Source organism: Psammomys obesus, unplaced genomic scaffold (genome assembly GCF_907164565.1).
Source record: "Psammomys obesus unplaced genomic scaffold, mPsaObe1.curated_primary_1811, whole genome shotgun sequence".
NCBI classification, from domain to species: Eukaryota; Metazoa; Chordata; class Mammalia; order Rodentia; family Muridae; genus Psammomys; species Psammomys obesus.
The window spans coordinates 17,224,838-17,349,524 of NW_026596034.1; the positions used below are offsets into that span (position 1 = coordinate 17,224,838).

Sequence of the window (124,687 nt, forward strand, 5' to 3'; positions counted from 1 at the left end):
TGTTGAGATGTGATGAGCTAGGGAACTAGGGGACTAGGGAAAGGGTATAGGAGAAAAGAGAAAGGGTAGGTGAGACTGGGAGGAGATGAGGGAGGGGGCTGCAGTGGGGATACAAAGCGAATAAATTGTAAAAAGTAAATAAATTTTAAAAATTAAATGAGCAAACGTATAACAGGACTTCTATTCATCTGACATTAATCATACAATCAATTGATACAACAAAAATGTGACTTTTAGTTCACTAATCTACAACATCCATATTTTTATGAAGAAACAGGACAACAATTTATTCTTTAATCATTATATATAAGCTATCTACATATATTATCACTTATTACTGAAGAGACTATTTAAAAATATTCAGTTGATAGAGAATTATAAGATTTAATTTTATTTTTCACAATTTAATTTTAATTCTATTATTGGCTTCCTGATAATAAAAATACTATCTCTTTTGTTGTAACAGATACTAGAGTAATTCAGCCTTCATTTATTGTTTCTGTTTGTTGATCATTTTTGTCTTTGTTCTCAGTAGAAATATTTAGAAAACAATGTGTGGAACTGAAGAAACAACAATTAAGAACACTTGCTGCTCTTCCAGGGCAATCAAGGGGACCATCCATTCATGATTTTACTTTTTCTTTGAGAGAAGTATCAATTTCTGCAAGTGTGTCTTCAGCTCCAGAGATTCTCTCTTCCATCTCTTGTATTCTGTTGGTGATGCTTACTTTTGTGGTTCCTGATCTTTTCTCCAAGTTCTCCAGCTCAAGAGTTTTCTCATTTTGTGTTTTCTTTATTGATTCTAATTCTGTTTTCATGCCTTGCACCATTTCTTTTATGTGTTTGAATTTGGATTCCTGTCTCTCTACGGTGGACTCTATTTCTTTGTTCATTTCCTTTTTGTATGCCACTAATTTTTTCTCTACTTGTGCCTCTATTTGTTTGGCTATGTTTGCCTGTGTTTCTTTAAGGGTTTTGTCCATTTCTTCTTTCTTTACCTCCAATTGACTGGCCAACTCTTTGAAAGATTTGTTCATTTCCTCCTTATGAGCCTCAAATAATTGAGCAAGCATGGCTTTAAGGTCATTTTCCTGTGCTTCTGATGAATTGGAGTATCCATCGATTTTGGGGTTTGCTGGTGAAGTCATGATGTCCTGATTTATGTTGGAGGTGTTCTTTCGCCTACCCCTGGCCATTGGCTTATCTGAGACCTTCCCTGTTTGTTTTTGGATTCTGCCGATCAGACTGGTACTGTCTCTCTCTCCAGTCTGGAGAATTCTTCAGGAAGTTGAGAGAGGTCCCGTGTCCTTAGCGTATGCTGAGGACTAGCTGTACCTGTGGGAGGAAAGTACGCAGGCGCAAACAGGCAAATGCAAGCGTGCGTGCGTGCGTGTGTATATGTGTGCGTGTGTGTGTGTAAGTGGGTGTGGGCGTGTGTCTCGAGGGACAGAGTGATGGCTAATGTTGAACCCTTGAGTGTGTGGGAGGGGCTCTGCAATGTATATGTCGCAGGCACTAGTGATGATCGCAGCGCAATTTCTGGCATTAACTGCCTTAACTCCTCAATTAGACCCATAGAGCAGGAACTTCAATGTTCCAAGTGCCCCTCTGTTTCCCAAAGTGGGTATATGGGTGGGAGGGGGCTCGATGCCTGGCTTCTGTTTTAGAAGAACCCAGGATCAGTGGAGCTGCAGATTCTCAAGGGTGCACTCACTTACAGGCAGGACACTTGGCAGAGATCGGCAACGCTCTCTGCTCTCTGGTTTGGCCCTGCTTCTTTGATGTGCTCCGCCAGTTCCGTGCTGTTGTCACTGCCAGGTTATGAGGTCTTGCTGCAGCTGGAGAATTCAGGGTGGTCACGTCAGTGGGAATCGGGGTAACCAGCCTTTCTGTTCTCTGGTTTGGCCCTGGTTAGTCTTAAACTGGAGGGCTGATGTGCCCCGCCAGCTCAGTGCTGCTCCGCCGCCAGGTTAGAAAGTCCCGCTGTAACTGGAGACTGGGTTGCTAGTCCAGATGCTTTCTGGGAAGTCCTGGGGTCTCTTCACTGTGCTCTCCAAGCTTCGGAGGCCCAGCGCCTGGTGTGTCTAGCTTGTATGGCGTTTCTGTCTGGTTTTGGTGAGTATATAGCGTATTCTCTGTCACTGTGGGATTGGGCGGGCCGTACCTTCAGTGATGGCGCTCCTGCGGAGCTAGTATGGCGTCTAGCAGACTCAGGCCCTGGGAGGATGGTGCAGCCGCTGTGCGTGAATCTGGGGCTCCGAGACACAGTACTGCTGGCCTTTGCCGATAAAGGGCTTGGGGCTCCGCCTCAGTGGCTGCAGGCCCCAGGCAGTTAGGTCTGCACTGAGAAAGGCGAGTCCACTGTGCCGAGGAGGAGGGAGGTCTGGGGGAGGGGAGTGCCGAGAGATCAAAGGATCGTTTCTCACCTTCCCCAAACAAGTCCCTGGGTGACCCGAGACCAAGGTTTTCACCTCCTGCGATGTTCCCTGTTGTTTAGAAAGTCTCTCCGTTGTTTCCCTGGCTTCAGAAGTTCTTCCACTCATCAACTCAGAACTTAATCTCTTCCACAGCTCAGAAACTGTGTGTGCTAGTCGCCATCTTGGCTCCGCCCCGGGACCATCCATTCATATACTGACTAAAGATAATAATAAAATCTTAAAAACAAATATTTGGTACCAAAATATCTGGGCACAGGGGTCTCTTCTGAGACTGATACTCTGACCAAGGACCGTTCATGAATATTACCCAGAACCCCTGCTCAGATGTAGCCCATGGCAGCTCAGTGTCCAAGTGAGTTCCCTTAATAATGGGAATAGGGAGTATTTATGATATGAACTCTGTCTGTGGCTGGCTCTTTGACCACCTCTCCTTGAGGGGGGAACAGCCTTGCCAGACCACAGAGGAGGACAATGCAGCCAGTCCTGATGAGACTTGATAGGCCATAGTCAGATGGAAGAGGAGGAGGATCTCCCCTTTCAGTGGATAGGAGAAGGGCTATGGGAGGAGAAGAGGGAGGGAGGATGGGATTGGGAGGGAATGAGAGACGGGCTACAGCTGGGATATAAAGCAAATAAACTTTAATTAGTATAAAAATTAAAAAAAATAAATGTTTGTTAATAATAAAATCTTAAAAAGAAAATTTAAAAATTGTGTGAAACTATATTCTATATTACTGTGCTTCTTTTCTTCTGTGATCTTGATTCTCAGTAGGTCTGTAATAAACTTTTAAAGCAATTTGTTAATTGCTTTATTTGGCTGCCTATTAATGTGATATCATGAATCTAGTATCTTTTTGAATGTCAAAATTTTAATTAGTTTATTTGGTGATAGAAAATGTCAAGTAATATAAATCCACTTTAAATATTACTGGTTACACAGGTTTATTTACAAGGTAGGTCGCATTTTATAGAGTACTCTCTATACTCGGCTCTGCCACCCTTATGATATTAATAGCAGTTATATTGCATCTATATTTCATAATCACCCAAAAATTGTTAATAAAAGTACATTAACTGCAAAAAATGTTGAGAATTCCTCAGCTCCAGAAAGAAAAGGGGAAAGCCAAAGACAGGAGGAAATTGTGGTAGTTCAAGCCAATACCTGCAAACAAATATTAAGCACAAATCAGCTATAACCAAACTGACCTATAAGTGCAAAAAACCATCATCTAAGTTCACGTTACCTGATACATCCTGCTTGGCTTAAAAAAGACTAAACTAAGATAAGAAGAAAACAAAGAAAGCAAGTCAGGAGACAAGGCATGAAAATGAGGTATTTTTGTGGAAGAGTGGGAGAAAGGATTGAGAGATTCAGAGTAGTCAAAGACAACACAAGAAGACCTACAGAGTAAACTAACCTGGGCCCATGAAGGCTCATAGAGACTGAACCACCCACCAAAAAGTTGGATGGGCTGGACCTAGACCCCCTCCAGATACGTAATAGACGTGCAGCTTGGTCACTATCTGGGTCCCCTAACAATGGTAGTAGGACCCGCCTCTGACTCTGTTAGCTGCCTTTGGATTCCTTTTCTTTAGCTGGGCTGCCTTGTCTGGTCTCAGTGGGAGGGGATGCGTTTAGTCTTGCTGTGACTTGAGGTGCCAGCATAGGTTGGTACTTCTTAGCCTACCTCCTTCTTGAAAACAAGTAGGTGGGAATGGAAGGAGAGAGGCACGAGGGCGGGACTGGGTGGGGAGGGTACTGGGCTGCAGAGTGATTAAATAAATAACAACAAACACGTTTAAAAACAAAACCGATGTTGGTTGGAATGATGACAATGGTGAGTAATATGTTAAAGATGTTAATAAAGTCAGGAAACTCGGTGCCAAATGTGTTTAGATATGAAAACTAGGAATCTAAGGGAAGTTTTAGGTGTAAAAGTGTAGAGAAAATGAACGATGAGTATCAGTAAGTTTGAAGATAAGCCAGTAGAGATTTTATAAATCTACTTGCAAAAATAGAAGAAAAACAGAAAATTAAATAATAATAAGGGAATATCCTGGAACGGTAGAAAATTTTCAAATGGTTTAACATAATCACAAATTTAAATATTCACATTCAATCTGTCAAAGTAACAAAACCCCCAAACAATTTCACAGTAAAATCTTGGAAAACAGCAGAAATCTACAAAGAGTTCCAAAGAGTAACAGAGATAAGAGCTCACCTTATCAGAAAATAGGTTATATGACAAGAACAAAATATTTAATGTCTTGAAAGAAATGCAACTTGTGAATAGATTTATAAATGTGCTTTTCATCAGCTCTGTGAGTACTGTTTCTTTAAATAAAAATATGTATAATTCCTATAATTGCCTTCATCTGTTGGTAGTCTTTCTTAGAAAAATTTTTGTGTAGTTCTACTTTTGAGCTCATCACCATCATTGTAAAGTATATGTCTCTAAGAAACCAAATGAGCTATAGATAATTTTTTATTGACTTATGTAACAGGGGCAGAGAATAATATGTGTTTACAGCATTGATTGAATGAATGATTGAATCATAATTACTATCATATCAGTGTTTTATTACTAGAATTACATTTTTATTCATGATACCAAGTTTTAATGATTAATATCTACATACATCAATTTGATCATGAATTAAAGTCGTAGGGAACTTTTCACTTAAGAAATAACAAATACAACATGGGAGATAAATCAGACTTGAATAAAGGAGCCAAATTGTCCTAAATTATCTAGTATACGATTACAGAGGGAAATTGTGAACCCAGATTTTACTTTCTGGCAACAGACTTGGGATAAATCAGATACTGTATTGATATAAGAAAGAATACTGGTGCCAAGAAAGAATACAAAAGCTGTGTGAGCTAGGAAAAGAAGCTGATAAATGGGACAGTGCTGTCCTGGGTAGAAATAATGGGTTGTGGAAATAAAAGAACAAACTAATTTAGAACTGCAGAAAAATGGCAGGAGTCTTGGCACATACCTGATTGGATTTGCTTTCACCCTTCCATTTTACAGTTCCTCACGCTGGGAAGTCAGGTGAGAAATTTGAGCAAGAATTTGGAACAGAAACCATGACTGATGCTTCCTGGTTTGCTTGGACCCATGCTCAGGTTACTTATAAAGGCCATGACACCTGGACAAAGGATTGTACCAGCCACAGTGGGCTGGATAGCCCACATAAATTAACAAACAAGACAATCCCCCAACAGATATGCCCACAGAGCATTTAACCTTATCAATTCAAGTGGAGCTCCTTTCTCAGGTGTTTCTAGGCTGTGTCAAGTTTACTATTAAATCTAAGGGGACACCTGTAACTCCAGCTCTTTGTAGCTGGAGGCAGGAAACAAACACATTTGTCTAATATCATGGTGAATACCTAGTAATGCACTGTCTCAAATAAAAAAGGAATAAAAGCATAAATGTTCCAAAATATAACATACCATTCTTTATTTTAAATATAAAACAACATAATAAGATCAACTACATTACTATGTCTACTCACCAGCAGTAAAATCACAATATTTTGCAACACGGCCATTATAAAACATTTCAGAATCCATTTGATAGTGCCCAAAGGACACAAAAAGCCTATCTGGCTGCCACACTTGAGTCAATCTCCAACTTACATGCACGTGTCTCTTATTGATATTTCACATGAAGAAATCATATAACCTTTCATTTCTAACTTATTTTACTTAGCATAGTGTTTCTAAGATGTGTCCAAGTAGTGATATGTATAAATATTTAATTTCTTTTATTACTAAATAAGACTATACAATTCTATTTGTACATGAAGATATGCTTTTCTATCCTCTATTTTGTTTATCCACTCTGTAATGTATACATTATATTATATTATATTGTATTGTATTGTATTATATTATATTATATTATATTATATTATATTATATTATATTATATTATATTATATTATATTATATTATATTATATTATATTATATTATATTATATTATATTATATTATATTTTTTATATTTTTATATTATATTATATTATATTATATTATATTATATTATATTATATTATATTATATTATATTATATTATATTATATTATAATGTATACATTATATCTCTTTTCTGACTGTTCTGTAGCATTTATTTCATGTTCCGAGTTATTAGTGTGTATTTCTTAGCACTGTGTTTCTTGAGTTTTATGAGTTTGTCAATTTGTGTTTTCAAGTTAATTTGTCTCTGAGATTTTTCAAATATCATTTGGAACCTGCTCTCTGACAAATTTTTAAATCATGTACATCTTGGTTAAATTCTGCATATTTTGAGTTACTGTTACTTATTCCTGGATCCGTTCTATTAGATCAGAAAAGACATTTTCATTATATGAGGCTTTAAATTCACCAATATTTGTTTAGTAAACTACAATGTGGATTTACTACAGACAATACTGCATACACTGCAACAAATTGCAGAGCTGGTTTCTGTCGACATTAAACCTGCTATATTTTACTTGTTTGACATAGTCTTTTGTATGCCTGTTTTGTCTGGATGATTTATCAAATTAATCATTCTGTTCTCTCTCTCTCTATATATATATATAATGCATTAAATGTACACATAATATATGTGTATGCTTAAATATATGTGCTTAAATGTAAACATATATATATATATATATATATATATATGATTGTCACCTTAAGGATGACTTGCATAGTGTATATATATATATATATATATATATATATATATATATATATATATATGTGTGTGTGTGTGTGTGTGTGTGTGTGTGTGTGTGTGTATTATATATATACTTAATATAGTTTTGTAATCTCAGCTACAATGGCTGAGACAAAAGAATTGCAGGTACAAAAATTACATGAGCCATATTATGTGGTCAAATCTATTCTTTGCAGCAAAGGATTTGTTTCAAAATATGTACAAAAATTCAGTAAAGAGTTCAAGGCATATAGCTCAATGTTAAAGTACTTGCCTAGCATGTTAGAAGCCCTGGGTTCAATCAGGATTGTGTGTGAGCCATCACTCAAAAAAATCTTAAAATTTTTACAAACATGTAAGTTACCAATTTTGTCACTCTAGAATTGTCAGAATAATATAGGAATTCAACTGTGTGTTTATTTTTGCTCATTTACTTTAAGGACAGTTACATTAATAACAGATAAGTTGTGGGAATTACAGAGGCTCATTTTTTTTCAGTTTTAAGGTTCGTTCCAAATAAGTCCTTAATGAGCACATTGAGTATGATATATGATTTTCATTTATGAGAAATACTTTTGTATTCCTAACTCTTAAAAGTACCAAGCATCCACATCATTCTTTTAAATGTTCATGATTCAAAATCTAAACAATTCATATTTGAGACCAGCTGAATTCTTTTAATTTTTAGGGGGTCGAGCAACGATCTATATAATTTTTTTTTGGTACAGATCTATGGCTTCTTCCATCTTTGTCTTTTTCTTTTTAGAATCACTTCTGAATTTCTAGCCTTTCTGCTGTTGTGAGAACTATGACTTGTCTCTCAATCTTGAGTTCCTAGCTGCTGTTTAGGTATCCAGTTCACGCCATCCTTTTGTCATCTTGTTTTAGTTATTCTCTGCTGACATCACTTGATAAATTTGCCTATTTTTAAAAAGCACATTCTAAAATAAACTTCTTAAAGCAATAAATTTTATATTTCTAAAAATATGACTATGCCATACAGGCTAATTTACAAATTATCCTGTGCCATCATGCCAACCTTAATACTCATGTAACAATATTGTCTTTACATTACCCATGAAAACTAAAGAGACTGAATGTCCAAACCCACATAAGTAGTAGGTAGCAAAGCTACGTCTTAGAACTAGGTCGACTTGATTTTAAAAAGTGGCTTTTGGTATTGTATTTTAATTTTTTTTCTACCAGTCTAATGTCTTACAGTAAAGTCTCTCCTCTCATTTCCTCCCTCAGTTATAACTACCTTCCTTCTTTCCAATTGAACCTCTCCATCTCATCGCTCCCAAATAAAATCTATTATATTTCCTCCTTCCAGGGAGATCCTTGTGTGTCCCCTCATCTCTTCCTCTTTGCCTAATCTCTCTGGGTCAATGGGTTGAAGTTTGGTTATCATTTATTTAACAGCTAATATCCACATATAAATAAATACATACTGTATTCACATTCCTGGTCTGGGTTACCTCACTCAGAATGATTTCTTTCTACTTCCTTCCTTTTGACTGCAAATTTCAGGATGCCATGTTTTTTTAAAGAGTTGAGTAATATTGCACTGTGAAAATGTGTTAGGATTTTGGTGAAGAGTAATTATGGGATCCCCTATTACACAGATGCCCACTATGTAATTTTGAACAAATGAATAAAAACTATATTTTGAATTTGAATTCTGAGTGGTTATTTATCAACTCTGTGAGAGAGAGCCGATTACTCATCAGACAAATGAGAGCTGGACAGTTCTTGCTGCAGTTCTGCTAACGGAGATCAGCAATATTTCCAGCCTATGACAAGGACTCAGCAATTATCAGGTTTTGCTCTTCAGCACTACCTTGATTTCCTCTTTTGCTATTGCACATCACACAACTTAACTGTGGTGCCAAGCTTTCAAGAATGAACTTAAAGCTACCAATAAATCTACTTTGGGCTAATTATTATCAAGGATAATATAGAAACATAGAAACAAGCACAACATTAAAAATAATATGCAAATAAAATAAATAAAGATGTACATAGGTCTCCTAGTCTATATGATATAAACTCTTGTCTGTATATTCTCACACACATAGTTGATAAGTATGTGGTATAAATATTGTTGAGTTTTTCTGTGGACACAATTACCAATTCATTGGCTCTATATCACTTGACTTTCTGATAAATAATAATGTATTCAATGGGATAAGTAATTTGCATTTTTAGCTTAAGCTTGTTGATAATTAAAATAAACATTTGCTATAGGCAAATTCATCATTCCATAAATTTTAAATATTGAACAAATGGAACTTGTTATATTCAATAAACAATCTGGACAAATGGAATTTGTAAAATACAATAAATACTTTCTACCAAGCATATATCACAAAGGATTATATATGCATCTACATTGCAGAATGTCAATTTTATTTTCATTTTCATTAAATGAGGATAACTATAAAATGTTTTATGTTGTAAATGTTTTAATGGCATGTTTTCCCCCCTTACCCAGAGACAGTCTCTGTAATCCCTCCCCTAATAAGCCTCCCACGTGGGACCTGTCATGGGGCTTGATTTATGAATCCATCACATAGCTCCACTGTATATAATTTTAATATAATTCTATTGCTCTTAATATTTGTGTCTAAATGTATTAATTCAAAATGTGAAGTGGAAATTTCTGGTTTCTTTGAAGACTAAATTTTGTCCTGTGATGTTTTGCTGTAAGCTGGGTATGTGATGTTTTTCCTAGATTGGTTTGTGAGAGGGCATGTGATGTTTTACTGTTGAGAGACAAAAGAATTAAAAATTGGGTTTTTGGGAGGGTATTGCTTTAAAGTTTAAAGCACAAGCCTAAACAAAGTCCAGCCAGGTGAAAATATGTCCAGCCACATGTGGGGAGAAACTAGCCTTACCACATTCTTTTCCTGCCCACTAGAGATACAGTTGCTAGGAAACTGGCCCAGATGGCCAAGCCAGAATTATTTGTGGTCTTGACGCCTAAAGTAAAACAATTATTTCAAAAGTCAATTTCCCTCACCCAGTTGTATAACGCCAAGGTTTGGAGCCTCCTGCTTGTGGATCTGAGCTTTAAAAACCTTGTTCCCCTAGACGGCAGGGCCACACTCCTCCTCTTCACCAGGGACATTGCTGGACCTGGACTTGAGCTTGTAATTAAAAGATCCTCTCATGGTCTTTGGTTGAGTATCCATCTCAGAAAAGACCCTGTGCCCAGAACCTCTGCTCGGTTGTGACCCGTGATAGCTCAGTAATCAATTGGTTTCCCATAGTAAGGGGAACAAGGACTATTTCTAACAGGAACTCAATGACTGGCTCTTTGACCACCCCAACTCCCAAGGGAGGAGCAGTACTGTTAGGCCACAGAGGACTTTGCAGCCAGTCCTGAAAATACCTGACCAAACGGAGTTATATGAAAGGGAAGGAGGTCCTCCCCTATCAGTGGACTTGGAAAGGGGCAGGGAGGAGATGAGGGAGGGAGGGAGGGTGGGATTGGGGAGGGAATGAGGGATACAGCTGGGATACAGAATTAACAAAATGTAAGTAATTAGAAAAATAAAATTAAAAAAATAAAATAAAATAAAAAGATCCTCATATGTTTTGCAATGGACTCGACTTCTGGTGGTCTTTTGGCGTCTCAAGATCTGTGTACAACACTGTAATCCCTCATGTGTGAGGGGCATGACATTGGCCAGCAGAGAACATCTATGGGTGGACTTTGAGGAGAGGACATATATAGACACCAAGGCAGAGTAAGACACTGCTTTTTGGATCAACATTGCTGACCTGATCTTCGTGGTTTAGCACTTGACTCAAGAAATGTTCCAGAGTGCTTCTTTGGGCAATCCAAGTTGGCCTTGCAGCTTTTGCTGACTTTGTATTGCTACTCCATGTTGGCCTTTGCACTGAACTGCTGGAATCCTGATGACTGAGTATGGTAATCTCCTAATGATCCACTGACCTTAATTAGCAGGAAGTAAATCTACAGAAGACATCTATAGCCGTTTTCCCTATTAATCTCTTACCTAAGTTTTTAGGGTGCAGGAGGGGGAAAGATTGTAAGGACGGTAAAGGTGCTTAAGAACCCTAAATAAAGTAGGTTTGGTGAAAAATTTAAGCCTACAATAAGGTAAACATCAGTAATTTGAAGCTGTATTCCTTTATTTTTATAATAAAATACAGTATTTTGAGAATTTCTAATAATTTGAATTTTGTGTAGATAAGTATATTATTAGCTAGGTATACAAAAAAGTGAAAAAAATGAGGTGTTAGTAGTTAAGCACTTCACAGCCAGCCCCAGAAATAAGGCGACAGCAAGACATGTCATTACCAGCTGCCAAGATTGGACACTGTCACCACAAGCCATGTGTGCCCTTTGGGCATGCACTAGGTCACTTTATTAAAGGACTCCCCCCTTCTCTGTCTCTTTACTCACCTTACCCAGAGACAGTCTCTGTAATCTCTCCCCTAACAAACCTCCCACGTGGGACCAGTCATGAGGTGTGACTTAGGAACCTATTACAGAGCTCCGCAGCAAAAACCTCAACATAAGGAATCCACCTAAATTCACAAAATTCGACACTTGACTTACAAACCACATCTGGGCCAGAAAACGGTATTTTAAAATGTACATAATTTGGTTTTATTTTAGGATGTGCAGAGGAAAAGAAAATTAAGTGAGGAAACATAAGTAATGTAAAAAAGCAATTCGGTTGGCAGATAAAGTTGTGGATGCTATCAACGATATAAAAGTGTTAATTAGTGTTATGCATGAGCTCACTGGCAAAGGAAAACTTATTACTCAGTTATGTATTTGTGGGTCAATTTACCTGGCTCTTTCCCTGACACTTCATTCTCAGACTCAAAATGAAGATGGAGCAGGCATTACGGATAAGTTTAAGGGTTTGTGTTTCAAGGACACAAGTCAAAATGCATGTGTGAATTTTTCATATTTTTTTCTTGAAATTCCATTGTCCTAAGAAGGTCAAACAAGCATATTGTTGTTATGAAGCAACAGTATTTCCTTAACTGAAATATTTGCTCCTGGAAGGGGGAAAAAAGTGTCCACCATGCGCTTCCCTCTGCAAGTAACCCCTTTCCCATTGGGGAGTTTGAGTGAGAATCTTCCCCGCAAAGACTCAGGTATTTAAACTCTTTGTTCCCTGTTGGTTGTTTAGGTTGGTAGTACAGCCTTCCTGAATGTAGTATGTAACTGGAAGTTGGCTTTGAGGGATCACAGCCTCACCTTACTCCCAGTTTGCTTTCTGAGTTTGACTCTCAGCTTCTTGTTTCTTCTGCAGTGCTTGCTGCTTGCTGTCTGGCCTCTCTGCCATGATGAACTTTTATGGCCCTGAAACCACAAGTCCAAATTGCTCTCGCCTCCTTAAGTTGCCTTCGCTTGTGGTGTTTTGAGTCAGCAACAGGAAAACCCATAAGTACCAAGTTCTGACAAGTGGAGCTTTGGCGGAAATCTTGCTTTCCTCCCTCATTCCTACTGACTAGACCCGCACATTGGACGGGCTCCCTCCTGGACCCTGGGTTAGGGACAAGCCACACTCAAATGCCTATTTTCACAGAGAGAGCTTTTGTTAACTGAGGAAGAAAAGTAAATGTGACCGATTTCTGACTCGGTCAGAAAACAACAGCAAATGACCTTGCATGAGCGATGTTTAAAAGGAAAAAAGGGGGAGGCCTATGTTAGAATGGCCTAATATGTTGTGGTATGTTTTGATTGGGCACGTTAATTAGGTGAAGCAACGGGGGCTTTTGATGGCTGGACTTCAATAATATTATTGGTGGTTCTTGTTAGTCAGCCTCAAGAAGAGGAAGTAGCCAAATAAGGGAATGAACTATGAGGGCTATCTTTAGGAATATAATATAATGGTGTTTAGCAAGGCAGAGGGAATGGGGGGGGAAAGGCAAGGTCTAGTAGATCCTTGTTTGTCATGTTTGGGCTGGCTAGAGTCCTTTCATCTACCCTATCAAAAATAAACAGGACGGGGATCAAAGATGGCAGCATAAATCAGGCAGGGTCTCTGAACAACAGTTCAGCAGTGAGAGCAGGGTGACTGGAAGGCTGTACTGTGGACCCCCAAACCTCAATATCTGTGTTTCTCAGGTAAGAGGAGAATCTATTATGCCCAGATAGTGAGACTTGCAAGAGACCACCAGGAGTAGTTTGTAAAACACATGAGGATCTTTTTATTACAAGCTAAAGCTTGGGCTCACACCCTCACCAACACAGTTGTTGAGAGTGGAGAGCATTGTGCTCAGGGCAGACAGGTGATTTAAAGGTCCTAGTCCCTCCCAGCTTGCCCAAAGCAGGGTAATTCCTGCCTGGCAAGCATCTATTGGTTGAAACACAAAAGGGGATGTTGCATTTTAAACTGATTTGCTGTGGGGAGGGCCCAAAACCATTAATTGTCTGGATTGCCTTGTTTGGCTGTCATAAGAGAGAGGGGAGATCTGGGCCTGTTTCCTAGCAAGTGCATCTCTAGTGGGTAAGAAAAGAATGTAGTAAGGCTGGTTCCTCCCAGCAGGTGGCTGGACATGTCTCCACCTCTTTGGCCTTTTTTCAGGCTTGTGCTTTAAACTTTAATCCAATATCCAAAAAACTAATTTTTAATTCTTCAGTCTCTCAGGTCTACAGGGATACTTGAAGGTCCATTGTCAGGCCACCAGCTAATACCAGGAAAAAATCTCGGCTCTCTCCTGGCACCTCCACAGCCCTAGGCTACCTGCCCAATCATGCCATCTGCTGATATCCCCCGGGGACCTGCTCTCTGGGCTCTGACCCTGCAGCCCTAGGCCACTTGACCAAGTTCACCATCTGTGGATATATTATGCCTGGGACCCCCAGCAGCAGCACACATTGGGAGAGGCTCCTTCCCTGAAGCCTTAGACCACCCACCCAAACCAATCAAGACCAACGGCTGTAATTTGCCTGGATCTGACCCCACAGCCCTAGGCCACATAATGGAACACACCATCAGTGGATACTTTCCTGGGACAGGCAGTGTGCACATGAGGATCCTTCCCTACAGCCTTAGGCCACCCACTGACCAAGCCTACTTTCTGTGGATATTTTTCTGGAACCAGAGCTGGGCAGCTTTGACCTTGGGCTCTCACTCTCACTGCCTGTGGAGTGAATATCTTCCTGTACTCTGAGTGGATTCCAAACCTGGGTGCCCACTCTCACAGTCCTTTGGACACCTTCTGGGTACTAGAGGCTCCTGTTTCCAAAACCTAGAGACCACACTCAACATCCTGTGGACACCTTCTTGGTCACAGCAGCTAGTGACACTCACTCTCACCACCCAGAGAAGGGGATACATTCTGGTACTGTGGGAAAGTAGCTGCTCCATTCTGCCTACTTACTTCCTGCTTGGTTCACCCATGTCAGAATCAGCCAGTACAGCACAGAAAGTGAACATGGCATAACTGAGCTAGGCTTGGGCCCAGGTTTCATTATCCATCATCCTGTGGGACACTGGAGCAGCTCTAGGCAAAGAGATCTATCTGCAAGTGCCCCAGCAGCCAGGCTTACATAGGCCAGAATCAGTGAGCCCAGCACAGACAGAGAACAGAGTGGAGCTGAGCTAAGCACCTGACCAAAGTTCCATTGTCTGACTCCCCAAGGAGGCCTGTGTGTTATTGGAGCAGCTATAGGATTTGAGATCTTTCTGCCTGTTCACCAGCAGCCTAGCTCACCTGGGTGAGTAAAGACTCAGCCAGCACAGCCAGTGAACCCAGCAGAGTTGAGCCAGGCTTGGGGACACCTTCTTAAGGAAGCCTGTGGGACACTGGAGCACCTCTAGACCCAAAGATCTTTCTGCTTGTGCCCCAGCGACCCGGGTCACAGAGCCAACAGAGATAGTTAATACAGGGGAGACTACTCAAGACTCCAGAGACAGGTGTTTCCAGTCTGCAATACAGGCTCCAAGAATAATCAGTCAAGGCTAAAGAAAACCAGATGGCCATAGACCAGCATAAGAACACAGGCAACAAAAACCAGGACATCATGGTTTCCCCAGAATTTCCAAAAAAGAACAGATATTCTATTGCAGATGAAACACAGGAAAATGATCTTAAATTTATAATTATATAGTTATTTGATGCACACAGAAAGGAAATGAACAAAAAAATAGAGGCCATCATAGACAGAAGTCCACATACAAACAGATGAAGGAAACGGTGCAAGATATGAAAACAGATTTGGAATCAATAAAGAAAACACAGAGAAAACCCTGGAGATGTAGAATTAGAGAAGAAATCAGGAACCACAAAGGTAAGCATTATCAACAGAATACAAGAGTTAGAAGAGAGAATCTTAGGCATTGAAGATACAATAGCAGAAATTGATACATCTCTCTTTTTTTAATTTTTTGTATTAACCACAGTGTATTCATTTTGTATCCTAGCTGTAGCCCCTCACTCCCAACCAAACTCACTCTTCCTCCCTCATCTACTCCCATGCCACACTCCAAGTCCACTGATAGGGAAGGTCCTACTCCCATTCCATCTGACCCTAGCCTATCAGGTCTCATCAGGACTGGCTGCATTGTCTTCCTCTGTGGACTGGTAAGGCTGCTCCCCTCTCAGGGGGAGGTGATCAAAGAGCCACCCACAGAGTTCATTTCAGAGACAATGCCTGTTCCCCTTATTAAGGTACCCACATTGACAATGAGTTGCCATGGGCTACATCTGTGCAGCGGTTCTAGGTTATCTCCATGCATGTTCCTCGGTTGGAGTGTCAGTCTCAGAAAAGACCCCTGGGCCCAGATTCTTTAGTTCTGTTGACCTCCTTGTGGAGCAACTGTCCTCTCCAGGTCTTTCTATCTCCCCCTTTCTTCATAAGATTCCCTGCACTCTGCCCAAAGTTTGGCTATGAATCTCAGCATCTGTTTTGATACCCTACTGGGTAGAGTCTTTCAGAGGCCCTCTGTGGTAAGCTTTTGTCCTGTTCCCTGTTTTCTCCCTCTTCCAATGTCCATCCTGTTTCCCTTTCTGAGTGAGGATTTTTAGTATGTTTATCCTATATTTTATGTCTAATATTCACTTATAAGTGAGTATATACCATGTGTGTCTTTAACAGAAAGACAGAAAGATACATGTCTTAAAGAAAAAATAAAATTGGAAAGATTACAAACAGAAAACATCCAAGAAATCAAGTACAACATGAAAAGACTAAACCTAAGAATAATAGGAATAGAAGAAAAAGAAGGTTCCAGGCTCCAAGGCCCAGAAAATATTTTCAAGAAAATCATAGAAGAAAATTGCCCCAACCTTAAGAAAATGATGCGCATAACCATACCGGAGGCCTACAGAACAACAAATAGACTAGACCAGGAAAGAAATTCCTCACATCACATCATTGTTGAAACATTAAATATACAGAACAAAGAAAAGATATTAAAAGGGATAGGGGGAAAAGATCAAGTAAAATATAAGCAAACCTATCAGAATCACACCAGAATTCTCAATAAAGATTATGAAAGCCAGAAGAGCCTGGACAGATATAATGCAGAAGCTTAGAGATAACAGATGCCAATGCAGACTACTATATCCAGCAAAATATTCAATCAACATGATGAAGAAAACAAAATATCCCATTACATAATTAAATTTAAACAATAAATATGCAGCAATTCAGCCCTGCACAAGACACTAGAAGGAAAACTTCAACCCAACAAGATCAACAATACCCCCCAAAAAAACACAGGATAAAGACATCATCACATCAAAAAGCAAAAAACAAAACAAAACAAACAAAAAAACAAAAACAACACACAAACACACAATCATCACCATTTCCACAATAAAAGGAACTAACAATAATGGGTCATTAATATCTATTAACATCAATGGTCTCAATTCTTTAATAAAAAGACACGGATTAACAGAATGGTTGAGGAAACACAATCCAACATTCTGCTGCATTCAAGAAATACAACTCTGCAACAAAGATAGACACTACCTAAGAGTGAAGGGCTGGGAAAAGTTTTTCCAAGCAAATGGACACAAGAAGCAAGCTGGAGTAGCCATCCTAATATCTAATAAAATAGACTTTCAACCAAAATTAATCAAAAGAGATGGAGAGGGACACTTCATTCTCATCAAAGGAAAAAAATCCAACAGGAGGACATCACAATCCTGAATAACTATGCACCAAACACAAGGACTCCTGCATTTGTCAAAGGAACAATATTAAAGTGGGATATAGTAAGAGCTGGAGGGGACAGGAACTCCACAAGCAGAGCAACAGAACAAGATAATTTGAACACAGGGAACTTCCCAGAGACTCATACTCCAACCAAGGACTATTCGTGGAGATAACCTAGAACTCTTGCACAGATGTAGCCCATGGCAGTTCAGTTTCCAAGTGGGTTACATAGTAATGGGAAGAGGGACTGCCTCTGACATAATCTGATTGGCCTGCTCTTTGATCACCTCCCCCTGAGGGGGGAGCAGCCTTACCAGGCCATGGTAGAGGACAATGCAGCCAATTTTGATGAGAACTGATAGACTAAGATCAGAAAGGAGAGGAGAACCTCCCCTATCAGTAGACTTGGGGAGTGGCATGCATGCAGAAAGGGGAGGGAGGGTGGGATCAGGAGGGGAAGAGGGAGGGGCTTATGGGGGGGATACAAAATGAATAAAGTGTAATTAATAAAAAATTAAAAAAATAAAAGATGATTAATATTTACTATTGTTATATCTTCTGGTAATTCTGCTGTTAGTCCTAAACAGCTGTATAACCAAATCACCACAGAGAGACTGGGTTTATTTAACCTAGAACACAACGCTGTGCAATAGTTACTCCATCCTAAACTACCAAGCCCTGATAGTTTCCTAACATGTAGATTTCCCATATTATACTTGTTTTTAGTGATATCTTAGGTCCAGTCCATCTCTCCATGTAATTTCAAGATCTGTCCTCCAGCTCTCTCTCCAAGGTCTTCTCTTGCACCTTCTCCTCCCACTCATTTCCTGTCCTCTGACTCCTCCCTGCTCAACATTGTGTCTAGTTGCTTTATTTTGTCCTGTTTACACAAGAATTGAGATAGAATGCTTAAAATGAGTATCACAATGCAATATCTGGATTGAAACCAGAGAGTGGGGGTGGGGGGAAAGAAATCAGCATTTGAATGAACAAGGGTAAGGTGTATACATTTCAAAAGAACATTATACCAACAAGAGCCAAACAAAGAATTCTCAAAAGAGGAATATTGACTGGCAGAGAAACACTTAAAGAAATGCTCAACATTCTTAATCATTTGGGAAATGCAAATCAAAATGACCCTGAGATTTCATCTCACACCCATCAGAATGGCTAAGATCAAAACTCAACAGATGATGCATGCTGGAGAAGATGTGGAGAAAGGAAAACCCTCCTCCATTGTTGGTGGGAATGTAAACTTGTACAACTACTTTGGAAAACAATCTGGTGCTTTCTCAGAAAATTAGGAATAATGCTACATCAAGATCCAGCTATATCTACTCCTAGTCATATACCCAAATGATGCCCCACCATTCGATAAGGAAACAGCTTTATTTGTAATAGCCAGAATCTGGAAACAACCTAGATGTCCCTCAATGGAGAAATGGATACAGAAAGTGTGGTACATTTACACAATTCAATACTACTCAACAATTAAAATCATGAAAATTATGAAATTTGCAAGGAATGGTGGGAACTAGAAAAGACCATCTTAATTAGGTAACCCAGAAGCAGAAAGACACATATAGTATATACTCATTTATAAGTGGATGTTAGACATATAATATAGGATAAACATACTAAAAGCTATCGCCAGAAAAACTTAAAAAACAGGAGGACCTTAATCCTCATTCAGAAGGGCAAACAGGATAGACATTGGGAGTAGGAGAAGACTAGGAACAGGACATGAGCCTTCCATAGAGGACCTCTGAAAGACTCTATCTATGAGGGTATTGAGGAAGATACTGAGACTCATAGCCAAACTTTGGGCAGGATGCCAGAATCCTTATGGAAGGAAGAGGAAGACAGAAAGACCTGGAGGGGTCAGGAACTCCACAAGGAGAAAAATAGAGCCAAAATACTTGGGACTGGAGGGGCCTGCAGGGACTGATACTCTAACCAAGGACCGTGCATGTAGAAGACCTAGATCCCCTGTTAAAAGGAAGCCTGTACTGGCTGAACAGTTCCTAAGTGGAAAACCCTAGTAAGGGGTACATGGTCTGTTTCTAACAAGAACTTAGTGGCTGGCTCTTTGTAGCCTTGCCAGGCCACAGATAGTGATGATGCAGCCAGCACTGATGAGACCAGATAAGTAGGGTCAGATGGAAGGGAAGGAGGTCCTCCCCTATCAGGGGACTAGGGAAAGGGCCTAAAGGGAGAAGAGGGAGAGTGGGTGGGAATGGGAGGAGACAAGGGAGGGTGCTGCAGCAGGGATACAAAATGAATAAATTGTAATAAATAAGTAAAAGAATAAACAGACTGTTTTCATATGCTCAGGAAAATCATACATGTTGTGGTATGAGTCCCTGGCATATATTTCTAATATGAGTTGGGAGGCTTGCAAAATTACATTTACTGTATATGATCAGAGATTCCAGTAGCACATTATTTTTTTAAAATGTAGCTTTCATTTCATTGTCAGTAAGGTCTAGATCTGAAGTATTTTTAATTAAAAATCTCAAATTAATTATCACCCTAAACAAGAATATCAGTGCACCTCATAAGCAAATATTTATTATTTATTATATTTCATTAATGTAATTACAATCCTTTAAGACAATTTTTATCCATCCTAAAGATGGACACACACAATTATTTTCCTGTTACAGATCATCACCAATTATTCAATTATTTTTAAATGATCCTACCAAAGAAATGAAATACCTCTCAAATACAGCTGGCCGTGCACCAAATAGCAGTTTTTGTGTGGGTTTTCCCATTTAATGTATGTAAAACAAGGCTTTCTTTTCGGTGCCACCTCCCAAAAAATGACATGGAGAATTATTATTATTATAATTATTTTACAAATGCTTAGTTCTTATAGCTAGTTCCCAACAAGCTCATAACTCATTTATTCAGTTTATACTCGTCTAAGTTCTGCCAAGTAGTTCTTATTACCTTTCTTTCAGTCCTGCTTTTCTTCTTGCTTCTTGTCCATGTAGTGACTTCCTTTCTCACTCCCCTAGGATTCCTCTCTATCCCAGAAATCCCACCTCTTTTCCTCTCAAAAGGTGAGAGAGGGAATGTTTACAAAAACGTGAGAAAGTAGATGCTTACCACTGTTAGGCCTGTAATCTGATTTCTGCAGTAACAGAAATCAGCATTTGAATATACAAGGATAATCTTTACACAGTGCACAGAGACATTATCCCAACAAATATATACTAAATATTTCAAAGGAAGATTACATTATTGTCTCTTGTGGTTGATACATTCAAATGCAGAGAAGATAAATGGTTTGCTCATTTCTATTCACATAGCAAATAGGAGAGAAAAGGTTGAGAAAATGTGATTATGTAATTCAAGTTGGAAAACCCAGTTCAAAGATATGGTAGTTGTGGTTCCAAATAGATTTTACCTTACTTTACATTTTTAAAAACTCAACAAATTCACAGACATTGGATGTAATTTTTACATAATCAAGTTTTTAAAAGTTTTAAGACTTCATACAATGATAGAGGAAACATTACTTCATAAAATGTAAAAATCTTTTGAAAATAATAAAAAAACTGATTCAGGGGTTATTATAAAGAAAAACATATAAAGTGATTTTAAAGTGATTTGTTTCTTTGCTTCTCTTTGTGTCATACGATCAAGATCATTCTTGTTTTTCCTTTCTTTGATTTTGTCACTCCTTGCTATATTGTTTAAAGATGAAAGGATATGAATGTCCCTTTGTTCATTTCTAGCTCTTGAATAGGAAGGCCTCCTACTTTTAACTTTTAATAATCTTTTGATACGTCAATTATTGGCATTGTAGCAATGTAAACATAACTTATACTCCAAAATATATAGAGTATGTGTTGTATATATGTGCATACATGCATTATATAATCATATCTATTTATATAAAATATCTACCAACTTTTAGGAAACATTTTAGCATCATATTGATAAATGTGTTACCATATAAAAAACTGTACAGTCAGTGTTTTGTAATTAATCCTCTTCTTGCTTAGGAATGACATACCTCTGTAAGTAATGATAATGGTAAGCTAATAGTAACAAGTTAACAATAAAATGCCACTAACTGTTAGCATAATACTAAGTATCATGTATATCTCATTTTATATGACCATAGTTTTTTAATGTGCCTTTTTCTTTTATAAGAAAACTATTTCTATAAATGCCATTTCTAAGGCTAAACTAGCATATATTTAACAAACACTGTAAATCTAAAATGGAGTTATGTCACGTAATATGGCTTAGCCCTATATTCTTTCTTATCTGATATTAGAAGGTATTTTCTTGGTGATTAATATTTTTCTTTATATTCTTTTACTTTTCATCTCACTAGAAATGTAACACTATACGATTATTTCCTGTCTTTTGTTTTTCAAATTTTAGAGCACCATATGACATATAATTGCTTAAAATTTTCTTACTTTTATAAATCCTGTGTATTAAAAGTCGTAAAAGGAGTGAGTTAAAGCACAACTCATGAAGAGATTATTATCATGGTGCACTGACGACCACAGTCATATAGCAAATCCTTACTGTGATTAACATTGCATCACATCCATAATGGCCATCATGGGAAAGTATTATTATTATTATCATCATTATTTTTTTGACTATGACCATTGCTCATATTAATTTTGACATCGTAATAATACTATATTAGAGGCCCAAAGGATAAAGAAAACTATTTTTTAAATCATTCTTGCTGTTGGAATTGAAAAGGCTAAAATGATCTGTGGCAGATTCTGCTGGCCGCCTCCTGCCTCCCCTAAAGAGGGAGTAGGGTGTTGGAGTCTACTGCAGAAGGCACCTGAAAGACTCTACCTAGCAGTGTATCAAAGCAGATACTAAGACTCATAACCAAACCTTCGGCAGAGTACAGGTAATCATATGAAAGAAGGAGAGTTAGTATGACATGGAAAGAATAGGAGCTTCACAAGGACCAAATATATCTGGGCACAGGGTCTTTTCTGAGACTGACACTCAACCAAGGACCATGTATGGATATAACCTAGAACCTCTGCTTGGATGAAGCCCGTGGTAGCTCAGTAACCAATTGGTTTCCCATAGTAAGGGGAACATGGACTATTTCTGACAGGAACTCAATGGCAGGCTTTTTGACCTCCTTACCCCCCAAGGGAGGATCAGTCCAGTTAGGCCACAGAGGAGGATTTTGCAGCCAGTCCTGAAGATACCTGATAAAACAGGGTCAGATGAAAGGGGAGGAGGTCCCCCCCAATCAGTGGACTTGGAAAGGGGCAGAGAAGAGATGAGGGAGGGAGGGTGGGTGGGATTGGGAGGGAATGAGGGAACAGGATACAGCTGGAATACAGAGTTAACAACATGTAACTAATAATAAAAAGAAAAAAAATAAAATAAATAAAAAAGAAAAGAAGAAAAGGCTAACATGAATTTCCTCAGCAACTGCTGCTAAAGCAGCTTTCAGATCTGCCCAAAGAAGCCAAGTGATTAGCAATGGCTCTCGCTCTCCAGCTTTTCTTGACTTGCATCTGTTTCTGCCTAGCATTTGTTTCCTCTTCTTTTTCAAGTACTGTGTTGATGTTACTGGCATGGATAAAAGAGAATCTCCACCAGTACAAGAACCTTTGTTAAGCCTTCTGATCTTTTATCTCCTCCTGGAGCATCCCATATTTGCATAACAGTTTGGGCTCTGTTGTGTCTATTGAATCTCTTACCTTCCCTAAAGCTCAGCATCCCTGTGCAGATTCCTGTGTGGCCACTCCTTTTAGGGGCAGCCCTTAGCCACCTCCTGTCTCTGTGACTTTTTCTGTGTTCATCTGCTCTGGAAGCCTGGCTTCACAAAGACTCACTTGGAGGTTAATTGTACTCTCAGACCCTCCAAGGAGGCTGTCACACCTTCATCTTTCTTCTCTTTCGATCTGTCTAGAAATACCCAAATTTGATTATGTTAGAATCTCTGTAACTGTGGTACTACATGGAGAGCTACAGAAACCTCTCATTATAATGGCTTTGACTTGAAAAAAAGAGACAACTTTAGGAACATGTGTGTAAAGACAAGAAGAAAAAAAAAGTGGAATGTTTTGTTTCTGTGTAATCCAGTTATAGGAGTTGATTCACATAATTCACTCAAGACCTCGAGCAGCTGGGAATTGTGCTATTAACCTGCAAATACATTTTTCAAACACTGATATGCTATTATATTTCTGTTTTCTAAGTGACCATTTGTTACTACTAGGCAGTTATAAAAAGAAAGCCAAAATACAGCCCCATTTCTAAACAAATGCTCTCAGGAGGACAAACAGAAGAGGAAATAGTCGTGAACTAATTATCATTGTACTCCTGGTATTACCCATTTCGCATCTGGAGCAATGCTATATGATCCCTTCATAACTCAAACTCTCAAGGCAACTTTGACATGGACGTTCTTAGAGTGACTGGCTGTGTCCATTTCTGTTCTAATTGTTCATTTTCTTTCCTCATCTTTTTCCACCTCTCAAACATTTGACAGATAATCAGTTTAAGCCAATGATTTCATTTTCTTCAATGGAAGTGTGTGTACTATGTGTGCATGTATGTGCGCATGTGCGTTTGTGTGTGTGTGTGTTCATGTGGTTTAATTCATGCACACATGTATGTGGAGGCCAGAGGTCAATCTTGGCTGTTGTACCTCATGTACCATCCACATTCTTGTGTGAGGCAGTGTCTGTCACTGTCCTGATGATCACCACTTAGCCTAATGTGCCTCCTCATCCAGCCTTAGCTCCCAGGCTTTCATTAGCTCACTAGTGCTGGCATTAAAACTGAGCCACCACCTCAGAATTATTTATTTTTTAGTGTATATCTGTGGGGTGTGTGTGTGTGTTTATGAGTTTGGGAACACATGTGAGTATATGGAGGCCCGAAGTTGATCTATGTATCTTTCTTGATGAATCCTGTGGCTCTCCCTCATTCCGGGGGTCGTTGGACACCAGTCCTCAGGAATAAGGGAGCAGAAACTACAAACCGGGGATTTGGATGGCCCACCAACTAGGACTGAATGACCCCGAGGAACCACTTCAGCTAGACAGTGCAACTATATTCGGAGTGAACAGAGGTTGCACAGTGGTGGGTTCCCAAGATAGGTATACATACTTGGTTGAAGCTAGAAGTTTCAGGGAAGCTTTATTTGCATTAGGCAGCACATCCCTATCCTATGAATGGGAACATAGTACCTAATTATCTTATAGGCACAGGGAAGGAAGTGCTAGCAGGGAACTGTGCCAAAGGTCAGATATGAGATAAGGTTAGAGGTGTGTTTGCCCAAAGATACTCTCCGAATGAGGTAAAGCAGAGAGAAAGGAGGCCCTGCCAGGGAGATAGAGTTTTCCATCCAGCTCTGAGCTCAGAAAGGCTCTCTGGAGCTGCAGGACCGCAACTTCAAACAGCAGAGTCCTCCAACAACTGTGTATTTCTAAAGAAATAGCTGGACTCAGAGCTCAGAATTTCAGATGTTCCAGGGATTCCTTGTCACCACTTCCCAAGTGCTCAAATTAAACGTGGGCAGCAGACATACCCAGCTATGACATCGGTGGTCTAAACCTCGATTATCATATTTCTGTGATATGTGCTTTATTTACAAGATATCTTGCTAACCCAACACCAGATCGTTTTTTTTTAATTTATGCAAATTACTCAGTAAGATATCACCCAACTCTCCTTATAATAATTTTTAAATTATTTGTGAAAATTCTGATATAAAGTAGAACTCTGAAGATTGAGGAGACTCACAAGTATTTCATCACAAGGAATTCATTATATGTTCATTCATACATTCATTAAGACATCTTGAATGTATATTATACATAATATAAAACTTTCATGGTAACTTAATAAAAGTAAATAAAATTCATCAAAGCCACCATACTACATTGTTCATGACTTCAGTTCCTTATATATTCATATAAAGCATGGAAATGACATACTAACATGTAAATATCTGTGACCCAGTTATAATCAATCATGGGTACACCTAAGCTAAAAGAATGAAATGAATATCAGGATAGCCATTTTATAGCCATTTGTTTTAGATACATAGCTTTATAGATATATTAGTAGGCAAATTTTTAATATGCAACTCAGAGACTTATTTATTAAATGGTATCTTTATAAACTGGTGTTCTTCTTACCTATAGAAATGAATTTTCAGTGTCTTTACCACATCATACAATTCTAGTATTAAGGGACACCTTTGATAAAAATTCTCTCTAATATCTGATCCTTTTCTCACACAGACATTTTAATATCTGATCAGACAGTCAAAATCCACTGACTAACAATTCAAAGTATTGTAGTTTGTGTCTGCTGACAAAACACCCCTTCCCCCACACTTTGTTGTTGTTTTCTTTTCTTTTGTCAATGTCAAAATGCCTATGTCAATATTTTTTCTTTTTCTTTTTTCTTTTTATTAATAACAGTTTATTCACTTTGAATCCCAGCTGTATTCCCCTCCCCAACTCCTTCCCAATCACACTCTCCCTCCATCTTCTTTTCCTATGCCCCTCCCCAGTCCAATGATAGGGTAGGTCCTCCTTCCCTTCCATCTGACCCTAGTCTAACAGGTCTCATCAGGACAGGCTTCTTTGTCTCCCTCTGTGGACTGGTATGGCTGCCCCCCTTCAGGTGGAGGTGATCAAAGACCCAGCCCATGAGTTCATGTCAGTGATGGTCCCTGTTCCTATTATTGGGGAACTCTCTTGGACACTGAGCTGCTATGGGCTACTCCTGTGCAGGAGTTCTAAGTTATCTTCCATGCATGGTCCTTGGTCGGAGTATCAGTCTCAGAAAATAACCTTGGGCCCAAATTTTTTGGTTCTGTTGGTCTCCTTGTGGAACTCCTGTTTCCTCCAGGTCTTTCTATCTCCCCCTTCTTTCATGAGATTCCTTGCACTCTGCCCAAAGTTTGGCTATGAATCTCAGCACATGTTTTGACACCCTTCTGGGTAGAGTCTTTCAGAGGCCCTCTGTGATAGGCTCCTGTCCTGTTCCCTGTTTTCTTCCTCTTCTATTGTCTATCTCATTTGCCTTTCTGAATAAAGATTGGGCTTCTTACCAGGGTCTTCCTTCTTGCTAAGCTTCCTTAGGTGTACAGGTTTTAGTATGCGTCAATCTTTAAACAGAATTGTTAACCTTTGAAGAACATATGGACAGTTCATATAACTTTGAGAGTCTGCTAGTCTAGGAGCTCACAGGTTTTCCTTCTACGCAACGTGACCTTTGAAAGAATGTCATACCAGTTTTAAAAAGAAAGAGTGTAAAAATTGGGTGTCAGGAGAGTTCATTTACCCACTGATCTGGGTCTTGCACACCTCAATGGAATAATGAAAACACCTCTTGTAATTTGCATTTTCATGTTTAGATTTTAGTAAGGTGACTGCAAAGCCATCAAACCAATAGTTGTTATCTTTTTAATGCAATCCTTTTCTTTGATTTCTGTTCTTTTTTCAACCCAGATGTAGAGCATCTTATTTCCCCTTTGGCACTTGTTTTTCTCATGTTCTTTCAGTCTCTAATTAGGCCATCTGTTTCAAAATTAGTCAGCGATTGGGAATGGATTTAGTTTGTTTGTATTTGCTTGTCTCTTTGTTTTATTTCTATCAATGACATTTTCAATATGGCTTTTACTTTAGCTAACCTGAGAACATTTATTTCTTTTCCAAATGAAGAGAACATACTTTAAAAATTATTCTTCTCTATTAAAAAAAAATCTACTGAAATCACAATTTTTCTATTTTTATTCCAATTTCTTTGAGAGAATATTATAAAATATCATGTGGGGGGGAGAGAATAAATGCAGGTAGAGGCCTCATATACAGCATCATGTGACTAAGCTGGAAATAAGCTTTTTGTGCCATTTAAAAGTAAGGTTTTCCTCCAGGAGACAAGGTCTATCTCTGGCTGCAAATTCATTTTCAGAATACTCCAGGACTTCAGGTTTTTTTTTTTAACAACAAGAGATTCTTGGAGAAAATTTAATGTCTTTGAGTTCAGTGTTTCAGTAGTTTTGGCAGTCATTACAAAAGCTTGTATTTTGTAGGATAATTCAGGTGCCTCCGTGGAAGTGTTCAATATTCTTGTGGCTTCTGTGCATCTTTGTCCTCCATGCTAAGCACCATCTATCAGATTCTTACCTACCATGTTTACTGTTGGTTTTCTGAATACTTAAGATATTAGATTTTAGTATTATAAATGACATCTATTCCAGAGGGTGGACATGAAGTTTTACTGCTGCCATATTCATGATAGCACACTGGAATTCAGCATCCTTACCAAAATATCCAAGAGTAATAAAATATGAAGAAATCCAAAAATAAAATAAAATAAAAAATAAGGTTTTTATTTCTTCTATTTAAATACTGTAGAGAAGATTATTTAAGAGTCCTTTTTTATATATAATTTTTATTTTTATATTAATTACAGGTTATTTACTTTGTATCCCAGCTGTATCCCTCTCCCTTATTCCCTCTCAATCCCCCCTTTCCCCTCCCTTATCTCTTCCCTGACTCTCTCTAAGTCCACTAATAGGGGAGGTCCTCCTCCCCTTCTATCTGACCCTAGCTTATCAGGTCTCACCAGGACTGGCTGCAATGTCCCCCTCTGTGACCTAGCAAGTCTGCTCCTCCCTTGGGGCAGGGGGAGGTCAAAGAGCCAGTACAGGAGTTCATGTCAGAGAGTCCTTATTCCATTTTCTAGAGAAATTCACTTGGATACTAAGCTGCCATGGCTACATAGAACATGGGTTCTAGGTTATATTCATGCATAGCCCTTGGTTGGAGAATCAGCCTCAGAAAAGACCTCTGTGCCCAGATATATTTGGAGCTTCTGTCCTCTCCAGATCTTAATAAGTCCCCTTTCTTTCATATGACTCCCTGTACTTTGCCCAAGATTTGGTTATGAGTCTTAGCATCTTCTCTGATACAATGCTAGGTAGAGTCTTTCAGAGGCCTTCTATAATAGGCTCCTGTCCTTTTTCTTGCTTTCTCCTACTTCCAGTGTCCATCCCATTTGTCTTTCTAAGTTAGGATTGATCATCTTATTCTAGAATCTCCTTCTTGTTTAGCTTCCTTAGGTATACAGATTTTAGTATGTTTATCCTATCTTATAGGCATACCCAAAATATGCTCAAGTACAAGACAAGGACATTTTTTTCAACCATGTTTGTAGCAGTTTTATTTGTAATACTCAGAACCTGGAAACAACCCAGATGTACCTCAATGGAGGAATGGATACAGAAAATCTGCTACATTTACACAATGGAATACTACTCAGAAATTAAAAACAAAGAAATCACGAAATTTGCAGGCAAATGGTGGGATCTAGAAAAGATCATCCTGAGGGAGGTATCCCAGAAGGAGAAAGACACACACGGTATATACTCACTTATAAGTGCATACTAGATCTATTTAAGAGCTCTTTAATGTGGCTATCTACTTAAACATAGCTAACATGTAATCAAAGGACAGGTGTTATGCTGGTGTCACAGAAATCTCCTGAACACTTAAGCCATTCCCACTATTGCATTTTCAACCACTCTGTAAAGAGAGATGATATGTATATTGGTTTTCTTTATGCTGTCATGGACACAATTCTATGGGATCAATATTTTCGTGACTTGCTTTCAAGAATTTTGGTTTACATTTTGAAAGCATATTTTTTCAAGGACAGAATGCAGTAAATGGATGTGTATTTCATAAATACCAACTTAAAATATCTCACACAACTTTCAGAATGAATACAAGTGAAAAACACTGATTATCAATGATAGGCTGTGTTCATTTTATTACTTAATTAAGAGTATCTTGAAGAATTATTGTGAAAGTGCCATTTGCACTGAATTTTTGAGCCATGTTTGAAAGTCAAGGTGATTTTCTGTTAAAAATGAATAAATAAACCTTCAATCCCTGTGTCTTTTTCTTGAAGCCCATAAATGTTCCAGCTTTGGCCCCTCGCTGTACCTGTTCATTGTAAAACTTGGACTGCCATTTGCTTTAAAACTTTGATGTGAATAAATGGATTGTCTTTGCTAATGGAAAGAATGTCACACACTGTCAGGTTTCAGTTCTTTGTGTATACAGAAGTTTATGACTCTGTCCTGGTTATATCTGAGCCACGTTGGTCAGTGGTTCTATCCCACCCTCACTACAGCATGTTCCATAGTTACAGACAGGTCAGTTTGTAAAACACATGTAGGTGCTCTCTGTTTTTCAAACGCCATTGCTTAGCTACCTTAATTAATTTGCTGAGACGTTTTCATAAGTGGTTCAAAATGTGAACATCTTAGTCATACATGAAGGCAAGGAAGATTTCAAAGAAAACACATATACTCCTACTTTTAGTAGTTAAGATTCTTTCTTCATTTTAAAGTAATCTCTATCTTTATGTCCAGATGGAATGGCTTCTCTTGTTTCCCCGTGTTTTGAACTCTATCATGTTTGCTATTGTTGTTTTTAATAAAAGCATCAAATGGCTTTTATGCCGGCTTTATGCAGAGTTTCTCCTGCAGTTCATCAGACTGGTTTAACAATAATGAGTTTCACTGAAATTAAAGGAAAAGGTGATGGGCATACAACTTAAAATGTCTGTAGATGTTAAATAATGGTACATGAGCCAGTGATACCATCTGCCACTTGTATCTTAAAATGCTACCATTAAATAACATATTAAGGAAGGAAGAGCAGAATCTAAGAAAGTGGATACTTCATGGTGTGGTTTAGGAAAGAAAATTGTGTATTTCATTATTGATTTAAATGGTGTCTAAATGTGTTCACACCTGACACCCTTTGCTGTTATTCTGAATTAGCCAACTTTGTTCCTATGTGCTTTGGTTAAACCAGGATGCCGTCTAAGGTCTCTTTGTCCTGGAGTTTTGGATACATATCCATCATTCAGCACTCAAGTACTCACTGAACAGGAATCACAGGATGCTGCAAAAGCTCTACAGTGGCTGAAAGAAAAGGAAAATGGAAGCCGTTTAATGACCCCATGCAATTTCTACTGCCAGACTGTGAAGTTTCCTGTATACTCTCACTGCTCTTCAACAGGTTTAAGGACAACATGTCTTCTGTTGACAAAAGCATTAAATAGCTCCACTGTGAGCCAGAAAGTGCCTCATCTCTTCCCTACTCACACTTTCTCATCAGTCACTCTTTCCAGAGGTTACACTAACCAGTGTCCACAAAAGACTCGAGCCTTGTTAAGCATCTACAGAACTGGCACATCCATAGCATACATACTGAGAGGTCATATGTGTTCATCTTGTTTTTGAAACTGGTATAATTATTTAATCATTTCTCCGTTTTTGAAGGGATAATGACGTTATTCCTTTTTCCCAAACTTGGTAACTGAACATCAAAGGGGGAAATACCTCACAGATACCATCCTTAAATGCCCACTACTTACTTAAGTTGTGTGCTCTGTCACAAGCATGGCTTCAGATTAAAGATGTGACAGCAGTTTTGTAATCCTGGCAGTGGGAATGCAGTACAAGGAGGATTAGGAATCCAAGGAAAACTTGACTTCTAGTCAGTTCAGCATTGTTGGCCTAGGTACCTTAGAGAGACCCTCTCTTAAATTACCTCTTCTTTGCCTCTGTAAAGAAGACAGGTGTTTAAAAGAAACTAGAATTTCTACCCCTTTAGCAATTTCTGATTCTGGTGAATATAGTTTATATATATTTATGATTACTCCAGAAAGCTCTGGATTTGCATTTATACATCAGGACATATTAATTTTACTATATATACGTATTAGTTCTATTACTGAGTACTATTTCTACCATAGATTACCATACTTCCTGGCCATAAAATTTGCAAATATCATAGTTAATAGTTATAGATTTTATGCATATAACAAAATTTCAAACTGTATGACTCTTTTATTTTTTAATTATATTTTATTAATTATAGTTTATTCACTTTGTATACCAGCTGAAGCTCCCTCCCTCATCCCTTCCCAATCCCATGTTAACCAATTCATCTCCTCCCATGCTCCTTCCCAAGTCCACTGATTGAGGAGGTCCTTCTCCCCTTCCCTCTGACCCTAGCCTACTCTATCTCATCAGGACTAGCTGCATTGTCCTCCTCTGTGGCCTGTTAAGGCTGCTCCATGCATGGAGATAACCAAGAATCCCTGTACAGATGTAGCTCATGGCATCTCAGTGTCCAAGTGGGTCCTCTAGTAATGGGAACAGGGACTGTCTCTGACATGAACACTGTGCCTGTATGACTCTTTTAATTTTAATTTTCACAAAAGCAAGTACCAATGAATATGTCAACTACAATTAAAAAATATTATTACCCATTCCAATAGTAGATAAACTAGAACAGGACTTGGAGAAGTTAAATGGTTGTTTGTTTGTGTTGTTGTTGTTTAAATTTCTATTGCTAATCTTTTAAAATATGAGTAATCGCTACCTATTTTTATGCCCTAATTTATCATTAAAGTTGAAAACTTAATTTAAATAATCTCTACTAATATTTATGTTTAATATTTAAGAAACTAACTTTAATGCAGGTAGATACATAGAGCATGGAAATCTTTTAAAAAGATGAAAATAAAAACCTTGCAATAAAAAGTTAATGTTCCAAAATTTTATCATTCAAAGTATATTATGCCTATTATATTCATCTCAAATTTATCCTGAGACTTATTTGATCATTAAGATTATGAAATAAAACTGCCTGTGATACAAATAAACATTTCATCATATCTAAAAATACCAGTTTAGATGCTATAAGAAGAATAATTAATGTTGGGGCTTCCCTTTCCTATCCCACAAATGATACACTAAATTTCTTTTCCAATGTTCTTCAGTACCTAGGGGATGCAAAGCACTTTCAATAGTAATCTGATCCTCATATTAGTTTTGTGTTACAGGCAATGAGAGGATTAGCATTCCCATTTTGCAGATGTGGAAAATAACACTCATATGAGCTAGGGGATTTATCAAAGTATAGAGACACATTCAGTTTATTATAAATGAGTGGTAGTATAAACCACTCATACGTTTAACTACTGATTCTGCCAGTTTGAATTCTGCCAGATGTTGATAGGGCAGTGTTTAGCTTTGTCTACCTGTGAGTTATAGTTTAATGTGTGCTGCCATTTAGGAAGGCATGAATAGAACTCAGCAGTGCAGCACACAGGAAAAGGGAAAGTGGTGAGGATTGTGCATGTCCATGAGAAGGATTTAATTTTATATAAGTACAAGAAAAACTCTTAAAGGAAATCATCATTATGCAAAATTTCCAAGTAGCCAATCAAATCAGTTGAAAAGTCAATGACCTTCAAACTCAAATATTCAGAATTTTTAAATTTAATAGACCTGGGTTTAGTCCTTTAGAGATTAATGGCAGGGACTACATTTCTATTGGGAAGAAAGGAAGAGACAATCAGGTTCCAAGCCAAGTAGATATGGGCTCAGGTACAGAAACATTGTTAAATGCATGATATTCATATGGAGTTGAATAGTTATTTGCATTTGGCAAGTAACTAAACATACCATATGTATGCTTATATGTTAAGCTCTGTGGCTACTGGCAGAAAAAGTTCTAATATCATACAACATTTGATATAATATACTTTGTGTATACTTTCCATGTCAGAGATTCATCAATAGCAGTAACATTTTTTTTTATTATGTGAAAGTAAAACTTCTTAAATATTTTGAAATAAAAAAAAAATCAAAGGGTTGACAGTTTAAAGATTCAAAGTCTAGAATATTAATGACCAGAGCAAGACTCAGTAGGACTTTTCAAGGTGCTGCCCCTGAGGGGAATTTGACAGTGACACAAGAACAAAACTCTACTGTGATAATTTTCACTTGTTTTTCTCAAGTGAACATAGAGCATGTTAGTCCAGTCTGCAGAGTCCAGTACATCGGTACAGTCACAGGTGTAGATGGACTCTGTCCCTGATGGCATAGACAGGAATAAGAGCTGATGGTCCGGGTTAGGTCATCCCCACATCCTGGCCACTAGTGAAAAAGCATGCAGGAATCTGGATTCAGCTCTAGCTCTTGGCAATACATAGCAGTCATTTTAAAAATTAATTAATTTTTTTTATTCACTTTACATCTCCATCATAACTCCCTCTCTGCTCTCCTCCAGCCCCACCCTCCTTCTCTCTTCCCCGTTCCCAATTCCCTATTGCTCAGAAAAGGGGAGCTCACCTATAACAACCCCCCCCCCCGCAGCACATCAGTTAGCATCAGGATGGTGCACATCCTCTTCCCCTGTGGCGTGGCAAGGCAGTCCTGCCAGGGAACAGTGATCAAGAAGCAGGCAACAGATTCCATGTCAGAGAAAGGCCCCTGCTCCCCTTATTACGGGACCGGCATAAAGCCTGAGCTGCCCCTCTGCTACATCTCTGTGTGGGGCCTAGGTCCAGTCCATGTAGGGTCCATGGTTGATCTGTCAGTCTCTGCAAGCCCCTCTGAGTTCTGGTTAGTTGTCTCTGTTGGTCTTCTTGTGGAGCTCCTGTCACCTTCAGGTCCTTCTATCCTTACCCTGACTCTTTCACAGACTCCCTAAGCATCACACAACCTTTGGCTGTGAATCTCAGTGTCTATTTTGATCCGCTGCTGGGTGGAGCCTCTCAGATGACAGCTATGTTAGGATTCTGTCTGCAAGCATAGTACTGTTAATAGCATCAGGGGTAGCAGTCATTCTTTCTTTTAATTTTAATTAATTACAGATTATTCACTTTGTATCTCCCTGTAGCTCCCTCCCTCTACCCCTCCCAATATCATCCTTCCTCTCCCTTATCTACCTCTATCTCTCCCTCAGTCCACTAATAGAGGAGGTCCTCCTCTTCCTTCTGATACTAGTCTATCAGGTCTCATCAGGAGTGGCTGCATTGTCTCCATCTGTGTCCTGGTAAGGATGCTCCCCTCTCAGGGAGAGGTGATCAACAAGCAGGCCAATCAGTTCATATCAGAGGCAGTCCCTCTTCCCATTACTATGGAACCCACTTGGACACTAAACTGCCATGGTCTACATCTGTGCAGGGGTTCTAGGTTATCTCCATGAAAGGTCCTTGGATGGAGTATCAGTCTCAGAAAACACTTTGTGCCCAGATTTTATTTTATTTTATTTTATTTTATTTTATTTTTGTTCTGTAGCTCTCCTTGTGGAGTTCCTGTTCTCTCCAGGTCTTAGTATTTTCCACTTCTTTCATAAGATTCCCTGAACTCTGCCCAACGTTTGGCTATAAGTCTCAGCATCTGTCTCGACACCCTGCAGGGTAGAGCCTTTCAGAGGTCCTCTGTGGTAGGCTCCTGTCCTCTTCTGATGTCCATCCTTTTTGCCTTTCTGAATGGCGATTGTGCATCTTAGCCAGAGTCATCCTTCTTGATTAGTTTCTTTAGGTGTATAGATTTTAGCATGTTTAAGCTATATTATATGTCTAATATCCATTTATGAGGGAGTATAAACCCTGTGTGTCTTTCTGCTTCTGGGATACCTCACTCACCATTTGCCTGCAAATTTCATGATTTCCTTGTTTTTAATTGCTGAGGAGTATTCCATTGTGTAAATGTAGCACAGTTTCTGTACCCATTCCTTGAGGGACATCTGAGTTGTTTCCAGGTTCTGGCTATTACGAATAAAACTTCTACAAACATGGTTGAAGAAATGTACTTGTTGTGCACTTGAGCATATTTTGGATATATGCCTAGGAGTGGTATAGCTGGATCTTCAGGTAGCACTATTCTTACTGAATTTCAGGCAAGGCTTTGGAAAATAGTAAACAAATACTTTTTGTTTGTTCAGTTTCTAACAGACAAACATTTTTTACTATATAGGTCACACTGCCCTTGAATTTATGTTATGTTAGTATCCACAGTGTTGGATTATAAGCTATACAACCATTTTGAAATAAAGTTCTTAACTATGCGTTATGCTTTCTTTGGGTACAGGGACATAGATATTCCATTAGAGAAAAGAAACAACTGCCCCCTAATCCTCAAAGGTTATCTCCACGACTCAGGTGGACAGTAGGTTATGTAATAAATTGTGCAGTTGTGATATTTTGTCTTCCATTAGAATACCAGACATTGAACCTATGACAGAGATCAGATTGGTAAGCACCTCCTTGACTCTTACCCACACTTAATATGCAAATGCATGGTGAAGATTACTAAAATGTTTCTTGCAGCTCTCAGTATGACTGAAATTATGTAGGAACAAATTAATATGTATAGTGTGATAAACCCGAGAGAAGTAATTCCTTTAAATAGTGAAGTAAAAGAATTCCTTTGGTTATCCATAAACTTCTCAATTGAGTAGGCAAAGGAAGAAGTTAAAGCCAAGCTATTTAGCCCTTTTAATATAACATTCATTAATACTTTAAGTTCCCATGATAGATTTCTTTGTGAGAATTTTTCATTATGTTTTCTTCATAGCTATTCTTCATTCAGTTTTCAATCTGTGTGATGATAATACGTGCAACTAAGGTAATTTGAATTAAATTTTCAAGCAGAATCTTTTTGAATAAGTGTTTGTGAATTGCTATCAGCCAATTTTATTATGATCAAGATATTTTCTCTCCACTCTATTTTTTATCCACTAATTTAGTGAATTTATCAAAAAGAAGCAATCAAATTTGTCTAGCATAACATGTTCCTTATAAATTTATGATGGACTCAGAAAATTCAATCTGTTATATTTATTTACATAGTGAAAAGCAGAAGCACAAGCATATTCTGTTTTTTTCACCTCTCTCTCTCTTTAAGAGATAGTTTTTCTATTTGAAAGAGGAATAGATAGCTGCATTTTTTATTTTTAATAGGTAGAGTCAATTACACATAGGGCAAATGTTTTTTAAATTCTTCTTTTAGTAACTGAAATTATTTTTGAAGAATAATAACATTAAATTTATTTATAAGGGTAAGCCTATAAAATAAAAATATAATTTCTCTATTTTCAGCCTATGAGACCACTATTTATATAAGAAGGCAAATTGATGTTATACCCTTACATTGTAAAAAATGTGACTATGGATGCATTGTCTTCCTCTTTGGCCTGGTAAGACTGCTCCTCCACAGGGGTTGGTGATCAAAGAACCTGCCAATGGGTTCATGTCAGAGGCAGTCCCTATTCCCATTACTAGGGAACCCACTTGGAGACTGAGTTGCCATGGGCTACATCTGTGCAGAGGTTCTTGGTTTTCTCAATGCATGGTCCTTGGTTGGAGTATCAGTCTCAGAAAAGACTCCACAGAGGAAGACAATGCAGCCAGTCCTGATGAGATCTAAAAGCTAGGGTCGGAGGGGAAGGGAGGAGGACCTCCTCAATCAGTGAACATGGGGAGGGGCATGGGAGAAGATAAGGAAGGGAAGGTGGGACTGGGAAAGGCTGAGGGAGGAGGCTATAGGTGAGATACAAAGTTAATAAACTGTAATCAATAAAAATAAATTAATTAAAAATTAATTCATATGAAACTACTGAATAAAAATGTGAATATGGAACCAAAATCATTTTATGAACAGATAAAAGTTATATTATTCTTCAATTTTAGAAAAAGTCTAATTCTATAAAGAAAACTACAAGAAAACTACTGTTGGAGTTCATGGCACTTTTATTAATTATTAATAGTTTTTTTCTATTGGAAAATCAACTTATATGTCCTTTATTTGGTTCACACGTAGCCACATATTTCAACTCACATCTTCATGCCTCCATTAAAAATATAATTCTCAGCATTTACAGAGAATCTGAGGAATCCTGATTCAATGCATGGTATCACGAAAACTATTTCACAATGTTTCCAGTGTCTTTCCACAAATTATTCTAAATGTGATTTGCATGGAGATTTAGATGTGCTCTTTTCCTCTGAAGTTGCAAAAAAAAAGTAGCTGAGTTATCATCTGAGGGTCTCAGTGCTGGGAGATGCATCCCCATAGGTAAAACCTGGCTCACTCAGAGCATAGCAGATGCATCAAGCAAATATAGCATCATGGAACACCGACTTTGTAATTCTCATAGGCATAGTCAGTAACTCCATATTTTAAATATGGGGGTTTAGTTCTAGTCTTGAGTATTTGAGGGTAGAGATTAATTCTGACTTTACCAAAGTGCTCAAATGCTAAAAGCAGTGAAATGGTACTCAATTCCTTCAGTTGGAAATAATAATTATTCTGAAATAGGACAAAATCATAATATCATTCAAAGTATGCAACTTGAAAAAATAAAACATTGCATATTATATTTCATGTGGTTATATTACCATGGAAATTGTTAAGAGTTTATGTTCATAGGAGTAAAGGATTTAGTTCTAGTAATTAATTGTTGTAGTTTGTAGTTTATAAAGGAATATCACCTACAAGTAAAAAATTATGAGAAAGAAGAATAACATAGATGACAAATGTTACATGCATATTTCACATATATTCATTTTAAAAGATATACACAAAATCAATAAGTAGAACAAAATCAGAATCTATAAACAGAAAAGAACAAAATATTTATTATTTTATTATAATTATATTATAATAAATATTATTAACATTTATTATTTTATTTTATTAATAATATTATTGATGCAAAAAATTAATTTAAGATATAAGCAAATTAAAATATTCCATGTTTTCATTTTAGTGAATATATTGGAAAGCTCAGTTCTGTTGAGACGTTACCTTTAACTAAATTGACATATATATTTAACGAAATAGCCAATAGAATGCAAGAATGCTCTTTGTAGACATTTACAAAATGATTCTAAAATTTATTTGACACAAGTGAAATCCTGAAATAAAAGTAGTTACTAACTTTTGGTCTTCCTTCATATTACATCTCACATTGCAGAGAATAAAAGCAATATATGTTCAATATAGTATGTTTCTGAAACTCAATTTTTCCTAGGCTTGTGACAGCAGCACATCAATAGTTTCCAAGAAAAAAAAAAAGAGAGAGGAACAAAAAAGCAAAATGTTGATGTGCCTTTAAGCCAATCATGAATATGTGAATATTTAAATGTATTGAATTTATTTTAAGATATGTTTTGGTAAGCTATTGTAAGTATAGTAAATGCATTTTAAACTTGTGAAACTGAGTGTTTTTAAAACATGAAGTTTGATACAGTTGATGATAGCTGTACATAGTAAAACACAAATGAATAAAATGATATGCACACACTGTACCCCTGCAATACAGAAGTATGCAATCATTAAACTGAGTGGTATTGGTGAGAGACACACCAATTTACAGAACAGAGTAGGAAGCCTATAAATAGACCCACCTTATTTAGTCAACTGAGTTTTTAAAAGAGACACATATAATTTTACAACTAAACATCTTTCAACAAATGTTTGATGCTTGTATCTGAAAAAAAAAAAAAAAAAAAAAGAGAAAAAGTATAATCTGGATGTGAGCCCCAAGCCCCATTACCCCACATCTCAAGAAGGCCTGTGTGACCTGTGCCTGATCAGACTTCAGTTAGGAATCTCTCTGCCTTCTCTCTATCTGCATGGCCCACATAGCGAACCCAGCAGAATTGAGCTGGGTATGGAATACAAGGCCTGTTGTCCCCCATTACGAAGAGGCCTGTGTGGCACTAGAGCAGCATTCAGCTTGAAGATGCCACCCACATGAGACACAGAGCTAACACCAGAGTCAACCAGGTGGCTAGAGGCCAGCATAAGAACAAAGCAACAGAACTCATATGACACCACCAGAAAGCAGGGGTCCTACCACAACAAGTCCTGGAGATACTATCATACCCAAAGCAAAGGAAAATAAACAAATCTGAGATTATGAAAACAGTAGAGGCCTTAAAGGAAGAAAATAAAGTTCTCAAAGAAAAACAGGAACATACAGTCAAAGAGGTAAAAGAATTGAATAATTCCTTTAAGGAAATACAAGAAAATGCAATCAAATAGGAGAAGGAAATGAATAAAACTGTTCAAAAAATGGAACTAGTAATAATAAAGAAAATACATTCTGAGGCAATGCTGGAGATGGAAATCCTAGGGAAGAGAAAAGGCAAACCTGTCAGAATTCCATCTGACTTCTCATCAGAAACTCTAAAAGCCAGAACGGCCTGAACAAATATCTAACAGACACTAGGAGACTGCATATATCAGCAGAGACTACCATACCTAGCGAAATCTTTTAATCATCAGAGAGGAAGAAAATAGATATTGCACAACAAAAACAAAGTTAAATAGTACCTATCAACAATCCCAGCCTTACAGAAGATACTAGAAGGAAAACTCCAACTACACCCAGGAAAACGCAGGAAATAACCCACCTCAGCCAAACCAAAAGAGGGGAAGGAAACACACACATACCCTACCACCACCAACAGCAAAATAACAGAAAGTAATTACCACTGGTCATTAATATCTCTCAATATCAATGGCCTAACCCCCCTCCCAAAAAAAAGCACAGAATAACAAAAGTGATGTGTATACATTAAGCAGGACCCATCATTCTGCTGCATTAAAGAAGAACACTTCAGCCATAAAGATAAACGTTACTTGATAGGAAAGGGCTGGAAAAAATGTTTTCCAAGTAAATAGACACAAGAAGCAAGCTGGAGTAGCCATTCTATTACCTAGTAAAATAGACTTTCAACCAAAATTAATTAAAAGAAATAATTAAAATCATTTTATACTGATCAAAGGAAAAAAAAACATCAAGATGACATCTCAATTCTGAACATCTGTGCCCCAAATTCAAGGGCACCCACATTGGTAAAAGAAACATTATGAAAGCATAAATCACAAATCAAACCCCATATATTAATAGTGGGAGGCTTCAACACTCCATTTCCTCCAACGGACAGGTCATTGAGACAGAAACTAAATGGGGAAATAAAGACACTAACAAACGTCATGAATCAAATGGACCTAACAGATGTCTACACAAAGACAAAACAATATACCTTCTTCTCAGGAAAACTTCTCCCAAATTGATCATACACCCTGTCACAAACCAAGCCTCAATATATACTAGAAGATTTAAATAATCTCTTGTATCTTATCAGAACACCATGTATTAAAGCTTGAACTCAACAAAAACAGAAAAAATAGAAAGCCTAAAACCACATGGAAACTGAATAACTCCCTACTCAATGACTAATGAGTCAGGGATGAAATAGTGGAAAAAATAAAGACTTTCTAATATTCAATGAAAATGAAGAAACAACATACTTAAAATTATAGGACACCATAAAAGCAGTGCTAAGAGGAAAGTTCATAGCACTGAGTGCCTTCAGAAAGAAATTGCAGAGATCCCATAATAGTAACTTAGTAGCACACCTGAAAGCTCTAGAACAGAAGAAAGCACAGAGGAGTTGATGACAGGAAATAATCAAACTCACAACTGAAATCAATAAGTTGGAAATAAGGAGAATACAAAGAATTTATGATACCAAGATCAAGTTCTTTGAGAAAGTCAACAAGAAAAACCCTTAGCCAAAGTGACTAAAAATGGAGGGAAGGAGAGTATCCAAATTAACAAAATTAGAAATAAAAAGGGAGATCTAACAACAGACAATGAGGAAATCCTGAAAGTCATTAGATCTTGCTTCAAAAGCCTGTATTCTGTAAAAAGAAAGAGAATTTCAGACCAATTTCACTATCAAACATTGATGCAAAATTACTCAATAAAATACTCAAAAATAAAATACTCAATAAATATTCAATAAAATACAAACCAAATCCAAGAACACAACAATTACATCATCCACCATGATCAAGTAAATTTCATACCAGGGATGCAGGGATGGTTCAACATACAAACATCCATCAATGTTACCCATTATACAAACACACTCAAAGAAAAAAACTCACATGCTCATCTCATTAGATGCAAAAAAATCCTTTGAAAAAATCCAACACCACCTTATGATGAATGTCTTCGAGAGATCAGGGATACAAGGCACACATCTAAACATGACAGAAGTTATATACAACAAACCAACATCAAATTAAATGTTGAGAAACTCAAACAATTCCACTAAAATCAGAAACAAAACAAGACAGCCTACTTTCTCCATACCTCTTCAGTATAGTATATGAAGTTCTAGCTAGAGCAGCAAGACAAATAAAAGATATCAAAGGGATACAAATATGAAAGGAAGAAGTCAAAATATTGCTATTGACAGATGATATGATAGTATACATACGTGACAGAAAAATTCCAAAAGAGAACTCCTACAGCTAATAAACACTTTCACCTAAGCGGCTAGAACAACATTAATTAAAAGAAAAATCAGTAGCCCTCTTGTATGCAAATGACAAATTGGCTGAGAATGAAATTAGGGAATCTCCACCCTTCACAACAGACTTAAATGACATACAGTATCTTGGTATAAATATAATCAAGCAAGTAAAAGAACGGTACAACATGAACTTTCAGTCTCGAAAAAAAAATTAAAGATTTCAGAAGATAGGAAGATGTCTCATGCTCAAGGATAGGTAGGATTACTATAGTAAAGATGGCCATCTTACCAAGAGCAATCTAGCGATTCAATGCAATTCCCATCAAAATACCAACAGTTCTTCACAGACCCTGAAAGAACAATTCTCAACTTCATATGAAAAAAAAAAACCAAACAGTTAAAACAATAAAAAAAAAAACCTTCTAAAGACATCTCCATCCCTGACTTCACACTATATTTTAAAGAAATAGTAATAAAAGCTATATGCTAAACCTACATACCTATGGTCACTTGAATTTTGACAAAGGGTCCAAAACCAAACAATAGAAAAAAGATAACATCTTCAACAAATGGTGCTGATTTAACTAGATGCCTACATGTAGAAAAATATAAATAGATTCATATTTATCACCCTGCACAAAACACAAATCTAAGTGTATCAAAGACCTCAATATAGCACCAGAAACAGTAAATCTATTAGAAGAGAAAGCAGGGAAGAGGCTTTAACTCATTGGTCTAGGAGACAACTTCCTGAACAGGACACCAACAGCTCTGGCTCTAAGATCAACAATTAATAAATGGGACTGCATGGTACTTGTTTGGAGTAACAAGGACCATGCTTGGAGATAACCTAGAACCCCTGCACAGATGTAGCCCATGGCAGCTCAGTCTCCAAGTGGGTACCCTAGTAATTGGGAAAAGGGACTGTCTCCTACATGAACTCAGTGGCTGGCTCTTTGATCACCTCCCCCTGAGAGGGAGCGTAGCCTTACCAGGCCATAGAGGAAGACTATGAATAAAAAATTAAGTAATTTAAAAATTGGGGCAAAGAACTAAACAGAATTCTTCTCCATAGAAGAATCTGGAATGGCCGAGAAACATTTAAACGAATGTTCATCTTCTTTAGGCATCAGGGAAATGCAAATCAAACGACTCAGATTCCATCTCACAGCAGTCAGAATGGTTAAGATTAAAATCTCTAGTGACAGCACATGGTGGCAAGGGTGTGTAGAAAGGAGAACATGGCTCCATTGCTGGTGGGAGTGCAAAGTTTTACAACCACTTTGGAAATCAATCTGGTGCTTGTTCAGAAAAACTGAAATAGCTTTCCAGCTATACCACTCCTGGGTATATACATAAAATACACTACACCATACAACAAGGACACCTGCTCAAATATGTTCATAGCAACTTTATTCGTAATAGCCAGAATCTAGAAACAGCCTAAATAAACCTCAAATGAAGAATGGATAAAGAAACTGTGGCACATTTACACAGTGAAATATTAATCAGGTATTAATAACAAAGAAATTATTAAATTTACAGACAAATGGATGGAAAAATAAAAGATAATCCTGTGTGAAGTAATCCAGACCCAGGAAGACACCTGAGGTATATCAGTTGGATTTTCGCCAACTAGTCCTGGATAAACATACTATAAGGAGGGCTTAAGGGAGGATGCAAAAATATCACTAGGAAGGGGAAATAGAATAGACAGAGATAGTGGTTGAAGTGATGGTAGAGATCAGATCTCGGGAGAGCTAGAATGAGAGGACAGAAAGCCTGTAGAAAAAAAGAGAAACTGAGGGTGGGGATATCTCTGGGACAAGTTGAAGACCTAAGTAGGACAGGCTCCTGGGAAGACATTATTGGGGACTCACACAAAAACTACTGTTAGCAGAGGCCATAGAGATGGAAGAGGACACCCTCTAACTAGACAAGTCTCCTAGTAGAGGAGGAGAACACTAACCAGCCACAAAAACTTTGACCTAAATTTTACACTGCCTACAAGATGTGCAGGGATAAAGATAGAACAGAGCTTGAGGCAATGTCCAAAAAATGCCTGACCCAACCAAATACACACCCTACTGGAGAATGCCAACCTCTGACACTATGAATGATACTTGGCTAAGCCTGCAGACAAGAGCCTGACAGAACTTTCCTCTGAGAGGCTCTACCAAGAAACCACTCAAAACAGACATTGAGACTCAACCACTCAAAACATTGGCATAGCAAATCTTGTGGAAAAGTTGGAGGAAAGAGGAAAAGACCTGGAGGTAACAGGAGCGCCACAGGAAGACCAATAGAGTCAACTAACCAAGAACCACAGTGTCTTGGTGAGCCTGAAGCATCAACCAAGGGCCATGTATGGATTGGGCCAAACCACCCTAGAAAATGTAGACGATGGGCAGCTTAGGCTTCCTGTGTGTTCTCAAGTAAGGAAGTGAGGACTGCAGCTAACATGGACTTTCCTGACCTCTTTTTGATCACTTCTCCCTGGTGGGACTGGCTTGCCATGCCACAGGGGGAGAGGTCATGCTCAGTCTTGATGCGACTTGACTAGCTGGGATTGATGGGAAAAGGGGCTCCCCTTTTATGAGTAATAGGATAAAGGGAAGGAGGGTTGGGGAAGGCAGGGGGTGGTGAGACTGGGAAGAAAGGTGGAATAGGGCTACAACCAAGATGTAAAGTGAATTAAAATATATATTTTTTAATCAGGAAAAGCAGTGTTAGAGAGATTATGGGATGATAGTATTTCATCAATGACAGTATAAACAGCAATGCTAAATGCTAAGCTCAAGATGAAACAGACTGAAGTTAATGTCAATAATACAAGTGATACTGGTAACCACCTAAAAAGAAAATTTCAATGGCAATGTGAACAAAGAATCTTAGGTTGAAAAAAAAAAAACAAAAACAAAAACAAATGAAAACGTATATGCCCCATAAGATATAGATCTTGTACTTGAAGTACTAAATACGGAATGTGATGTTGAATAAAACATTGCAAAACATGAAACTTCTGTACTACCTAGGGAAGGATAATTTTCTCTTTTTGAGTCTACTAACAAATTCCTTCTACCACCACATAATGCAAAAATCCACAAAAGAAAAAGATATGTTGTTCTATATTAAACTTAAAAACATACACTTTTTAAAAAATTCTTTATTAATTAACTTTATTCACTTTGTATCCCCCCTGTGGTTCCCTCCATCCTCTCATCCCAATCCCTCCCTTCCTCCACCCTCTGCATGCATGCCCCTCCCCAAGTCCACTGATAGGGGAGGACTTCTTTTCCTTCCTTCTGATCCTAGTCAGCCACTCCTGAAAAACATACACTTTTTAAAAATGTTGGGAGAAAGAAAAGATAAGCCTCAGAGAAGAGAAAATACGTGAAAGCACTTTTGAGGTGAAACTTATCTAAAAGACCAAAATAAATCTTAGCACTCAATAACAACAACAACCAAAAAAAAAAAAAATCAGTTTTAAAATGAACACATATCTGAAAAAGTACTACACTTAAAAAACAATCTATCAATAGTGAATAAATTATGAAAAATATTTTGTATTATTTGTCATTACAAAGCATGCAAACTAACAACACAAAAAACCATTTCATATTAGAACGACTGAGCCCATCTCATACATATTGACAATACCAGTTTCTAAGCATGTCAAAACACACATTGAAGTGAGAAATGCAATATTAAAAAGTTATCTTGGAGTCTCTCAGATATTCTTCTCAAAGCCAAACACAGTCTAGCCATCTGATATACAAGTGTCCTTCCTAAAAATTAAATGTAATCCTGAGCTGAAAATGTATGCAACAAAAAATATTTAGAGCTCTTTTATTAATTACTCTAAACTGAAAATAAACAGATCACCTTTAATAGAAGAGCATATTTGAACAAAACAAAGCAAGCCAAACTGTGATATCCATAAAGAATTCTACACTCCATGAAAAGAACGAGTTCTCATGTCATGCAGAGGAGAGCGACAGGTTTATATTCTCAGAAGAGTTTAAAATGTGTTATTTCAATTTCCTTGAATTTATGAAATGGTAGAAGTATATAAATAGTAAATAATGGTCATACGAGTTTAGTTTGTTGGAAATAAGTCTTGAATATATTTTAGGTGGGAGATGTAATCTGATGATTGGATGTAACAGTGTCAACTGTCTCAAAAGTTAGACATTTATAGCAGAAAGTTTAAATTTTGCTGCATGGAATTTTAAAGATGTTTGTTTATTTGTTGAAGAAATTTCAGAGCAGTAAGCAAATTATGACAAATGTGTAAAGGCATATGATTAGCCAACAGATGATGATGTTAAGTAATTTTGTAAGAATGGAGGGTAACACAACCCCAGAGTAAAAGCAAGTGTATGCTAATGTTGCCGATGAAGTTAATTTCTCTTTGTTACAACGGCTAAAATTCTGAAATCATTTTATATGCATCCTAGACTTTACCAATTTGAAAACATGGCTTTGGGTGGTGGTGAAAGAATAAAGTCTTACAAATAAAAACAGTAATGTGTTTCAGAGGATGAAAATGATAACAAATGAAAGCTGAAGTTACCAATATGGAAACTCAGTCAAATAAAGATACAGATGAATGCATATACTTATCCACGCATCCACACCTATGCAAATATATGTACATATACTACCTATTATATATATGTGTCTATATCATGCATGTCACTCACAATATGCATGTTACTCATAGATTATTGTGCCTTTTATTTCCTTCCTCATGTAAGGAGGTTCTTGTCATCTTACTGGAAAAATCCTCACATATTATACACCTAATGATTTTGACTGAATTCTCTAAGATAAATTATCACCATTCGTTTAGACACAAAAATAAGTCTAGAATTAGTGGGCCCTAATGTCAGAAGCTTTTGGAAAACAAATGAAACAAAGACGCTGAATCAGAAAACATTCGTGAGTGCTTTGGACATCTTTCCATTGATATATTTGTTAAAATTAACTAAAAACAGGAAAGGATTAAGTTGGCTAACTATTGGAGCTTTCCCATCTTGCTTCAGGACGTGTGTGCATGGGTATAGCTCCCTTCCTGGTACTTAGATAGAAAGAATGGGAGAGATTGGCTTTCCACAATTCATAGCCATGCTGCCTTTTACTGATCCCATGTTCTTTCACTAAGCATGTCTTTGAAATCCTTATGTCCTAATGATAGATAACACTCTGACTTATGGACTAAGCCTTTACTAAATATGCAGTTGGTAGATAGTCCAGATCTAGATTAACAATGTTAAATGTTTCATTTTAATGAAAAAGTTCCTAATGATGAAAGATTAAATATTTTTAAACAAAATTAAAATATCAACTGAATCTCTGTAGGTCTATGTTAATATAAATATTGTAATGTAAATGAAAACCCAAAGGAGATGGAGGAAAAACATGGAAAGGAGAATATTGTAATTATATTATAATCTCAAACTTTATTTTTATTATTTATTTATTTACTTATTTATTTATTTATTTATTTATTTATTTATTTATTTTAGTTAAAAAAAAAAAAAGACAGTTCTCCCTGATTTCAAAAGAGATGTGTACTGTGGCTTTAGCATCAAAAATGGTCCTCACCGTATGTTTTAGGATAGAGCCCCATATTTAGCTATTGAGAAGTGTGTGCTCTTAGGAAGTTAACTCTTTTATTTTTAATTTTAATTTTTATTTTTATTTATTGATTTTACATTCCGGTTGCATCCCCTTCCCTTTCTTCTCCAGGTCCTACTCTTTGTTTCCTCTATTTTCCTCCCCTATTCCTCAGAGAAGGGAAGTTCCTCCCACCCACCCACCTCAGCAAACCAAGTCATAGTAAGGACTGAGTGCATCCTCTTCCTCTGTGGCCTGGCAAGGCAGCCCTACCAAGAAAAAGTGACAGAAAAACAGGCAACAGAGTCCATATCAGAGCCAGCTTCTAATCCCCTTATTAGGGAACCCACATGAGGACCAACTTGCCCATTGGCTACATCTGTGTAGGGGACCTAGGTCCGGTCCATGCATAGTCCTTGGTTGGTGCTTCAGTCTCCACAGGCTAGCCCGGGCCTTGGTTAGTTAGTTGCCTCTGTTTGTCTTATTGTGGAGTTCCTTTCCCCTCTGGATCCTTCTATCCCACCCTCTCTCTCCTTCCACAAGACTTCCTGCACCCCACCCAAACAGATCTCTACATCTGTTTCCAACAGGTGCTGGGTGACAGCTAGGCTTGGCTCAGATGTGTGGGAACAGCAGGTTGTGACTTCTTTTTATTATTATTATTATTAATTACACTTCATTCATTTTGTATCCCCAATAAGCCTCTCCCTCCTCCCCTCCCAACCCCACCCTACTTCCCCTTTCTTCATGCATGCTCCTCCCCACATCCACTAATAGGGGAGGTCCTCCTCTCCTTCCTTCTGATCTTAGTCTATCAGATCACATCAGGAATGGCTGGATTGTCTTCTTCTGTGGCCTGGTAAGGCGGGGAGGTGATCAAAGAGCAAGCCAATCAGTTTATGTCAGAGGCAGTCCCTCTTCCCATTACTATTGAACCCACTTGGACACTAAACTGCCATGGGCTACATCTGTGCAGGGTTTCTAGGTTATCTCCATGGATAGTCCTTGTTTGGAGTATGAGTCTCTAGGAAGTACCCTATGTTCAAAATTTCTTGTTCTGTTGCTCTCCTTGTGGAGTTCCTGTCCTCTCCAGCTCTTACTATTTCCCACTTCTTACATAAAATTCCATTCACTCTGCCTGCCAGTTGGCCATCAGGCTCAGCATCTGTTTTGATAGTCTGCAGGGCAGAGGCTTTCAGATGCCCTCTGTGGCGGGTTCCTAGGTTTTTTCCTGTTTTCTTCTTCTGGCTTTCAGAAGCCCTCTGTAGCAGGTTCCTAGGTTGTTTCCTGTTTTCTTCTTCTTCTGATGTCCATCCTCTTTGCCTTTCAGGATGGGGATTGAGCATTTTAGTTAGGGTCCTCTCTTTTGCTTAGTTTGTTTAGATGTACCGATTTTAGTGGGTTTATCCTATGTTGTATGTTTATATGAGTGAGTATATACCATGCGTGTCTTTTTGCTTCTGGGACAACTCACTCAGGATGATCCTTTCCAGGTCCCACCATTTACCTGCAAATTTCATGATTTCCTTATTTTTCATTGCTGAGTAATACACCATTGTATAGATGTACCACAGTTTCTGCATCCATTCTTCAGTTGAGGGGCATCTGGGTTGTTTCCAGCTTCTGGCTATTACAAATAACGCAGCTACAAACATGGTTGAGCAAATGTTCTTTTTGTGTACTTGAGCTTCTTTTGTATATATGTCTAGGAGTGATATGGCTGGATCTTGAGGAAGCGCTATTCCTAGTTGTCTGAGAAAGCGCCAGATTGATTTCCAGAGTGGTTGTACAAGTTTACATTCCCACCAGCAGTGGAGGAGGGTTCCACTTTCTCCACAACCTCTCCAGCATGTGTTGTCACTTGAGTTTTTGATCCTGGCCATTCTGATGGGTGTAAGGTGAAATCTCACACACTTATGGACACCTGATTTTTGACAAAGGTGCCAAAACCATACAATGGAAAAAAGATAGCATCTTCAACAAATGGTGCTGGTCTAACTGAATGTCCACATGCAGAAAAATGAAAATAGATTCATACTTATCACCCTGCACAAAACTGAAGTCCAAGTGGATCAAAGACCTCAACATAAAACCAGACACATTAAATCGGCTAGAAAAAAAAGTGGGGAATACCCTAGAACTCATTGGTACAGGAGAGAACTTCCTGAACAGAACACCAACAGCACAGGCTCTGAGAGCAACAATCAATAAATGGGACCTCCTGAAACTGAAAAGCTTCTGTAAAGCAAAGGATACTGTCAACAAAACAAAGCGACTGCCTACAGATTGGGAAAGAATCTTCACCAACCCTTTATCTGACAGAGAACTCATATCCAGTATATATATAAAGAACTAAAGAAGCTGAAAAGCAGCAAACCAAGTAATCCACTTAAAAATGGGGAACAAAGCTAAACAGAGAATTCTCTGTAGAGGAATATCTAATGGCATAGAAGCATTTAAAGAAATGTTCAACCTCATTAGCCATCAGGTTGTGACTTCTTACCAGAGCCATTTGCATATGTTCGGGATGTGCCTTTGAACTGCATTACGTAAGTTTATTTAGTTCTCTGGCTGAAGACAAGCACTCACTCTCATACCTGTTATTACATACAATCATCCTTGGCTTTTGCTAGAATGGAGACAGTGCTTCAGCCCTGCCTTTGAACCTGCATAAACATGCGCTCAAGTTACCCATTTGTGAGCTGCTTCTTTCACATGCTTCATTAGAATGTGAAGCTAATATTGTCTGTTTGGTATTAAACATGGAGATCATGGTTCTTTGCTGTTTTCTGTAGGATCATTTTAAATATACAAACACAAGCAAATGAGAAAAGCTCAATTCCTTTGACAAGTATTAATTTTCTACTACTCTAATTTTAAGCAAGCTTGTAGGCCATGCTTTTACAAATGTTTGACTTTTGTTAAATGTGGCAATTCTAGAATTGTATTAAAGTCTCATCTGACCTGCAGAAGAGTCTGTGTGAACACCATGACTGAAGACTAGGTACTGAAAACAGTTTGCTAGCTCTGTCATGTGTAGTAACAGTGACTTTCTAGTATTACTATAAATACTGTACTCTATTTATTAATAATATAACATATTAATAAATATTAATATAACACTAATATTATAGCTTATTTTTATCATATAAATTTGTACTATATTATATTAATTATACAATCATATTAATTAATATTTTAATAATATATTATTAATTAATATAATATTAAATATATTATACACCAATATAATATTTACTATAGTATACTAATATAAATGCAAAATATAAGTAGGAATATATAAGTAACAAAATATATAAATAGGAAAGGTATAGTTATTGATATTTATTAATAAAGTGTAATAAATAAGTATATTTATTTCTAGCATAGTCTGCATGGTGGGACTTTTCTGTGATTCTTGTATATTCTCAGGACAATTGACAGAACATTAAATTTTATAAATATAGTTTATTTACAGTTGAACTACTTGCACCAAATTTTTAAAACTTTCTCAAGGAAAAGCATTGCACAGCCTATTAATATTGCTGTGTATTCAGTTTCTTATACTTTCTACATTTGTACATTTGTACAACAGCATGCTAAGGTTAAAAAAGTAATCACATCCATTGAGTCAACACAAATAATTTAAATTCAAAAATTTCATTTTTTGTAGGTAACTTTACAGTAAAAAGTTTCTTTCGATGATGTATGTCCTATGTTACAGAAAAGGAAGTCAGCAGGACTCATATTGGCTCACTGAGATGGAACCAACAATTAGCCATGATCTAACCAACACCCTCTGCATATATGTTACAGTTGCGTAGCTCAGTGTTTTTGCAGGTCTCCTAACAGAGGGAGCAAGGGCTGTTCCTGACATTTTTGCCTGTGTTTGGGAACCTTGTTGTCCTACTGGATTGTCTTGTCCAGCTTTATTCTGTGGGGAACTGCCTAATCTTATGGAAACTTAATATACTATGTTTTGTTGATATCCAAGGGAGGCCTGCCCTTTTCTGAAGTTAAATGGAGGAGGAGTGAATGGGGAAGGAGGAGGTGGGAGAGTGGGAGGAGAAGAGGGAGGGGAAACCATGGTAAGAATGAAATATATGAAAGAATATGTTAATAAAATGTAAAAGCTGAAAAAGAAAATCAAACACAAATGAAGAAGACAATGTAGTCAGTCCTGATGAGATCTGATAGGCTAGGGTCAGATGGAAGGGGAGGACACCCTCCCCTATCAGTGGACTGGGGGAGGGTGGGATTTGGAGGGCATGAGGGAGGGGCTACGGCTGGGCACAAAGTGAATAAATTACAATGAATAAATTAATTAATTAATTAATATTTTTAAAAATCTCTGAGCTGTAGATCCAGTGAATAATGTGGAATGGGTATTGGACACTAAAAGAGGTAAATAATTTTATTGAATTTCCTTTGGTTGTATTTCTGATTAAAATAGTTGCATTTCCTTTTCAGTTTTCTCAGAGTGATCATTTTGTTCCTCATAGAACTCAAGTCTATTTTGCTTAATAACTTGATTTAAACCACAAAAGTTTTCAAGGAATATTTTTCCAAAAGAACTAATTGTAACCTCTAAAGAAATAAGTAGAAAGAGTCACGGCGTTGAAAGATGTATCTGACTCCTATTTGTCTGCAGGATTATCCAGAAAAGGGTCAATTATATAAAGTTAAAATTTTGTGTGATTTTTTTATATCTAACCATCTGAAATTCATTTTTTTAATTATGCGATTACTAGTTTCCTCGTTTGCATAGTTTATTATGACAAGAGCTACAGACTGAGAAGTTTTTAGTGAGTTTGGAATGGCTGTTCTGGTCTAACAAAATAAATACCATGAAATTGTGCTTCTCATAAAACTTGATCCAAGTATTGTCATGGTGTGATGTTTCACTGTGTTTATACATCATTAACTGACCTAATCTAGCCTCACTTCTCCTAGTCTCTGTCTCGTCTTTAAAACTTGTAACAATCATTGTTCTATATTCCTGTATAATTTTATTTTTAACTTCCACATAGAAGAGAGATTCATGGATTATTTTTTTAGGTATAGTACTTATTTTACTTAAAATCCTCACGTAGCATCCATTTCATTATAAATAAGATAATTTTACTTTTTCATTTTATTTATTTATTTATCTATCTATCTATCTATCTATCTATCTATCTATCTATCTATTTATTTATTTATTTATTTGTAGTTGAATTGCACTCTCCCGTATGTAGCTGTACATCTCGTCAAACCCTACACTTTCAGTACCGGGAACAATGCTATAGAAAGCAAGGCTGTGCAGCTATCTCTTTCCTAAACTGATTTGTTTCTGCTGGAAATAAGGCTGGATCGGATCATGCATAAGGTTAATCTTTAGGGCTTTTGTTTGTTTGTCTGCTAGTTTTTTGTTTGTTTGAGGAGCCTCCATTTTTTCACTCATTACAGTGTTAACCAAGTCACAACCACTGAGTGCTTTTGAACATTTTATTTGGACATCCTTCTATACAAAGCAGGCTTAGGGAAGTCTCTCTCTCTCTCTCTCTCTGTGTGTGTGTGTGTGTGTGTGTGTGTGTGTGCTTGTACATGTGTATGCATTTGTGCAGGTGTGTATAATTGTACCTATGAATTTGTTTGTGTGCACACCTCGGTGAGTTCCTCTGTTCATATCTGAAACTCAGAGGACAGCTTCTTAGAGTCAGTTATCTCCTTCCACCTTGTTGAGCCATGGTCTGCTTCTCTTGTTTCCTCCATGCTGTGTACTGCAAGTAAGCAGGACTCAAGATTCCAGAAGATTCTCCTGTTTCTGCCTTGCAGCTCACTCTTGGACTGTTCAGATTATAAATGTACATCCCTACATCTGTCTTTTTCCTGGGGTTCAATAGATCAACATGAGGATTCCAGGCTCACACAGAAAGCACATTTACCTGAGGAACCTTCTTACCTGCCTCATTGTTCCTTTTGTTATTCTTTTTGTCCTATTCTTCTAATCTGTTTTTCCCTCTTCCCTTTTTTTTTCTATAATGGATTTTTTTTATTAATTACCTTGTTAGGTCTTCTACTTCTGCGACAAGTACTGTTGATACTGCTGTGATTTTAATTTGGCTTATTAGAGTAAGCTGTAGCCCCTGCTGTTATAATTTGATACCATAGAACATTAATTTTATGCCCTATTTGTAATAATGTTTTTTATTATTTTCATTTTACGTATGTGAGTATTTTATTGCATGTGTATATGTGTATCTTCAATGTGGCAGATGACCACAGGGGCCAAAACTGGTATCTAATCCCCTGAAACAGGCATTAAAGATGGTTATGAGTGGCTATGTGGGTCCTGGTTCCGCTGCAAGTTAAGAAAGTTCTTTTAGCCGCTGAGCCATCTCTCCAAACACCAGATTTGTAATCATTTCTAAACTTATAGTTTCAGAGACTCTTGGGCATGAAGCTCATGGAGCACTGAGGTGGATATCTTAGGGTAAGATATTTATTAGAAGTGTTATTAATCTCATGGGCTGACAGATAGAAAGACAAGAGCATGGTGAGGACTCTGGATGTCAGACTACAGACTCAGGCAGATACCATAGGGCAGAAGCTTCTGAAGAGAATCTCACATAGCCAAGATGAGATTAATTCCAGTAGGCATGAGGTTATGGCTAGTTTTTGTAAGATAGGAAAAACTAGGATAGTTTGAGTAGCATGGTCTAGATTCTATCTAGATGAAGGATAAGAAATTCATAAGTGTTACAATAATCTTCTGGACCGAAAAGCTGCCAGTGTCAAGATGAGATGTGATGCACGACATCATTTTTAAATATGTCTACCATGGTCTCATCACCTTTACACAGATGGATGATTTTCTAAGAATTCCTTCTATGCATCACACATACCTCATTCCACATTGTCCTCTGGTCTCTAATGACTTTAGACCAAATGAGAAGCAGGTCTAATGCTATTAGAAACACATGATTTTCTTGTAACAGCCTTTGATTGATTTAGACAAATCATATTCTTCTTTGTTAAACAAATTAAATTAACTTATTCTTTGAAGAAAATCCAACTGTAATTGAAATGCTTTTGGTCATGTCCCATGACTTTTGTGAGTGTAGTGGCATCATCCTGATTGCATTACTTACTTGGATTATTATGTTACACCAATGATTCAAATCCTGTTATTTTATGTTAGCTTGATTATTAAAATCTGATGGATGTCATGTAACACAATAATGTATTTTTTGCACATAAGCAGAAAGAAATGACGTAAGAAATGATGAAGCATTTATAATAGATGTTTTCAACATCACAATTGTTTTATTCTCAAAGGTAACCCAAGCTACTTATAAACACAATGTAAAATGTCATGTCCTCTGTGGAATTACAGGAATCAGAGTAGCACAGATAGCTGGAACATTGTGGAAAATAAACCCAGACAGTAGCATTTATTTTAAAATAAGCTTTTTTTACTTTCCAGAAAATGATTTCATATACATGTGCAAACACACACACACACACACACACACACACACACACACACACACCACACAAACACACACTCCTTCACATACAAAGCTAGGTTTTTGTTTGCTTTTCATTTTTGTCAAAAACTGTCCTCTGTGGTATTATAAATCATTAGGCATTTTTTTTATAAATACCATAGGGGCCATTATCTTCCTCAATTTAAATGCTAACCATTTTTTATACTACCTAAATTATATATTTTAAAAAAAATGAAAAAGAGAAAGAGGAGGGAATACGGAGTGTTTCCAAAGACAGACTTATTCACAGATACCTTTGGGATATTTTGTGTGACCACACTCTTGTGCCTACTTTTTTAAAACCTCAGTTAATGCAAACTTAAAGAAAGAAATTACTTGAATGTATTTGGGATATATGCCTAGGAGTGGTATATCTGGATCTTGAGGTGTAGTTATTCCTAGTTTTCTAAGAAAGTGCAGATTGATTTCTAAAGTGGTTGTACAAGTTTACATTCCCACCAGCAATGGAAGATGATTCCCCTTTCTCCACATTCTCTCCAACATGTGTTGTCACTTGAGTTTTGGATCTTAGCTATTCTGATGGGTATGAGGTGAAATCTCAGGGTCGGTTTGATTTGCATTTCCCTGATGACTATGAATGTTGAGCAGTTCTCTAAGTGTTTCTTTGCCACTTGATATTTCTCTATTGAGAAATTTTTGTTTATCTTTGTACCCCATTTTTTTGGCAGAGTACAGGGAATATTACAGAAGAAGGGGAAGATAGAAAGACCTGGAGAGGAACAGGAGCTCCACACGGAGAGCAACAGAACCAAAAAATCTGGGTCCAGCGGTCTTTGCTGAGACAGATACTCCAACCAAGAACCATGCGTTGAGACAACCTAGAACTCCTGCTCAGTTGTAGCTCAGTTTCCATGTGGGCTCCCTGTAAGGGGATCAGGGGCTGTCTCTGATATGAACTCAGTGACTAGCTCTTTGATCATCTCCCCCTGGTGGGGTGGGCAGGCTTACCAGGCCACCAAGAAAAACAATGTAGCCAGTCCTGATGAAAACTGATAGGCTAGGGTCATATAGAGAGGCAGGAGGACCTCCACTATCAGCTGACTAGGGGAGGGGCATGGGAGGAGAAGAGAGAATGAGAGTAGGACTGGGAAGAAATGAGGGAGTACACAAAGAGAACAAATTGTAATAAACAAACAAATAAATAAATAAATAGACGAGTAAATAAATAAATAAATAAGGTTACCTACCTAAAAAAAAAAAAAAAGAAATTATACATATTATAAAACAGATGTGAAAAAGAATTTTAACTTCTTCCATGTTGTTCTGTTGTTCCCGGTGTGTCTTCTTGTCACAGATAGAAGAAAAAGTTCAGACATCTAAAACTGCAGCCTACTTTTCTTTTTATGGTAAGTTAGTTGTTTTTAAATTCTCATATTATTTAGTTTTCATAGTCAATGAATAGTGTATCCCATCTTTTATGTAACTGGCACGTGTATGATTTCCTGTTATCTGGTTATAAGGCAGAATTATCATTCTTCCTTTTACAACGTCTTGCTTGAGATTTGGGTTATGTTGCTGCAGTGGCCTAGGGATATTCTTTCATACTTTGAAGAATTTCCCTTCTTGCACCACAAGATGATTCAGGCTCAAGCTGTCTGCATTTCACATTCTTGTACTTTGTCAGCTGTGCAGTTAGTGTTGAGACTATTGTTCTTTTATTGGAAGATGATCTTAAAGCAATGTGTGCTGTTGCTGCCGGAATGTCACTGCTTCTGGGTTCCCAATAAAACAGAGTTAGGCAAGCTTACATGCATAATTCCTAAATCTATGTACACACATCTCAACACTATTTTTTTTATGTAGAGCTCAAAAGTTTAATTTCATGTATCTGGCTCAAATTCAGAACCACCTGTTACAGTCTTATTAATTTCTTCCCTGTAATGACTGACTCTGACAAGAAGAAATAGAACTCAATGGTGTTATTGAATTCCTTTTTATAGGATAAATATAAAATTTGGTCAGAATTGCTAAACTATATCCCCATCATATATAAAGTTAAAGTGTATTGGAGATGTATGTGTTGATTTTTGTTCTTAAGTGTGTGTAGTTTAACAAAACTTTATTCTCTAATGTTATTTACACTGTCTTATCTGCCATTAGGCCATCAAATGAAGCTTTTGATTTTACATTTAGATGTCTTTAAGATGATCTACTTTACACACTTAGTTTCTCTCAAAATTTTAGTTTTCTTTCCTGTACTATTGTTTCCTTTTTTTTCCTGGGATTTATTCTGTGAGTGACAGCCATACGTTTTGTACATAGACCCATTTTTTAATCTGTAATGTGGACATTTACTCTTCTTTTATAGTATATATACGACCTTCTGACTTTTTCATATTTTTTCATAGTGTATTTTCTAGGATTTCCTACTTAGGCATTGCTTTCTTACCTAAATTAGAACAGAGGTGTACTATCCATAATCATTGCATATTGTGCTGCTTGCAAAAAGTCCTGATCACTATTTCCTATTACTTACAATGCAACCAGTTTTTTTTAATTTTATTTTTTTCTTATCAGTTACATTTTATTAACTCTGAATCTCAGCCGTGTCCCGATCCCTCATTCCCGCCTAGTCCCTCCCTCCCTCTCTCATCTCCACCGTGCCCCTTTCCAAGTCCACTGATAGGGGGGACCTCCTCCCCATTCATCTGATTCTGTTTTATCAGGTATCTTCAGGACTGGCTGCAAAGCTCTCCTCTGTGGCCTAACAGGACTGCTCCTCCCTTGGGGGGTGGGGAGGCCAAATAGCCAGTCATTGAGTTCCTGTTAGAAATAGTCCTTGTTCCCCTCACTATGGGAAACCAATTGGTTACTGAGCTACCACAGGCTACACCTGAGCAGAGGTTCTAGGTTATATCCATACATGGTCCTTGGTTAAATGTCAGTCTCAGAAAAGACCCTGTGCCCAGATATATTTGGTCCTTGTGGAGCTCCTATCCTTTCCTCATCAGACTAACTTCCCTTCTTTCTTATGATTCCCTGTATTCTGCCAAAGGTTTGGTCATGAGTCTTTGCTTTGAAAACACTGCTAGTTAGAGTCTTTCAAATGCACTCAGTAGACTCCTGTCATATGTTCAATGCACATCCCATCTGTCTTTCTAAACGAGGATTGATCATCCTACCCCATGTGCTCTCTCTTGATTATCATTTTTAGGTGTACAGATTTCATTATGTTTATCACATCTTATAGGTCTATATAAGTGAGTATATACCGTGTTTGTCTTTCTCCTTCTGGGATATTTCACTCAGGATGATCTTTTCTAGATCCCACCATTTGCCTGAAAATTTCATGATTTCCTCCTTTTTGATTGCTGAGTAGTATTCCATTGTGTAAGAATACCAAAATTTCTGTACCCATTTCTCCATTGATGGACATCTGGGTTGTTTCCAGGTTCTTGCTATTACAAATAAAGCTGCTATAAACATGGTTGAGCAAGTATCCCTTTTGTGTACTTGAGCAAACTTTGGGTATATACCTAGCAGTGGTATAGCTGGGTCTTGAGGAAGCACTATTCCTAATTGTCTTAGAAAGCGCCAGATAGATTTCCAGAGTGGTTGTACCAGTTTACATTCCCACCAGCAGTGGAGGAGGGTTCCCCTTTCTCCAAAACCTCTCCAGCATGTATTGTATCTTGAGTTTTTGATCTTAGCCATTCTGATGGGTGTAAGGTAAAATCTTAGGGTCGTTTTGATTTGCATTTCCCTGTTGGCTAATGATGTTGAGCATTTCTTTGTTTCTCTGCCATTCGATATTTCCCTATTGAGAATTCATTGTTTAGCTCTGTATTCCATTTTTTTAATTGGATTACTTGAATTTTTGCTGTTTAACTTCTTTAGTTCTTTATATATACTGGATATTAGTCCTCTGTCAGATATAGCATTGTTGAAGATCCTTTCCCAATCTGTAGGCTGTCCTTTTGTTCTGATGATAGTGTCCTTTACTTTACAGAAACTTTTCAGTTTCATGAGGTCCCATTTATTGATTGTTGTTCTTAGAGCCTGTGCTGTTTGTGTTCTGTTCAGGAAGTTGTCTCCTGTGCCAATGAGTTCAAGGATCTTCTTCACTTTTTCTTCTAAGTGGTTTAGTGTGTCTGGTTTTCTGTTGAGGTCTTTGATCCACTTGAACTTTAGTTTTGTGCAAGGTGATACGTATGGATCTATTTGCATTTTTCTGCCTCTAGACATCCAGTTAGACCAACACCATTTGTTGAAGATGCTGTCTTTTTTCCATTGAATTTTGGCATCTTTGTCAAAAATCAGGTCTCTGTAAGTGTGTGGATTTATGTTAGGGTCTTCTATCCAATTCCATTGATCCACCAGTCTGTTTCTATGCCAGTACCATGCAGTTTTTACTATTGTTGCTCTATAGTAGAGCTTGAGATCAGGGATAGAAATACCTCCTGCAGATCTTTTACTGTAGAGAATTGTTTTAGCAATTCTAGGTTTCTTGTTGTTCCATCTGAAGTTGAGAATTTTTCTTTTAAGGTCTGTAAAGAATTGTGTTGGTAATTTGATGGGAATTGCATTGAATCTGTAGATTGCTTTTTGGTAAGATGGCCATTTTCACTATATTAATCCTGCCAAGATCTCCCAAGATCCTGAAGATCTTTCCATCCTCTGATATCTTCTTCTAATTCTTTCTTTAGAGACTGTAAATTTGATGCACAAATTGTGGTATATCTACACAATGGAATGTTACTCAGCAATAAAAAAAAAACAAGGAAATCATGAAATTTGCAGGTAAAAGGTGGAATCTGGAAAAGATCATCCTGAGTGAGTTATCCCAGAGGCTGAAAGATGCACACGGTATATACACACTCATATAGACATATAATATAGGATAAACATACTAAAATCTGTACACCTAAAGAAACTAATCAAGAGGGAGGACTCTTACTAAAATGCTCAATTTCTATCCAGAAAGGCAAAGAGGATGGACATCAGAAGAAGGAGAAAAGAGGGAACAAGTCTGGAGCCTGACACAAAGTGCCTCTGAAAGGCTCTGCCCTGCAGACTATAAATGCAGATGCTGAGAATTATGGGAAACCTTTGGGCAGAGTGCAGGGAATCTTAGGAAAGAAGTGGGAAACAGTAAGATCTGGAGAGGACAGGAAATCCACAAGGAGAGCAACAGAACCAAAAAATCTGAGCACAGGGGTCTTTCCTGAGACTGATACTCCAACCAAGGACCATGCATGGAGATAACCTAAGACCCCTGCACAGATGTAGCCCATGGAAGTTCAGTGTCCAAGTGGGTTCCATTGTAATAGGAACAGGGACTGTCTCTGACATGAACTGATTGACTTCCCCCTGAGGGGGAAGCAGCATTGCCAGGCCACAGAAGTAGACAATGCAGCCACTCCTGATGAGACCTAATTGATTAGGATCAGAAGGAAGGAAAAGAAGACCTCCCTTATCAGTGGACTTGGGGAGGGGCATGCGTGCAGAGGGTGGAGGAAGGGATTGGGACAGGAGGAGGGAGGGAACCACAGGAGGGGATAAAAAGTGAATAAAGTGTAATTAATAAAAAATTAAAAAATAAAAAAAAAAGAAATATCAGGGATGTAAGACACAAATCTAAGCACAATGAAGGGAGTATACAGCAAGCCAATAGCCACCATCAAGTTGAACGGAGTGAAACTTAAAGCAATCCCACTGAAATCAGAGCTGAGGAAAGGCTGCCCACTCTCTTCATATCTCTGCAATACAATGCTTGAAGTCCTTAGATAAAGCAATAAGACAACTCAAGCAGATCAAGGAAATACAAATTGGAAGGGAAGAAGTCAAAGAATCACTATTGGAGGATGGTATGTTAGTATATATAAGTGACCCCAAAAATTCTACAAGGGAACTCCTACAGTTGATAAACACCTTCAGCAAAATGGCTGAATACAAAATTAACTCAAAAATATCAGTTGTCCTCATGTATAAAAGTGATAAAATTGTCTGAGAAAGAAATTAGGGAAACAACTTCCACTGTATCCAGGAATAATATAAAGCAGCTTAATCTAATTCTAACCAAGCAAGTGAATGACCTGTATGCCAAGAACTTCATGTCTCTAAAGAAAGAAATTGGAGATAATATCAGAAGATGGAAAGATCTCCCATGCTCATGGGTTGATAGGATTGATATAGTAAAAATGGCCATTTTACCAAGAGCAATCTACAGATTCAATGCAGTTCCATCAAAATAACAACATAATTCTTTACAGATCTTGAAAGAACAGTTTTCAACTTCATGTGGAAAAATTAAAAATCCAGAATATCTAAAACAAACCTGTATAATAAAAGAACTCCTGGAGAGATCTCCATCCCTGATTCCAAGCTGCACTACAGAGTAATAGTAATAAAAACTGCATGGTACTGGCATAGTAAAAGAATGGTTGATCACTGGAATAGAATAGAAGATCCAGAAATAAACCAAGAGGCCTTCTGGGACCAAGGACTATCAGACAGGGGCCTAGCATAACTCTCACCAGAGAGACTTCTCCCAGTAACTAATGGAAATGGATACAGAAACCCACAGCCAAATATTTCTGGATCTTGAGGAATCCTGTGAAAAGGGGGAGAAAAAAAATTGAAGGAACCAAAGTGGTCAAAGACACTACAAGAAAACTTACAGAATCAACTAATTGGGCCCACAGGAACTCATAGAGATTGAACAGCTAATCAACCAAAGATCATGCATGGGATGGACCTAGACCTCTGTGCATTTGTAACAGTTTTGCGACTGGGTCTTTAAGTGAGACTTCTAAAGCTGGAGCAGGAGCTGTCTGTGACTACACTGCCTGCCTTTGGATCATTTCCTCTAAATTGCTGCCTCAATAGGAGATATGCCTAGTTGAACTGCAACCTGATATGCTGGTTGATATCCAAGGGAGGCCTCACCTTTTTTTTTTTTTTAAATAATTTTTATTTTTTTAATATTAATCGCAGGCTATTTACTTTGTATCCCAGCCATAGTCCCCTCTCTCATTCCTTTCTAATCCCACCCTTCCTCCCTCATCCCCTCCCTGTCCCTTTCCAAATCTACTGCTAGGGAAGGTCCTCCTCCCCTTCCATCTGACCCTAGACTATCAGGTATCTTCAGTACTGGCTGCAGTGTCCTCCTCTGTGGCCTATCAAGGCTGCTCCTCCCTCCGGGGGTGGGGATGGGCAAAGTGCTAGCCATTTAGTTCATGTCAGAAATAGTCTCTGTTCGCCTTACTAGGGAAGACACACTTGGATACTGAGCTACCATGGGCTTCATCCGAGCAGGGTTCTCGGTTATATCCATATATGGTCCTTGGTTGGAGAAACAGTCTCATAGAGGACTCCCGTGCCCTGATATATTATTGGCTTGTGGAGTTTCTGTCCTCTCCCGGTCATATTAACTCCCCCTTTTATCATATGATTCCCTGGACTCTACTAAAGGTTTGGTTATGAGTCTCAGCATCTGCTTTGATACGCTGCTAGGTAGAGTCTTTCAGGGCCTAACCTTTTCTAAAGAGAAGGGAAGGAATGGTGGATGGGGAAAAAGGGCAGGAGAGGAAGGAGGAGAAGTTACAATTAGGGTGTAGTGCAAATAAATAATTAATAATAAAAAATCACTAACTCGTAGATATTTGATTTTTGCTATGAAATAAGCCCAATTTCTTCCTTAATTGGAAGTAAAAGTGAAGATTCTCATAAATATGACAGAGAAAAATATTTTTGACTGATCACTAACAAGCATAAGCTCCAAATTTCATCTCCACAATATACTCTATGCAATACAAACAGGAAACCATTGCTCTACTTAATTACAAGTATCAATAAAAAGACTTTCATCCTTTCTATATAAGTGCAAGTTTTTTCATACCTGTCTCAATCTCAGTTCAGGGCAGTTTGAAATTGCAAGCATAAGTAGAAAGCACACAGCATCACCATTGTTTTAGAGAGATCATCTTAATCACAATCATAAAAGCATTGAAAAATATTCTAGGTAACCAGACATTTATGCTTGAAATTCTTAGAGTCCTCCCACCTGTTTGGCTCTACTTTTAGCAACACATAATAAATGTTATGTGACTTTCCGAAGGACCATCTTCTATGTCAGAATTCGGTGGCAAACATTTTTTGGTTTTGTTTATTTTTTTTATTACAATTTATTCACTTTGTATCACAGCTGATACCCTCTCTTTCTTCCTTCCCATTTCTACCTTCCCTCCTTCTTTTCCTCCCATGCCCCTCCCCCAATCCTCTGATAGAATGGAGGGGGTCCTCCTCCCCTTCCATCTGACTCTAATCTATCAGGTCTCTTCAGGATTGTATGCATTGTCTTCCTAGGTGGCCTAGTAAGGCTGCTCTCCCCAGCTCAGGGGGAGGTGATCAAAGAGCCAGCCACAGAGTTCATGTCAGAGACAGACCATGTTCCCTACTAGGGTGCCCACTTGGAAACTGAAGAGCAATGGCTACATTTGTACAGGTATTCTAGGTTATCCTCATGCATGGTCCTTGGTTGAAGTATCAGTCTCAAAAAGATCTCTGGGTCCAGATTGTTGGTTCTGTTGCTCTCCTTTTCAAGCTCCTGCCCTCTCCAGGTCTTTCTATCTCCTCCTTCTTATGTCAGATTCCCTGCATTCTGCCTAGAGTCTGGCTATGAGTCTTAGCATCTGCTTTAATACCCTGCTGGGTACAGTCTTTCAGAGGCCCTCTGTTGTAGGCTCCTGTTCTGTTCCCTGTTTTCTCCCTCCTCTGATGTCTTCCCTGTTTGCCTTTCAGAATGAGGATTGAGTAACTTACCCAGGGTCCTCCTTCTTGCCTAGCTTCTTTAGGTGTACAGATTTAAGTATCTTTATCCTATATGATATGTCTAATATCCACTTCTAAGTGAGAGCTCCAGTGGAGCAATCTGTTAGTGCACAGTACTTATATGTCAGTGGTGGCATACTTTAAACAATCAAAAGATGCGTCAACTAATGGTGACTGCACTTGATGGGCTTGTTTTTTTCAAAGTCCATGGCTCATGGCTTCATTAAACAATTTCTAATGTGTTTTAATGAATGTTTGGTCCACTGAGAATATATTCTTTATGGTGTTTAAAATTGTTTAATTAGTCAACTATCTAATTATCTTTTTAATTAAATTGATGAGCTATAATCAATAAAATTACTTAACAATTTAACTCCAGCATTATGAACTTAATACACATGAAAAGCTGCCTGAAAGATAGTCAGAAACCATGCTTGTGAGAGAGAAATTATCATTAGGCATATTTATTAATTGAAGTTATTCAAATGTATCACAATATCAAAAGAAATCTGCAAGTAAAATCCAAAGGTTAATTGTACTCTTTCTTGGTTTCTTGAACTGTTTTCTCTGTAAATGTGCTCTATAATCCTCATTCTGCATTCTTATTTTCATAGAAATTAACATCTGTCTTTCTTTAATTAGGATACTCTATTTTTCACACTAGTAGTTTCTAATAATTTTTCCCCGGTACTCTATGTTGATTACATTTTTTAGTCTCACAAAATTAGACTTTTCAAAACTTTAATATTCTTATAGTGTTATGTACTTGGAAATATTTCTTTTGGTATGAATTTGAGAACCTTGGGAGGTGGTCAATTGGTGTGGGGTGAAGGAAAGCACATATTAAGAAACAACATTGGAAATGCATTTTTCCATGGAATGTTGGCATAAAATGAAAAGGAAAATGGAAAAGGCATCGCTTTGAATCCTCATAAAATGTCGGGAGCCGTGACTCCAGTGGTCTGCTTTGATATTTAAATCTCAGCAGAGAGATGGCTTTTGGGAGGCCTTTACTAATGGCAGCGAACTTGCAAGTCCATCTCTTTTTGTTTGTGACAGCAGGTGGGATAGCTTGTGTGGATCACACCTCTTCCTCAGACTCCTCATGGAAATTAACCATTGTTCTGAGATATTTCTACTCTGGCTTAGAAACTCTACAATAAAAAGACAGGCCGACAGTTACTGCAGAAGAAGGCCGACTCTTGTGTAAACAGGAGTCAAATAAGAAACTAGATACAATGTTGTGCTATGGGAGGAGCCAGAGGACAGGAAAGAGGGGAGGAGCTAGAGAACAGGAAGGGGCGAGAACGAGGAGGAGCTCCAGGAGAAAGCACGAGGAGAAAGTACAAGGAGAGCAGAGCTGGAGGAAAGAGCTTAGAGGACGTGGAGCATGAACCAGACCCAAGATTTCACAAAAAGCAAGTATAATGTGGGAAATCTAAATGTTAGGAAACAGAGTTGGAGGCAGAGACTTGAGACTTGCTGCTGGCACTACTTGCTGCAGCTGCCTGCCTTTTGCCATGGCTGTGGAGTCTGGACCTTTAAAAAGTTTCCTGTGTGCTGTGTGTTTATTTAAATAATATTAATCCTCACTCCCGACTCAAGAACCGGTGGACTCTGCCTCGCTGGCTCCGGCAATAAAAAAGTTGACAACCTTTGGGATAAAACAGTGTTTTTAGCATGTTAGGAACAGTTAAACATAGATATATTTATGAATATTCAATAAAATTGATTATGGTCTGTTTAAGAAATAAAATACTGGGGAGACCGATCAGTTACGAGCACTTAAGTTCCTGCCAAGGAGCTAGGTTCAATCCCCAGTGCTGTCATAGTTCACAATCTTAAGTAACTCTGAGTTTGTGGGATCCAACACCATTTTCTAATCTCTGAAGACACCATGCATGTAGGGATTGCACAGAAACACAGGCAAAAAATCCATATAGATTTTTTTTTTAAAGTAAGAAAAAAATGTTTCCATGCGTTCACTGAGAATGAACTGGAGCCAGAGAGCATGCATGGGACTGATTAGGCCCTCTGCGTATAGCATATGCAACACTTGTGCACCTTGGTTGTCCTGGCGCTAGCTCTTTTGCCTGCCTTTGGGACCCTTTCCCCTAGCCTCAATAAGAGAAGATGTGTCTAGTTTGTTTGTTTTTCCCTGAGAACCAGGCCAAAGGGGAAGAGGACATGATAAGTCCTGATGTAACTTAGTGAGCTGGGGTGGATTGGTGGGAGAGCTCCCCTTTTCTGATGTGATTAGTCTAACTAAAACTTGATATGCCAAGGCTGTTTAATGTCCATGCTCCCCTCTTTACTGAAGAGAAAAAAAGGAGGAGTTGATAGCGTAAAAATGTGGGTGGAGGGGGGAGAGGAGAGAGGGAAAACTTATTTAAATGCAAAGTAAATGAATTAATTATTTTTTATTTTTATTTTTTTATATTAATTATAGTTTGTTTACCTTGTATCCCAGCTGTAGTCTCCTCTTTCATTCCCTCCAATCCCACCCTCCCTCCCTCATCTCCCTACCCCTCTCTAAGTCTACTGATAGGAAAGGTCCTCTTCCCCTTCCATCTGACCCTAGCTTATTAGGTTTCAACAGGACTGGCTGCTATGTCCTCTGTGGCCTAGCAAGGCTGCTCCTCCCTGGGGGAGGGGGAAGTCAAAGAGCCAACCACTGAGTTCATTTTAGAGACAGTCCCTGTTCCCCTTACTAAGGAATCCACTTGGATTCTGAGCTGCCATGGGCTACGTCTGGGTTATATCCAAACATGGTCCTTGAAGATAAAAAAAAACATAAAATGCCTTTCTGTAAAACACAGGTTAATATTAATACTGTTTAATTTAACTGTTCAAGATTTTGAAATTTTCCTTATTAGTATGTGGACAGAAGCTTTATCAATGCCACTATCAAAACTTGCAAACAGATGTTCAACTCTCATAATAAAAAGTCACAGTTTGCTAGAATATAGTATGCTTCCATTCAAGCCTATAGTGACCTGTGTAAAGACAAATTAATTGATACGGCAACTCTCCACAGTCATTCAAAATCACTACACAGCAATGATGAATCCAGAATATATGCTTTATTTATCCCCAGTACATCTGAATAATACAATTCATATTGGTACCTGGCTCCAAATAATGACTGAGAATAAAAATCTTGTGCAATTTTTTACTTAAAATATAATCAGGCTTAATTTTTATATTTACCTTGGCTACATCAATCTCTTTCTTATTAAATTCAAATGAACCTCATCGTATTCTGGGGAATAATCATATATCTTATCATTCAGGAACTTAGCAGAAGTCCCCATGAAAATGGCAGTCATCCTCACAGGAACGCCATTTTCCACCTTGTTAATTCAGCATTCCCCTCTTTGTAGCTTTCTCTCCTGTAATTATCTGTACAACAGCAAGCAAGAGTAGCTGTTGCAGAGATTGTAAAACAGACAACATATTAAAAAAATAAAAAAGCTCACTGCAGTGTAAATATTTAACTTGAAAAGAGAAACAGAGAGGAGGCAGAGACATGGAATGATAGGCTGTATGCACTTATACTAACAAATCTCATCACTCATGCCATTCTTAATCTTTACACACACACACACACACACACACACACACGCACACACACACCTCATCTATCTTCTCTCTATGTGTTACCCTCTTCAAACTACAGTAAGAAGTTTGACTCTTGTGAACATACAGTAGTTCACCAGACCTCCCTTACAGGCGATAAGAGGAGGTCCGTGCCCAAGTGTTTCATTTCATGCCTGTCAAGCCCTGGGAATATTTGACTCTGGGTGCTTTGCTTTTTTCTCATCTAGGTAATGGTATTGTGAACAAATTGTACTTCGTAGACAATTTTGGCAGTTTTGGCAATTCGAGATTTTAATAAGTATAAGGCTCTTCAAACCATTCATTTATTATTATCTCCTGGATTTTATTTTTGTTTGTTTGTTTTCTTTTTGACTCTCTGGAGTTTTACTTATTGGTCCTTTGGTCCTAGAAGAAGGCGTTGGTCCTCTTGGTGGTTAAGCACGGCTTGTGCTAACGGCACAACACGGGGTGTGGTAATAGAAACTTGATCTTCTGGAGTCCTGGAACTGCTTGACAGCCAGTGGGCGGCAGTGTCCGGGTGCAGTCTCTTCCATCTTAATGATCTGGAAGGAGAGGGCGCGGGCACGGTGCCAGGCACCCAAGGCACGAAAGCACTGGGTAACCGCTCCAGAAGTTGTCAGGCCCTGCTACTCTCGTACTCCTTGTGCGCGCCCCTGCGGGAGTCGAAGCGTAGCCAGAAGCCAAACTTCTTCTCTCGCAGTGGTGACTTCTCCAATACCTGCCGCAGTACATTTTTCTCCCCGACGACGTTTTCATCTTTACCTGCGACACGATGTACCAGAAGCAGGACTTGGCCACCACATGGTTGGGTGCAAAGATGCGCATTTGGTGGAGGGGGGGGGGTGTATGGCTCCTTGGGGTGGGCAAGCAGTGCTCCACCACCTTGTATTCCCGAAGGGTGCCGACGCCTCCATGGCGGTCCGTCCTTCCCCGCCACCACTCACAAAACGCTATTATTTCCTGTTTGTGGAACTCACAAAAATATCTGACATACTCATTATTATTTTTTTTTCATGCCTTTTCTTTAAAGTCACCCCTTTGTTCTTTGACTTTTCTTTTCCAACTCCCAGTTACTACCTGATCAGAGAAAATGAGGGCAACTGATTCTGTGATCCACATATCTTGCCTTGTGTTCAAAGGCTGCCTCTCTGAATAAATGTTGTCTAATAAGTACTGAAAGAGAATAGAAAGGAGAAGCTGATTCACACGCTCAGTCTGTTTTCACAGCTTTTCATACTCAATGAAGTGTGCTCTAGAGATGAGATCCTCACTTTTGAAACTGTCAACGTGTACTTCTTGGGCAACTCAGAGCTTGAACATTTGCTTAGAATGTACAAGGCCCTTGGTTTAATCCTCAATGCAATCAATAAAAGAAAACTATCATCTAACATTTACAACTCATCAGTGTGATAGAACTTCCTGAGAGAAATGCCCTTGCATCTGTTCTATTTCTTCATGTAGGTCTACCCAAAGGTAGGCAGGAGCTAAGGTGGTTTCTATAATGCTTCTATGAAACACTGGACCCTATATGAAGCTCTGCCTCTTTAGTTCTAGCAACTGTATTCATGCTAAATTGATCCGAAGGAGCAAGGTGACTTGGCTATTACAGCTCAATTTTCATCTCTTGGTCCAGAGCCCATTAAACTTGTATCCATTAAACTTGTATGAATGTGATCCTATTCTATGATATTTATGGAAGAACAATGAGCATGTTTGCTCTTTTGAAACTTGGTTATGTGATGTCTTGTGTGAGATATAGCTGCCTGTTGTATCAAACCAACCACCTAATCATCTCTGTAAGTTCTTACATTCATCCCTATTTTCCTACCATCCCTTTCCAGTGCAAACACTAAGAACTTTAAGTACTATAAGTGTTTCAGAAACATTTAGGAATTTCAATGTAAATAGAGGTAACAGTAAGGATACATAAGATTTTATGATGGGGCTGGAGAGATGGCTCAGAGGTTCAGAGCATTGCTTGCCTTTCCAGAGGTCCTGAGTTCAATTCCCAGCAACCGTATGGTGGCTCATTGTATACATGATAAAACAAATAAATCTTAAAAGAAAAAGAAAACTGCAATTAATTAAAAAAAGAGAGATTTTATGATGAAGGCACATTTAATAGGCATTGTATTATTTTATTAATAGAATAAATTTTACCTTGAAAGAATGAGATGTCACTATTCAATATTGCTCAGCAAATTAAAAACTCTTAGTTATTTAAAACCTGTCTGCATTATGATGGAGAAATACTACTATATGTATTTGTCTTCCTCTAAATGTAGTGGACGGGTTTATATATACACATGTGTATACTATTACATGAAATGCAAGGTTCCTAATAATAGTAATAGCACCAAAATATAAAACACAAGAGCTGAAGCCAACTATTTTTTCTGGTTTACTGCACTGAGGCACCTTCATAAACAGTATCTGTTTATGAATTATATGGAAGCTTAAAAGGCCTTATGTATGCATTATGAAGAAGCTCATGATGAAGAAAAGGCTATGGAAAAACAAGAACAACAACAAATACAGACATGAAGCCTGCAAGTTTCCAAATAAAAGGTATGAATCAGCACATCTAAGACATTTACTAAAACCCTAGAGACAGAAATATTACAATAGAGTATACCAGGATACTTCCTCAATTTCTCCATCACATGAACAAAGTAAAGTTGTCTTTACAAAGGCTTCCAGGTAAAAGCAGAAGATGCATTTCCAGTAACTCAGCACTTTAATCTACAAATGATAGAAAGAAAAACAGCATAGGACTATAGTAAGAAATAAACAGAAAATGAGAAATGCCAACAACCATTCATGGTAAAAGAAAATCTACAGAAAACTAAGAGACAATGCAGAATTTCTTCAACCTCATAAAAGACATTTACAAAAATAGATGTGGTTGACCACATGTGACATCAGAGTAAATGGGAAAAAATGAATTTATTTCTTGAATTGGGCACAAGATAACTTTTCTGAGAGGCTTCATCCAGCAGCTGATGGAAGCAGATGCAGAGCCCCACAGGCAAACACTAGACAGAGCTTGGGGAATCATGGAAATGTTGGGGGAATGATTGAGGGAACTGGAGGAGTCAAGCATTCCACAAGAAGACCTACAGAATCAACAAACATGGTCCCCCTGGGTGCTCGAAGAGAATGAACCATCAACCAAAGAACATGGCCAGAGGCCCCCTGCACATATGCAGCAGGTGTGCAGCTTCGCCTTCATGTGGGTCCCAGGCAATTGCAGAGGGGCAGTCTCTGATTCTGACGATGCCTGCCTCTGGATCCTGTTCCCCTAACTGAGCCTCCTTGCCTGTCCTCGATGGGAAAGGATGTGTCTAGTTCGGCAGTGACTTAATGTGCCAGGGAGGGTTGGTACCCATGAAAACCTATCCATTCTCTGAGGAGAAGGAGAGGGGAGAAGGTGGGGGAGAGACGGCTGTGTGAGCAGGGTACTGGGAGGAGAGGAGGGGCAACTGTTTTCCATAAGTAAGATGAATAAAGAAATAAATAAATGAAGAAAAAAATAAACCAAGATAAAATAACAGTGCTTGGGGAGGAAGAAGAAGAGAGGATGGGACTGAGGGGAGATGAGGAAGGGGGCTTCAATTGGGATATATAATAAATAAATTGTGAAGAAAAAAATAAAATAAAAAAACATAAAAAAAGAATGAACAGGCAGATGTAGGGGTAAATGTGATGGATGGCTAAAGTAATTTGTATATGTTTAAAGGAAACAGCTGTTAGCAAATGGGATTAAGTGCTCTAAGAAGGCAAACGAGAAAAAAAAACATAATTCTTTGTGAAGAGACTGGGGAGTCAACATGAAAGAGTCAGAATGAGCAGTGAAAATAACAGCCTGCTGCTACGTGTAATAAGAGAAGAATGGTCGTCCTGATGACAAGACCGAAAGAGCAATGCCTTGAGACATTAAATGGCATGTCAAGATCGGACTGAGATAAAGAGTGAGATTTGCCTGGGCCAGAGGGGCAGAGATAGCAGTAGGAGAAAATGTATTTAAAGAGATCTGAGGCAAGCCAGCATTGCAGTGCCTGGATGTGTTAACATGTTTCATGTGGGTCTTTTGTGATCCACAGCTGGAGGTGCGGAGTGAATCCTGTACCTTAGTGACATACTGTTCCACTTACAGAATAAGCTTACAGAATAAACTGCCGTCATACAACACTTTGAAATGTGAGACTCCTTGCCACCATCAGTTACTGACCATACAGTTATGGAAATGTGCCATAGAGACAACCTTTAAAACCTTTGTTCAGTATTACCACAATTTAATAGTTTTAGGAGGAAACTATGTGACTTCCAAGAGCTTATATATTATCTAGAATATTAGTATATTTTGTTGTTAAAGCTCATTTTGGCTTTTTAATGTGGTAGGTATCTGATATTAATAAACAGTAAATATATGTTAATGCATAATGAATATTATAATGTATTCAATATTACATTAACTGAAGCTATCACACACTGTCCTAATCTGATCAGTTTATTTTTCTACTTTTAATTTGTAAAGTGAAATCATTGAGGACTAAATAAACTACAGAGCCTTTATCGTATTGTGCAATTTGAGATCATTTAAAATATAATTCGATTATTCACTTGTACATTTATGTGGATTTGCCGAAACTGAATCTGGAGATTGAACTACGTGGTTGAAATGTCATGAATAGCAATTACCTGGGAAACAATATATGTTGATTGCTCATGAACTGACTTTAAGCTGAAAAGTTTTAAAAAATAGCAAATGTGAATTAAAATGTTTTAAAATAAAAATTATCCAGAATGAGTATTTAATATGCTATGTGCTGAGTCGTACATAAAACAGGCATATGATGATTATAAAATTACAGACAAGGTACCTTTAAGTTCTTACTAAAACTTTAGTACATAAATATATCTAAATATTCTTAATTCATGCAGAAAAAAGTAACAATGGAAACTCATAGAACCTGAAGTCTAAGGGACTGTGATCCACTCTGTATAATTTTTATGGGTTTTCTATTACGGAAGCCCTCGATCTTAACTACCACATTATATAGACACTGATATAGCCCAGCTTAAATTTAATCTAATCTAGGTTACCTTGTTGTTATGGTAGAAAAATAGTCAAAGAAATAAGGGTTGGAAGAAATAAATATTTGCTCACTGATTTCCTTGATTTATTTTTATAAAGTAAATATTTCATTACTTAGATCATAGTGAAGAAGCAGGGAATTCTTCCTCTCTGCTTGGATATTCTGGTGTGATCAATCTTCATAAAACTCTGATCTGATAGACTAAGATCAGAAGGAAGGAGAGGAGGACCTCCCCTATCAGTGGACTTGGGGAGAGGCATGCATGCAGAAAGGGGAGGAAGGGTATGATCCGGAGGGGAGGAGGGTGGGGTTTATGGGGGGATACAAAATGAATAAAGTGTAATTAATAATAATAATAAAAAAATCTCTGAGTTTCCACATTTCAGATTTTCTTTAGTTTCTATAAATGCAATAAATGAATTCACATGTTCTGCTGGTGTTTGTTGCCGAAAGTACATAGATGATATTATCAATGTAATTACACACGTGTATATTAAAAACTTATAAACTTACTTGAGTTCTACTTACAATTACCACTCAATAGTCATACCTAGCCTTTTGAATTTGATGATGAATTCGTCATCAGAGATTCTTCTAGATTCAGTGGCACTTTTTCAATATGGATGGGATGAGAGAGGGGGCTACAGCTGGGATACAAAGTAAATAGACTGTAATTAATAAAAAAATAAATTAAAAAATAAAAAAACAATTTCAAACAATGGTAAATGGATACACATAACACTTAGATCTTAAAATACTCCCCTATCCAATACGACACAATATTCCTTCTTATGAAATTGATAACTTTAGACGGATAAGATATTCTAAAATATAGTGTCATAAAACATATTGCATGAATCAATATAATTCCCAATTGATTAATCAAATGTCAATGGTAGAAAGTGACTTGCATGTTTTCTTTATTTTGACATAGAAAGTGTGATTTCATCAGAGGTTCAATCAAAGCTCTTGGTTTTCTTCACACTTACTTTTCCATATGTGAAGAGTGGTTACACAGCTTCCCCAGAGTCCTTTCTATGTGACTGGCAAAAGAAAGAGGCAATTCATTATTATATCACATCAGCGACAATCCTGAGCCTTTACAGAACAATCAGTGTTGTTCTGTAAACACTCCCATCCTGGACTGAGTTTTCAGGGATGTATGAATGGTAAGGGACAGGAAAATTAATGAGATGAAGGCGGAAAGTGAAAGTACTATATGAAATAAAATAAAATTTGTAAGATAGAAAAAGTACTTAGTTTTTGTTGCTTCTGCTGCTCTTATTCGTATTTTAACTCTTAAAATTACATTTATATATATACCATTAAAGTCTTTGAGGCAAGAATCCTGCCAAACTCAGAAAACACTTAGTCTAAAAATCTGGGGCCACTTGAGGGCACTGTGGCATTGCATTTGGTCCAGTGACCTATTGAGACTCAACTAGGGGAGAAAAATGTAGTTTTTCAAACTCTAGGGTGAGCACACACAGGTACTCTGGGGTAATGTCTGGACATGTGGATGGGCATAACTGTGTGGACATATAAATCAGTTAGTGCCCCACCGAGGCAGCTCCCAGCCCAGAGATTGCTTTCCATATCCAGCCTTCATGACATGCTTCAGAGATTTTCTTTACTAGTTGCTCAGGCTGAACTATGATATGATTTTCCAATTGCTGCGATAATGGATCATTTTTGGCATTTCCCACTCATTAGAATTCGCACCAGCCTGATGGATTAATTTAGGGGCATTTTCTGTCCTTGGCATAATCACTGGGAAGGGAAGGTGAATAGCTGCTGCCCTGGGTAAATGACAGCACAGGGTCCTTCCAGGGTTTAAATCTGAACAAGGAGAAAATGTGTGGGTTGGGTGGTGCAGGCATGCGAGAGTGTATTCAGAAGGCTTAGCTGAGCAAAGGTGAAAGGCTCAGGGCTGGCTCGGACCGCCGTCCTCTCCCAGTCCATGCTGGGATGCAGTGCTAATATTGGAAAACGTTTAAACGCATGCTAATAGAGCTGGCACTCTCAGACAGCAACTTTTCCTTTTTATTAAAAACCAAGTGACCGCAATAAAAATCGTGGAGCCTTTCAGTTTTTATTTGTATCTTTTATGTTTGATTTTTAAAACCAAAGAAATATCAAAGACTGAATTCCCATCTCGTCTCTGCAATAGTGTGCATCCCCGTTATTTGTCTGATAAATATGTACTGAGCAACTACCCTGTATTCAGCACATTGATATGAGTGGAGAGTACAGAGTACTCTAAGACCTTTTGTCTTATGATAGAAACTTTTTTGATAATACAAAGAATTTTTATTTAAACAAATGGGACAATTGAACAATATGAATCAGCTTCCTGTGATTGCATGTTCTTTATTCCCTAAATTTATTTAAAAGCTGCACTGTTATGATTCACCATTTTGCATGTGAGTAAAGGAAGCTTGGGATTCTAAGAGCATCTTCTATCCTCATCCATTTGATTAATTAAAATTACCGGTAACCTTGGAATTGTCCCTGTGTCTCAAATGATATAGTGAATATATTCTCATTTTTTACATGTATTTATTCAAAAAAAATCAGAAATAATTTTATTACCCAAGAAAAGGAAATAACAGAAAAGGTCTAACAAAGATAAAAATTAAAAGAATATAAAAAAGGTTTTAGCACTAATAAATGGCAGAAAGCACTTAGCGTACAGATTTCATAAATGAGGAATCATGAGTCTTTGTTGGTTCAATAACACGACTGCCTATCACAAAACATGAGGGAGAAAACAAATAATCATTTAGAAGACAGTCTCAGAATGTTACTAATTAGTTCTAAGAAAGAAAAGACAAAGGGAGAAGATGGATACATAGACTTATACTCACACCTTTGCAAAGGGTGTTTTATGCTTCAAATAGGAAGATTTTGTAAACTAAGAGACTGGCTAAGAAGTGGTATTTTTAAAAGGCACTTGGAAGGGAAGCTTAGCTAAAATTATCCAATCTTTTACAAATAAACCACATCAATGGGAAGATTTAAAAAGAAAACTTATGTACACACACACACACACACACACACACACAGAGACACATCCGTGCGTGCGCACACATACACACACACACAGCAGGTAGCAAGCACTATGTTGGTTAGAAAACCAAATAGGGGATACACAACTATTTAATGATATAGTGAAAATATTTTTTTTAATCAAATAATGATTCAACTTATTTTCCCTTAAAGTGACATCCAGCTGCCTGGATTTTCCTACACAGAAAGAATAAGCCTCCAGGGAAAAAAAAAGTTATTGCATGGCATTGACACGCCTTTAGATATACTGACCAAGGCAAAGGAAACCAGTCTGGGATGTCATAAATTAAGCTATTCAGGATAGCATGTCAGTGACATCCAAACATGAGATTCTCTCCACAATGTACAGATTAAGATATTGTGTGCTTATTATTATAAGCCTAGATTTGTATAGCACAAACTTTATGCATGTACCGCTTTGATTGGAATGTAGATTCAAACATTTAATGACCTCCCCTGGGTCGGGGGAAACAGCCTTACCAGGCCACAGAGGAAGACAGTGTAGGCACTCCTGGTGAAGCCTGAAGGAAGGGGAGGAAGACCTCCACTATCAGTGGACTGGGGAAAGCACAGTGGAGAAGGGGAAAGTGGGGTGGGATTGGGAGGAGAGGAGAGATGGAGCTACAGGTGAGATACAAAGTGAATAAAATGTAATTAATAAAAATAAATATAAACATTTAATGCTTTGAGAAACATATAAAGGACAAAAAAAGCACTTACTAAAAAATTAAGCAGTGTTGGCAAAATAATGCCTGTTAAAAACTAACATAGGAGTGAATTCTTTTAAATTATTTGAAATTATTCAAATTCGGAAATCATTTTTACCAAAGGATACTATTAACTCCAGGGAGATAGCTCAGTGGACAAAGTTCTTGCTCTGGAAGGATGTGAAATGGACTTTGAGTCCTAGTACTAAATTCTCTAACTCACCAGTTATAGGAAAACTGATGTTTGCCTTTGTGAATGTGGTAACCTCAATATGACCCCCACTGTTAAGGGGACCCTTGTCAGGAGTGGAGGCTGCACCTTGGCTTTGCAGTCTTTTGAAGGTCTTAGGTCTTCACCTTCAGTAGGAAGACCCCTGAGATGGCTGAAGACATTCATCCCACCTGAACTCTGAATCCTGGGACATCATCCCATGCTTTCTTCAAGGACTGAAAAGTGAGGCTCTAGATTCGCTCAGGCTCTAAGTGCTGTCTTTCTGGGTATCTTCATAGGCATTGCTCTCATTAAGAGCCTCAAGTACTGTCCAGTTGAAGAATTACAAACCAAATTTCAGCATGTGGCCCAGCTAATCCTAAGTGAGCACAAGGTCACTGAAGAGATAGGTTATATTTCCCAGAGTTAAGAAAAATGTTTCTAACCCAGAACAAGGAGATTAGAAAATGTTATTTGTTTGATATAAATTTAGGCGAACTCTGAAGCTTCATTTTGGGAAGACTTTGCAGCCAGTCCTGAAGATACCTGATAAAACAGGGTCAGATGAAAGGGGAGGAGGTCCTCCCCAATCAGTGGACTTGGAAAGGGGCAGGGAGGAGATGAGGGAGGGAGTGTGGGATTGGGAGGGAATGAGGGAGTGGGATACAGCTGGGAGACAGAGTTAACAAAATGTAACTAATAATAAAAATAAACCTAATTTTAGTAAAGAATTATACTCCATCAGATTTTCATGGGTTCCCAACCTTTGATATCTGCTCAAATAACCTGTGGTGAAATTTCCTACTCCATACATTTGATGCCTGTGCAATCTCTACTTGCAGCAGGAAATTTTGTTGGGCTGGTCCAAGCAGAAATATTCCATGTCTTTCTTAGTAATATTGCATATTTAAAATTTATTTATTTATTCATTTACTTTACATCTTGATAGCAGTTTTTCCTTTCTCTTCTCCTCCCAGTCCTTCCCCACTGTCTGTCACCATTCACCCCTACTCCCTTTATCTTGAAAAAGAGGGAGTCATCTGCTTTTTTGAGATAGAGGAGGTGAGAGAGTGGAAGAAGTTGGGACTGGGAGGTAAGGAGGGTTGGGGCTACAACTGGGATGTAAAGTGAATAAAAATTAAAAATAAATATGTCATCGGCATAAATGATGTCATTTTCACTATTCCAAATTCTAACTACCTGTTAACTATGATATATTCCACTGGAACTGTCAATCTCTGGAATTATGAGCAGGATGTCCATGAGGACCAGATGATATAGTAGGTTCATATATGTTACCTCCTTTAAAGATTCTTTATAAAAATAAAGATTATTTTGCTTGTTGTAATTGAAATTATTCATAATTATAGCATACATACCAATTTAGTTTCTGCCTGTGTTGAGCTTACACTTAAAATAAATTAAAATATTCTAATAGCTTTGTGGTTAATGTATTGATACAACTTATGCTTCACACTGGTAATATTGCTTTTCAAAATAGCGGAATTGTTTCACAGATGTGGGATATGTATTGGCATATTGTTTTGTACCCAGCGCCAATACTAGGTGATACTTTGAAGGTACCACCTGCTTAGGTACAATGCAATGTATATTTTTAAGTTTTGTTTTTGTTACAACTATAGCTACTTATCTGTCTGTGGTATTTCTTTCCATGGCATAAATTATATTCATAAATACTTAGAAATGTATAAAAATCAAACCAAGATAAATAACTGCATGAAGGAAACTGTGCTTAGAACTAACAAGCACAGTTATACTCTGTAATAATGAGTATAACACGTCTGTTCCAGATCTATTCCTTGAAGACTAGGGTTATAAAAAGTGGCTTCTTCAGCAATAGGGTCTTATGTTAAAGTTCTTGGAAGCAACCAAGGGCAATAGTCTGTACTATTTGATGAGTCTCTTAAAGGACATTGCAGGCAGTATGATTTGTCCACACATTTCTCATATGATTGAGCAATGGAAGACATAATCTTTATCCACTAAAACTTATTGATATTAACTTTAAACACACCCAGTATGAATCAAGTTCAAATATAAGAGTTCTAATTTACATAGCTTAATATATTACTCATCAAAATCTATTATGCTCATGACAATCAAATCATGAGCTTTTATGGTAGTGAGTCTTGCATTGAGATGAGTTATAATCTGTGTTCTCATTCTTTAATCAGCATAATTTGGACATGTTTGTTTGTGAAAGAAATATAACTTGATCAAAGTTGTTTTTAGATGTGTGGTGAAATATAGATGGGTATAACAATCTTTTAAGACAGAAACAGATTAATGTTAAGGCTACAGAGTGGGCTCATGGTGCGTCTGGGCAATAGAAAAGGACATTGCCTCAAAAAATATAAAAAAAGGGAGCTATGATAGAGCAATAAAACAACTGAGATAGTAGAGATGCAAATTGGAAAGGGATAAATCAGAATATCTTTATTTGTTGACGATGTAATAATATATATATATATATATATATATATATATATATATATATATATATATATATATATATATATATATGTGACCCAAACAATTTCACTAGGAGGCTCCTATAACTGATAAATACATTCAGCAAAGAACCTACAAAATTAGGGGTAAAAAATCATTAGCCATTCGGTATACAAATGATAAATAGTCTGAGAAAAAAATCAGGGAAATAACACCTTTCTCAATAGCCTAAAATGATATAAAATACCTTGGGATAGCTATAAACAAGCCAGTGAAAAAACTTTATGGTAAAGACTTTATGAAATTGAAGAAAGAAATTGAAGTAGATATCACAAGATGGAAAGATCTTCCGTGTTTATAAATTGGTAGATTGACATAGTAAAACTGACCATCCTACCAAAAACAGTCTACAGATTCAATGCAGTCTCCATCAAAATTTCAATTCAATCCCTCAAAGATCTTGAAAGACAAAATTTCAGCTTCATTTTGAAACACAGGAAACCAGGACTAAGGACTGCTAAAGTAATCCTCAACAGTAAAAGAGCTGCCTGAGTTGTCATTATTCCAGATTTCAAGTTGTAGAACAAAGCTATTGTAAAACAAACAGCAGTTGTTGACATAAGGACAGCCACATTGATAAATGGAATCAAATTGAAGATTCAGACATAAACCCACACATCAATGAACACCTGATTTTTTAAAAAGATGCCATAATACACACTGGAAACATGGTACGTCTTCAACAAATGATGCTGCTAAAGCTAGATGACAATCCGTAGAATCATCCAAATGGATCCATACTATCACCCTGACCAAAACTCAACTCTAAATGGATCAAAGCCATTAACGCAAAGGCAGATACACTGATGCAGACAGAAGAGAACATGCGAAGTAACCTTGATGTCACTGGACCAGGAAAAGACAATCTGAACAAAACACCATTAGCATGGGCACTAAGACCAACATTTACTAAATGGCACTTCTTGGAACTGAGCAGCTTCTGCATGTCAAACGGCACGGTCATTCAGGAAAAGTGGCAACATACAGGTTTGGAAAAGATTTTCACCAACTACCCATTTGATAAAAAGCTTTATGCAAAGTATATAAAAACTCAATAAACCATATATCAAAAAACAATTTAAAAATGGGGTACAGATAGAAACAGAAAACATAGAGAAAATTAAAGTGGCTGAGAAAGAAACAAAGAAATGTTAGCATTCTAAATCATCAGGGAGATTCAAATCAACGCTCTTTTGAGACTGCATCTTACACACATCCAAATGGGTAGGATCAGCAAAACAAGTGACAGCTCATGATGGTGAGGATGTGGACCAAGAGGAACACTGTTCTGTTGCTGGTGGAACAGAAAATTTGTGCAATCACTATGAAATCAGCGTTGTGGCTCCTCAGGAAGATGGAAATAAACTATCACGAGATTGGGCATATACCTATAGGACAAGGCTTTGTTTTACCACAAAGACACTTGCTCAGTCGTGTTCATTATTGATAGCCCTATTCATAACAACTAGAAATTAAAAACAATATAGATGCCAATCAACAACAGATTAAATACATAACATCTGGTAAATTTATGGAGCATTACTTGGTCATTAAAAAAGTGACATCATAGCAGGGAGGTGGTGGTGCACACCTGTAATCCCAGCACTCAGGGAGCAGAGGCAGGCAGATCTTTGATTTCAAGGCCAGCCTGGTCTACAGAGTGAGTTCATGGACAGCCAAGGCTCTAAAAATACACAACAACAAAAACCAAACAAAACCAGTGAACCAACCTAAGAAACAAACAGAAAAACCTTGTTCTGCTGTTATTACTGAGAATGCGGGCTCGGACCCCAGAGTAAGGCATCAATCCATCATGGCCAACACTTCCATAGCAGTGAACCTTAGTTCAAACGTTCTCTTTCTAAGGCAATACCCCAGATATTCCATATTAGTGATGGAGAGCTAACTTATAGTGTTCTCAACTTGGCAAGACACTTTTCTACCTATCTGCTAAATCTTTGAGAACATGCTGACTACATGACACTGAAGATTTTCTTCATACTTAATGGAGATAAGCTGTCTTACACTAGCTCCGCTGCAGTTCTTTAGGAAGGTCATGTGTGATGCCATGCCTGAAACTAAAACACTAACCAAACACAGAAACAAATATCTGGGTATTTGCATCTTACTCTTCGGATGGAGTTTCATCAGTTAATACTGCAAAGAAAGGGAGATTTACCTCGTTAATTCAGAGGGAACTTAATCTTCACATCAGCAAACACACACTCTGATCTGATTCCATAAAAGCATTGCTCCATTAACAGCTGTTGCTCATGAAGTGCTCTTGTAACTCATGGGATTGCAGTCACACCAGATAAGTATGTTGTCCAAAGTCCTGTCATTGTTAAATCAAACATCAGAAATAAATGTGGACTAATGAATTTTTAACTGGGAACACAAAACATGTCTCTGTATTGCTGTATGAGCAAGCTTATGCTCATATTGAATGGGAAATTTCCCACCAGTACTATCAAAAGTTCATGTGCAATCACTGCAGTCCTCATTTGATTCCCAATCTGACAGTTTCTCTCAAGATTATATGTGAAAAAAATTGCATCTGAAATGTCTTTAATGTGCTACTCAGAAAATATTGCAGAAGGCAGATTTTTTTTTTGAAAATTGTTTCCTAACTCAGTTGAAGATTTAGTACATGAAGAGCTGGTGATGACTGCAAATGATGGTAAAGTCTGGCATGAGAAATCTGTTTTGGAGCTCAGACCTGTCTAACTACTAATTATATGACAAGTGTTATGTATACACACGCTGTATCTCTTTACGCAAACACGCACACATGCATGTACATTTATCTATGCATATATATAACACAAGTATTGATCCTTTAAAATACACTTTCAAGTATTAGCTTACTTTGGGCATTCCTATTCTTTGATAATTATTACTGTGTCATAAGCCTTCCATAATTTGCATTGGTTGATTTTTAAATGCATGATCTTTTACAAGTTAAATAAATATATAATTTTGAGATCAGAAATCAATTATTTTTTTCCTAGATGTGGCTTCTCTGTGTAGCCTTGGCTGTACTGGACTCACTCTGTAGACCGGGCTAGGCTGGAACTAACAGATCCTCTTGCCTCTACCTCCTTTGCTGGGATTACAGGTATGCACCATGAGGCTTCAAAACAAATACTTGAAAACAATGGTAGGGATCTTCAAAGTATATTATCTTCATGATGAACTTATTTTAAGCCTTCATCATTATCTTACAAATGCATTTATTAAAAAGTTTCTTTCATGGGAAGTTCTACCATTGTCATGGTAGAAAGATGGAAAAAACATTACTACAATGATTATCTGAACTGTGAAGCATTTTATCCTTGCCTTCTTCATTTTTATAATAACTCTCCATTTAGTGAACCTATTACTAAAATCCAATTAGATGCTGAAATAATGGAATATACAGACATTTGTTCATATATATTATAATGTATATTGAGGGTTTTCATATTTATGAGTTCATAAATGGATGGCTATGAGCCTCAATAAAAATCTTCCAACCAAAGTATTCTTCTAATCAACTATTAAGTTTAGCGAACTTCTTATGGAATAGATTAAAGCAAAATGAATCAATACAGAAATAATCTGTACAAAAGAAACTAAATATGAACTTTACATCATTGTGGATACAGAAAAGAACACTGATAAAAAGAACAAGACCTGACGCTTCAAGTTTCTGGGATCCTGTAGTCACTGCTCTATGCTTATAGTTCGTATTGATGCTTAATTAATTAATTTGATATACTATATGCATCTAATCAGTGAAATTTACTTTATTGTTTCAAAGTTTGATTAACTTTAGTCAGTCAAACATAAAAATTCCTGTTCATAGCCAGGAAATATTTCTAAATGCTAAATTATTAAATTCCAAATTGTAAAGTGCTATACTCCAGAGAAGTCTGTTCATATGATAAAGGATGTTATGTTTGCTTTGAAAGGTGTAGTTTCAAAATGTACTTGGAATACACAATGCTGAGTAGAGCTCGACCAAGCCTAGCATCTAGAACACTTAGGCAGGAGAACTCCTAGCTTGAATGCAGCCTGTGTTCTACAGGAAGATTTTATTTAAAATGGAATTATGCTTTAGATAAAGAATGAGCCAAAGTATTCAAAGTATGAGAATAGAAGCACTAGAAAATGAAAGAGTTTAGCTTGGGTTTCCTTTATTAATCATTATCATGTCCACGATTCTTAACACAGTTGCCCAACCTTATAAGACATCTGAATTCACCTAAAGTCTGTAAACACCCTCTACTGTATAACCTGAAAAAGGAAGCACAAAGTATGACTGCAAAGGTTAAAATTCATTCAATTCCTCCTTATATGAAAACCTGGTAAGGGTAGTTTTCCAAAAGAAGACAATAATATCAAGCAATTCTTCTCTTTTATTTATTTTTAAAGCTTACATTTACCTGATACTTTATTTGATTAAAATGTTTTTGTGAAATTTCTTCACACAGCTCTAGAACACATAAAACAGGCTCCCCTGTTTCTTTATATAGATAGTTCTGAAATTTGAAATTCAACAACTCTTTCTCATCCTTCAGCTTAAAGTAGTCTTCCTGTTTTCTTCTACTTCCTGTTCTTGTTCTTCTTCTTCGTTTTTTTTTTTTTTTTTTTTTTTTGAGACATGGTTTCTCTGTGTAGCATTGGCCCTCCTAGAACTCACAGCAATCTGTCTCTGCCTCCTTGAGTGCTAGAATTATAGGGGCATAATACTGTGCCCGCCTACTGTACACATTCTTACTGAAAATTCCAGCTTTCAATGTATTCCTTTTAGGAAGGAGTTCATTTCCTAACAAAACTTACCAGTGTGATAGCATTCATCAGTAATGAATAAGTGGATACTGCCCTATGTGTCCATCAGTGTCATAAACTTAAGAAAAACTGCCACGGACCTTTCTTATTAATAGCTGCATCTCAGGTAATTTTAGTGAAGAAAAGTATTCTGTCAAATTTTATTGATAAATACATGAGTTCATGAATCAAGTAATTGGAGCAGTTAAACTTGTGACTAAGGCATCTTTTAGGATTTGCATCATAAATACAGAGGAAAGACAACTGGGTTTCCCTTCCATATTGTGTTATAAAACCACTGCTTTAGCCAAATTTTAACCCAGGGATCCATCCCTGGGTGAGGGAAGGTCTTGAAGAAGGGTGGATGCAAGAAGAACAAGGGAAGAATCAGATACAGGACAACATTCAGTTGTGTTTTCATGAGAGACCAACAGAGAGGAAACACATCTTGGTATGGATTGAACTGCTCAGCATGACCTGCTATGACAACTTGTGTCTCTTGCAAGTTTTAAGATTGCTAAATGTGGGGTGAACAGGGGTGGGAAGTGAGAGGGCTGGGGCCAAGAAGGTGACCTCTCTTTGTCAAGCTGGAAGCCTGCCACAGTGTAGGCTCCTGGTAGGAGGTTGGTGTGACTCTGGGATTCCTAAAATGGGGACATGAAGACTGAAGTGACCCCCTTCTAGCCAGGCAGGGGATAAAAAGCTTTGATTCAAAATCTACCCTGCTTACAAGAAGTGTAGGGATCAAGAAAGAACAAAGATCGTAGGAAAGTCTAACAAATAATTGGACCAAACTGAGCCTCACCCCACAGTAGAGAGTCAGGCTCTGATACTAATAATGATGCTGTGCTATGCTTGTAGACAGGAGTCTAACTTGACTGTCCTTTGGGAAGCTCCAGCCAGTGGGATAAAAACACCTGCTGGGTCTTGCAGCCAAGCATGGGGCAGAGCTTGGTGGTTCATGTGGAAATGTTGGGGGAAAGATGGAAGGATCTGGAGGGGACTGGAACTTCACAAAAAGACCAACAGAGACAACCAACCCAGTCCCATGGGGACTTACAGAGACAGAGACATCAACTAAGGAACATGCATGGTCTGGACCTAGGGCCTTACACATATGTGTCAACCTTCATATGGCCTTCCTATGGTGCACCTGACAAGTGGAGAGGGCAGGTGCTATTTCTAACATGGACTTTATTGTTTGCTTTTGGATCACTTACCCCCCCCCCCCGACATGGCTGCCTTGCCTGGCCTCAGGGCATGAAGGTATTCTCAGTTCTGATGTGACTTGATGTGCTGGGGAAATTTGATATGGTGGGAGGGGAGCTTCCCTTTTCTGCAGAGAAAGGGAGCAGAGAAAGGGGAAGGAGGAGAAGATGAGGACTGGGAGGAGAGGAGGGAGGGGACACCCTTGGGATGTTAAAAAAAAAAACAACCAAAAAAAATGATTGGTGTCATAAAGCCTTGCGGTTACAAAAATGTTAGACAGACTGATTCTATTTAAGTTTGGTCTTGTTCAGTTTGGCATAGAATTAATAGATGAGGAGTTATTTCCTTCCTCTGTTACATCAAACTTTTCTTTCTTGTTGACCCTAGTTTCTTTGTTTTCTTTCTCTGTTTTTCTTTTAACATCAGCCCACCATCCTTTCTTTTGATTCTGTTGTTTTTTCATTTAGTGCAATTTTAAATTTTATTTATTTTTATTAATACAGTTTGTTCACTTTATATTCCAGCTGTAGACCACTCCTTTGTCCTCTCCCAATCCCTCCATTCCTCCCCCTTTTCCTCCCATGCCCCTCCCCCCAGTCCACTGATAGGGGAGATCCTCCTCCCCTTCCATCTGACCCTAGTTTATTAGGTCTCATGAGGACTGGCTGCATTGTCCTCCTCTGTGGCTCTTTGATCACCTCATGGAGAGGTGATCAAAGAGTCAGCCAATGAGCTGATGTCAGAGACGGCCCCTAGGGACCACACTTGTGCAGTTGTTTTGCTTAAGGAAAGGCTGACTGTCCTTTTGTCTTTCTGTGTAATATCAAAAAAGTCCTGGCCAGACACAAGTCTGTTCATTCAGGATGGCTAGAGGTTCACTGAGCTGAAATGTTTGTCTCTGGGACTTTGACATGAACCCTTGTTTCAATACAATCACTATCTGTTTTTTTTTTTTTTTTTTTTTTTTTTTTTTTTTTTTTTTTTTTTTTTTGGAAACAAAATTTTATTAGCAGAATTTTTATTAAAATAGGATACATGGTAGTTTTAAGAGTGAAATTGTACTCTTGAATGGAAATGGATGTCACAAAAAGCAAAGGTGCCTATCACCCACCAGCTACTTTTTCAGGCCTTAATGCTTGGTTTTCCTTGGCAGAATAACACAATGGGATAATGGGATGTGACATAAAAATCAAGGTGTGGAAACATATGCTGAATTTTTCCATATCCATGTTCTCTGCCATGATGTCTAGGAAAATGCAGACACAGTTCAGTGTTGTTTGACAACTCCATCTTGGATAGCTCAGTTTCCAAAACGGACTCATTTTTAAAATTATTATTTATTACAGTTTATTCACTTTGTATCCTGGCTGCAACCCCTCCCTCGTCTCCTCTCAATCCTACTCTCCCTCCCTCTAGTCCTCCTATACCCTTCCCCTATTGTTCACCCCTAGAGACCCTGCAGAGACTGATACCCCAACCAAGGACAATGCATGAAGAGGACCTAAACCCCTGCTCAGATGTAGCCCATAGACTCATTACCAAGTAGGTTCCCTAGTAAGGAGAACAGGGACTGCCTTTGGCATGAACTCAGTGGCTGGCTTTCTGATCACCACCTCCTGCAGAGTGTAGGCTTGCCAGGCCACAGAGGAAGACAATGTAGACAGTCCTGATGAAGTTTGATAGGTTAGGGTCAAATAGAAAAGGAGGAGGTCCTCTCTTACAATTCCTATCTTTATTACAATCCTGTAGTGATGGCACATCAAGATTTCTAAACTTACTTACTTTGCTTTCAGGAAGGTACCAAGTTCTATTAATAATAGCATCATCAAAATCTCTTCCTGTCCATACTAGTTCCTTGTTTCTGAAGGTGAATATGAAAACATATTATCAGTTTCTAAAATTTGCCTAAACTTTTCTTCTTAGACCATATAGAAAGATGATGCAGCCAGGACTGATGAGACTTGATAAGTTAAGGTCAGATAGAAGGGGAGGGGGTTCTCCCTTATCAGGGAACTAGGGAAAGGGTATGGGGGGAAAGAAGGAAGGTGGGTGGGACTGGGAGGAGATGAGGGAGAGGTTTGCAGAGAGGATACAAAGTGAATAAATTGTAAAAAAATAAATATATAAATAAAATTAAATTTAAAAATATTTATTCAAATCCTCTATTTCATATTTTCCAATATCATTCATTAGCAATCAAAATGTATATTTAAATAATAGATTCTATGGAAGATTCAATTTTCGGCATAGTTGTTTTTCCCAGGGAATTTCCATTAGCTTCATTTTTATTAACACCAGCTTCAGTTACATTATCCCAGCTCTAGCTTTTGGAGAGAGGCCTCTAACAGCAAGAAGTATCACTCCAAGATGTCCAGGCACTGCCTCCAGGACACTTGGCCTATTGACCAAGTGCAGTGAAAGGTCAGTCCAGGGCATCTGGACACTGGATCTTTGTCAAGCAGCACCTCCAGAATGCTCACCACTTCTAAAAATTATAAATTCAACTATCAAAGCAGTTTTAATAAGCAGTCATATTCAGGGTTTATTATAATTTTCAAATGACCAGGGTATTATTACAATCCAATAAAAACAAGATATTGCAATATCCTCATGCAAAAATATTAAAAGATATCCATACACTCAAAAAAGTAAACAAGGGTATATTGGGTATTAGAAATTGCATGCAAAAAGCTACACTAAATCTATAAATTTATATTCTCTCTCAACTCTTTTGAAGTATCATAAATATTATTCTACTTTAATAAAAGCTTTACTATTTTATCAATATACTATGATAGTAGGTATATATTAAATATTTTCCACAATCATTTGCCACTCTTCAGTCACATTTTCATAGTCAGTGTGACTCTATTTGTTTTGATTCTATCTGTTATGAGAATTCTGCCGCACACCGTGGATGCATATGAGTGTTTGGAATGCCACACAACTGAATCCAATGAAGCAGTAGTCAGGAGTCATATAGGGGTTTTGTGACTCCTTCTGTGTTCTCTAATTTTTGTTCATGAATGAGAGATATGAAACCAGTGTCACTACAACTTACTTTATATAGAAAATTGAAATCCTCATGAAATCTTTCATGAAAGTTTTGCTTCTTCATTTTCATATATATTGTTCCTTTCTAGATTGGATTCACCACCTAATCAAAAAAATAAAAAAAAGAAAAGATCAGTTCATATATTTCTTTTCTTGATTTTCAGAGTCTTTGTGGCATGAATAGTACTACAAGTTGGTAAGTACTCTTAGTTTTATTACTAGTTCTATAACTACCAGCAATGCAGTACTGCAGATGTTCTTAATAGTCACTGAAATAACTTCTACCAGGAATATTAACACAGCAACTGCTCCCGCTAGTTACAGTTGGTGCCAGCAATGGGCAACGGGACCTAAATAGATCCTGTGTGTGAAGTTCTGAGCTCAAACAGTATGACATTGTGTGTAAGCCTATTGATCAGAAAGGTTGTATCTGTTAACCTTCCTTGCTACTGTAAGAAAGTAGTTAAAGATATTAATAATCCTTCTTCGTCTCTGATAGTATTCTGTAAATTTTGTTTTAGTAATCTTAAAGTGAAAATCAGAATAACCTTAAAGTTTAGGCCCATTTAATGGAATTTAGTAGATGTCTGGGGGTTTATTTTTATTAACTGGTTAATTTTTCACACAGCAGATTTTGATCATTTACTTTCCCCTTTCCTGAGTATTTCCAGATCCTTCCCACTTCTCTACCCACCAAACTTCATTTCCTCTATCTTTCTACCCCTGTCTCTCTTTCTGTGAAAAAAAAAATTCTAACAACAAACAAACCTCAAGAACCAACCCCAAAACTCCTAACATGCATGCATATGCACACAGATGAGCACACACAAGTGTGCATGAGTGTGCGCACACATACACACACACACACACACACACACACACACACACACACGTAGGGTCTGTTCTGTGTTTGTTATTTGATTCTGAGCATGAAACCTGTCTTGACGTGTGGTTGATATACCCAGTGACACCCAATTGGAAAAAAAAAAAAAAAAAACAAAACGCTGGATTTTCATCTCCAAGCAAGTGTAAATTGAAAATAGCTTTCGGATTAGGGGTGGCGCTTAGTAATTCCCCTACTCTGCACAGGGATGTTGTCTGGCTTGAATTTGTGCAGGTTTTAGGCATGCTGCCACAATCTATGTAAGCTCATATGTAGCTCAGCCCTTTTTAGTCTGCAAGATGCTGTTATCATTGAATTGTCTACCAGATCTGGCTCTTAAAATCTGTCTGTTTGCTCTTCCACATAGATGCAGGAATTTTGAGGAGAGAGGTTTGATAAAGATATTATGTTTAGGGCTGATCTATACAATGTCTCTAATTCTCTGCATACAATCTAATTGTGTGCTGACTTACACATGTTAGATGACATGAGAAAGTGGTGTTTAGCATAAGGCCTTGACCTGACCTGGGGTCTGAGTAAAGTTATTATTCATAACCATGTTGATACAGAAGTTATTTTGTGATTTTACTGTAGCATTACCATTGAATATAAAACATATTAAATTTTTAAACATATGTTTTCTTTATTTATATATGATGTTTACTTACAGATGTAGAAGATGCCAAATGTAGGACTGTGCATACTTTACGACAACCTGTGATTCCCATTGTCATATTTAAAAAAATATTTTAATGTGACTTCATATGCCATAATTCTTTAACCATAATTTAAAACTGTGGAAATATTCCCATGACATTACGTAAAACAGCATTGTGTTCAATGTGCTCAATAAAACACAAATGTCAGATGCTAAGAAAGAATACAACAGTATCTTAAGGCAGATTGCAGGATTTTTTGTTTACTGTTAGACACAGAGACCTCAAAGAGCACAATTTGTATTGTTACCAACAATAACTACACATTTTTGTTGCTTGATAATTCTTCTTATAGTGTTATTTTTATTGTAAATATACTTTATCCCAGTGGTTAAGAGCAGTTATTTTCATATAGGACCAGAGTTTGATCACCAGTCCTCAGATGGCAGCGCACAACTGTATGCAACTAAGTTCCAGGGGACCTGACACCCTCTTCTGACCCCCTCTTGGTCATGTGATAGAAAAGTGCATGGACACTTTTTATGCAAGCAAAATACATACAAATAAAAATTAATAAATCTCTTTAAAGCACAAACTTAGCATTCCTTAAGTAGAGAAAGGTTAAATGAAGTAGTCTGTGATTAAGGAACTGCCATGTGGCTGTGGCAAGCTAGGTACCATTTTCCTGTATAAGTTATTATAATCTTTATAATAATTAATTACAGTATTCTGTCTCCAACACCAAAAGTTTGCCCAGAATGCTTGTGCATCCTTGTGGTATTTACAGCATAGTTCCGTTGTAACGCCCAGTACAAGCAAACATGGATCACGTTTTTACAGCAATACAACATTCTTGGTACACTCAAATGCACTTTATGTTTAAAATTGACTTTATAATGATGTCACGAGTTCTATCATATGGAGAAAGAAAAATGAGGTCTTTAAGATCTGAAGATTTCAGGTGTTCATGAAAGTACATTTTTTTTTGCATTTTCATTATTACAATTAAGCAGTTTTTAGGAAGCGATTTGATCCTCAGAAAATGAGATAAAATGGGGAATATTACTTACAATGTGTTGACAGCTCTAAAATTTGTGTGTCTTCAGACAAAAAAATGAAGTATTAAGAAGCTAACTTCCATCTTTAAAAGAAAAATATTAAGCGATTATACTGGAAGGTTTCAACTGAAAATAATACTTGGTCTGGGATAAAGCTTACTTGGAGAATGTTTATCTCGAATGCAAAAGTGAGGATTTAAGCTCAAATACTGAAGAAAAAAGCAGGTGTTGTCATTTAAACCTTTAATATTATTCCTCAGGAAGGTGAGGTAGAAGAAGTAGACATTCAAAGTCATACTCTGCTATGAAGGAACTTCCAGAGCAGTATACTCAACATGAGACTCTAAGGAACTAAGAAAATAAAAATAAGTAATAAGAGACACCAACATAACAATAATGAAATTAAATAAAATGTTAAAACCCTCTTTTTATTCTTAAATTTCTCTCTTCCAACGTGGAAGAGTGGAGCATGCTGAAGCTCAGTGATTAGGGGGATTTTTTTTTTAAGAGGAAAGTGAATTCCTTGTGATTTTGTATATATATATATATATACAAATATATAATATTTGTATATTGTATATATATACTTGTATATATTTGTATATTGTATATATATTGTATATATATATACAAATATAATATATATATATATATATTATCAGTTTCTTGATCATGATACTTTAACAATTTTTAAAAACAAAGTATTTGAGAAATGCACTAATTGTGGATATAAAGATAAGAACTCAAGGGTCAGCTAAATTAAGTCATTTTAGCAGTTAATGGTACTGGATTCTCCCCTAAAGCATATGACCTGTCTAGCCATAGGTTGCTGGACCTGCTAACCAGGGTTCACAAGTATAAACTCCATCTTCTGGAGTGAGCCTTATATCTAATCAGAAAGAAGTTAATTACCTAAATGACAGTTGTACACTATTGCATTAGTGGTCACATCTAACCTGGTTGTCATTGTAGTTCATGGGGTTCCAGACTAGATAAGAATGATGACTTGGGGGGGGGGCAAGGAGAGGGGGGATCTAAGATGGTGGTGACCAGCACGCACCATATTCAGAGGAATAAAACTATTCAAAGAATCAATGAAATCAAGAGCTGGTTCTTTGAGAAAATCAACAAGATAGACAAACCTTTAACCAAACTAACTAAAAGGCGAGACAAACTACCCAAATCAGCAAATTCAGAAATAAAAAGTGGGACATAAGTACAGAGACTGAGGAAATACAAACAATCATTTGGTCTTACTACAAAAGCCTATATGCCACAAAATTCGAAAATCTAAAAAAGAGGAGGTGGAGCCAAGATGTCGACTAGCACACACAGTTTCTGAGCTGTGGAAGTGCTTACCATCTGAGTTGGTGAGTGGAAGGATCTCTAACCCAGGAAAAAAATGGTGAGGCTTCCTAAACAACAGGTTTAGGAAGTCTACACATCACAGGAGGCATGTGTAGACTTTGGTCTACGGTCACCCGGAGACTTGTTTGGGGAAGGTGAGAAACGATCCTTTGATCTCGTGGCACTCCCCTTCCCCAGACTTCCTTCCTCCTCCAAACAGCAGAATCATCTTTCTCTGCGCAGACATAACTGCCTGGGGTCTGCAGCGGCTGAGGCAGAGCTCCAAGCCCTTTAGCGGCAAGTGCCAGCAGTACCCCTCTTGGAGTCCCAGATCCGCGCGGTGGCTGCAACATTCTCCCAGGGCCCGAGTCTGCTAGCTCCACCGGATCTCGATCACTCACAGTACGGCCCGCCCAATCCCACAGTGACAGAAAATACGCTATATACTCACCAAAACCAGACAGAAACGCCACACTAGCTAGGCACACCAGGCGCTGGGAGAGAACAGTGAAGAGACCCCAGGACTTCCCAGAAAACATCTGGACCAGCAACCCAGTCTCCAGTTACAACGGGACTTTCTAAACTGGCTGCGGAGCAGCACTGAGCTGGCAGGGCACATCAGCCCTCCAGTTTAAGACTAACCAGGGCCAAACCAGAAAACAGAAAGCCTGTTTACCCCGATTCCTACTGACGTGACCACTTTGAAATCTCCAGCTGCAGCAAGACCTCATAACCTGGCAGTGACAGCAGCACAGAGCTGGCGAAGCACATCAAAGAAGCAGGGCCAAACCAGAGAGCAGAGAGCCCAGATACCCTGATCTCTGCCAAGTGACCTGCCTGTAAGTGAGTGCACCCTTGAGAATCTGCAAATCACCAGATCCTGGGTCCTTCTAAAACAGAAGCCAGGCATCGAAGCCCCTCCCACCCATATACCCACTTTGGGAAACAGAGGGGCACTTGGGACATTGAAGGTCCTGCTCTGTGGGTCTAATTGAGGAGTTAAGGCAGTTAATGCCAGAAATCGCACTGCGATCATCACTAGTGCTTGCGACATATACAGTGCAGAGCCTCTCCCACACACTCAAGGGTTCAACATTAGCCATCACTGTCCCTTGAGATACATGTCCACGCACACCTACACACACACACACACACACACACACACACACACACACACACACTTGCATTTGCCCGGTCTGCACCTGTGTACTTTTCTCCCACAGGTACAGCTAGTCCTCAGCACATGCTTAGGACACGGGACCTCTCTCAGCTTGCTGAAGAACTCTCCAGACGTCAGAGAGAGACAGTACCAGTCTGATCTGCAGAATCCAAAAACAAACAGGGAAGGTTTCAGATAAGCCAATGGCCAGGGGTAGGCGAAAGAACACTTCCAACATAAATCAGGACATCATGACTTCACCAGGAAACCCCAAAATAGATGGCTACTCCAATTCATCAGGAAAATGACCTTAAAGCCATGCTTACCCAATTATTTGAGGCTCATAAGGAGGAAATGAACAAATCTTTCAAAGAGTTGGCCAGTCAATTAGAGGTAAAGAAAGAAGAAATAGACAAAAGCCTTAAAGAAACACAGGCAAACATAGCCAAACAAGTAAAGGCACAAGTAGAGATAAAATTAGTGCCATATAAAAAGGAAATAAACAAGGAAATAGAGACCATCATAGAGAGACAGGAATCCAAATTCAAATACATGAAAGAAATGGTGCAAGGCATGAAAACAGAATTAGAATCAATAAAGAAAACACAAAATGAGAAAAGCCTTGAGCTGGAGAACTTGGAGAAAAGAGCAGGAACCACAAAAGTAAGCATCAGCAAAAGAATACAAGAGATGGAAGAGAGAATCTCTGGAGCTGAAGACACACTTGCAGAAATTGATACTTCTCTCAAAGAAAAAGTAAAATCAGAAAAGTTCCAATCAGAAAATATTCAAGAAATCAAGGATGCTATGAAAAGACAAAATCTAAGAATAATAGGAATTGATGAAAAAGAAGACTCCAGGCTCCAAGGTCCAGAAAATATTTTCAAGAAAATCATAGAAGAAAATTTTCCCAACTTAAAGAAAGAGATGTTTATAAATATACAAGAAGCCTACAGAACTCCAAATATACTAGACCAGAAAAGAAACACATCACGTCACATCATAGTCAAAACACTAATTCTACAGAACAAAGAAAAGATATTAAAAGCAGACAGGGAAAAAGGCCAAGTAACATATGAAGGTAGACATATCAAAATCACACCGGACTTCTCATCAGAAACTATGAAAGCCAGAAGGGCCTGGGCAAGTATCATGGAGACTCTAAGAGTTCACAAATGTCAACCCAGACTACTATATCCTGCAAAGCTTACAATCAACATAGATGGAGAAAACAAAATATTCCATGATAAAACTAAATTTATGCAATATCTACACAGCAAACCAACCCTACAGAAGATACTAGAAGGAAAACTCCAATCCAACGAAAACAACTTCACCCAAGAAAACAGGGCATACAGATAATATCCCAACAAAAACGAAAGGAAAACAAGCAATGAAACAGGGTAAGATCACCGACTCCATTACAAAAGGAACTAACATGCATTGGTCACTACTATCTATCAATATCAATGGACTCAACTCCCCAATAAAAAGACACAGGCTAACAAATGGTTGCGGAAACAGCATCCATCATTCTGTTTCATCCAAGAAACACACCTATGCAACAAAGATAAACACCACCTCAGAGTAAAGGGCTGGAAAAATGTTTTTCAAGCAAATGGTTCCAGAAAACAAGCTGGAGTAGCCATCCTAATATCTAATAAAATAGACTTCCATCCAAAGTTAATCAAAAAAGATAAGGAGGGCCACTATATTCTCATCAAAGGAAAAATCCACCAAGAGGACATCACAATCTTGAATATCTATACCCCAAATACAAGAGCACCGACATTCAGACATTCATAAATGAAACATTATTAAAGCTTAAATCATACATTGATCCTAGTACCTTAATAGTGGGAGACTTCAACACCCCACTCTCACCAAGGGACAGATCAACCAGACAAACACCAAATAGGGAAATAAAAGCACTCACAGAATCCCTAAATCAAATGGACATAATAGACGTCTACAGATCTTTTCACCCAAACTCAAAAGAGTACACCTTCTTTTCAGCATCACATGGAACCTTCTCCAAAATAGACCATACAGTGGGTCACAAAGCAAGCCTCAACAGATACAAAAGGATTGAAATAATCCCTTGTATACTATCCATGGACTAAAGCTGGACATCAACAACAACAGAAACAACAAAAAGCCGACACGCACATGGAAACTGAGCAACTTACTACTCAATGACAGCTGGGTCAAGGAAGAAATAAAGAAAGAAATTAAAGACTTACTAGAATTCAATGAAATGAAGGCACAACATACCTAAATTTATGGGACACATTGAAAGCAGTGCTCAGAGGAAAATTTATAGCACTAAGTGCCTGCAAGAAGAAATTCGTAACATCACATACAAACAACTTAATGGCCCAACTGAAAAACCTAGAAAAAAAAGAAGCAGATACACCCAAGAGGAGCAGAAGGCTGGAAATAATCAAACTAAGGGCTGAAATCAATCAATTAGAAACAAATAAAACTATTCAAAGAATCAATGAAAGAAAAAGCTGGATCTTTGAGAAAATCAAAAAGATAGACAAACCCTTAGCCTAACTAACTAAAAAGCAGAGAGAAACTATCCAAATCAGCAAAATCAGAAATGAAAATGGGGACATAACTACAGACACTGTGGAAATCCAACAATTATTAGGTCATACTATAAAAACCTATATGGCAAAAAATTTGAAAATCTAAATGAAATGGATAATTTTCTAAACAGATTCCATGTATCAAAATTAAGCCAAGATCAGGTAGAAAGACTGAATAGTCCTATATCTCCCAAGGAAATTGAAGCAGTCATTAACAGTCTCCCCTCCAAAAAAAGCCCTGGATCAAATGACTTCAGTGCAGAATTCTACAAGACCTTCAAAGAAGTACTAACACCAATTCTCCTCAAAGTATTCCACAAAATAGAAACAGAAGGAACAATACCAAACTCATTCTATGAAGCCACAGTCACCTTGATACCTAAACCATACAAAGATCCAACAAAAAAAAGAGAAATTCAGTCCTATCTCTCTTATGAACATTGATGCAAAAATACTCAATAAAATACTTGCAAACCGCATCCAAGAACTCATCAAAGATATCATCCACCATGACCAAGTAGGCTTCATTCCAGGCATGCAAGGGTGGTTCAAAATACCGAAATCCATCAATGTAATCCACCACATAAACAAAATGAAGGAGAAAAACCACATGATCATCTTCTTAGATACCGAAAAAGCATTTGACAAAATCAAACACCGATTCATGTTTAAAGTCTTGGAGAGATCAGGGATACAAGGCACATACCTAAAGATAGTAAAAGCAATATACAGCAAGCCTATAGCCAACATCAAACTCAATGGAGGGAAAATTAAATAAATCCCACTGAAATCAGGGACAAGACAAGGCTGCCCACTGTCTCCATATCTCTTCAACATAGTACTTGAAGTCCTAGCCAGAGCATTAAGACAACTAAAGGAAATCAAGGGGATACAAATCGGAAAGGAGGAGGTCAAAGTGTCACTATTCACAGATGATAGGATAGTATACATGAGCAACCCTAAAATTTCAACCAGAGAACTCCTTCAGCTGATAAACACCTTCAGCAAAGTGGCAGGATACAAAATCAACTCAAAAAAATCAGAAGCCCTCCTGCACACCAAAGACAAAAAGGCTGAGAAAGAAATTAGGGAAACAACACCGTTCACAATAGCCACTAATAACATAAAGTACCTTGGGGTGACTCAAACCAAGCAAGTGAAAGATCTGTTTGAGAAAAACTTCAAGTCTCTGAAGAAAGAAATCAAAGAAGATCTCAAAAGATGGAAAGATCTCCTGTGCTCATAGATTGGTAGGATTAACATTGTGAAAATGGCCATCCTGCCAAAAGCAATCTACAGATTCAATGCAATTCCCATCAAAATACCAACTCAATTCTTTACAGACCTTGAAAAAAAGATTCTCAGCTTCATATGGAGAAACAAAAAACCCAGAATCTCCAAAACGATACTGTACATCAACAGATTATCTGGAGGTATCTCCATCCCCGATCTCAAGCTGTACTACAGGGCAACAGTAACAAAAACTGCATAGTATTGGCATAGAAACAGAAAGGAGGATCAATGGAACCACATAGAAGACCTAGAAGTAAATCCACACACCTATGAATACTCGGTATTTGACAAAGAAGCCAAATCTATTCAATGGAAAAGGAAAGTATATTCAACAAATGGTGCTGATCCAACTGGATGTCTACATGCAGAAAAATGAAAATAGATCCATATTTATCACCCTGCACAAAATTAAAGTCCAAGTGGATCAAGGACCTCAACATAAAAGCAGATACTCTAAATCAGTTGGAAAAAAATGGGGAACAGCCTAGGACTCTTTGGCACAGGAGACAACTTCCTGAACAGAATACCAACAGCACAGGCTCTAAGAGCAACAATCAATAAATGGGACCTCATGAAACTGAAAAGCTTCTCTAAAGCAAAAGACACAGTCATCAAAACAAAACGACTGCCTACAGATTGGGAAAGAATCTTGACCAACCCTTTATCTGACAGAGGGCTAATATCCAGTTTATAGAAAGAACTAAAGAAGCAGAAAAGCAACAAACCAAGTAATCCCATTAAAAAATGGGGAAGGGAGCTAAACAGAGAATTCTGGAAAGAGGAACATCAAATGGCAGAGAAACACTTAAAGAAATGCTCAACGTCATTAGCCATTAGCGAAATGCAAAGCCAAACAACCCTGATATTTCATCTTATACCCATCAGAATGTCCAAGATGAAAAACTCAAGGGACAACACATGCTGGAGAGGTTGTGGTGAAAGGGGAACCTTCCTCCATTGCTGGTGGGAATGTAAACTGGTTCAACCACTTTGGAAGTCAATTGGATGCTTTCTCAGACAATTAGGAGTAGTGTTACCTCAAGACCCAGCTATACCACTCCTAGGTATATACCCAAAATTTGCTCAAGTACACAACAAGGACATTTGTTCAACCATGTTTGTAGCAGCTTTATTTGTAACAGCCAGGACTTGGAAACAACCCAGATGTTCACCAACAGAGGAATGGATACAGAAATTGTGGTATTTTTACACATTGGAATACTACTCAGCAATCAAAAAGGAGGAAATCATGAAATTTGCAGGCAAATGGTGGGATCTAGAAAAGATCATTCTGAGTGAAGTATCCCAGAAGGAGAAAGACAAACTTGGTATATACTCACTTATATAGACCTACAAGATATGATAAACATAATGAAATCTACACACCTAAAGAAGATAATCAAGAAAGTGGACATGGGTGAAGATGATCAATCCTCATTTAGAAAGAAAAATGGGATGTGCATTGAATGTATGACAGGAGTCTACTAAAAGGCATCTGAAAGACTCTACCTAGCAGTGTTTCAAAGCAGACACTAAGACTCATAACCAAACCTTGGCAGAGTGCAGCGAATCATATGAAAGAAGGGGAGTTAGTATGATATGGAAAGGATAGGAGCTTTACAAGTACCAAATATATTTGGGCACAGTGTCTTTTCTGAGACTGACACTCAACCAAGGACCATCTATGGATATAACATAGAACTTCTGCTTGGATGTGGTCCGTGGTAGCTCAGTAACCAAGTAGTTTTCCAAAGTAAGGGGAACAAGGACTATTTCTAACAGGATCTCAAGGGCAGGCTCTTTGACCTCCCCCCTCCCCAGGGGAGGAGCAGTCCTGTCAGGTCACAGAGGAGGACTTTGCAACCAGCCTTGAAGATACCTGATAAAACAGGGTTAAATGAAAGTGGAGGAGGTCCTCCCCTATCAGTGGACTTGGAAAGGGGCAGGGAGTAGACAAGGGAGGGAGTTGGGGAGGGGGAGGGAATGAGGGAGCGGGATACAGTTGGGACACAGAGTTAACAAATTGTTACTAAAAAGAAAAATAAAAATTAAAAAAAAGAAAATCTAAAAAAAATGGACAATTTTCTAGATAGAATCCATCAACCAAAATTAAGTCAAGATCATGTAGAAAGATTGAATAGTCCTATATCCCCCAAGGAAATAGAAGCAGGCATCAACAGTCTCCCTTCCACCAAAAGCCCTGGGCCAGATGGATTCAGTGCAGAATTCTACCAGACCTTCAAAGAAGTGCTAACTCCAATTATCTCCAAACTATTCCACAAAATAGAAACAGAAGGAACATTACTAAACTCATTCTATGGCACCATAGTCACCTTGATTCTTAAACCACACAAAGATCCAACAAAAAGAGAGAACTTCAGATCTATCTCTCTTACGAACATTGATGCAAAAATACTCAATAAAATACTTGCAAACCGCATCCAAGAACTCATCAAAGATATCATCCACCATGACCAAGTAAGCATCATCCCAGGCATGCAAGGCTGGTTCAACATAAGAAAATCAGTCAATGTAATCCACCACATAAACAAACTGAAGGAGAAAAGCCACATGATCCTCTCCTTAGATGCTGAAAAAACATTTGACAAAGTCCAACACCCATTCATGTTTAAAGTCTTGGAGAGACCAGGGATACAAGGCACATACCTAAACATAGTAAAGACAATGTACAGCAAGTCTGTAGATAACATCAAACACAATGGAGAGAAAATTAAATCATTCCCACTGATATCAGGGACAACACAATGCTGCCACTCTCTCCATATCTCTTCAACATAGTTCTTGAAGTCCTAGCTAAAGCAATAAGACAACGAAAGGAGATCAAGGGGATACAAATTGGAAAGGAAGAGGTCAAAGTGTCACTATTCACAGATGATATGATAGTCTACATGAGCGACCCCAAAAATTCAACCAAGGAACTCCTTCAGCTGATAAACACTTTCAGCAAAGTGGCAGGATACAAAATAAACTTAAAAAAAAAATTCAGAAGCCCTCCTGTATACCAAGAAAGAAATCAGGAAACAACACCCTTCACAATAGCCACTAACAACATAAAATAACTTGGAGTGACTCTAACCAAGCAAGTGAAAGACCTGTTTGAAAAAAAAAAAAACTTTAAGTCTCTGAAGAAAGAAATTGAAGAAGATATCAGAAGATGGAAAGATCTACTGTGCTTATGGATTGGTAGGATTACCATTTTGAAAATGGCCATTCTGCCAAAAGCAATCTAAATATTCAACACAATTCCTATCAAAATACCAACTCAGTTCTTTACGGACCTTGAAAAAAAGATTCTCAGCTTCATATGGAGAAACAAAAAACCCCAAATCCCCAAAACAATTCCGTACAACAACAGATCATCTGGAGGTATCTTCATCCCCAATCTCAAGCTGTACTACAGAGCAATAGTAGTAAAATCTGCATGGTATTGGCACAGAAACAGAAAGGAGGATCAATGGAACCAAATAGAAGACACAGAAATAAACCCATACACCTATGAACACTTGATTTTTGACAAAGAAGCCTCAACCATTCAATGGAAAAAATACAGTATCTTCAACAATTGTGATGCTCCAAATGGATGTCTACATGCAGAAAAATGAAAATAGATCTATATTTATCACCCTGCACGAAACTGAAGTACAAGTGAATCAAAGACCTCAACATAAAACCAGATACTCTAAATCGGTTAGAAGAAAAAGTGGGGAAGAGCCTAGAACTCATTGGCACAGAAGACAACTTCCTGTACAGAACACCAACAGCACAGGCTCTAAAAGCAACAAAAAATAAATGGGACCTCATGAAACTTAAAAGCTTCTGCCTCTGACATAATCTGATTGGCCTGCTCTTTGATCACCTCTCCCTGAGGGGGGAGCAGCCTTACCAGGGCACAGAAGAGGACAATGCAGCCACTTTTGATGAGAACTGATAGACTAAGATCAGAAAGGAGAGGAGAACCTCCCCTATCAGTGGACTTGGGGAGTGGCATGCATGCAGAAAGGGGAGAGAGAGTGGGGTTGGGAGGGGAGGAGGGAGGGGCCTATGGGGGGAATACAATTGAATAAAGTGTAATTAATAAAAAAGTTAAAAAAAGTTAAAAAAAAACTTCTGTAAAGCAAAAGAGACTGTTGTCAGAAAAAAAACGACAGCCTACGGACCTGGAAAGGAACTTCACCAACCCTATTCTGACAGAGGGCTAATATCCAGTATGTACAAAAAACTCAAGAAGTTAAAATGCAACAAATCAAGTAATCCAATTAAAAAATTTGGCATGGAGTTAAACAGAGACCTCTCTGTCGAGGATTGTAGAATGGCAGAGAAACACTTAAAGAAATTGTCAACATCCTTAGCTATCAGGGAGATGCAAGTCAAAAGGGCCCTGAGATTTCACCTTACACCCATCAGTATAGCTAAGATCATAAACTCAAGTGACAACACATGCTGGAGAGGATGTGGAGAAAGGGGAACCCTCCTCCACTGCTGATGGAAATGCAAACTTGTACAACCACTTTGGAAATCAATCTGGTGCTTTCTCAGACAAATAGTTATAGTGATTCCTCAAGATCCAGCTATACCACTCCCAGGCATATATCCAAAAGATGCTCAAGTACACAACAAAGACATTTGCTTACCCATGTTTATAGCAGCTTTATTCATAATAGCCAGAAACTGGTAACAACGCAGATGTCCCTCAGTTGAGGAATGGATACAGAAATTGTCCTACTTTTACACAATGGAATACCACTCAGTAATTTAAAACGAGGAAATCATGAAATTTGCAGGCAAATGGTGGGACCTAGAATCGATCATCCTGAGTGAGGTATCCCAAAAGCAGAAAGACACACAAAATATATACTCACTTATATATACCTATAAGGTAGGCTAAACTTACTGAAATCTATACACCTAAAGAAGATAAACAAGAAAGAGGCCCCAAGATACGATGATCAATCCTCACTTAGAAAGACAATTGTGATGGACATTGGACGTAGGAGCAAACAAGTAACAGGACAGGAGCCTACCACAGAGGGCCTCTGAAAAGACTCTACCTAGCAGTGTATCACAGCAGATATTAAGACTCATAACAAAACCTTCGACAGAGTGCAAGGAATCATATGAAAGAAGGGGGAGTTAGTAAGACCTGGAGAGTACAGGAGGGCTATAAGGACCAAATGTATCAGGGCACAGGGGTCTTTCATGGGACTGTTTCTCCATCCAAGGACCATGTATGGATACAACCTAGATCCCCTGCTCGGATATAGCCCATGGTACTTCAGTGTCCAAATGGGTTCTCTAATAAGGGGAAGAGTGACTATTCCTGACATGAACTCAATGTCGAGATCTTCCCCCCCTCTGCCCCAAGGTAGGAGCAGCCTTGCTAGGCTACAGAAGAGGACACTGCAGCCAGGCCTGAAGAGACTTGATCAGCTAGGGTCAGATGGAAGGGGAGGAGGTCCTCCCCTATTAGTGGACTTGGAAAGGGGTATGGAGAAGATGAGGGAGGGAAGATGGGATTGGAAGGGAAGGAGGGAGGGGGCTATGGCTGGGATACAAAGTAAATAACCTGTGTTTAATATAAAAATAAATAAATTTAAAAAAAGCAGAGGGAATGATCCAGAAAAAAAAAAAAAGACTGATTACAACTTTTCTCCTCTAGTAGCATGCACAATCACCTCCAGCATTAGGGAAGGTAGCCAGTAGGGCTATTCCTTCCATGTTAGAATCATCTTGATTTTGCCATATTCTGTAACTCAGGTATGTGGTTTCTTCAGCCACAGGGTCTTACAGTTGAATTCCAGAGTGTTAAAAACTCCGCTTTGCAGTGGATGGAAATTAACAGAGAGGCCCACAAGTGGTCAAGGTGCAAAGAATGAGACTTCAGAGTACTCATCCTATATGTGACATCTTTATAATGCCTCTCACTCCAAAGACTCAGTCATCTTTGAAGGGGGTGAAATGATTGTAAGGGAAAGAAGTGGTTTAGGACTAAAAAGAAACTGTGTTCCAGGAAACAAACAAAGAAAAAAAATTAGGAACACATGTGACTTCATAGTGTTTGTGACAGCATTTACAGTGTTTGTGACAGCATGCACAAGAACTGTGCAAGCTCAAGCCAGATCGCATTCCAGAATGGAGAGGGGAGTTTGTCTGGAAATCCCACATTATAAATAAAATAAAAAAATATGGTGTCAATTTTTAGTGTTGCAATCACAGGTCACACGTTGCCTGTCTCTACCAGTCTAAATTCATATGACCTGGCTTCACCCAACTATAAGTCGCTGTTAATGAAACTCTTCTACAATTTGGAGTACAAAAGTAAATAATATGATTTATCCAAATAACAATATTTCCATTGCAAGTATTTCAAACAAACTAATTTACTGTTAGGAATCTATGTTTAGATCCATTATTAAATATTATTAAATATAGAACATTAAGCTTGTAGATGTATTGTTTTTCTGATTTCAGTTTTATAATTTTCTAAATTTTTTTAAATTTAATTTAATTTTTTTCTTATCAGTTACATTTTATTAACTCTGTATCCCAGCCGTGTCCCGCTCCCTCATTCCCTCTCAATCTCACCCTCCCTCCCTCATCTCCACCGTGCCCCTTTTGCTTTCAAAGTCCACTGATAGGGGGAGACCTCCTCCCCATTCATCTGATCCTGTTTAATCAGGTATCTTCAGGCTGCAAAGTCCTCCTCTGTGGCCTAACAGGACTGCTCCTCCCTTGGGGGGTGGGGAGGTCAAAGAGACAGTCATTGAGTTCCTGTTAGAAATAGTCCTTGTTCCCCTCACTATGGGAAACCAATTGGTTACTGAGCTACCACAGGCTACATCTGAGCAGAGGTTCTAGGTTATATCCATACATGGTCCTTGGTTGAATGACAGTCTCTGAGGAGACCCTGTGCCCAGATATAATTAAAGCAGATGACCTGTAAATCACATAAAAATGTGATTCTTGGGGGAAAAGGTGTTGAAATCTGTGTTTGGATAGACACTGAGCACACAAATTCTCAGTTCTGCAAGAAGCCTGTTCATACTCATGGTGATTTTAAACACACACACACACACACACACACACACACACACACACACACACACCACGTACACTTACTCAACTGAGTATGTATGTATGTATGTAAATTCAGCTGTAGTCTCGCTTGTACAGACATAGACAATGACATCCTTTCCTGATTTCATATGTTTGCTCTTTCACTTTATAAAGTTATGAAACAATACACATTCACTAGAATCATGTTTCAAGGTTTGCCTTTTGACCTTTGGCTTTTGAACTTTTCCTTACACAGGAGGTACATGACACTACAGTCATAGGCATTTCTGGGAAGTAAAGGTAACTTTAAGTCTTGACAGCTACGAGATCGTGAAAGTAGAGAAATGACAGCTGAGGTCTATGTAGTTGTCAGTAGGCTTTCAGTATTTAATCTTACCCTTTATGTCGTCTCTACGCAAATCACTCATGCATATGAATGCTTGTGCTGTTCAATGCATTATTACGAGATAGGCTGTGAATTAGATTTTCAAAGTGTAGTAAAATGCTGAATGCCTTTAAGGTAGACTGTATAATACTACTTAGTGGATAAACGATAAGTATTTCTCTTACAATATTTTTAATTTACAATAGGTGTGTTTGAATATAATACCATAATAAATTATGGACACACACATATATAATATTTGTAGATTTATAATAGATATTATATATTTATTTATATACAGAAAAAAATATTTATACATTCACTATATTTATTCCTAATATAAACAGTGAGAATTTCATAAGGTAAACCATGCTGGCCCTGAATGTTAATGCTTCTGTATCAACATCCTAAAGTCTGGGATTGCAGTATTATACCCATATGCTTTGCCTTAAGTTTTTATGTAGTAGTTTGTACATTAAAAATGATAGATTTTATATTAATCTCAGAAATTTACAAAATTTCTGACAAGTGGGAATATCACAAGAGTAAGTTGGGTAGGCAATCTCTTTCAGTGTACTTCAAACAACTTTGTTTTATTCTCTATATATAATAAATATATAATATTATATATTATATAATAGAGTATGTATTTGTCTAAAAAGGAGCAGAAGAAAAAATATTGACTACTGGAAAATGGTAGGCTCAGAAAATCTGGTACTAAAAAACCCTTGGTACTAAATTTTGATGTATTTCTTGGATTGTGTGCATTCCTAACTTCTCACTCTCCAACATAAACATAATGTCCTAACTTCTAGACCCCCAGGAGACAAAATATTCAAAGCCATCAAACACAGAACTTGAAATACAAATATATTCTTTTAATTATTCTTTAAACATGCATAATAAACATTGCCATAACTACAGATTATTACTAATATGCCAACAGGACATTCATACATAATTTATTTGAAAGAAAAACTGTCCTACTATAGTAGCTATATTTATAACTTTTTCTATGATACACAACAGAGTCAATTTTTATCTGTGAAATCAGATTTTATTTTTATCTCAAAACTCTAATTTTACCTGCTGAGAAAGCATTTCTCACACCAAGTAGTTTCTGTTTAACTTTGAAAGTTTTTTTTTTTTTCACAGTCAAAGCTATAATACTAAATCTCATTTCCCATCCTGCATTCTGAGGGATTTACTGACTTCTTAATTTGATGATTTGAGATATATTCATAATAAAATGCATGCTAGAGCACATTCTTGACATAATGGTTTAGTAACTAGTGTGTCTGGTGGCCAGAAACAGCATTATTGTTGCACTTATACGGGATCATAGTCTTGCAAAAATGCTATTCAAAAAGAGAATTTACTGTGTATGGAGTTTCTACATATTCATCCATGATTCTTTTCATACCCCCAGATTCATGCATATCTCTGAATTATGTTTTCATTTTGTTCCTAGTACTGATGAAACTAATTTAACACCTGTATTATCACAATGTACTTGATTTGAACTAAAATCAGGGTATTAGAAAGTGCTTATATGCTACTTAAATTTCAGAGATATTTCCCAGGCAAGTAATATTGCCATGACATTATTAAATAATGACTTGCAAAATTACTTCTTTTAAATCATATTTATGCTCATAATTCTTTTCACTTAAAAATGATCACTTATATTAATTTCTTAAGAATGTTAGATAACAAAATCAAATATAAGTGCATATTAAATACCATATACATTTTATATAAAAATATAAGATGTATTTCAGAAATACTATATAAACTAATTTGAAAAACGACCAAGTTATATTCATTACTTCTGTTTTGAGGAAGAAAACATCCAAAATTGAGTTTTAATCACTGCATAGTTCAAGAAAATCAATTGTTTGCTTTCTCTAAAATCACCTAACAGAGCAATATGCACCTCTTAGAGACATGCATTCTAGCTACTTATAGGTGTGGATTTTAAGTCTTCTGAAACATGGAGCTGAATAATAAATAATAAACATATAGTCAGGCAGACGTTTGTGTTTTTGTATCAGAAGGATATGCTCTGATTCATTCACATAGCGGTCTTTTCAGTTCCATTACCCCAAACAAACATATTCTAATCCATGAGCATAACTAATATTTTAAATAACACATTCTGTTTTAAATGCACACACTGTGCATAAGAAGGGAACATTTAAATCACTGCAGCAGATGCTTGTTTGTAAGCATTTAGTACTATTACAAAAAGGCGCCTGGAGAATACGTGACTGAAACACGACTGAAGGTTCTCAAATACATGCCCAGTGCTGAGGGAAATGAATTTGATTTCTAGTAATCTAAGGCATCTAATCACTATCATTAAACAAATCAGGATTCATTACATGAATGAGATGAAAACGCTGTGAACACAGTAACACTTGGAAACAAGTGTGACCTAGAACTTTAATGTCTGTGCACGTCTTATTTGAGCACCATTTATTTGGGAAGTTTATGACCTGTGACTATTTCTCAATTTAATACAACTAAGAACTCCAGTGCTACATCTCAGCTTCTTGTATAATTGGAATGGAGGAAGTTTGTTGCGGAGGGAGAAGCCTTTGCATATTAATATTGTACAGAGACACAGTTAAGCTGGGACTGACAAATATGCTTTAATAGAGGAGGAGATTATTCACAGACATAACAGCCAAGTGCATTGAAAGGCTGAAAAGCTCTGAGAGAAAATAAGCATAATGAATGCCAAACATGACACAGGAAAACAGGCCCAGAGTACCAATCTCAAGGCAACACCCTGTGGTTTCAACAGCTACGGAAACCTTCACATGCTAGCCTGGAAACATAGGACAGGTTTTGAATTCAGACATGTCTTAGGTAAATCTCAGCTTCACCCTGAATGGACTTCTTACCACGTGATCAGGGTCACACTTGAAGGTTTTAACTTCTCTCTGGTAAAAGTAGTTTCATGATTCTTTCTGAAACATATCATGATGAATAATGTCTATAAAGAGTAATGAATGTTCCATCCTTAGAAAGGAAATTTCCAGGAATACAGTAATAAAGAAATAACAAAAATATGATTTCTAACTCAAGACAAATATAGTATCATTCAAAAAGAGAAATTAGTTTTTGAAAGTCCCATGGATGAATAATACTAAAGCTATAATTATTTCAAAAGATATTTAAAGAAAATATCAATGAAAAAATATAAAGATTAACACTAGTAACAGCATGCCCAAAACAATTTAGAAAAATATTTTTGAGCATATTTGGGGTGACACTTACTTACAAGTCAGAAGATTGAGTAATGTATTTTGAAAAAAAAAAGGAAACAGTATATTCATCTACTTGAAGGCATAATCTATTGAATACCAGTGAATAATAAACAATGAAAGAATAAGCAGGTAGATGGAGAAGTTTATGAATGAATAGAGGAAGTTTGACCTCAAATCCCAATTTTAAAACTTTAATCGATTATAGTCACTGTGAATTGTGAATAGATTTTTATTTTTCTACACAATTATTGGCTATATCACTGCCCAGGCCAGAGAAAATTTTCAAGTTGAGTTTTTCTTTTCTTTTTAATTTTAAGTTTTTATTAATTACAGTTTATTCACTTTGTATCCCACCTGTAGCCCCCTCCCTTCTCCCCTCCCAGTCCCACCCTCCCTCCATCTTCTCCACCCATGCCCCTACCCCAGTCCACTGATAGGGGAGGTCCTCTTCCCCTTTCATCTGATCCTAGTCTATCAGGTCTCATCAGGACTGGCTACATTGTCTTCCTCTGTGGCCTGATAAGGCTTCACCCCCCTGAGAAGAAGGTGATCAAAGAGTTCATGTCAGAGATGGTCCCTGTTCCTATTACTAGGGAAGCCACTTGGACTACTATGGGCTGCTATGGGCTACATATGTGCAGGGGTTCTAGGTTATATCCATGAATGGTCCTTCGTTGGAGTATCAGTATCGGTATCAAAAATCACCCCTGTGACCAGATTTTTTTGGTTCTGTTGCTCTTCTTGTGGAGCTCCTGTCCCCTCCAGGTCTCTCTTCACCTTCTTTCATAAGATTCCCTGCACTCTGCCCAAAGTTTGGCTATGAGTCTCAGCATCTGCTTTGATACCCTGCAGGGTGGAGTCTTTCAGAGACTCTCTGTGGCAGGCTTCTGTGTTGTTCCCTGTTTTCTCCGTCTTCTGATGTCCATCCCCTTTGCCTTTCTGAATGAGGATTGAGTAATCTTAATTCTTGATTAGCTTATTTACATGTACAGATTTTAGTAAGTTTATCCTATATTATATGTCTAATATCCACTTACAAGTGATCATATACCCTGTGTGTTTTTCTGCTTCTGGGATCCCTCATGCATGATGATATTTTCTAGATCCCACCATTTGCCTGCAAATATTATGATTTTCTTGTTTTTAATTGCTGAGTAGTATTTCATTGTGTAAATGTACCACAGTTTCTGTATCCATTATTCAACTGAGGGGCATCTGGGTTGTTTCCAGGTTCTGGCTGTTACAAATAAAGCTGCTGCAAACCTGGTTGAGCAACTGTCCTCATTGTATACTTGAGCATCTTTTGGATATATGCCTAGTTATCAAATATGTGCCTTTATGATATAAGGGATTTCACAAAGGCACATATTTGATAACTGCAATCTTGAATTTGCCCATGATTTTATTGACACTTTCTATAGTTGTGCCCATATATCATATATATTACATGTATTCAATGTGCATATTCATATATGCCCAGTAAACCATGATTGCAAGATTTGGAATTTTCTTTTTAACAAATATACATATTTGTTTTTTTACTTCTTTTTATTTTTTTAATATTAATTACAGTGTATTTACTTTTTATCCCAGCTGCAGTCCCCTACTTCATTCTCTCCCAATCCCAGCCTCCCTCTTTCAACTCTTCCCATGCCCCTCTCCAAGTCCATTAATAGGGGAGGTCCTCCTCCCTTCCCATCTGATCCTAGCTTATCATGTCTCATCAGGCCTGGCTGCACTGTTTTCCTCTGTGGCCTGGTAAGACTGCTTCCCACCATTTGCCTGCAAATTTCATGATTTCCTTTTCTTTTCATTGCTGAGTAGTATTCCATTGTGTGAATGTACCATCATTTCTGTATCCATTCCTCAGTTGAGGGACATCTGGGTTGTTTCCAGGTTCTGTCTATTATGAATAAAACCGCTAAGAACATTGTTGAGCCATTACCCTCATTGTGTACTTGAGCAAATTGTGGATATATGCCTAGGAGTGGTATGGCATATCTATTATCTGAACAGTCATGCCCAAATAACTGAAAACACTAAATAGACATCATGTTGTGTCAGATTAGAAGTAGACCATTTCACCTTCCCAACCTACTGTACCAAGAATGACCTTGTGGGATCCAGGTGATTCTAGAGCACACTGAAGGTTTTTGTTTGCTGTTTGTTTGTTTGTTTGTTTGTTTATGATATTCTAGCACATGTGGTCCTAATTTCAGTTTACTGTCAAAGTTTCAGTTGGAAATAAAAGCAAAGTGAACATTATAACAAATGTCCTAAGAATAGGGTAATTAGAATAAGACAAAGACTACTAGAACAGAAGGCAAATAAAAAATTCATTCTACTCCATAGAGGTAGTGACTGAACAGAGGGGAACAAGGTAGGAGAAGGAGTGCAGAGAGTTAAGAAGGTGGGAAACAGACCTGGTGAGAGCAAGGGCATGAGGACAAGCCTGTAGGAAAAAGAAATACAGAGGGTGAAGTATCTCTGTGACAAGCTTGAGACCTTAGTAAAGGGAGTCCTCTGGGAGGATATAAGGGGAATTCAAGCAGTAACTCCCACTAGAAGAAACCATAGAAACTGAAGACACCTTCTAACTAGAGTAGCCTCCATTTAGAGGGAAGTGAACTGCAACCTACCCACAAAAACTTCCATCCCAAATTACCCTACCCACAAGATGTGCAGGTATAACAATAGACCACATAGAGCAGAGGTTGAGGAAATGCTCAACCAATGCCTAGCCCAACCAAAGATCCATCCTATCGGTGAGTACCAACCCCTCACACTAGAACACTGTCTGCTAAGTTTGCAGACAGGAGGCTGACAGAGTTGTCCTCTGATAGACTCTACCCAGCAGCGCCTCAAAACAGATGCTGAGACTCACAGCCAAATATTGGGCATTGCTTAGGTAGTCTTGTGGAAAAGTGGGAGGAAAGAGAATAGGACCTGAAAATGACAGGAGCTCCACAAGAAGAGCAACAGAACCAACTAACATGGGCCCAGAGGGGCTTGGTGAGACTGAAGCATCAACCCAGGAACATGCATGAACTGGACCTAAGCCCCCTACAAAGATGGCACAAATGGGGAACTTAGGCTTCAAGTGGGTCATCTAGTAAGGTAAGTGGGGATGGCATCAAACATAGACACACTTGTCGGCTTTTTTTTATCACTTCCTCCTTCCGGGACTGCCTTACCAGGCTGGAGGGGAAGAGGTCATGCTCAGTCCTGCTGCAACTTGATGAGTTGGGGTGGGTGGGAAAGGGAGCTTCCCTTTTATGAGGAAGAGACAAGGGAGGAATGGGGAGAGTGGGAGGGAATCTCCTTCCCTCCCTGGTTATAACCAGGATGTAAAGTGAATAAAAAATTTATTAATTTCTACATAGAGAAGCTGGTCCAAACATTCCATCAAATAATCACCAGAAAATCAAACACCTTCTTATCTTGAGTAGGTGCATACTATCATCTGAATTGCACTGGCCACACTTAAAAACTAATTTTAAAAAGCCTGCCAGTCAATGCTATTTTTAGTAGGATGGTGTCTATGGAGTTCAGTTTGAAGGTATGAACCTTCTAAACCATGGAGCATAGCGATATGGTCTTAACTTCTTATCTGTCTTTCTTCCTGGATGTATATCCTTACCTTTCTTATAATGATACACTCAATCCTGACTGTAAAAGTCTTATTTCTAAAGATGATACAGGATCACAAGGCTGTTTCCAAATGCAACAGAATTTAAGGTCCTTGTTGTCTTTGTTTTTTGCTTGAACAAATATGGTCAAGCTTACTTTCCAGCTGACCTCCTGTATTGCATAGCCCAATAAAAACTGCCTGGAAACTCTAGATGTGTGTAGAGGTGTGTATAGCACTAGCAATTCTGAAGTTATATGTTATACTACATATAACAATGTAGTAGTTTTCATATAACAATTACATATAAAAATTTCATATAACAATTTCATATAACAGTTACATATAACAATTATCCATTATTTTAATGAAATTCACAGAAGAAATAGAGTTTAAAACAGTAGAAAAGCTGCTATCTTGTGTTAAAGGAGAGGTGGTATGAATGAGAAGGAGGCTTTCAGGCTGCTGCCATTTATAGGGCAGATGATAGAGCTATCTGGCTTTTCATCACTCCATGTTTCAAGAAAGGGGCAAGATGCCCTGGGGTTCGACCCAGAAACAGCCATGTTTCTTGATTCTCGTGAGCCAGAATGTTCATGACAAATACATCTAGGTTGTGGTGCTACTCATAGAGCTGTAATCAGGGGGCCCCAGCGACAATCTTACATGGTTAAAACTCAACTGATAATGGATTGGTACTCATGCCTTGCCTGATAGGGTTAACCTAACTAAACTGCATGAAATAAATATTCACGAGCTTCAAAATATAATGGAATCTGCCTTGATAGATTTTATCTTTGATAGAGACACCTTCTTTCCTGAGTTATTCTCTTCATTATCAAATCCTATGCCTGTCTTACCATTGTCATAATGAAGGCAAATGACTTGTCTTATTTCTCTGGTTTAGAGTTGAAGAAGATTGTGCCTCATATTTAATCAGAACTCTAGTTCCTACTGCACTGATTTGGAAGACATTTAGAAGACGTTTAGATAAGACATGGGCTTAGTGCTGAAATTTTGTGTTAAGACAAAGAGACATTTTTTAATGGAATGAATGCATTTGTTATATTTGTACATAGATTAAACATGGAGGGCTGAAGCCAAAAATGTTTTGATGGAATTGTCTCTTGAAAATAAATATGATGAATGAAGCCAGAAAATTCATTAAAAGTCAAAACAGAAAAAGAATATTGTTATAATATAAATAATGAACTTAGGTAACCAAAATTCTAGATAATGTGTGAATTACTTGGCTGATAAAAGGTCAAAGTTTCTTTAAAGTCATTATTCATATGAGAAAAAAGTTAAAATTTGAACAAATTATTTGACACAAAGTGTTGAAAACTGTGTAATGCTGAGACAATTGGATATTCTACTACTGGGAGTGATCAAAGCATAGGTCACTGGCTCCAAAGTTTATGTAAATTAAAAGCTAACATAAAGGAAAACAAAGAAGAAAAAATGTCTGCGGTTGCCTCTGGCTACAAGTGCAGTGATGTCTAAAATTATTTTGGGAGAAAAATATACTTCTATATGTTACTCAATGATATTCCAAAACAAAGGTGGTCAATTTCTGGGACAGAAGTTTGTCCCAAGTCTCCTATGGCTGCAACTCTACCTCATTGCTATCAGCTTGTCAAGTTACCTTAAGCAACTTACAGGGAGCAAGACTTTAGAAAATGTAATGAAAATTGTTTTCCCGAAATATCAAGACTTATAATTGCTGTCTTCAAAGTCTGATTAATTTTTAAGAAGCCATTCAGTGTGTATGATTTGAATCCAAGATGACTAAATGGGGGAAATTTTAGACCAGGATAGTATACAGTGTGAAAGGAATGCTAGCAATGTGCTCTACCTTTGAGGTACAGAAACAGATGTGGGAAGTAAGTTAATACAAAATTTGAAGGCCTGGTTTATATTTGTATCCCAAAGCAGAATGGGGTGGTTTGCAAGAGAATGCTAATGTATTTACATGCTTATTTTCATGTTGATATAAGGATGAAAGGAAAGGATTGGGAGATGTGGCCTTGGTCCAGTACAGGTCTCGTTGCTATAGGAGGTGTTTTGCTGGGGGTGAGCTTTAAGATTTCAAAGCCTAGGGGCCACGTCGGATCTCTCTCTCTCTCCCTCTCTTTCTCAGCTTCCATCCAGATCCACCACCATTCTATATCTCATTTTAAGATAAACAGGATTCTAAGTGATGAAAATGAAATAAAATAAAAACTAATTTTATTGGAATTGAACAAAACAATCAAACAAAAACAAAAGGAAAAGAACCCAAGAGAAGGCTCAAGAAACACAGAACCACTGGAAACAGAATAGCTACTGTTGTACAGAAGATGAGTCAGAAAAACCATTCTCTTTTCATTGGTTTATGTAGTCATATGCCAGGGCTGTATCCCATATCTAGGGCTTATGCATTAGATGGTGCAATAGAGCTTAAAAGAATGTCTGAAGTCTGTGTCCAAGATAAAACACCGAACTTCCTATAGTTATTTTTGTTCTGATACCCAACACCATCTTCAGTGATGGATTTAAGACAAGGGAGTGTTCCATCAAAGTTTGACCCTTTCCCTGCCATCACTTAAAACTCACTGTTTATAGAAGACTGAGAATCTACAGCTTCCCTTAATTTTATACTTTCTAAAGAACAAACAAAACATATATCTGAACACCAACACAGATGGTCCCAATGAATTTTGATGATTTATTTTCTATAAATGACAAAGTTCTTAGAATTACTGTACCTGTAATCTGAATTAATAGATCAAAAACACTCTAGTATTATAATTTTTATTTTGTGTTCCTGTAGAGCGAATCTCAAAATACAATTTTCTTTATCATATCCTGTAAATATTCATGGGTAACTACTGATCAATCAAGATCTTTTATATGTATCAGTTAAAATAGTGCATGTATAACTTCAAACATCTTACAGATTTTGGGACTGTGTTTATAGGAGCATATTCTATGTAATAACTTCTAAAACTAAGTATACTGTGTATATAGATATGGCCAATTAGGTGTTTAAGATACAAAGTATAATTAGGCGTTTTTGCTGGTAAAAAAAATCTAAAAATATTTCAAATATGTCAAATGCGTTCAAATACATCTGTGAACATAGGGTTATAAGAGGTACCATAGTAAAGTTATATTTCATTTGTCTTAAATATATTACATATATTATTGCTTTTATCCCTAACTTAATGTAATTCAACATGCTTTATTTTCAAATAGCAAATTGAGTAAATTAGAGCGGAAAAGTAAGGATTAAATCCTGATACAAAACAACTTTCCATTGACCATGGTTTGTTTTCAGATGCAAGGCCTATGGCAGTGCAATAGCTAACAGTGCTGTCTATTGAACAGTTACTCGAGTAGAAAGACACAATTAATACAGAGTTCATTTCCGGTGGACCAATAAAGACAGTGTAATGCATATGCACGTTAGGGATCTGAACTTCCTTACATGAACAACTGTAAAGACTCAAATGACTTTACTAAACTAACAGTTGTGTGTGTGTGTGTGTGCTTAATTCAGTCATTTTACATCCTGAATGTAGCTCCCTCCCTTGCTTCTTCCTGGTCTCACCCTCCCTCTGCCTTCACCCCTATCCACCTCCCCTAGTGTTCAGAAAGGGGGGCCCTCCTCCCTTACCAACTAGCCACAAACTATCAAGTTTCTTCAGGATCCCTGCACTCTCTTTCTCTGTGGCCTGGCAAGGCAATCCTCCTGGGGGAAGTGATGGAGGAATATGCACCAGAGTCCATATCAGATACAGCCTCTGGTCCCCTTACTAGAGCTTTGTATTGGCTGATCTGACCAGGGGGCCTAGGTCTTCTCCAATCATGTTTGAACAGTTCTCTAAGCCTTTACAGAGACCTAGCACCATCATTAGAAAGAACCAGATGAATGACAGAGCAGTTACACTGTGCATTGAATGTACAGTAACATAACGCTGTGAGTTAAAGACTAGGTTTCAATTTAAATATTGATTAAACTCTCAATAGAGGAATATTGTATGACAGATTTTAATGTTGGTCAAAATTAATTAAAAAAAGCCAAGGCTTAAGGGGATTGAGGAGATGCCTTAGTATTATCACACAAGCATAAAGGACTGACTTATTAGTCCAGAAATCATTTAAAGAGCTACATATTGTAGCACATGGCTATACTCGAAACACTGTGGAATCAGAAACAGGAAGATCCTGCATCTCCCTGTCCAGATTGTCTTACCAAATTAGTAAGTTCTTGGTTCACAATTTCAGAATGAAAATTGGAAAAATCTGAGGATGATATTTAACATTTATATCTGGATTATGCATTCATAAGCAAACATATGCCTTCATATGTAAACTTCCATACATTCACTACAGTCATGCACACACACACACACACACACACACACACACACACACACTCACACACACACAAATAAAAAATTCAGTGTCCAAGTGGGTTCCATAGTAATGGGAAGAGGGACTGCCTCTGACATAATCTGATTGGCCTGCTCGTTGATCACTTCCCCCTGAGGGGGGAGCAGCCTTACCAGGCCACAGTAGAGGACAATGCAGCCACTTTTGATGAGAACTGATAGACTAAGATCAGAAAGAAGGAGAGGAGGACCTCCCCTATCAGTGGACTTGGGGAGTGGCATGCATGCAGAAAGGGGAGGGAGGGTGGGATCGGCAGGGGAGGAGGGAGGGGCTTATGGGGGGATACAAAATGAATAAAGTGTAATTAATAAAAAAAATAAAAGATTTAAAAAAATAAATAAAAAATAAAAATTAAAAAAAAATAAAAATAAAATTAATTAATTAATTTTTTTAAAAAAAATAAAAGCTGAAACAAAGTACATATTCTGGAGTAACTTCTGGGGACAGGAATGTAACAGGGATCACTGCCAGGGTAAGAAAGTAGAGAAAAATAATGAAGGGAATGGCAGGGCACAAGTGATCAGATGAAGGAAATAGAAAAATGGGGAGATTCTAACTAAGAGGGGATGGGAGATAAATATGTTAAAAAGGGGGTATAATAACAATAAAGATTTCTGAAAAACATCTTTAAGGACCACATTATTAATTGCTCACCTAAAAGAGCTTATAATACATGTGATTTCATAAAGTTTAAATGAAATGTTCTCATGTAGGCTGACAATGCTCCTTTCAGGAACAAAGACCATCTACCAAAATTCCCAACACCAGGCATGAGAAGAGGCTCTTTTGAGGTATTGGTCACAGTTGTCCAAGGTATTCCCTAAACATTTCATTTGTCCTGGGTATCCTCCAAGAGGCTAGAGGTAAGTCCCTATTCTTTCAAACACCTAGCATTTCAGATATAGGGCACAGAGGCCCATGAGCTGAAGTTGGCCTAAATGATTCCTCCCCAAAGATTAGCTTTCATAGTAATTTAAGGTGCTATTCAAACTTCCAAGTAGGAAGGGACAAATGTCCTAACAACCTATGATACTTATGAATTACAATAATGACCAATATGTCACAATAACACTAAGGGTACAGTTGGGCATGAATACTTCAATTCTAACCAACAGCTCTTTAACTGTACTTAAGACTTGCTCAATTAGAGAGAAACTATGCATGGTACTGGAAACTTAGCCAGCCCAGGACTAGAGAAGTCATAGTTTTGGGAGGAGAACAGAAATTGCCATTTACTAAACCACCATTTTCCCTAACAATACCCTAAATACTTGTTCTCACACACAGAGATAAGTACAGTTCTCAGTCCTCATCAAGGAAATTTCTCTTTGCAATAAATATAGACCATTAAACAAAATCACAACCAATCAAAATACAGAGTTGTGGAGTCCAGTCTAAATGGATTCAACTGCAAAGCAGCTCCTGCATCTAAGAGTTGGGTAACATTGTGGAAGAGAAGTTGGGAAAAGTGTAAGCACTGGAGAATAAAGAAATTTGTTGTGAGACTGTGTTTTCTAGTAACGTCATTGAATGAGTTATGGTTTCATATTATGCAGCTTTCATAATATGAAGTCTCCATTTTCTTGAGATGCTTACCAAACTCAATTCTGTCAATAAAATCAAAGTAAGAGTCAGTATTTGAAAAAGAAGCAGTGTCAAGAGAGATATTCAGGTTTCTTATCAACAATAATGAGGATGTGTTAAAATATTAGTCTCATACAAAAGGAAAAGTTAGACACATATGAAATAAAATAATATATGTGTTTGTGTTCATGAGCATATATGCACATTCGAGTTAAGAAAATAATATATGTGTTGTTATAGATACACATAAATGATAAAATTTTTATAAGTGCACTTATATAATCATGTCATATGTAAACATATTCTTTTATTTTATGTATTACAAATATATAGATGTAACATAAGTAATGCATAGGGATTTGTGTACATAGTAAATTAAATGTATCTGCTCCTCCTCTGGCAAGTGTTCTGACTGCTATTTTTCATCCTGTTACTTCCACAGGTCCAGGGAGAGTATATGTTTCCATGGAATCCTTGACTGTTTTTTTTTTTTTTTTTAATATGTACAACAAGTACAAAATTACTCCTCTGCATCTGGAAATGGACACCATTAATTATGTGTGACAAATTAATGATAGGATACATTAGCCACATGTGTATAAATACTACACAGATATATTTTGCTTCTGGTGAGAAAAAATGATACCAAATCCAAAAAAAAGACAAAAAGTTAATTTTAAAATTCTGATTCTTCTTTAAAATCAAAAGGGCTGGTATTTTCCAAAGCACAAAATTAATTCAAGTAGTGTGTTTGAAATTTATTGGAGTAAAATCAGTCACATTTTTTTTCCTAAAGGAAGCTGTAAACTGCACGTACAGTAACTTATCTGAAATTATAATTTAAAAGTAAAAATGATCATTAGTTCACTATTGTCAATTAAAGGAATAGAACTCTTTTTAGTAAATCATGTTCTTTCTTTTGTGAAGTTATGACAATTTCTTTTCTCGAAAACTGCTATATTTACTCACAAGTAAATTTTAATAATTTTTATCCTTAAATTTTAATAATTTTTATCTATATTTGAATGACTGCAGTGAGACAATTTCCTTCACAGAAGGAAGATTCTGAAGCCTCTGGAAGTTCCCAAGGAAGGCTTCCTAAGAACACGACAATCTGAAAGCCAGTAAGTCATGTGCAGTGTTTCTAAACTGGCCAGATACAGGTTATATAGCAGTAAGGAATGCTGAGAAGTCAGTAACATGTATCTGTGACCTTCTTTCCATTCTTTCTCACTTCACCCCAGCAGTGTGACTACCAGAAATCAAGTTATCAGGTAAGTTCAAAACCTCAAATATATGTCTCAATATGAAAAAAAAAATTGAATGAAGATAAGGCTGTTTTTCTTTCTTTCTCTCTCAAAATAAAGTTATTTCTGTTTAAATATTTAATTATTTGCTATCCTCACTTCGTGCTCATTATCTATAAATTCAAGACTGTTTGTGCATAAGCGCCAGCCTGTATTTAAAAACCTAACAATAATCTTTATATACCTAAATTCCATGTTTACTTCTAAGATTGAAGGGTATTTTAATGCCCAATACAGCAGTCACTCAGATGACAGCAGCAGAAGGTAATTAGCCTGTTCAATGAAATTTTAACTTCTTGGCTTTATGGAGTCTTACTTTAAATGAACTGAGTTATGTTCTTTACTGAAATGTAAGCTAAATTACACAAGGTTGACCCATGGTGAAAATAATTGGGTCACTCCACCAGGCAAATACGTAAGAACTGTGTGTGTAAGTAAGTAAGATTAGTTTTGAGGCAAATTTTTCTAGTCTCGAAACTAACCTTGCATGTGCAAGCACATCTTTTCATCTGACGAAGTTGTTCAACAAGTTGGAACTGACGGTACACAGAATGTTTCACTGCCATGTGTCAGGTAGCTCGGTGCATTTCATGGCTCAGTAAAGGCAAATGAAATTTTAGCGGCTTCTTCCTAAGGTTGGGAATAAGGGATGTGTCTCCTGTGGAGAAACTCATGGTGACAGTGTGTCTGATCCATATTTTAATTGCTGGAATAAAATTAAATAGCCATAAGTTCAGGCATGCTAATGAGCTAGAGGCAGAATTGGCATTTTCTATGCTTATTGAATTGCCTAATGTTTGTTAAGAGAAACACAGCATTAAGGATGCAAACAATACCCCAAAGTGTTATAGTCAGTCTGACTCGGAGAGTAACATCAGATGGCCCATTGCGTGACCCTACTGAAACAATGAACATTCCCCAGCAGCTTTCTCCCAAAAGACATAAGTTGAAATACTTTGTTTAAATTTGTAATAAACTTTTTTTTTTGAAATTGACATTCTAGAAAAAATATCTGACTTTTAATTCACGGTTTGGCAATTTTATTTGACTAGTTCTGTGGTTTTGTTGTTGTTTGCTGTTTGTTTTATTTTGTTTGTTTGTTTGTTTTAACAGAATAACTTGTTTATTCATTCATCCTACCTCTTAGGAAAATCTTTTTTGCTGTATTTAATTTCTGGTAGAAGGTTTACATTTATTTTTATTAATTGTTCTTATAAATATTATTTCTAATATATACATTTATTTCATGGTAGTCATTTACTTTTCTGAAGTGCATTAGTATAATCTCAGCATAAGAAAGAAGCATGTATTTAATATTTTTGCTAGGAAATGTGATTTACCTATAAGAGAAATGAAAAATATTGAAGCCATTTCTGTAAGTCATAATTTGTTTCTAATTCAGCAGCATAGCAGTATTGGCAGTATGTTTGCAGTGTGAACAGGGCATAGACAATAATTTGATTACATCATTTGTTTATTCCATAATATCCATTCTAAGTTCATGGAAAGGTCATATACCCTGGACAGTTACAACATCAGATTATTGACCTCTCTACTATATGTGAGTGATATGAAAGAGAAGCTCATTTATTCTTTTTCTTTCCTTTTTTTTTTTTTTTTTTTTTTTTTGTATCTACACACCCACATCCTTGCTCAGATCTGAGGAGCATTTTGTTGTCAGAGTGACAAAGCCAATAGGGTAGTACTCGAGATGACAAAAGTTAAATAATAAATCCCTATATTCATGACACACACTTATTCTATTCTTAATATTCTATCAGAAGACTTACAGATTAGAAACTACTCAGCAATTTTTTTTGTCACTAAATAATGTAGTTTTTATATCAATATCTGTAAAAGAAGATAAAGGGTGGCATCTAGTGTGTGAGTACGTGTGTGTGAGTGCGCTATGCAAACCTACAGAGTTCTTGTCTGTGATCATTCATTTAAATGTTTAGTTTGATTGGAAGAGTCTGTTAGACATAAAATAAATTTTAAAAAACCATCTTAATGGTGTCAAATTTATGGGAACTGGCAGTTTATTAAGTGAAGGGAGAGAGGGAGGTTCTGTGATTGTTTTCAGGTAGAGAACCATTTTAAGCAGTCATTTCTATCACTCATTGATATTGAGGGAAATGTGCATATTTTTGTGTCTGTGTGTTCATGTGAAGTACAGTACTTGATGTCAGAATACAAGTGGCCAGATCCTTGGTCTCCTGTACTCACAGAATGGTTTTTACAATATAAGAAGAGAAATGAGCAATAAAAAAAAAAGTGCCAAAATGCAAATAATGCTCTGCCTATTGCTTTGTCTCTGCATCTTTTCAATCAGCTGTTCAATGAAGCCTCTCAAAACAAACAAACAAACAAACAAACAAACAAACCAGTTATGCTAGGCTTCTGTCTGCAAGCAAAGCAGAGTATCAGTATCAGTGTCAGGGGTTGGCTTTTTTCCAAGGTGTGGGACTCAAGTAGGGCCAGTCACTGGTTGGCCAGCCCCCCAATCTCTGCTCTGTCTATATCCCTACGCTTCTTGTAGGCAGGACAAATTTTGGGTTGAAGGTTTTGTGGGTTATTTGGTATCCTCCTAACTAAAGAGTAGGCGGAGCTCAGGGAGTCTTGGGGAAGATTGGGAGGAAGGATTGTGGGAGCTGGAGGGGTCAAGTACAACACCAGAAGATCTACAGAGGAAACTAACCTGAGCACACCGGGGTTCAAAGAGACTGAATCATCAAACAAAGAGCATGCATGGGCTAGACCAAGGTGCCCTACACACGTGTGGATGTGCAGATCAGTCTTCACGCGGGTTCCTTAACAACTGGAACATGGGCTGTCTCTGACTCTGCCGCTTGCTTCTGGATCCCTTTCCCATAGCTGGACCTCCATGTTTGGTCTCAGTGGGAGAGGAAGAGTACAGGCCTCCTGCAACTTCATGTGCTAGAGTGGGCTGGTACCATTCTCAGAAGAGAAGGAGAGGGGATATGGGGGGATGGTGGATGTGAATATGGGATTCAAGGAGGGAAGAGAGAGGTCTGCTGCTATCAGGCTGTAAAGTGATTAAATATATAAATTAATTAAAATGTAAATAATACCATAAAATATCTCGCAGGCTAATTTTTTGAATGCCTGGAATGTTTGGTGGCGGAGTAAATTTGAAGAGCATCCAGCCAAGAGTCCTTTGATGGTACTTTGGGGTGAATGTTCAGTTATATTGCTGGAGAGTGAAATCTTGAAATCTGAAAAGATATCTGATAATTGAGTGCAAAGGAAATAGGAAAGGTCTGAAAAGTATCTGGACATGGTGGGTGAGGAAAATGCCCCACAAATCAGCTAAGAATCTAAACTAATTGGGCAAGAAATCAAAGTAAGCTCACTGTTTACACTGCCATCGATTCACGTCAAATAAATCCATTTTCACCATTTTTGTGTGAGCCAGGAAAACAATGTAGAATTGACAGTAAGAATATTGTCATGCCAGTAAAATTGATTTTAATTTCTAGATGGTGAAATTAATTATGGCATTTTCTGTTTTAAGGTCTCTGTTGTGTTCATTTTGAGGCAAAGTCTTACTCTGTTGTCTAATCTTGCCTTTAACTTACTGTAAAACCAATGACTACAATTGACATCTTTCTACTTCAAGTCCATGAGAGCCAGAGGTACAGGTGCAGCTCAATACTTGGCAAGACTTCTTTAGTGTGAAAAAGTATCTTACCTTGAACACAGAAACCTTATTTTTGTTTGTGGTGACAGTTTAAAAACATTCACCTACCAGATAATAAAAAAAAATCCTCAAAACATACTATGTATTTAAATATTAATAATCTGTGTTAATGCAGATTAGTTGTGATATTAAAATATATAGATATCTGTTTGTCATATGTAACCAAAGAGGCGTGTTCAAAACAAACTCACTAGAAATGCGGTATTAACTATAAAGCTAAATTTTCAAGTAGACACGGTGGACCAAACTGCCTGGAATGTATAGAGGTGATCTTCCTGAGTAGTTCTAATAACAGAGGATATAAAGTCTGAACTGGCCTTGTAGCTAGGCAAGGTGTCCAGTGGCAAAACTGGTTGCATTCTGTTGAGTTGTAGGCTGGGGCAGTCTGTTGGAGATCTCCCAACAACCCACACTGAATGAGGTTTCCTCATCACCACCAAATGCCTCCAAGTTTAACTGTCTTCCTCTGCACCCTCTCCCTCTAGCACTCTTCTGCCACACTTGATCATTGCTGCTCCCTTAGCCACCCATCTCCAGTCAACACATTTGTCATTCTCCCATTGATACCGGGAGATATCAATGACAACGATTGTGGATAGCTGTTATTCGGATGCTGTTGTTGATGGTGATTGAGGTGATGCTGTGTGCGTGTGTGTGTGTGTGTGTGTGTGCGCGCGCATGCGTGTTCTTCCCTTCTTTTGGTGTTGGTGTGAGATAATTTATTTCCTGATTTGCATGGTTATACTTATCCTCCTTGGGATGAAGTTTTCCTTTAACACTTTCTGTAGAGCTGGGTTTTTAAAATATAATATATATATGTATTTGATTTTACCATTGAATGTTGTATGTTCTTCATCTACAGTGATTAAAAATTTTGCTAGATACAGTAGTCTAGGCTTGCGTCTGCAATCTCTTAGAGTCTTCATCACATTTGTTTGTCCAGGCCCTTCTGGCTTTTAGATTTTGTTGTGTATGTTTAGTGTTTTGCTTATTATGCAATGAAGGAATTTTCTTCAGTGGACCTATAAATATGGTGTTTTGTATGGTCCTTGTACTGTTATAGTCATCACTTTTCTTAGGTTAGGGAATTTTTCTTCTATGATTTTGTTGAAAATATTTTCTGGGCATTGAGCTGGGATCTTTCAGAAGAAAGATCCTCTATCCCTGCTACTCTAAGCTTTCTGTGTGTGTGTGTGCACATGTGTGTCACATATTGTCTGGATGCTTTGTGCCTGTCTGGAATTTTTAGACATAGCATTTTCTTTGGTTGATGTATCCATTTCTTGTATCTTCAGTGTCTGAAATTCTCTCTTCCATCTATTGCATTCTGTTGGTGAAGCTTGCCTCTTTAGTTTCTGTTCAAGTTACTGTATTTGTATTATTTTTATTTTTGTTATTATTTTTATCTTTCACGATTCCCTTTGTTATTTTCATTTTCAGGTCTTAAATAGTTTTGTTTGCTACAATTGTTTGCTTTTTCTTAAATTTCTTTAAGGGATTCATTTACTTCCACCAATTGTTTGTCCTTTCTGGGTTTACTTGAAGGATGTATTCAGTTTCTCCAATTGTTTGTTTCCTAGATTGCTTTAAGGAATTTATCCATTTCCTCTTTATAGGCTTCTATCATTTTCATATAGTTGGTTTTAAGGTAAATTTTTTGTGCTTCATCTATATTGAAATATTTGTGACCTGCTGTGGTAGGATAGTTGGCTTTAATGGAAGCATATGGGCCAGACTGATATTGATTGTGTTCATTTATTTATTTTACTTATTTCTTTTTTCTTTCTTTCTTCTTCTTTTTTTTTTTTTTTTTGCTTTAAGACGCATTTATTTATTTGATTGTTTGTTTGTTTACTACAATCATGGTATCAAAGGAGATACTAAGACTCAGAGCCAAACTTTGGGCAGAGTGCCAGAATCATTATAGAAGAGGGAGACAGAAAGACCTGGAGGAGTCAGGGGCTCCACAAGGACAACAGAGCGAAAAAACCTGTGCCCAGGGGGACCTGCAGAGATCATTATTCCAACCAAGGACCATGCATGGAGAGGACCTACATACCCTGCTCAGAGGAAGCCTGTAGGCTGCTCAGTTTTCCAGTGGGTTTCCTAGTAAGGAGAGCAGGGCCTGTCTCTGACATGAACTTAGTGGTTGGTGCTTTCTTTTTTCCCTTTTTTTTCTTTTCTTTTTTTAATTTCAGTTTATTTACATCTCAAGGGTGCCCCCTCCCTCTTCTCTTCCCAGTTCCTCCTTTTATCCTGCCTCTCTCTTCCCCATTCCCTTTACCCCCTACCCCAAGCCCCAACAGAAAAGTGTGTTTCTTTCATGCAACAGGATGGTGGGTCCTGCTTAATCATCCACTCTGTTAGCCTGTGTCTTTTTATCAGGAAGTTGAAGCTATTGAAGTTGAGAGATGTTAATGAGCAGTGGTTGTTACTTCCTGTTATTTTGATGGTGGTAGAATGTGTGTGTGTGTGTGTGTGTGTGTGTGTGTGTGTGTGTGTGTGTGT

The 124,687-nt window shown here is 37.6% G+C and overlaps 1 pseudogene; it reads right to left on the minus strand.

Annotated features, from left to right (window-relative positions):
- Positions 1–67,514: 67,514 nt before the first annotated feature.
- On the minus strand, positions 67,515–119,024 carry LOC129686856 (uncharacterized; annotated as a pseudogene).
- Positions 119,025–124,687: the final 5,663 nt, after the last annotated feature.